Genomic DNA, 144,179 nt, shown 5'->3' with positions numbered 1-144,179 from the left:
TAGTTGTGGCTCGCGGGCTCTAGAGCACAGGCTCAGTAGTTGTGGTGCACGGGCTTAGTTGCTCTGTGGCATGTGGGATCTTTCTGGACCAGGGATCGAACCCGTGTCCCCTGCACTGGCAGGCAGATTCTTAACCACTGCGCTGCCAGGGAAGCCCCCTCACTCAACTATTTTTAAGTAAGTTCAAACTTTCTTCCAGGGAGTTTTCTCTGTCTTTGAGTCCTATAATTTATTCTTTTCCAGCCCTGCTATGAATGAACTTTTACCCAAATATAAATTTATAATTAGAAAAGACTGCATTTATATGAATTGTTCTTAAACTTTTCCGAAAAGGAGAACACTCAAAATACCCATGTAATCGGGAAGACACATTATTCCCAGAGGGAAAGGTTTCCATGGACACAGCAAAGCCATTGTCCAACCTTTGCTCAGAGGGATTCTCCTTCCACCCAAGGAGAAAAGAAGTGCCAAGTGTTTGAGGCCATTCTTCCTGAACATCTTTTCAGTAAATAAAGGGCTTCCAAATTTAGAATTTAGGTGCTGAGTTTAGCAAAGGAGGAACTCAGAGGCAGACTTGAGTTCTCCGTATCTTCCCTTACTTTTCCACTTTCTTCCTTCTTCACCCAGGACAGCAGTGGAGGAAGACTCTCTCCTGCAGGCTCTGAGGCTCTCAGTCCCCAGGTGGTAGCCCCAAGGCATTTCCTCTCTTCCCTCTTCCTTTCCAACTGTCCCTCTTTCTGCCGCTCACAAATCACTTTCCATTCCACCTCCATGTAGCCTCCATGAGGCCACCTGCCATTAGGTGAGCCTCCTTATCTTCCTATCCCACTGGTGTTCCTTTCTGGGGAGGTTTGCCCATGCATTCATCTAACAAACTTTCCTAAAGTGACTGCTGTGTGCTGAGCGATGTGATGGATGACCGAGCACGTGGGCAAGAGGCAGCCTATGCTCCAGGAGCTTGGACCTAGTAGGGGAGTCCAGTGCGTGCACAGGTGACACACGGTGTCCTGAGTGCTCTAATAGCTGCCTACATGCACATGGGACTATGGGGGCCAAAGGACAGGAGATGGGGGCTGGGGAAAAGAATGACAGTGGAAGATAGAAGGCCAGATAATACAGAACCACAATGAGATACCACTTCACACTCGGGATGGTCATAATAAAAAAGATGAACACTAGCAAATGTTGGTAAGGATGTGATGAAATCAGAAGCTTCATATGGCGGTGAGAATGTAAAATGGAGCGGACCCTTTGAAAAACAGCTTGGCAGTTCCTCAGAAAGTCAAACGTAGAGTTACCATATGACTCAGCAATTCCACTCCTTAGGTATGTACCTAAAAGAACTGCAAACACAAAAACTCATATGAGGGAACTCCCTGGTGGCGCAGTGGTTAAGAATCCGCCTGCCAATGCAGGGGAAACGGGTTCAATCCCTGGTCCAGGAAGATCCCACATGCTGCGAAACAACTAAGTCCGTGTGCCACAACTACTGAGCCTGTGTGCTGCAACTACTGAAGCCCACGCACCTAGAGCCCGTGCTCCGCAACAAGAGAAGCCACCGCAATGAGAAGCACACACACCACAATGAAGAGTAGCCCCCGGTCACCGCAACTAGAGAAAGCCCGCGCGCAGCAACAAAGAACCAACACAGCCAAAAGTAAAAAAAAAAAAACAAAAACCAGTTGCATCACACACACCCCTTGTGCCACCCCTTTATGGCCACAGTCATACCCCCCTCCTCCCATCTACCTGACCCCTGGCAACTGCTAATCTGTTTTACATCTCTATAATTTTGTCATTTCAAGAATGTTATATAAATGGAATCACACACTATGTAAACTTTTGAGATTTTTTTTCACTCAGCAGAATTCTCTGGAGATCCATCCAGGTTGTTGTGTGTATAAATAGTTCCTTCCTTTTTGTTGCTGAGTAGTATTCTATGGTACGGATTGTACCACAGTTTATTTAACCTTTCAGCTGTCTGGATGTTTGGGTTGTTTCCAGTTTTTGGCAACTACAAATAAAGGTATTATGAACATTCATGCACAGGTTTTGTGTAAACATAAGTTTTCATTTCTCTAAGCTAGATGTCCAGGAGTGCAATTGCTGAGTCATACAGTAAGTGCATATTTAATAATTTAAGAAACAGCCATACTCTCTTCTAGAGTGGCTGTACCATTTTACAAAGTCCAGCAAAGTCCAAAGATCCAATTTCTCTGTATCCTCGCCAGCATTTAGTGTTGTCACAATTTTTTATTTTAGCCATTCTGATTATGCATGTATTTTTTAAAAGTTAGACAAATATGCACCAAAACTTTTAACAATGGTTATTTCTGGTGTGTATGTGCAGGGCGGGGTGCTAATATTAAGGAGGACTTTTACTGTCTATGTTACATATTTTTGTAGTGTTCAAATTTTGCATAACGTAATATGTGTTTGGAATCTAAAACTCAATAGGGATTTTTTTTAAAGAGTTAACAGGTAGTAAGACAATGAAGACAAGTACTATAAACTCTTCTATAGAGGAGTTTGTCCATGCAAGGAAGGGGACAGGTGGGCAGTAGAGGGGAAAATAGTGTTGAGGGAACTTTCTCTTTAATATAGTTGATGAAAGAAACCAATGGAAAGGGGAGAGGCTGTGCCACCCTAGAGCCCGTGCTCCGCAACAAGAGAAGCCATCGCCATGAGAAGCCCGCGCACCGCCACGAAGAGTAGCCCCCGCTCACTGCAACTAGAAAAATCGCCAGCGCGGCAACGAAGACCCAACACAACCAAAAATAAATTTAAAAAAAAAAAAAAAAAGAAAGGGGAGAGGCTGATAATACAGGAGTGAAGGAATATCTCCTCCATTTATCCAAGACCCTCCCTCCTCTGACCTCTGTGTCCCCAAACACAGCTCTGCTCTGCCTGACTTTAAGGCCCCCCTTCTCTCAGGCAGCCCCTCCTCACGGTGTCACCTCTCCCCACGCCCCTCACCCCTCAGCCTAGAGTAAGCCGCGGCTCCCTGCTGTTGCTTGTGCCCAGGTGCCCCCTCCTCCCCTGCCCGCATCCCTGGGGAGGGTCTCTCCATCAAGCCCTAGTGGTGCTCAGGGGTCAGCTCCCTCTGCCAGGACCCTGGCTCACGCATCCGATGAGGCCAGCCGCCGGAGCATGCCAGAGGGACCCAGATCCGCTAAAGCGAGGGGACACCCAGTTCTCTGAGCCCGAGGAGGCAGGTGAGGGAGGTCCAATGGAGATGTCTGCAGGTGGGAGCCCGTGGAAGTCACACCCAATTCCCTCAGTTTTCTTGGTCAACTAGGAAGCAGTGACTGTGCAGGCACTAGAGCTAGAGACGGATCACTCCTTCTCACAACCATGCTTCCAGAAAAAATTAGTCTTGTCCTTTTCTGAAGGATAAAGCATTTTCTCTGCTCTTTATTTAGGCTGCTAAGCACAGCTGGGTTTTATTATCACAAAACTGATAAGGGGTTAAGGACCTCGACTCTGGAACCAGGCTGCCTAGTTTGAACCCTCATTATCACTCTTCTGTGACATTGGACAAGTAAATTAGTCTCCGTGCCTTAGCTTTCTCATCTGTAAAATGGGGATGCTAATAACAGGATTCGCCTCCTAGGTTTCAGGAGGATTAAAGGACTTAACACATGGAAAGCACTCAGCATAGTGCCTGGCCATATCATGTGCACTCAGTACACGTCATCTATTCTTACTGCCAGGAGAGGCAGGGAGGGTGAGTGACTGCAGAAATTATTAGAATAGCCCGGGCGAGGAAGGAAGCCCCGAGGTAGGTGAAAAATGCTGAGAAAAAGAAAGATCCTAGCTGAGGTGCCTCTCATTCGTTCGAAGACTGTCCTCGCGTGTTTACCATCTGCTGGGGATTGCTAGGAGCTAGCACCACAGCCGTGAACCACACCGTTTCCATCCACGCAGATGGGGTTATGAAAGTGCGACTGGGTCCAGTCTTCTGGCAGCCCAGGGAAGGGGCGGCTGGGTAGCTCCACAAGTGAGGACGGCATGCTGCTCCAGGCCAGGTGATTTGGGTCACGAGAGACCGGTACCTGCTGGAGTTCGCTCGGCCCAAAGAGGGTGGGCAGGCGGGAGGGGTCATGGGGACACAGCCGGCAACTGCAGGTTCTTAGATTCAAGAGCAGGAAACAGGGTGCAGCAGCAGGAGCCTTAGGGGACCGGATGGACCCCAAGGGAGGCCGCTCTGCTCTCCCAGGGCTTCTGGTTTCTTCAGCTCCGCCTCTCCTGGCTGGACCGCTCACCTCTCTCTTGACCAGTGTCTTCTGCTTAATCTTCTCTCTAACGGCCACTCTTACCTACAAAATGATTGCAGCTGATTCACAGCATAGCGGGTGACCTCGCGGTTAGATACCCAACCCGGTCCATCAGCAGTGGGCAGGCTGTCCTTTCATCTCAGCAATCTCATTATGCAGTTAGTATTCCTGTACAGTTAGTATTCCTGTACAAAGTAAGTTTGCATTTTCATTCTTATGTTGCAGTGTCAAAGTAAAAACAGAAATTTGAGGTGATTTTGTTGAGGTTCCTTGTGCTTCATCAGAATTTCCTCTGGACACAGAGGAACTGAATGAAAGATGAAAACAGTGGCCCACGCTTTTCCGTCCACTTTCTCCAACTGCCAAGTTCTCCCTCTTTCCAGAGCCTTTGTCCACCTCTGTTTCAAAATTATGTCATTCTTCTGAATTCTCTCCTGGTTACTCTCGTGTCTCTGCCCTGGATTTTTTTTTTTCTTTCCTTTTTTCTTCCCCACCCCTAACATTTTGGTGAAAAATTTCAACAAACAGAAAAGTTACACCTTGATTCAACAATTCATCTCTGCCATATTTGCTTTCTTCTCTCTCTGTCCTCTCCCTTTCTCCCTCTCCTTGTAGACAATAAAAACAATCTCCTACATAACTCCAATACCATTACTGCACCCAGTAAAATTAACAGCAATTCCATATCATGTAATATATTGTTCATATTTAGGTTGCCCCAATTGTCTGCCCTAGCTGTTTGACTCTATACTCCTAACTCTTCCCACCTCCAAACTACATTCTGTTGCTTAACGCAGCTGCCCTCTTCTTCATAGTGAAAATTATCTTGGTAGAAACCAAGGAAGGTTAAGTTAACCACAAGAAGGTGCCAGAGGATTCTGGGATAAGATGTCCTATCTGTATCTCCTAATGTTCTGCCTTGGGAAAGGAAAAGTCAGGCCATTTCTTTGGAGCTCTGTCCACATTCTGCATCCTTTGTCACACTCTGTAGAGTTTCTAGTTTGCAGGTTTGCATAATCAGTGGTTCACAGCTGGCTTGCCTCTGGCCAGAGGAAGTTCTGATGAAGCAAAATCTCAAGAAGGTATGACGCTTATGTGTGTTGTCTCAGGAATGGTGGTCAAGTCTAGGTCAAGAGAGGGAGGGTAATGTGGGTTATTCTAGGCTAGGATCAGACTGTGCCAGAGATGGCGGGAAACCGTGTTCCAAAACTCACAGGCCTCACATGGATATCACCAAACTTCTTGGGTGTTGGGTGGGCCTTGGCAGCCTGGAAACCAACTGCCGCATGACAGAGGCTGAGTTCTCACTGACTTGCCCAGCTTCTCCAGGAAGTTCCTCCCTGGAACCAATCATGAGTGAGTAAATGTGCCTCCTATAAGAAGGAGATATTGTTTTACAATTCTGGAGGCCAGAGTCTGAAATCAAGGTGTGGGCACAACTGGATCCTTCTGTGGGCTGTCAGGGGAGGATCTCTCCCAGGCCTTTCTCCCTTGCCTTGTAGATGGCCGTCTTCTCCCTTTGTCTCTTCACATCCTCTTCTCTGTATGTGTGTCTGTCTCCAAATTTCCCGCTTTGATAAGGACACCAATCCTATGAGATCAGGGACTCACCCTACTCCAGTATGACCTCATTTTAACTAATTACATCTGCAGCCACCCTATCTCCAAATAAAGTCACACTCCAGGGTACTGGGGGTAAGGACTTCATTCAGCATGTAGATTTTGGGCTGAACACAATTCAGCCCATAACAAAGTGATTTGACCCTGATCTCTGATGGGAGAAGCCTGAGGGCCATCCAGTTGTACATGAAGGGATGAAGCTTAGGAAACTATTTCATTTTAATCACACAACAACTCTAAAAGGAATGGAATTCAAGTATCATTTTACCGATGAGAAAGCTGAAATTTCTCAGCAAACTTACTTCAGACAGTGTGATGAATTGGGCCATTTCTATGGAGGGCTAATCTCAACAATTTCTCCAATTTTATTCTCAAAAACTAGTCTTTTTTTTAAGTTTAGACTCTGTGGGTACCTTCATGTTGACCCTATGTACCCACTAGAGCACTAAGCTGAACTAATAACTAAAAGTTTTGGGAATGCTAAGAGAGATCATAATAGAGTGATGGAATTATGGGTGGATTTTTCTTTTCTTGATCTATTCTTTCTTTTCCAAATGTTTTTCTAATGTAGGACTGCTTTGTAATTAATATTTTTCATTTAAAATTTTTTTAGAGACTTCCCTGGTGGTCCAGTGGTTAAGAATCCGCCTTCCAATGCAGGGGAGGTGGGTTCGATCGCTGGTCGGGGAGCTAGGGTCCCACAAGCTAGAGGTAGCCTGTGTTATTGCCAGTCTCTGGTAGGGAAAGAAGCGATTAGCATCATCTACTGCCCCTGTGAATGTTGTCTTCAGGTCTAATATTTAGGAATTTGTTCAGACTGACTCTTGGTAAGCATCAAATCTCAGGCATCAAAGAACTCTGGTCAATAAATTCCTAGAAAGCCTCCTAGGCAGGTGGCCATGAACACTTTTCTATTAGCAGAACCACCCTAAGGAGAAATCCAGAGGCAGATCAAGGAAGAAAAAGTGAAAGTCCCACTGTTCCCTCACGTAGCAAACAATATTGTCTAGTATGTGACATTTGTCCTCAGTGTCTTCTCCTTCCCCTTTCTGAATCTCCCTCTAAATTTCCAGCTAATCTCAGCACGAAGAGTAAGTCACCAGCCTTCCTCAGGCCTTCCTCGCCCACTCTCTGCAGGCAGTTCCCCGTCTGAGCCCTTTCTACATGGGCTCATGGGATCAGGGTTCTAAGCACACAGACACCCCTACCCTGCCCCCCTTTCTTTCCCCAGCAGTTTCTGTGACTCTGATTTAACCTATAAACTGAGGGGGAGGGGAAGGGATGTTTTTCTGTGGTCTTTAGTTCCAGTATGTAATAAATTATGCCCGTTTAAATTAATCCTTTAATAAATGAACAAATGACTGAATCAGTCTTCAGGACATTCAGCAAGCCCTTTTTATGAAAACTTAATTTGGAGTGTATGTAACAGTAGTGAGAGAGAGAGAGAGCGAGAGAGAGAAAGAGAGAAAGAGAGGGGTGGGGCGGGGGAGAGCAGAGAGCAACAACAGCAATGAGCATCTGGTGTGGTCTCCAGGCACCATCCTGGATGCGCTAACGCAGGGGCTAGGAGGAAGGCTCTTTTCCAGGACAAACTCGGTGAATGCGCTGGGAGAGGGGAAAAGTAGCAGAATGTCATTATCTGAATTCCACCAAAAAGCTTCTAAATTATGGGTAAGGCATTGTAATGCTTCCGTACCAGTGTTTATGTTAGTTAGGACTTGCCTTTGTATAGAATGATGACACCACCAACAGAGAAGTTTCTGGAACAGGACAAGTGCTCAAAAGATTCATTGTTTTTAGCCACAGGAGGGTATCGATTTTATTTGGTCCCCTGACAGCTTGCACCACCCTGGGACTAAGGCACCGTGGGTGGCCTTGAGTCACTGACAATACAGTGCCAGGAGGGCTTCCCTCCAAAAGCCCTGTCACCTGATTCACTTTTGGCTTACAGCCATCACTGCCAGTTTACATGTACATACATGTCCTGGATCTGCGGGAATATTCCAGTTTCAAATCCTGTGTCCTGTTGCCAGACCGTAAGTCAGTCCATGTATCCTGGGGTTTTTAGTTCTAAAAATTCTCATCATAATGTCATATGGTTCTAACTGTACTTATAAGAGTTTTTTATCAAAAATCTTTCCACTATAAAAATAATATAATCATATTATTAAAATTCTGCAAAACTAGGAAGAAAAACATAGCACCCATAATACCACCATCCTGCTGTATAGTTATATATACCAGTGTATAATTTCCCAGCATATTACCAAAATAAATACACAATTTTATATTCTGATTTCTCCAATCAACATTACATTTTTTTAAAAAACATTGCTAATAAACATTTTTAAAGCATGCATTTTAATGAAAGGGTAATATTTCATTCAGAAGATTGCTAAAATACATTAATCATATTTATATTTGTTTATAATTTTCACTAATGTTAATAAATCCACAATATATACCATTGTAATAGATTTTCTATATTTTTATTTTTTCTTTAGTTTAGTTTTTACAAGTTGAATTCCAGGCTCAGAGTATGAATATGCTAATGACTCTCAATACATATTGCAAATTGCTTCCCAAAAGAGTTGAGCTAACATACACAACCATCAGCAATGCATGAGGGTGTCTGTTCCACGTCATCACCACCAACAAACTGATGTGTTGAGGTGAAGTTTTGGAACGATTCTCATGACAGTTTCATTGAGTAACGGCCCCCTGTTTTAGAAGGGAAAGTACAGGTACAAAATGGATGATAAACAGATGATATACTGACGATGGTAAACTGACAAAGGTTATCTTTTAAGCCAGATGAGTAGGAAAAAATAAAAAGCACTTAAATGATGCTCTAAACCACAATTTCCAATGATGTGTCTGAGGACTGCTAGGAAATAAAACTATGGCAGGCAAATAAACGTCATGCAGCAATCCCAATTAGGAGAACTTTTTCAGAAGAAAAGTCTTTTGGTGGATTTGACTCTGAAGCCAAACTCCAGACAGCTCCAGGCACACTGCCTCATACGAAAGGTCTGATTTCTATGTAAATACCTTGGAAAGCATTGTTGCCACACACTGGTCTTTTCAACGCTACTTATGGATGTAATATATGGGAACGACTCTATTATTTTCTAATACAACAATAAATAGTGGCTAGATACAACTAAACAGCAATTCATTGACAAAGGAAGGGGAAAATAGTATTTACAGGGTACCTACAAAGAGCCAGGCCCTTCACATTGGTTTTGTCCATTTAATGGGCTTGGATCCAATGTGCTGGCCCTTCAGCCTCACTTGGCAGCTCTGAAAACCATATTCCAGGGGTGCAGAGTGAGCTGGGGCTTCTTGGCTGGGGCTCCCCAGGCTCAGGCACTGTACCTCTAAAATGATAGAAGGGTATTTACTAAGTACTAGGCTAATAGGCTGCCGATACATGGCCAATGGTTGATATTCACCCTCTTTACTGGATGACTCTTGCATTTAGATGCTAATCTCTCTGAAAATTACTGCAGCTTTTAATAGTAAGCATTATGGTTTACATTCTGGATTTTAGCAACTTATTGTGAGGTTCTTAGTATATCTGCATGACACCCTAGAAAAACTGACCAGTTCTTAGTAGGTAAAAATATTATGAAATGTGGCCATTTGAAAGATGTTCAAGGTGAATTTCCAATAACTGTGACTAATCTTAGTCAAATAAACGTTTGCAAATCATGTGGGCAGGAGAGCATGGGCTCCCAGATCTGCAACTTGCTAGTCCTGCCTTCCTTAGCCTGTTTCCTCATCTGTAAATGGGGCAGAATAGTATATACTTATTATTATTTGAGAAAACATATCTAATGTACTCAGCACAGTGCCTGACATACCATAAATGCTCAATAAATATTATCTATGTTTATTATTATTGTTTTACATGATGATGATGATGATGGAGCCCATCAGATGAAAGCACAGGATAAGCAGGGATGTTTAATCCCTTAGACTTTGATACAATCAAATCATTAAACTATTTTTGCTAAAAAGCTAAATTCCTCTTGATTAGGGAGGTGAAATTGACTATATCCTTAAGTATAAAAAATATGCATTCCTGGGAATTTCCTGGCAATCCAGTGGTTAGGACTCCACACTTTCACTGCCAAGGACTCGGGTTCAATCCCGGGTTGGGGAACTAAGATCCTGCGAGCCATGCAGCATGGCCAAAGATGATAATAATAATAATAAATATGCATTCCTGAGGTCTCCTCGTGTGTTTCTTTACCTTCAGTCTTTTTTTTTTTTTAAGTGTCTGGTACTTCTTAGATGCTCAATTATACTTGTTGAGTAGAGATAAATTTTTTTAATTGGTGTATAATTGACATATTATGTTGTATTACTTTTAGGTGTATAACATAATGATTCAATATTTATATCCTGTTAATCCTTGAACAACTCAGGGGTTAGGGGTAACACACCCCGGCATTCAAAGATCGGTGTAGAACTTTACAATCGGCCCTCCGTATCCACAATTGCACATTCACGGATTCAACCAACCATGGTTGTTTTAGTACTGTAGTATTTACTATTGAAAAAAATTCGCCTATATGTAAACCCGCGCAGTCCAACCCCGTGTAATTCAAGGGGAAGCTGCATATTGCAAATTGATCACCACAATAAGTCTACTTAATACCTGTCACCACACATAGTTACAAAACTTTGTTTCTCGTGATGAGAGCTTTCAAGATGTACTCTCTTAGCAACTTCAAATGTGCAGTACAGTACGTTTAACTACAGTCACCATGTTATACATTATGTCCCCATAACTTATTTATTTTATAACTGGAAGTCGTGACCCCCTTCACCCATTTCACCCACCCCACACACACACCATGCCTCCAACAACCCATGCCTCACCTCTGACAACCAGCAGTCTGTCCTCTGTACATAGGAGCTTGGTTTGGGGGTTTGGGGTTTGGAGGTTTTCTTTTTAGATTCCACATATGTGAGATCATACAGTATTTGTTTTCCTCTGATTTACCTCACTTAGCATAACACCCTCAAAGTCCATCCATATTGTTGCAAATTCTTTGCCTTCAGTCTTAACCCTCTCAAACTCACCACTCACCCTGCTGCCAACGTGATATGCATACAAGAAAACCTGATCATGTCTCTTCCCTAACCCTCCCCACAGCCCAAGTGTCTTAGGTTGACAGACAAGGCCATCTAGCACCAAGTCTCTGGTCATTTTCCAGCCTCCTCTCCTGAGACTTCCTGTCTTGATATATGTGTCCTGGTTTTATGAAAATGCTTGCCTCACTACCTTTACTCATGCTATTCCCTCTACTTGGAACACCCTTCCGTCTCTTCTTCACCTGCTCTATTCCTACTCATTCTTCAGGGCTAATTCCTATTTTTTGTAAAAAGTGCCAAAAGAAAAGTTTGCATATGAATATCATGTTTATGCATGTTGATGTATAGAAAGAAGTCAAAATATTTGAAAATACAAACTGTTAGAAGTAGTTATCTGTAATAATTTTCTTCCTTATAAGAAAATATTTTAAAATGTTGAAAATATTTTTTAAAAAGTTTAGGCGTCACCACTTCCCAAATGCTCCCTGACCCCGAGGTTTCCTTGGTGCTCCCACAGAACTCCTGAAATGCCTCGAATGGAGAACACGTCACACCATATTGAGATTATCCCTTTCTCAATAGGACAAGGGCTATCGTTTTGCCTTTGTAGCACGTGCCTAGCATAGTGCCAGGCACACAGTGGGCACTCAATAGATGCTTGTTGAACCGACCCGAATTGCCCTTGTTCACACCTAGTGAGCAGCTAGCAGGTCCTGTTCAGCTCTGTGGGCAGATCCTGGCCACACATTTGTCAGAAGCAAACCCCAGAGCAGAGCCATTTTTCTGTGTCTGCCATTCCCAGTCACTCTGTCAGGAGCCGTGGGTGCCTTTTCCCAGTTTTTGCACTTCCATTTTTTCTAACTATAGAAGTAATACAGTCTCACTATAAAAATAAAAATTTGGAAAGCATATACTGCAATAAAGTAAGAAAAAAAAAAGATCAATTCAGTCCAAATACCTACTATTTTTTAACCAGAATTATTTAAATCAATGTTTTTCAATTTTCTTTTCCCATTTCCTGGCACATATATTAACTTCTACATTTTCCCAGCACTGGTCTGATTAGGAAATGGAGGGAGTCTATGCCCACGTGTGAAAATTTGTAGGGGGCAATAGTGCATATAAAAGATTTTTAATAACCTTTGTATAGGGCTTCCCTGGTGGCGCAGTGGTTGAGAGTCCGCCTGCCAGTGCAGGGGACACGGGTTCGTGCCCCGGTCCGGGAAGGTCCCACATGCAGTGGAGCGGCTGGGCCCGTGAGCCACGGCCGCTGAGCCTGCGCGTCCGGAGCCTGTGCTCTGCAACGGGAGAGGCCACAACAGTGAGAGGTCCGCTTACCACACACACACACACACAAAAAGATTTTTAATAATCTTTGTATAAACCATGTTTAATGTGTCGGGGTTTCTTCATCTCCTAATAAGTTTAAGGCACCTAGGGAGAGAAACTTTGCCTCTGAAATGACAACGGATCTCTCATCAGTGAATCCTGGTAACTAGGTGTGAAGAAGTTACTTTTGGTGTTCAAGATAACCCAGAGGCAAGGAAAAGCTGATCACTCTTGGAGGAAACATAAACATATCATTCCAAGATAACTGAGTCATATATAGAGTCAGGGAGAGCCTCCTCCATAGAATTAGGGGAATAGCAGCAGGGTGTCCTTGTTGACCCCCAAGGGTCATCAGAGAGAATATCCAGGGAAGGACACTACTCACAGGCCAAAACATCACCTAGGCAGAGTCAGTCTCTCTCTGAGATGCTAACACTCCTATAGATCCAGCCTAGAAAGATCTTCCTCCCTCCTGATTCTGCAATTACTGTTCCACCTCAGAGACTGGGGGACATTGTGGGGCTTCTAATAATGTGGTTATTGCTTAATTAAGCTTCTTCCTAAACCTTATGTAGAAGTACTGGGCCCATACTATGTCCTGGGGGCACACTGACTAGCTACCTATCAGGGGACTGAAGCTAAACAAAGCATGCCAAATTCTCTAAAGCTAACCTGCACCTTCATGCTTCAAAAAAGGTTACAGGGCTTCCCTGGTGGCGCAGTGGTTGGGAGTCCGCCTGCCGATGCGGGGGACACGGGTTCGTGCCCCGGTCTGGGAGGATCCCATATGCCGCGGAGCGGCTGGGCCCGTGAGCCATGGCCGCTGGGCCTGCGCGTCCGGAGCCTGTGCTCCGCAACGGGAGAGGCCACAGCAGTGTGAGGCCCGCGTACAGCAAAAAAAAAAAAAAAAAAAGCTTACAGTTTGCCCACGTGTTTGGGAACTATTAACACGGCTACTTTAAATTGCAATGATACATAGTAGATCATACCTTTTGAAAGCAGTAAAGACAGGTTTGACACAACGATGGTCATTTGTGGAGCCCGTACTCTGGGTCAGGTGCTCTGTATTTATTCTTTCTGACCCTTAGTGACCTGGCAAGGTAGGATTATTATTACACTTTAAGGTAATTTTGCTCATTTTACAGACGAGGAAACTAAGACCCAGAAAGGTTAACGCTCTGTTGGTTAGTGGCAGAGCTCGGATTCAAACTCAGTCCTGTTTGACTCCGAAGTCTCCTCCCTTCCTACTTGGTCTCCTTTGATCCTGGCTGTGCCTTGCGTGTCAGTCATCATTGGGTAGGTTCTGCTGGGGGAAGGACTAAGTAGGAATTGAACTCAGATAGCACTGTCAAACCTTACAGCACTGGCAGGATGTGACAAGGACTCCAGACTGCTTCCTGGGGTAGTTTCTCGGCAGAATATTTAGGAGGGAGAACAGAGTAATAACCTCAGCTGTTACGGCACTTCGCCATGATGGTGGAGGGTTCTAAAGGCCCCAGAAGAGACCTGAGAGGGCCTGGAAACGCCTCAAGTGTGGAGATCTTACACGGAACACTTTGCTTTCTAGAAAGGGTAATATGGGTGTGGCAAGAGTGCCAGCAGACACCAGCCCTGGCGGCCCAGGAAAGGAAGCCAGATTCAGTTGCTAAAGAAGCTTAGAGAAGCTTGAGCAATGGGAGCTGGGGTCATGGAAAGTTGAGAGGAATATCCCCCTAGCATGGGTAAGGGCTGTTAGACTTAGGAAATAAAAATACAGGATGCCCAGTTAAATTTGAAGTTCAGAAAAACAACAAAATATTGTTGAGTAGAAATATGTCCCAGGCACCATTTTTTCTGGAAACCCTAGCCGAGCTGAGCTTGAGTAGAAAGAGTTCCCTCTATGAGGGGACAGTGTGCCCAGGATGGGTCTTGCTGTTGGTGGATGTCAGTGTTGGAAGTGGTGTTAGGGAAACTTACTGTCTCAACAGGGAGCCATATGAACCCCCTAAGCTCTCTCATTCCAGCCTAGGGTAGGACAAGGCATCTAAGAATACAGCAGAGGTGCATGGATTTTTAGACTGAGGTGACTTAGAAATTTTCCTTTCCAGGTAAAGACTTCATACTTAAGGTTTGATAACATGTGTTCCATAATTTTTAAAAATATTTCTTTATTTATTTGGCCGTGTCGGGTCTTAGTTGTGCCATGTGGGATCTTCGTTGCCACGTGTAGGATCTTTTTAGTCGTGGCACGCAGGATCTTTAGTTGCAGCGTGCACTTAGTTGCGGCATGTGGGATCTAGTTCCCTGACCAGGGATCGAAGCCGAACCCCCTGCATTGGGAGCGTGAAGTCTTAGCCACTGGATCACCAGGGAAGTCCCCATGTGTTCCATAATTTAAATTCTTAATATAATTGGGAAAAAATAGTCTATTAAAAAGAAAAAATCTTAATATACTAGGGATAAGTTAACTTGTCTGGTATTTGAGGTATTCTTATAAATGCTAGGAGTGAGAAAGGGGATTATAGAAGAAAGAATTTACTCTTTTTTTGATACTAGAAAAGGGGAACACCACTGCTTGAACCATTAAAAAATGGTACCAGGCAGTTCAGGGCTCCCTGGTAATTCAAGTCCTTGTTCTTCTGACAGGCAAGCTCTGCAGAGTAGAATATTCTGTCTGTCAAAGGAAGCAAAACTCCTCTTTTTCCCAGAGGAGAAGGTAGTATTTTTTTTTTTTTTTTGGCTGTGTTGGGTCTTTGTTGCTGCACATGGGCTTTCTCTAGTTGCAGTGAGCAGGGGCTACTCTTCATTGTGATGCACAGGCTTCTCACTGCGGTGGCTTCTCTTGTTGCGGAGCATGGGCTCTAGGTGCGCGGGCTTCAGGAGTTGTGGCTCACAGGCTTAGTTGCTCCCCAGCATGTGGGATCTTCCCGGACCAGGGATCAAACCTGTGTCCCCTGTATTGGCAGGCGGATTTTTAACCACTGCGTCACCGGGGAAGTCCCAAAGGCAGTATACTTCTTGAACCTTACTTTTCTTTGAACTTGGACAATTAATCCAGTTCTTGGAAAAGGGGGGATTTTTAAAAAAGAGAGAATCCTCTTTTCTTTTAAAGGCTTTTTTTATTAAATAGAATTTTCTCACCTGTTTATTAATACTTAGCAAGTGTCAAGATCATTATATTAGAATGTTGGAGTTTGAAGGAAGGGGTTGGGGAGTGTCTCAAAGGCTGTCTAATGTCCAAAAAGCTTCACCAGGTGCCATTTATATGTATGAATTCAAAATGGTTCAAAGGCCTGGCTCTGGGCCTTGTGGTCTTAGAAACCACTTAACCTCTTGGCCGTCCTTCTTCAGGGCAGACCTACACCAACTCACTACACCAAGACTGATGTAGAACTGGGACACCCATTTATTCATTTACAAAGAAATGTGACAATCTCCAGGATACTGGGGAGGGCACCTCCAATCTACATAAGGAGCCCAACTGCAATCCCAAGGCTGCTTGGTGAGGAGAAAATAATCATAAGAATAGATGCCATTAGTCATTTAATGAGTGCTCAAAATTTATAAAACATTAATAGTGACAGTTAGCCCTGGTCAAAAGCACAATTCATCCTCACAACTTTACCATGAGAAAAATATTTACCTTCCTTATTCTGATGAGAATACTGAGAAAGTTATCATAGCTCATTAACTCTAAGAGGTACATTTTTTCAGATGTGAATATCCTGCAAACAAAATATATTTAAAAATTGGTTATAAAACTCTATAAACTATGGTCACTTTTTGTTTATTTATCTATCAAATAGTTATTAGGTGTCCAGCATGGACTGGGTACTATGCAAGTTGACAGGGACGGAAAAGTGTATAAAATATCAAGGTCCTTGCTCTCATCAAGTTTACAGTCTAGTTGGGGAGACCACTAATCAGCAAATGAACCAAAACATCAGGTTGTGAGAACTGCTGATGGAAATAAGCATGGAAATGTGACCGAGTATAACATGAGGGGTGGGGGGCAAGGAAGACAGGGACTCAAGGAAGACAGGGTGGCTCTCTGAGGGGTGACATTGGAACTGAGACCTCAGAGCCATCCAGGGGTCTTCACTCTGGGCTATGTAGGTACCAGGAGATAGGTCCTCTCGGCCCTATGGCCCAGGGCTCCTGGCTGTGAGCAGCCCCTTCCGAGGCTCCTTGGAGGGCAGCCTGAGAGGCATGGGTCTGACCTGTGCCCCATGGTTGGCACAGAGCTGAGCAGATAAGCGGTGCCCACGACCCACTGTTCCATGTGATAGGCTGAGCACAGCCCAGGACGGGCTCTAGCCCCTCATCCTTGCTTTAGTTCTGCAGCAGGGAACACTGCCCATAATGGACAAGGAGACAGAGGAAGACCATGCCAGATGCCCAAGGAGCGTTGGTGTAGCCCAAAATGCAGCCAGTCGGGGCTGGGGACAAGGAGGCTGAACAGGGCTGCTGGTACAGATTTGAACTTCTGTCCTCCTACCAGGTACATCTCACTATTTTAGACTCTTTTTGGTGGTGACCAAGGCACCTACAGGGTGACTGCTTATCAACATGTGCATTTTACAAATTTGAGCTGTATCATAATTTTAAAATACTTGACCTTTAAAAAGTTTAATTAGATTCAAAATCCATTCACAAGAAATTCCAAGTTTACATTTGTCAATGAAAGAAAGGCAAGAGTTTTAAATAGATAACTTCAACAGTTACACTGTTTTGAATGACTGAAAACAATTATTTTGAAGTTTTTCAGTAAGACCATCAAGAATTTGAAGAGCTCTTCATCCTAAAATCTTGATCAGGAATGGCATGTGGCCATTTCAAGTAGAAAACCTGATATAAAAAATTATGCTCATGGATGTAAGCTCAACATTTCCCATTAAAAACTTTGAAAACATTTTATTTGGGAGTTTTACACAAGTTTGATATTTATTACCTTCTTTAAAATGTAATTATTTTCTTTCATAGTGCTTATGGAATATAAAAATGCATAATGAAAGTTTTGATCCAGTTCTATTTGAATCGCTCCACATCCCCTTCGCTTTTCCTCAGTGTACCGTACAAAGAGGATCTTTCTCTAAGAGACATGGAAAAGTGGAAAAGTTGCCTTAGAAGGTGAGGGAGCCAGCCTTGTGAAAAGCTTGGGGAGAGCATTCAAGCTGCGAAACACAGTGAAATGACCCTCAGGAGGGAAGAGCTTGAAAGGTAAGGTAGCAGGGCTGGAGCAGAATACCACTAGAGAGGGCAGAAGTGACCCTAGGCCCTGCATTTAACCAAAAGCAGTGGGAGGCCTCTGAATGCATTTACACAAGGGTGCAACTTCATCTGATTTACATTCTATAAATCTAATCTCTGCATGCAGTGTAGAGAATGGAATACAGAGGTGCAAGAGTGGAAAGAGAAAGGTCATATAGGAAGTAACTGGGGGCCAGGTGAGAGGTGAGGAGAGGAGGAAAGGAGTAGGCCATTCTGAGAAGCTTTTCAGAGGTAGGACCAATAGGACTATGGGAGTGAAAGAAAGGGAGGTTTAAGTAGGATGCCTACACTTTTTGGTTTGAGCAGTTAAGTAACTCATAATGCCATTTCCTGGGCAACACTGAAAGAGGGATAGTTATGGGAAGAGGACTGGGATCCAAAGTCTCAGGACATAGTTTTCAACAAAGGGCAAATAGAGTCATACATGATAAGAGATTTAATGGGCATATGAATCATTCATCAATGATTACAATACATATTGAAATATCTACAGGTAAAATGATGTAAAGCCTGCAATTTGCTTCAAAATCCTTTGAGTGGCGGGAGGTAGGAAGAATGAGTACTGGTGTAGATGAAACACAAGATTGGTCATGAGTAGATCATTTCTGAAGCTAGCTGATGGGCACCTAGAGGGTCATCATACTGCTCTCCTTTTGTGTATATCTGACAATTCCATGGGACTGGATGAGATCACCTAATATTCAACAAATGGGGACAGCCCCACACTGGGGGTGGAGTGGCGTAGAGGTGGCAGTGTTTGTGCAGTGGAAAGAAAGAGATAAGACCACTGCTGTCCTAGAGTTGACATCCTCTGGGGAAGAGACAGATAACAAGCAAGTAAACAAATATGACAGATTTAAATCAATGTGATAAAGAGGAAGTGTGATAAAGTGTGCGTGGGTACAGCAACTGAGTGGCCAGAAGCAACAGCTCCTTGAGGCAGTCATCTTTGCATTGGACTGACTCACGAGCTAAACAGATATCAGTAGTGGTGTTTTTAAAGTCCTTTCCATTCTACTTTTAAAACTTTTACTCATAGACAAATCTGAATTAGTGATCATAAGCTTTCTACTCTAGGGAAATGTTTTACCTTAAAAGCTTTTGCTCCCCTCCTCTCCACTGTTTTTTTTTTTTTTTTCCCTCTTTTTTATTTATTTATTTATTTATTTATTTATGGCTGTGTTGGGTCTTCGTTTCTGTGCGAGGGCCTTCTCCAGTTGTGGCAAGCGGGGGCCACCCTTCATCGCGGTGCGCGGGCCTCTCACTGTCGCGGCCTCTCTTGTTGCGGAGCACAGGCTCCAGACGCGCAGGCTCAGTAATTGTGGCGCACGGGCCCAGTTGCTCCGCGGCACGTGGGACCCTCCCAGACCAGGGCCTGAACCCGTGTCCCCCGCATTGGCAGTCAGATTCTCAACCACTGCGCCACCAGGGAAGCCCTTTCCTCTTTTTTAAAAAAATTCATTTGGCTGCACTGGGTCTTAGTTGCAGCTTGCGGGATCTAGTTCCCTGACCAGGGATCGAACCCCGGGCCCCCTGCATTGGGAGCATGGAGCCTTAACGACTGGACCACCAGGGAAGTCCCTCCATTGTTTTTTTTTTTTTTTTTTTTTTTTAATTTTTTTATTATTTTTTATTTTTTTGCGGTACGTGGGCCTCTCACTGTTGTGGTCTCTCCTGTTGCAGAGCACAGGCTCCGGATGCACAGGCCCAGCGGCCATGGCTCACGGATCTAGCCGCTCCGCGGCATGTGGGATCTTCCTGGACCGGGGCACGAACCCGTGTCCCCTGCATCGGCAGGCGGACTCTCAACCACTGCGCCACCAGGGAAGCCCTCTCCATTGTTTTTTAAACTCCAAATTTTGAAGCCATTATTAGCCCAAGAGTTCTAGAAGTAGAGCCAATTCAGGACTGACCCTGGTACCCCCTTTAGAATCCCTTTTTGCCCTGACAGCTTTTCTTCCCCCATCATCTGACTCTAAAGTCCTCTTCCCCCCTCAGCTACAGTTTTTGCCACTCTTAGGACTCCAAAGGACCTCTTTCCTTCCCTCTTCCAAGTGCTGCTTCCCTGTGCAAAGCAATGCTTCCAGAGATCATAAGCCCCATGAGGCCTTGTGTTGTTCACTGCTGTCTTCCAGCCCCCAGAACTGTGCCAAGCACAGTTAGCACCCAATAAATATTCACTCAGTGAGAAAACTTCCAGAAGCCACTAGGTAGGTAACCAGGCACCTACCTAGGTGCTAAACGTACTTGATCCTACAACTAGAAAAAACTTGTGGCCTATCTTCACACAGATAAATATCGCTCCTATTTTACAGATGGACAGCTGAGTAGGTTCAGATAATCCATGATCAGAACTATTTCACCTAAAATAGTCTTTCCTGTCCTTAGAAATATTTTGAAGACAAAAAATAGAAGCTATGGAAAAATCTAGCATATAAAGAGAACGTTACCAGTGTCATTTAACATTTCTTGAAGATATGATGAATTTAACTGATGTATAACAGCCTTCCTGGAAAACTCCCAGAAAAGAAACCAACAAATATTTTGGTTTCATCAAAACAAAACAAAAACAAGCAAAGAAACCTCTTCTTGGCCCGAATTATAGGAAGTCTTCGCTGGCAGCTCAGCCTAAGCTTTTTTGCATACGTGCTTTTAGGATAGGCTTGCAGATTGCGTGTATTCTGCAGATCAACCACAGACACTTAACATTCATTAAATAATAATGAAACAGGAGGTCTGGATTTTTTTTGGTTTCTCCTGGGTCTGTTCATCACTCAAGTGTCCTTGGACAAATCTACTCCCTCTCTCAATATCTGATTTCCATATATCCGTTTCAGGATAATCTCTCGTATCTGATTTCCATATAGCCGTTTCAGGATAATGTTTATGACTAAGATGCTTTATGAGATCTTCAGACTACCAATAGTAGTTATGCCCTCCATCTGTGAAATTTATCTCCTTCACTATCCTATGGGATGTCTTCATGACACTTCTATTGAAAACCTTCACACAGAGTTGCGAGTGCTGTCAAAACCATCTAGGGACGGTACAGATATTCTAAGGCCAATGAGCTGACAACGTGGATGACTTGAACCTGAAGTCTGTTTCCTATGCTACTGAGAATTGTTAACTGGATAAATGTGATAACCCCCAAACCACGTTTTCCTTATTTCTGCCGTTTTCTGCCGCATCTAAACTATGCAAAAGCTGCTGACAACACTTGACTATCCAGTATTTGGCAATTCTACCGAATACTGAAAAGGTTAAAAGGCCGAACTTGCTAGTAGGACAAGCTGCCAGGACCGGTAGTCAGGCTCTGGTGCAGTTAGCTGTGTATTCCACACATTGTTTTAGAGGCTTACAAAATACAGCCATCTTGCATCAGGCATCCCGGCCCAGGAAGAAGGCGAGCCCCGGCCGCTCGGCCCTGGAGATGCCACCTGCGCGGGGCCGGGCGTCCTAGGTGGCAGAGCCCTTGCGGACTGCCTACAGCCCGCACCGCGGGGCCCGCCATGGCCCGGGCCGGTGTGTTGAGTGACTAAAGTTGTCTACGGGCGGGCCACCTGGCCCGGAGAGAGAGCGTGAAGGCTGCAGTCCGGCAGCCCTGCCAGCGGCTAGAGCAGCCCCATCCGAAAGTGGACGCGGGACGCTAGGCTGTTATTTGCAAGCTTCCTGTTGGGTAGTGTTTTCAACTGGGGTGCACCGACCCGGCCGGCGGTGCCCTCCTCCCCGCCCCCACGCCGCCCGGGGCGCCTCGGGGACGCGCGCCTGGGCCCGCGCCGGAGCGGGGCGCCCCCTCCCTCGCTCTCCCCGCCGCGGCCCGAGACGCCCGCAGGCCGGGTGTTCACCGACCGCGCCTCCTCCCGCTCGCCCCTCCCCCCCTCACTTCCCCCTCGGCGCCCCAAACCCGGGCTTCCCGAGTTCCAAGACGTGTGCGCACGGAGGAGGGTGGGAGTGCGGGGCCGGAGAGCCGGCGTTAAAACAGGGGCGGGCTGACGGCCGTCTCGGCCGGAGCCGGCGGCCCTTCGGCGTGTCTTTTGTGTTTGTACACACACGGCGCGAGGTGGCCGGGAGGAGGGAGCAAGCGGCGCGCGGGGGAGGGGCGAGCGCGCGCCAGCGAACGGGCGCGCGGGGGGAGGGGCGGAGGCGGGACGCGAGCGAGGGGGCGGGGGCGGGGCCGAGCCTTCCCTCCATTGTGTGTGATTGGTTGGCGCGCGGCGCGGGGGCGGGGCGGCGTGTGTTGGGGGATAGCCTCGGTGTCAGCCATCTTTCAATTGTGTTCGCTGCCGCCGCCGCGCCGCTGTCGCTCTCCGACGCCAGCGCCGCCTCTAGCTCGCTGAGCTCCAGCCGAAGGAGAAGGGGGGTAAGTTTCCCCGTCTGCCCGCTTCCCCGGAACCGAGCCCCGCTTGCCGTCAACCCCGGGCCGGGCCCCGGCGGTGCGGTGAGGGGACCCACGGTCCCTCCGGCTTGGCCCACAAACTTTTTGGCCCAGAAATGGAGGTGAGGAGCGAGTTTCCCGCACCCCTCAGGCGGCGGCGGCTCCGGCGGCTCCCCAGTCTCTCGCCGCCTCAGCCCAACAGCAGCAACCGCCGCGTCGCCGAGCCTGCTCTCCCTCCCCGCGCCCCTGGCTCCTCTTTCTTCGGTGAAATCCCGCCCGCCGCCCCTTCCCGGGACCCCAGACCTTCACCACGACCCGCGCGGGCCTCTTAACTACCGCCCCCGGACCCCGGACCCCAGTTTTCGAGCGGGAAAAGGGTGGAAATCGCCTCTGCTTCCCACCCTGGGGTAACTCGCTTTTTGCTGCCTCCCCACAGTTGTTGCTAAGCTTCACCATCTTGTCTCTCTTCTCTGGTCACCGACCATATTTTTTCCCCCGTTTCTCTCTTCCCCATTTCAAAAAAGGAGGAAAAAATTTTAAAGAGAAACATTTTTTTCTCCTTTTTTAGAGAAGCGGAAACTTGATGCATTTGAAATGCACAAAAAAACTTTTGCATTTTGGAGGGCGGCACGTGGCAGGGGATCGGGCTATTTTCGAGCAATTTGGTGTTTTGTCTCTTTGGTAGGGAATCGGATACGTTTTGCGATTGTTTCCATTTTGTTCTGGTCTGGGAGCCGAGTTTGTGCCTGCGCGAGACGCTGGGAGCGAGGCGGGCAGGCTGGGGGACCCTGTGCCGAGGGGCCGGAGGAGGCGAAACCAAAAGTTTATGTGGTGCTTGGGGTGGACTGGTCGGCCGGTCCCGTGCGTTAATTAAAGCCTGGGTGCGGGGCACTTTTTTTTTAATTTCACTGCGAAGCTTCTGAGGACTGGACGCCAGGACGGTGCTTTGTAGAATGCTCGCTGGTGGTAGCTGTTGTTCCTCTCTTGTTTTTTGAGACGCCTTTTTGTCAACAGAACTGTAGAGATGCAAAAGCAAGAATGTTTTCAGATATTTACAGCAGTCTATCGACTGCCAGACGTAAAGGGGGGGGCGGCGGGGGGGTGACCAAAACCTTTTTTGCTGTAATTTGACTCGACCTTTCTGTGGTTTGAGGCTTCGTTCTTTTGACTTGTTAGTGGATCGAATATTTGCAGACATTTCTAATTTCTACTTTAATTAAAGAAACTGAAGCGAAGGCTGTCAGGGGTCTTTTTGTTTTGCCGTTTATCGCTCAGATTTGGCTTTTTTGAGAGATGATTGGTGTTAATGCTAACAATTTTCTAGTACTACAGTTTGTTTCAGGAAGTCATATTTGGGTGGTAGACGTAATCTGCACACTTTCAAATTATGTAACATTACAGACATTTTTTTATACTGATCATAATTTCCAGATTTGGGGGGGGCGGTGGTAGTGGCAGGAAAACTTGTATGTTTGGTTGTTGCGTATGGTGATTTTTGTGTTTTGATGCTGGTAGGTAAGTAAGGAGGTCTTTATACCATGGCTCGTACAAAGCAGACTGCCCGCAAATCGACCGGTGGTAAAGCACCGAGGAAACAACTGGCTACAAAAGCCGCTCGCAAGAGTGCGCCCTCTACTGGAGGGGTGAAGAAACCTCATCGTTACAGGTATTAAAACAAGAGGAGGGAAAAAAATGGGACAAAGCCTATCTCCCGAAGCAGTATCTATATAATTTAATAAAAAGATGTCTAATCATACTTTTTGCTTTAGAGAAACTGATTTTTCCTTTTGAATATTTACTAATACTTTAATATATATATATATATATTAAATTTAGTGTTAGGTTTTATTGGGAACATGTTTAATTTTGAAGCCATGATCTTGCCCATAGCCCAAAGGAGAGGTTGTATCACTAATAACGTTAATGGGATAGGGTAACATTTTATTTAGCTGTTAGGTGTAATGTATATTTTTTAAATAGTATAGTGTTGTTTTTAAATACATTTTGGAGGATACTCTTTCTCTTGGTAAAGTAATTTGATCAAGATTGGGGGTCATTTTGTTTTAGCTAAGACCTTCATTTACTTGAATTCGTTTATTTCCTTCTGTTAGCACAGTTTTGAACTACCTACCCTGAGCAGTGTTGTTAAGGGCATCTGCCATTAGAGGGCAGAAGTTGTCTGTATTTAGGTGCGCTCTGCAAATGATTTTACAGTTAGCCTAAAATAAAAGTGGAAGAAATAAGTCAGAATTGAGGTAAATTTCTTGCCTAAAATTCGTTTTAAAAAGAAAGAAAGAAAGAAAGAAAACTTCCATATGGAAGATACACCATAAAAGAGTATTCACATTTGATCATTCATGAGGGATGTGCAGTATTCAAAGGTATTCTGGGAAATCAAACTTAAATGCCATAAATGTATTTTTTAAAGGAAACTTATTGAGTTGTGCTGGTAGGTCTTTTAGAAGAATTGGGGGTGCCAGTGGGAAGAAGGAGAGTGCTGCCAAATTGAGAAGAGTGAACAATTTTGACAAACTCTTTATTTGTGGCCTAGTACTTTCCCAAGTTGTAATTATAACAAGTTAGTGATATATGTTAAAGAGGAAGAAAATAAAGGGGACTTTGATTAAACCCCCCTGCCAGGAATCTACTTTAATATCATGCTTTTTGCTTTAAAGGTATTGTTGTGTTACTCTTAACAGACTTGAATATTCAGGTCATAAATTAATAAGTGAAATTTGATACAGAAGCTGAAGAATAGTTGGGTGATTTATTTTTTGAAAAGTGACTGTGTCTTTTTAAAGCTGATGACCACTCTTTTATGTTTTTTATGTATTTGGTAACCATGTCTTTATTGTGTTTTGTTTTAAAGGCCTGGTACCGTGGCGCTCCGTGAAATTAGACGTTACCAGAAGTCCACTGAACTTCTGATTCGCAAACTTCCCTTCCAGCGTCTGGTGCGGGAAATTGCTCAGGACTTCAAAACAGATCTGCGCTTCCAGAGTGCAGCTATTGGTGCTTTGCAGGTAAAGTGGCAGGTGGGAAAGGCTCTAAGAGTTGGCGGTTCCTGCTTTGTACCAAGAACAATTCTAAATCTTTGCATATGCTTGTTAAATTTAATCATCACAAGCGGATGAGGTAGGTCTTATCTATTTCACTGTTAAGATGTCAGAAAGGTTAAGTTGCTCGAGGTCATACAAGCAGGCATAGGATTTTAAAATTTTAGACGTTGCAGTGTTTAAAGGGAAAAAGAACCTTCTGGTTTGGCTTACAGTCGCTGCAGGACATCAAGAAGTCATGGGGCTAAAGGTCTGTATTGGTAATTAGTTTCAAACAGTGACTGATATAAAAGGAATATTAGAATAAATGGCTTCCTGGGCCTGAAGAGGCAGTTGCAAGTGGAGAGAACCTAATATCTGGGATGGGAACAGGCAGCATAAAAGAATTGTACATTGAGGTAAAGAAGCATGAGTGGTAGTTAGGATTAGGTTGGCCATAAGGAGGAAAAGACACTAGGCTTGTAAAGAGAAACTGGAAGACCTGTAGTTTGCTAAAGGGGGTTATGTATGGATTTCCACTTAAATGGGAAACATAGTGAATTTAATCTTAGCTCCAGTGTGTCAGAACTTTGAGAAGTACTGTTTTAGCTGTGGTTATATATTTGAAATACTGGTGGTTTGTGCCAAGATTAAAACTTGAAATGCCCACAAGTAAGATATTTGATTAGGTATGTAGGTATAATTAACATCGATCACTTAAGTAACCTATAATGTTAACGAGTTTGGCGTTCGTTAGATCATTGTAACTCAAAGTATGGTAAGACTGCCACCTCCTTCAGAGCGTGGGGTTAGAGGCGATTAAAATTGCAGATTGCTGGGCACCTCCACAGACCTGAATCGGAATCTCTTTTGGGGGAGGGTCCAGAATCTACATACACTCCATTGGAGGATTTTTCAAGGCTGCTGTTGCCAAGCTTTTCCTTTATGTGTAAGGAAGATTTGATAGGTGGATTCTACCCTGAAGTGTAATTGGTTGAGCTGTTTCTATGGTTAGTCTGAACTTCATTTGATTGGTGAATTCCAGGAGTTGGCATCCATTAAATTCTCAATGAATTGAAATAACTGAAATTTCAAACTACTAAAATCTTCCAGTGCTGTTATTTAAAACCTTTATTTTCTGTTTTGATCATTGACTATCTTTAGATTCCATTTGGTTTATTACTATAATTGCTAATCACATTTTCCCCACTAATATTAAATATAGAAATATTGATATTCTCAAGCATTGATCTAAATCTGCCAATTTTGTTTTGTAGTTAGAGTTAGCAGGGCTATGCTTGAAGAACACACTATACTTGAAAGTCCAACATTGTTGAGCTTAAGTGTCAATGATAGAGCTTTGTAAATTGATTACTAAATAGTCTGAGTAAAAGACTATTGTCTTTTTAAAATTCGTGTGTAAACTTCCACATTGCTGTTATTAAGGTGTGTGTTTTATATTTGTCAGTAAGTGTGGTTGTATTGGTTTTGAGCAAAATGTTCAATTCTGCTGCCTGTAGTACTCTTGCATTAGGTAACTTTATTGGAAGAGTAATCTTTGTTAGAAGTTTATTTTGTTTTGCTTTTTTTAATACATAAGTTCTCTTAAAGATACAGAGATGGAGAATTTGCTAATGGAAATAGGGCAATAGAAGAGAGCAGTTGAAATAGAATTCCAAAAATCACTATTTTTGCCTTTAGAATTACAGTTTACAACTTTTCTAATACAACTAAATGAGGAGGGGAGGAAGTCCAGTGAGGATGGGAGAGAATTTAGTCTAGGTTTGCCATAGATAATCAAGAATTAGCTAACTTGAAATTTAGCCTTTGCCCCTAATATCTGAGAGTTTGAACTAAGGTATCGTGTTAAAAATGGACATTGGTGGTTTGAAGTGGTGGAAGAGTCAGATATTGAATATACTCAAAATGTTGTACATTAACATTTCCTTCCAGTTATAAGATATTTTTTATTTTGCTGTTATCTCAAAATTACGTTCATTGGGCTATAAATTAATGTGTCAGTCTTTAATTCCCATCATGGCCTTAATGTTTAGGAGACTTTGGGACACTGGCAATAGAGTTAGAAATATATGAGTCATGGTTATATTCCCTGAGTATTGACTGCTCTCCCAGAGCTGACCAGACACACCCCTATAAAACCTATAGCCAGGTTGTAAGATGGCAGTGAGAGGCCCAGCTGCCACATGCCACATTTGAGTAGCACTAGGGGAGCCAGTAGATCATTATTCCACTCTTAAATGGTCTCAGAATTGCAGGACCTGTTGGCTTGTCTATATAGCAGCTCATAGTGCTGTGTTTTGCAGAAGCCTTCTAGATTTGCATAATCCTGAGATACGCTGGGTGAAACAAAAGAGAAACTAGTTTCTTTCTTGAGGAACTTCAGTCCTAGTATCTGATGTGTGTTGTGAACCTGTAAGAGTAGGTAGGCTACAGTATGCTGTGTTTCCTAAATTTTTTACCCATTTCTAGAGTATCCCAAGAATTAATCCCTGAACATTAAGGACTTCTGCTTTTAATATATTTTTTGGAATAGGTAAGATACACGGAACTAATTGCATAGAAAAGATGCAAATTTCGGGAATTCCCTTGTGGTCCAGCGGTTAGGACTCCGCGCTTTCACAGCTGAGGAGCCGCATTCAATCCCTGGTCAGGGAACTGTCCCGCAAGCCACATATCCCGGCCAAGAAAAAAAAAAGGAAAACATGCAAATTTCAGTTAGGGTTAGAGATCTCTGTTAAGTAATTTAAGGGCATTAAAAGATGACTAGTGTACAAGGCCAATGTGATTGCCAAGGAATTAGAGGAGTTCAAAGTTACCTGCACCTGGGAACCAGAGGCAGGAGGAGTGTTTGCTTTCTCCTTCATGGAATAATCTTAGGTAGTCCATAAAGAGTAGGTAAATAAGACTTAGCTCTTGATAACAAATGATGCGGAAAGACATGTAGGGACAGTAAACTTTGGGTGAAACAGATTTTTATAGAAGAGAGAGATGAGGCTAAAAAGAATGAAGATACAAATGTAGGAAATAATTTTTTTCATAAGATGGAATAACAACGTAAACCATTTTGATGAATTATTGCTGTGTTAGTGCTTTTAAAAGCAGAACCTCAAGTTTTATTGGCAAAGTCAAAATGTTTGTAAAAAGCAAAACTGGTTCTTCCCATCTCTGTATCTTGTGTGTTATGTAGTATTGTGGGGCTTGAATTGCTCAAGTATTCTGTGTATTTCTCTTTTAGTTTTATTACCTAGAGTTTCCAAAATGGAAATAATTTTTTAAATTAGGACAAAAATAGCAATTACAAAAATCTGTTTTTTTCCCCTAAATATATCTTGAACAGAGAAATAACTTGCTAATAGAGAAGCCAAATAACGTCTTTCATTTAGTGTGTTCCTAATCCACTAAAACAGTTGGGCTGATGACTGGTAAAACAGTAGGTTCATTTCAAAATGAGTAAGCAGATGTTTTAACCTAGACTAAAGGATTCTTCAGCTTTTCAGACAGCTGTAAGATGTACTATCAATTTAAGAGTTAATTATAAGTAGAAGCTCCCCTTTTTTCCTCTTTACATGCCAAGTGTTGGTGAATGATTCATGTAGCTACCAGTTTTTGAGTGAAAGTAGGGATAAGAAGATGCCTTCAGAAAAGTCTTAAGAGTATAATGAGAAAAACTAGAGGGATCAATGTTAATGCTGGGAGGTAGCAAAAATGCCATTACAGATAGGGGTGCATAGAGGAAGGTACAGTTAGTGGGGGGCATAGGGGCATATCTCAGCAAAATAGGTCAATGTATGTAAGTAAGACACAAATCTGGTGTGTTCTGGGACCCAATAGCAATCTAATGGTAAAACTGAGGTGTTAAAGGAAAGGTAGATGAGGACCATATGATGGAAACCAGTGGTCAAACAGATATAATGAAGTGTGAGTAAGATTCAGAAAAAGGAGGACACAACAGGGTAGGAGAGTATATTACTTTGGATTAGATACATGATTCCATTTATCTTTCTGAGGATGAGAATGAATGTTAGAATTTAAGTTGGATTTTTTGCTTTACTCAAGACACATTTCAGTTTACTAAAAATCACATATAACATTTAAAAAATTAAACTTTTTTAGTAGTGAAATTATTTGACTTGTATTATTTGATAAAGACTTGAGTTTTCACTTTCATAAGCTGCCTTTCAGCCTTGTTGCACAGATTTTAAAATGTAAGCATTTGGTAAAATAGTCAACATCTTCTGAAATAGGTTTTTAAAGGGCTCAAAAACCTCATCTTTTTAACTGATACAGATGTAACTTAACTATTGATAATATTAATATTTTTTTCTTTATTCCTGTTGTAGGAGGCAAGTGAGGCCTATCTGGTTGGCCTTTTTGAAGACACCAACCTGTGTGCTATCCATGCCAAACGTGTAACGATTATGCCAAAAGACATCCAGCTAGCACGCCGCATACGTGGAGAACGTGCTTAAGAATCCACTATGATGGGAAACATTTCATTCTTTAAAAAAAAAAAAAAAAATTCTCTTCCTGTTATTGGTAGTTCTGAACGTTAGATTTTTTTTTTTTTTTTTTTTTTTTTTCCCGTGGGGTCAAAAGGTACCTAAGTATATGATTGCAGGTGGAAAAATGGGGGACAGAAATCAGGTATTGGCAGTTTTCCCATTTTCATTTGTGTGTGAATTTTTAATATAAATGCGGGGACATAAAGCATTAATGCAAGTCAAAATGTTTCAGTGAACAAGTTTCAGCAGTTCAACTTTATAACAATTATAAATAAACCTGTTAAATTTTTCTGGACAATGCCAGCATTTGGATTTTTTTAAAACAAGTAAATTTCTTATTGACTGCAACTAAATGGTGTTTGTAGCATTTTTATCATACAGTAGATTCCATCCATTCACTATACTTTTCTAACTGAGTTGTCCTATATGCAAGTACATGTTTTTAATGTTGTCTGTCTTCTGTGCTGTTCCTGTAAGTTTGCTATTAAAATACATTAAACTATACCTGCTTTTGGTCTTTACTATAAACCTTATCTGTACAATTAACTTACTTGAAATTTACATATTCAGAATAATTTTAGTATCAAGTGTTTTGTCACTTTTTATCTGAAACTGTTGAGAGAGGAGGAAAGTATAAGCTTCGTATGGGAAGGAAACTGGAGCTACTGGCTTTCCTCCAAATTTTTAAAAATTTGAAGATGGTGGGCTTCCCTGGTGGCGCAGTGGTTGAGAGTCCGCCTGGCGATGCAGGGGACGCGGGTTCGTGCCTTGGTCCGGGAAGATCCCACATGCCGTGGAGCGGCTGGGCCCGTGAGCCATGGCCGCTGAGCCTGCGCGTCCGGACAGGCTCCGCAACGGGAGAGGCCACAACAGTGAGAGGCCCACGTGCCGCAAAAAAAAAAAAAAAAAAAAAAAATTTGAAGACGGTATATCTATTTTCCAAAACCAGAGTTTGACTATGGATATGTGTACTTTTAACCAGCAATTCCCAAACCTAGCTGGCCAGCAGAATCACACGAAAATAGTTAAATCTGTATAAGTAGTGGAAGTACATTTATAAACATAATCTCTGTTATTAAACTTTGAATATTTAACGGTAATTTAACTGCAATTGTAACAGTCTTCAGCTCAAAAATTAGTGCATCAGAGAGCTGGCTATTTTAAGATATTGTATATTAATCCTGAAGTTATTAATCAAGCACCTATAGTTCATTCTTAGCACTGTTTTATTTAGCATTGGGGTGATGAATGTGAAATGAGGATGGTGAACCTTTTAAGACTTAACATTTCTTATTAGAGAAATGCAACTCAGAACTACAGTGAGGTGTCTCACCCCAGTCAGAATGGCCATCATTAAAAAATTGTCTACAAACAAATGCTGGAGAGGGTGTGGAGAGAAGGGAACCCTCTAGCACTGTTGGTGGGAATGTAAATTGATACAGCCACTATGGAGAACACTGTGGAGCTGCCTTAAAAAACTAAAAGAATTACCATACAACCCAGCAATCCCACTACTGGACACATACCCTGAGAAAACTAATTCAAAAAGAGTCATGTACCACAATGTTCATTGCAGCACTGTTTACAATAGCCACATCATGGAAGCAACCTAAATGCCCATGGACAGATGAATGGATAAAGAAGATGTACATATGCACAACAGAACATTAGCCACAAAAAGGAACGAAATTGGGTCATTTGTAGAGACATGGATGGACCTAGAGACTGTCATACAGAGTAAGTCAGAAAGAGGAAAACCATATATTAACGCATATACGTGGAATCTAGAAAAATGGTACAGATGAACAGGTTTGCAAGGTAGAAATAGAGACACATGTAGAGAACAAACGTATGGACACCAAGGGGGGAAAGCGGGGGGAGGGGTGGTGGTGTGATGAATGGGAGATTGGGATTGACATATATACACTAATAGGTATAAAATGGATAACTAACAAGAACCTGCTGTGTAAAAAATAAAATTCAAAACAAGGGGGCTTCCCTTGTGGCGCAGTGGCTAAGAAGCCGCCTGATTGGAACATGGGTTCGAGCCCTGGTTGGGGAAGATCCCATATGCCGCGGAGCAACAAAGCCGGTGCGCCACTACTAAGCCTGTGCTCTAGAGTCTGTGTGCTACAACTACTGAAGCCTGTGTGCCTAGAGCCCATGCTCCACAAAAGGAGCCGCTGCAATGAGAAGCCCACGCACCGCAATAAAGAGTAGTCCCTGCTTGCTGCAAATAGAGAAAAGCCCATGCGTAGCAACGAAGACCCAACGCAGCCAAAAATTTATTAATTAAAAAAAAAATTCAAAACGAACAGAAAGACACATGCTCCCCCAGTGTTCCTTGCAGCACCGTTTACAACAGCCAGGACATGAAAACAACCTAAATGTCCACCAACAGAGGAATGGATAAAGCAGATATGGCACATATATTCAATGGCATATTACTCAGCCATAAAAAGGAACGAAATTGGGTCATTTGTAGAGATGTGGATGGACCTAGAGACTGTCATACAGAGTGAAGTAAGTCAGAAAGAGAAAAACAAATACCGTATATTAACACATATATGTGGAACCTGAAAAAATTGGTATAGACGATCTTATTTACAAAGCAGAAATAGAGACACAGATGTAGAGAACAAATGTATGGATACCAGGGGGAATGGGGGTGGGATGAATTGGGAGATTGGGATTGACATATATACACTATTGATACTCTGTATAAAATAGATAATGAGAACATACAGTATAGCACAGGAAACTGTGACATGAGTTGTAGCATATGAGTGAAGCTGCTCTGGAAGTGAACTGAGATGAACTAATCAATGGGCTAAGAACAGATTCATGTCAATAAGATATAACATTGGGCTTATAAACATAAACATTGGTGTTAAGCTCCTTTTTAGCAGTAACTTTATTTTTAGATTTTAGGTCATAAAATCAATGTGAGAAATATGAGATTTTTTGAGAGCCTGTTTCTAATTTGTTGACATGGTATCCTAGTTTTAGTGTGATCGTTTGTATAGGCTTCTACAGGCAGGCACTAGTATTACTTGGAGTATTGGCAGGAGCATATGTTCACTGCAGTATAAGCTACTAAGAGCCAATTGAAGTATGTTTGATACAGAATAGATGAACTTGGCACTCAAAGCAGGTACACGGATGTCTGGTCAATGTACTGAGCTTGTCTCAGTATACCATGGGCTGTTAATACTTGACATGTATTCTCTTATTCCTATAAGGTAGGTAACTCTTTCCTACTTAACTAAAGAGGCAATGAAATTTGGGAGGATTATTCTTATTTGACTAGGGTCTAAACAATATTCATAATTTTGAGGTCAGGGTTATTCTTTGACTTAGATATGAGTGTGATCTGCCACTCCCATTGATGCTTATTAACCTGGGCTGAAAATCCTCTTACCTGCTATACTTTGGAGTTGGCTACATGAGAATTTACCTAGGAAAAATCTATAGTGAATTAGAGTTGGGCCCAAAGTGATATGTGGGGACCATAGCTAAACTCACCACTCGTTATCATTCAGTTTTTAGCATCTGTAACAAGGTGGTAACCAGCTTTTGAATATGAAGTATCTTATGAAAATAGCTGATTAATATGTAAAAGTTTCCAGAAAATATTCCTAAAATCTAAGACACATTTACAGATGAAAAACCCTATGAAATCATGTGGTAAGATAAAAACTTTAGATAAGGTTTTAGGGAAATCAGGGAATGCTGGAAGAACTTCTAGGAAGGAATTTGGAAATGTCATTCTCTTAGGCAAATGAGGGGAGGAAATCTTCTCTTGGTTAAATACTGTCAGGTGGGTTAGTGCTTGAACAATGTCCAAGCTCTTGCCCTTCTCATCTTGACAGCCTAGAATCTGAGAGGAAATCAACTTTGCATATTTGAATATATCGAGGATCTGCTGGATGCTGAGTATGTAAAGGTGTAAAGCTGCTCCAATCTAAATTCTCAACAACTCTGTAAGGTGGGTACTATTATATACCCTATTTTACAGGTGAAACTTGCCCAAGATCACACAATAAATAGAGGGGATGGAATTTGTTTCCCGGTAGACTAAATCCAAGGCCTTCCTCTCTAATTCCCATGCTCTACGTGTGAGACATACAAATAAGAGCAGTTAATTTGTCGGGGACACTAGAAGAAGTTAAGGCAAGTCTTGACAGCAGAAACAAATGGGGGCCGGAGGAGACAAAATTGGGAATGAGAGGGACAGATTATAGAAATTACAAGAAAACTCTTCATTTGAAAACATGCTGCTCACCACCTGCTCAGTCTTGAGCTACCCCCTTAATTCCTCCCTCTTCCTCACCTCCATTAAATCCTGTTGACTTTCTCCAAAAGTGCATCCAAAACTTTCCACTTCCTCCTTCTACCATCCTAGTCCGAGCTGCTATCAGCAGCTAAGTTATGGACTATTGCCATAACTTAAATCAGTCTGCATTCATCCACTCATTCCCTCCGGCCTCTTCACATAGCCCCCAGAGAATGTTTCTAAAACATAAATCATTTCAGATCATTCCCGCACTTAAAGATATCTAGTGACTTCCCATTGCTCACAGAGTAACGTCTAAACTGGCTCATGAGGCAGGCCTGCAGGATCTGGCCCTGTCAATCTTCTCTTTCCACCACTTGCTTATTAAGCTGTAGCCAAACCCTCTGCCCACATATCCTTTGTCACATCCCTTGGCTTTATTTCCTTATTTATCAAAATCTGAAATTACATTGCATTTTTCCTGACTCTACCCCTACTAGAATGTGCTACAAAACAGGGGTTCATTGTCTTCTCCATTGTAGCCCCAGTGCTGGTACATAGTAAACCTAAATAAAAATCAGTTGCATTCATGCTAGAATGAACGTTCTTGCTGTCCTTCAGATTTTAACATTAAGCTTGTATAACCTTAAAATATAGTAACTGATTTATTGTTTTGAAGATTAAGTGAAAACGTGAAAACGTGAGGCTTGGCACATAATATTCAATAAATGCTGGGCTAGAATTTTAAATTCCGGTAAAGCAAGTCAGCATACATATTGTTTCTTGCAAAGTTGTAGAGAAAAATGCCTCCAACTTCCTATCTTTCTAAGTAGTACGCATTTTCTATTAAAACCCTGCTGAATAGTTATCATTCTTATGCCATTAAGCATAGGTGTCTAAGTGAAATAGGATTTAGGTAACACCCTTATCACGACAAAGTCAGTTGAATCGGTAAGTACATAACTAGTGGTGAAACCATAGGTAAGAGGCATTCTCTTAAAGTCATTATGAGTACTTTTTTCACCACTATCGCTAAACATTCTTTGGAAAGTTCTAGTCAATGAGAAAATGTATTTTTTTAAAGGAAATAATTATTTGCAGTATAGCTTCATAGCTGAGTTCCGGCTCTGGGAGTTTCCTGGCTGTCCAGTGGTTAGGACTCCGGGCTTTCACTGCCGTGGCCTTGGTTTGATCCCTGGTCGGTGAAATAAGACCCCGCAAGACCAGCAGTGCGGGGGGAGTCCAGGTCCACCTGATGCCTTGTTCATTCAGTATTTATGGAGCACCTTCCATGTGCCAGGCACTGTTGAAGGAATACTGAAGTGACCAAAACGAAGTTAAAATTCTCTGTCCTCATGGAGCTACATTCTAGTGAGGGAAATAGACAAGGATAATCCTTAAAGATAAAGAAGGAAAATACAGTTGTTCCCCCGAATCCCCTGGGATTGGATCCAGGACCCACCGCAGATACCAAAATCTCGGATGCTCAAGAGCCATAGTTGGCCCCTCCACGGCCATGGTTCCATATCCAGGGAATCAACCACCACTGATCGTGTGGTACTGTAGGATGTATTTAGTGAAAAAAATCTGCGTATCCTTGGACCCACAGAGTTCAAACTCGTGCCCTTGAACAACGGAGGCTTGAACTGTGCAGGTCCACTTATAGGTGGATTTTTTTTTCAATAAATATGCAGTGAGCCCTCGATTACCCCGGGTTCCGCATCTTCAAATACAGAGCGCCCACTATGGGACTTGAGCATCAGCAGATTTTGGTGTGTGAGACGGGTCCCGGAACCAATCCCCCACAGACACGGAGGGACGACTGCACATCGTTTATTAGATAACAGTAGGTGCCAAAGAGAAAAAGTAACATGGGTGAAAAGTGTTGTGATACAAGGGAGGTGGGTGTTGGGAGTTAGGCCAGGAAGGCATCACTGAGGTGTCTTTGGAGTAAAGCCCTAAAGAAAATGAGAGAGCAAGCCACACAGATGTGAGAGAAGAATATTCCAGGCCCTACTGGGGGTCCTGCTGGGGGCAAGCCTGGTGTGTTCAGGAACCACAGGGAGACAGGAATGGGTGCAGTGGAAGAAGTGAGCAGAGTAGGAGAGAAATCAGAGATGCAATGGGGACCAGATCCTGCAGGACTTAGAGGTCCTAGTAAGGACGCTGAGTGAGAGGAGATGCCTCGGGAAAGTTTTAAGCAGAAGAATAATATGGTGTGACTTAAGTTTTAAACTTAAGTTTTAAAATGAGTAGAATAAAGGTAGAGCAAGAAGGAAAACCCCTTAGGAAGCTACTGGCAGTAACCTAAATGTGACATGTTATTGTGGCTTGGACTTGAGTGTTGGCAGTGGAGGTGGTGAGAAGTGGCATGCTGGCTATTTTTGAAAGGTAGGATTGCTGGGACTTGCTAATGGGTGTGGGCATGAGAAAGAGAGGAGTTAATGGTGCCAAGGTTTTTGGCCTGAGCAACTGCAAGAATGAAGTTGCTACTGCTTGAGACAAGGGAACCTGACGGGGCAGGTTGGAGGGGAATATAAGGACCTTAGTTATGGACATGTTAAGATTGAGACGCTTATTAGACTTTAGTGGAGATTTCAAGTAGATTGTTGGATACGAGCCTGGGGTTTAAGAGAGAGGTTTGGGCTGGAGACAGAAATTCAGAAGTCATCAGTAAATGTATGGTCTAAAAGCCAAGAAGCTGGATGAGATCACCAAGGGAGTGGGTGTAGATAGAAATTAGAGAAGAGGTCCAAGCACTCAGGGACTCAGCATTCAGAGTTTAGGGAGCGAGGGAGCACTCCGAAGGAGACTGAGACGAGTGGGCTGACAGGAAGAAAGCCAGGCGTCTGTGATGTCTGTAAGCCCGAAGCAGCAAGTACTCCAAGGAAGACGAGTGGTCTCTGTGACAAATACTGCTGCTGTGTCAGGAAGAGGGAGGTCTGAGAGTTGACCATTGGATTTGGCAACGTGGAGGTAATTGGTGATCTTGATAAGAACCATGTTGGTGAAATCGAGGGAACAAAACCTGATTAGAGTGGATTCAAGAGCGACTGGGGCTTTAAGCAAAATGATCACACTTCACATTGTCAATAATGAGACGAACTGACATTATAAATCCCTGATGTAAAACCCTAAGGACACAACGTTACCCAAACGTTTACCCCAAATGTTTAATCTGTATATAATCATGAGGAAACAACCAGCTAAATCCAAAGCGTGAGACATACTACAAAACAACTGGCCTAGACTCTTAAAAAATGTCCATTTCACAAACCAAAACAAGGCCGGGAACTGTTTCAGATTAAAGGTGACTTAAGAGACATGACAATTAATTGCATGTTAATCAATCCTTCATTGGATCCTGGATTAAAAAAAAAGTTAAAAAGAAACTTTGGGGACAGTTGGGCAAATTTCAGTATGGAATATATGTTAAATAATATATCAATTTCAAATTTCTTTGGTGTATGATAATGGTGTTAAGGTTATAGAGGAGAATGTACTTGTTCTTCACTCATGCTGAAGGAGTGAAGAGTCGTAATAGCTGCAGCTTAATCCAAAATATATAGAGGGGAAGGTGGGGGAGGGATAGACTGGGAGTTTGGGGTTAGTAGATGCAAACTATTACATATAGAATGGATGGACAATGATGTCCTACTGTATAGCACAGGGAACTATATTTGATGTCGTGGGATAAACCATAATGGAAAAGAATATTTTAAAAGTATATATATGGGGCTTCCCTGGTGGTGCAGTGGTTGAGAGTCCGCCTGCCGATGCAGGGGACATGGGTTCGTGCCCTGGTCTGGGAAGATCCCACATGCCGCGGAGCGGCTAGGCCCGTGAGCCATGGCCGCTGAGTCTGCGCGTCCGGAGCCTGTGCTCCGCAACGGGAGTGGCCACAACAGTGAGAGGCCCGCGTACCGCAAAAAAAAAAAAAAAAAGTATATATATGTATAACTGAGTCTGCTGTACAGCAGAAATTAACACAACATTGTAAATCAACTATACTTCAATTAAAAAAAGAAAACATATATAGAGAAAAAGATAAAACAAATATGGTAAAATAACAATTGGTAAATTTACATTGTGCCATTCTTTCAACTTTTCTTATAGGCTTAAAATTTTCAAAACAATCAGTTGGAAATGTTTTTAAAAAGAATTAGAAGAAATGAATTGGTAACTCCAGGAGTTTTGCTTAAAATAAAGAGAAATGGAAAGTAAATGAAGAGGAAAGTGGAGCTCAGTGTTTTTGTTTTTGTTCCCTGTAAGATGGGAGAGATAGAATATTTGTTTGCTGTTGTGTGTTTTGTATGTTTGTGCTATTGAGGTTGTGAGGATTATATGAATTAAAACACGTCAGCTGCTTGGAACGTTCCTGGCACATAGTAAATGCTCAATAAATATTCACTGATATGTTTATTATAAAATTGTTATTATTAACAAATAATATTTATCTTGGAAACCCAAGAGTCTCAATTACAAAATTATTGGTTTTAATGAGATCTCAATAAGATGGTAGGTAATAAAATATACAAAAGTAAATAGTGGTGATCATTTTGTAATGTATAAAACATTGAGTCACTATGTTGTACACCTGAAACTAATGTAATGTGGTAAGTCAATTATACTGCAGTTTTTAAAAAGTCAATATAATTTCTATACATTAATAATTAGTTAAAATTTATAATGAGGGCTTCCCTGGTGGCGCAGTGGTTGAGAGTCCACCTGCCGATGCAGGGGACACAGGTTCGTGCCCCGGTCCAGGAAGATCCCACATGCCGCGGGAGCGGCTAGGCCCGTGAGCCATGGCCACTGAGCCTGTGTGTCCAGAGCCTGTGCTCCACAACGGGAAAGGCCACAAGAGTGAGAGGCCCGCGTACCGCAAAAAAAAAAAAAAAAAAAAGAAATACTGGTGTAGCCAGGACTTCCCTGGTGGTGCAGTGGATAATACTCTGTTCTCCCAATGCAGGGGGCCCAGGTTCGATCCCTGGTCAGGGAACTAGATCCCACATGCATGTCGCAACTAAAAAAATTCACATGCCACAACTAAGGAGCCTGTCTGCTGCAACTAAGACCTGGTGCAACCACATAAATAAACAAATATTTTTTAAAAAGAAAGAAATAAATACTATATAGCCACTGAAAAGAATGAGGCAGAGAGACTATACATGCTGATGTGGAAAGGTTTCCAAGCTGTATTGTTAAATAAAAAAGAAAGCTGTGCAGCAAGCGTAGCATTTTACTTTCCATTATGAGTCTACTAAAAAAAACAGCAACAAAACCGCAAATCACTTGTAAATCGTGTGTGTATGTACACATCATATATACACAGAGACTACATGCATATGCATAGGAAAGGTCTGGAAAGATATGCACCAAACCGCTAACAGTGGTGGCCTAAGGGGAGCAGAGTTTGTGGAATCTTAGATATTCTGGAAGAGGAGCCACTCACTCACTAGCATGGCTTCAGAGCTCCTTACCCAACTTTTTATAGCAACAGGAGGGATTTATTGAGGACTTGCTATGTGCCAAGCCAAGCACTGTACTAAACACTCTGCTTTATCTCAGTTCTCACAAGGACCTCAGGAAGGAGACTGTTACTACCTCCATTTCAGAGATGGGAGAAGTGAGGCTGAGTATCCCCAGCTTCCCATCCCTGCCCAGCCCTAGTGTCTTGGACACATCCCTGTGTTTGTGGTTCCCCTTTGTGAGAATCCTTCTGTTTGGACCGCTCCAGGTTGTATCCTTTTGTAGTCGCCTGTGTCTGGTTTGCGGGCAGTTTCAGGAGTTAAGTAGAGCAGTAGCTTGGCCAATGCCACAACCGTGGGCGGGGCACTTAACCTCCATGAGCCTCAGTTTACCAGTCCAAAAAACAGGGACCACTGGTGGGACATGAGGTGATTTCATGTGGCTTATGAGTGATTTTTTTTTTTTTTTTTGGCCGCGCCGCAGGGCATGTGGGATCTTATTTCCCAGACCAGGGATCGAACTTCCACCCCGTGCAGTTCTTAGTGCAGTCTTAACCACTGGACCGCTGGGGAACTCCCATGAGTGAACATTTAAAAAAAATATATAGAGACAGATAGATAGATAGATAGTTTATGAACTAGTAAAATAAACATTGTACATCAAACCTGGGATTTCAGATAGCACCTCTTTACATTTTGAGTGGATTAAAAATTATAATAAGTAAATAATAGTACAGGTGGTGCTGGCCAACATGACGAAAGGGGTAGGAGAGGAGGGGAATTTATGAGAAAAAGCATGAAAAAATGCTTAGCACAGAGCCAGAACGCACACACAGTGAGTGATCAATGCACAGATTTAATTGGTTATCATCATCACATTTGGACTTGAAATAAGCAGTTCTGATTCCAAGTGTAGGGGAGCGAGACGGAGTGGGGACAGAGAGAGGTGGCCAGGACTTCTGTCACCAGCCTCGGGCACCCTCAAGACGTCCCAGGCCCGGGCTTAGCCCCAGTGGGCCCCGACAGCGTGTTGGGGAACTCGGTGGCCTCACGGCCAGCTGAGCCGAGGCGACCGCGCTGGCTCCAGACTGGTCAGCAGAGGGCCGCGCATAGGGTCCTTCCTGCACTTCCTGCGCGATTCGCGGCTCCGCGCCCGAAGCGGCGGCTGCCAAGGACGGATTCCGGAGGAGCGCTGCCCAGTCTCGGGAAATCGGGTGTGGGAAAAGCTGCCGCTGCCAGCCCGCCCTCGGGAGCAGCCAGCGGGTGACGGGGCACGGACGGGGCCTCGAGAACCGAGCGCTCAGACTCCTCCCTGCCTCTCGCCGCCCACACCCCGTCTACCTCAGGTTGGGAGGCCAGTCCTCCACGCCTTTCGCCTCTCGAGCCCACTCCTTTCGCTCCTTGCCCCTGTTGTTGCTCTACTGAGGGCTTTTCCTTTTCCGCACTTTTCTGAAATCGCCTCCTGACCTGGAATCTCTCCCTGCGATCTCTCCCTCCCCACCCACTGTCCAGCGCCTGAGGGACCTTCCTACGACGCCAAGCTGATCTTTCCAGCCCTTTCCAACCTAACGCCAGGCCGGCGGGCAGCACCACCGCCTTCGTCCGCTGTCACTGGAGGCCGCCCCGCCCAGACCACGCCCCTAGGAATCCCGACACGCACCTCCGAGACCACGCCCCTCCGGGCCTGCTACTCTTCTGGAGCTCGGGAAGGTGAGCTAGCGCTCGGAGTCCCGGCTTTGCAGCGCACTCCCCGCCCGCACCCCCAGGAGGGAAGATCCTGGACGCCCCCCGTCGTCCCTGCGAGGGCCACACGCGCCCACAATGAGGCCTGCTTCCCAGACCTCAGCCTCCCCGGGGGTCAGGGCCCGGGCTCGCTGTCCCCGCAGCTTCTCCCGGCCCTCAGGTTTGGGGCCCCTTCCCTCGACGAGGGGCCGGCGGCCCGCACGGCTCCGAGCTCAGGGCCTCCCCGCCCACGGCCCGCCCCCGTGGCCATCTGGAGGCCCGCGAGCTGCAGCTGCGGCCCCGAAGACGCCGCACGTCCCGCCGAGGGGTTACACTTGGCGTTTTGGAAAAACAAAGCTGGTTAGTGCTCAGCTGCCTCAGATGAAAACTGTGGATGAAAATGTAACATTTATGAACGGAGAAGCCATGAGCATGTAAACTGCGTTTATTCTTGCCGCGGCTCCCGGGGAGCAGGAGTTGCTGGTCCCGCCGCGCCCGCGGTCGTCTCCGGCAGCCGCCTCCTTCTGCCCCTCGAAGGTGGGCTTCAGCCTTTAACCCACCTGGACGTGGCTGAAACTGATCAGGAAGCAGGGCTGTCGGAGAAAACGCCAGGACGCCGCAGGCTTCCGAGGCGCAGTCACTGCGCCCCAGCCTCCCCTGTGGCGGAGGAGACCGCTTCCCTGGCTCGCCCGGACCGGCCCGATTCCCAGTGCTCCGGATTAAGGTTTTTTTTACCCGGAGCTTCGGTCTTTGATTCAGCCGCCCCGCTGGGAGCTAGGAGAAAGGATGACCAGTCGGTTCCCAGTCCGGAGAAAGCGAGTCCTTAGGGGACACTCAGGAGAGGGGAGCCAGTGCTGAGGGAAGCGGCGGGGGGCGGTCGTCCAGGTTAGCGTTCCTCGTGCCCTCGAGGATGAGCAAGATTTATACAGGTCAGGAGAGGCGACCGGTTAGGCTTTAGGATGGGATTTTACTTAGGAATCAGTCATGTGGGATTGTCGCAAAGTGATCAGTTATGAGGTCGGGGCAAGGCCTGAGGAGCTGCCCCTGGGGGAGAGGGAATCCTAAGTCCTGGAGGAGTCATCTTGGGGACACCAAATGTAGAAGGGTCCTGAGATGGGGGCTGTCTCCCAAGGGTGCCTTAACGGCCCAGCTCAGCTTCTCCCACTTGCTGGGGAGGAGGCCTGGGGCGACCTGGGGAGGGGACCCCAGCACGAATACCACCTTCAACAGAGCTTTGCCTCTGTACCACCCCAGCCCCTGCCCAGAGGTTTTAACAGGACCATTTCCTCCCTCCTCACAGAATCAAGCACTTGGCAATGAGTCTGAGAGAAAGAGCAGGTCAGAACTGTCCTCAGGGGCTTCCCTGGTGGCGCAGTGGTTGAGAATCTGCCTGCCAATGCAGGAGACATGGGTTCGAGCCCTGGTCTGGGAAGATCTCACGTGCCGCGGAGCAACTAGGCCTGTGAGCCACAACTACTGAGCCTGCGTGTCTGGAGCCCGTGCTCCGCAACGAGAGGCCGCGACAGTGAGAGGCCCGCGCACCGCGATGAGGAGTGGCCCCCGCTCGCCGCAACTAGAGAAAACCCTCTCACAGAAACGAAGACCCAACACAGCCAAAAATAAATACATAAAAATAAAATAAAATAAAACAGTCCTCAGCACAGCAGGGGAATAATTTTCTAAGGAAAGGGCACACCCAGAGAGAGGATGCCACCTCCGCTCCTGGGGATTTCAGGTAGGTGCCACCTGGGATCTCCCCAGAGCCTCCCTCCCTTCCATCTGCTGGTTGAGTGGTGGGGACACTGTGGAAGTCTCCCAGTAGCCTGCTCTTGGGAAATAAAGAACGATGAATTAACCCAAGAGTTCTAGGACCCTGGAACTTAATGTTGAAAATGGTTGACAAACAATTTAAAGGGAGATATTTGGCTTCATATTCAGGATGAAGAGATGTTCTTGAATATCTTCTTCACCATGACCAAGCACCATGCTAAGCTTTCATTCTCATGTCGTCAGAGCAACCCTGAGGAATAAATATTGTTTTCCCTATTTTAGAGATATGGAAACTGAAGCTCAGAGTTATGAAATGACGGGCACCAATCACACAGCTATTGAGGGGCAGAATCAGAATTATAAGGCAGGGGGATTCCCTGGTGGCACAGTGGTTGAGAGTCCGCCTGCCGATGCAGGGGACATGGGTTCGTGCCCCGGTCCGGGAAGATCCCACATGCCGCGGAGCGGCTGGGCCCGTGAGCCATGTCCGCTGAACCTGCACGTCCGGAGCCTGTGCTCCGCAGCGGGAGAGGCCACAACACTGAGAGGCCCGCGTACCGCAAAAAAAAAAAAAAAAAAAAAGCAAGAGCAGCCACTCTTGCCCTGATTCCCAGGCCCGGCTATCGTGGCTGTGGGACAAACAGCGCCTCGTGATGGTCTCTGACTCAAAGCATCCACTGTAGCCTGTGAGACAGAACCCCATCCCTTCAGAGTGGTGACTCCCAACAGGCACCATAACTAGGTCATCAGTCGGTCATCCCACCTTTCTATTAGGTCAGCTGCTTCTGAGTGATAGGGTATGTGATTAAACTGGTTAATTCCACGGGCATCAGCCCTTTGCTGCTCTTCTTCTGACGTGAGGTGACTTCTTTGATCCAAAGCAGTGTTGTGTGAAGCAGCAGGGCCGTGAGCGAGGCACTCCGCAGCTCCATGCACGGGGTTGCCTGCAGAAACACTGTGAGCAGGAAAGGCACGTCCATATCCACAATGTGTGTATAGTCCATTGGGCACAAATCTCTGCCTCTTCCATCATGGAAAGGGTCCAATGTAATCAACCTGCCACGAGGTGGCTGGCTGGGCCCCCCAGTATGGCTCAGTGTTGGTATCTGCTTCTGGCTGATGAGATGGTAGTCAGTCAAGTCAGCATTGGTGAGGGGAAGCCCGTGCATAGACTTGGACTCAAACCCTGCCGCCATGGCCACTTGGTGCCATGGGCCCATTGAGCAAGCACTGGGGTAGCTGTGCAAAGAGGCTGACTGACATCCTTAGAACGTGCTTTGTTCACCTGATTGGCAAGAGCCTGCTTTGCAGTGAATACCCTTTAGTGAGCAGTTACATGGGGCACAAATATCCTGGCATTCCATGCCCGTTTGGAGAGACACATCCACATACTTCTTCCCCAGACCTCCTTGTCACCAACCTTCCAATCATATTCCTTCCACATCCCTGCCAATGAATCCATATAGACCCATACTTCCGGCCGTCTCTCAGCCCAGACAAAGTGGGCAAAGTGCCTCTTGAAGTCCTGCCCACTAGGAGGATTTTCTTTCATTGTCCTTCAGAGCCACCCTGGCGTGGAACTGTAGGGTTACGGCTGTCCACTTGTATCCATATTCCCTTTTTTTAAAAATAGATTTTTATTGGAATATAATTGCTTCACAATACCGTGTAAGTTTCTGTTGCACAACAAAGTGAATCAGCCGTATGCATACACATGTCCCCATATCCCCTCCCTCTTCCACCTCCCTCCCACCCTCCCTATCCCACCCCTCTAGGTTATCACAAACACCGAGCTGATCTCCCTGTGCTATGCTTCTGCTTCCCACCAGACAACTATTTTACATTCCGTAGTGTATATATGTCGATGTTATTCTCACTTCGCCCCAGCTTCGCCCTCCCACCCTGTGTCATCAAGTCCGTTCTCTACATCTACCTCTTTATTCCTGCCCTGCAACTAGGTTCATCAGTACCATTATTTTTTTTTTTTTTTAGATTCCATATATATGCATTAGCATACTGTATTTGTTTTTCTCTTTCTGACTTACTTCAGTCTGTATGACAGACTCTAGGTCCATCCACCTCACTACAAATAACTCAGTTTCGTTTCTTTTTATGGCTGAGTGATATTCCATTGTATATATGTGCCACATCTCACATTCACTTTTTTGCATGTGGATGTCCTGTTGTTTCAGCACCATTTGTTGAAAAGCATAATTTTATTTTTTGAATTTACATACAGTAAAAATTGACCTTTTTCACAGGGTGTGTGTGTACACTTCTGAGTTTTAACTTATATATAGATTCATGTAACCATCACCACAATCAAGGTACAGAACAGCTCCATCACTCTGCAAGATTCCCTCATGCTCGCCCTTTGTAGTTGAACTGTCTACCCAACCACTTGCCCCTGACAGTGACTGATCTGTTCTCCATCCCTATAGATTTGCCTTTTCCACAATGCCATATAAATTGACTTGAACAATATGTAAACTTCCAACGCTAGCTTCTTTCACTCAGCACAATGACTTTGAGATTCATCCATGTCATTTCCTGTATCATAGTTTGTTCCTTTTGCTGAGCGGTGTTTCATGGTGTGGATGAACCATTTGTTTATGTATTTGCTCACTGAAGAACATTTGTTTCTAGATTGATGACTTATTAAAGTTACTATAAACATTTGTATAGACGTTTTGGGGTGAATATAAGTTTTCATTTCTCTAAAGTAAATACCTAGGAGTGGGTCGCTTTATTTTTCAGGTCAGTTTATTAACTCTTTTTTCTTTTTCGTTGGCTGTGTGATGTGACTTGCGGGATCTTTGTTCCCTGACCAGGGATGGAACCTGTGCCCTCAGCAGTGAAAGCATGGAGTCTTAACCACTGGACCACCAGGGAAGTCCCGGCCCTCAGTTTAAATTGGACTCGCTGTTACTGAAGATGGAAATCATCCTAGTAAGTACACGTCCCAGGATCACAGGGTCATGTGCAGTGCCCAGGCACCACATGGTCTCCAATCTTTGGTCATAGGTCCCTGGTGGTATCAGCAGTGACTCCCATGACCCCAGCTCACAAGGTCCCTATGGGTCTGAAGGTGCTGTTGCTTCCATGCCTCTTATGAAGTTGGGGTTCTTGGGTGAGGCTGGGCCTCCCACATCTAGGATCTGCCTTCCCTGGTGTTACAAGCAGCCAGCTCTCTGAAACACTACCCCCTTCACTGCAGCTGACAGCAAGTAGGCTCCACGGAACCTGTGGCAATTTCCAAACATGGTCCACACATTCTTTGACACTCTTCCCATCAAAGAGTAGGATCTAATTCCCCTCTACTTGAACCTGGGCCATCCTTGGCAACTCGCTTCTAGTGAATAGAATGTGGCAGAATTGATGCCGCGTGGCTTCTGGGGCTAGATTAGAAGAGGCAATATGCTTCCTTGTGGCTCTCTCCCAGGATGCTTGCTCTTGGAACCCAAGCCCCATGCTGTGAGAAATCCCAACAGCCACATGGAAAGGCCACGTGCAGGTGTTTCGCCTACAGGTCCAAGTGAGGTCCCAGCCAACAGCCAGCATCAACCAGACATGTGACTGAGGCCTCAGTGATTCCAGGCCCCAGCCTTTGAGTCCAGGTCCAAGCTGATGACGAGCAGAACAGAGACAAGCGGTCCCCACCAAACACTGCCCGAGTAGCAGATTTGTGAGCAAAATAAATGGTGTCATTGTGTAATGCTAAGTTTTGGGGTATTATATTATGCAGCAACAGATAACTGGAACAGCAGATAACTTCTTTCCCCAGACTCTCTTCTCTGGGTCTTACTGCTTGTCACCTCTCCCCACCCCCTGGAGCACCCAGCATAATCTCTTCAACCTCACCAGCTTTGGGAAAACTAAAGCCAGAAAGGAGAATGCGGTCACTTGCTAGTTATGCCTCAGAATATCTTCTCCCCTTCCTCTAGAGTAATCGAGTTAGGTTAGCACACGTTGCTCCAGCTAGAGATGCCATTTCTGAGCATTCCTTGCAGCTGGATGTATCCACTTGATTTAATTCCAGACAATGGAATGTGAGTGGGTGATGTGTGCTACTGCTAAGCCTTGGGCATGTGCTTTTCTAAACCCCTTTCAATGGGTTGGATCATAGATGGGATGATGTCCCAGCTGCAACCATGCAGATGAGGATAACAGCCTAGGAGATGGAGGAACAACAGCTTAGAGGAAGCCTGGGGCCCTGAATAATCCTGTGGAGCAGCGCAGTTTATCCTTCTTGAGCCTCAGCTGGCCTCCTCTACGTTGGCACATGAAAGAGAAGTAAACTTATATCCTGTTTGAATGACTATACTTTGGGGTCTCTTTGTTATAGCAGCTTAGTCTCTACCCAAATACTACTAGAAGTGTCTGAAGCCCTGTGACCTAACCTTCCCTGAGACAAAGGCACAGAAGGGCTTGGCTACTTTCCTAAAATGGGAATTAAAACCCAGGGAGGAAAATCGCAACCAATGCTGAGGAAATTATCCTGCTCTAAGGTCTCTTCTGATGAGTGCCCTATAACTGGTCCCAGCAAGGGAGCTATGGGAACCTAGAAGAAGGAGAAATTGCCTTCAGATGGAACTATTAGGGAAGACTCCTGCAGAGACAGTGGCATTAAATTGAAGGTAGAATTTGGGTAGATGGAAATGGGGTATGGGAAGTTCAGATAAAGGGAAAGTGAGCCAAAAGTTGGAGACAGGAAGATGACAGATCTTTCTGGGAGAGATGCAGAAGAGCTAGTACGCAGTTTAAAAGTAGAGCTAAATATAAGCCGGTACTTTGGGGCTTAAATTCAACATGGCAAATTCACAGGTTTAGTATCCTAAGAGATGCTTTCCTGTTTCTATTAGAGAACTGTCTGCAAACAAATCTTTACTTGATGAGAAGTTTAAACATAATTACGTCTAGTATATTACATGCATATTTCATTGCCTTCTTAAATCCTTCAGACAACACAGTTGTTGGAAGTATAATTAAACTCTTTAGAACATTACCTCACAAGAGAATGAATGAATCATCAACTTCAGATGTTCTTTCTAAATACCTCTTAGTCTGTAACGTCTGCAGTGATACTGAGTGATGCTGTGTGAAACTGGCCTAAGGGAGTGAGGGTGGTGGTACCCAGCTCGCTTACTCCTACTCCCCTTCTTCTGGTAACAGACTTTCTGGCCAGAAGAAAGGCATGTCAGCCAGGCCTGGGCCATTGTAGTACACCATTCCCCAGGCCTCAGTGATTAGACCAGTGATGGATATGTGACTAAGTAGGGCCAATCAGAGTTCTTCCTTAGGATTAATGCACAGAGGTAGGTAGAGAGGGATTGGGAGTTATTTTACTTTCAGGACTATTAAGCTGGGGTTTCCCCCATGGAGGAGGAGAACCCATAGGCAAAGATGAGCAGAGATGAAATATGGACAGAGATCTAACAGTGCTGAGTCCTACTTTCAGTGTCTCTGCAGCTCTTCCTTCAGTCCAATGACTTGTTCCTAGGATCCTTCCTAATTATTGAGGGTAAGTTCCCCTTTGAGCTGGATTTCTGTCACTTGCACCCAAGAGTCCTGACACAAGGGTGAACTATATATAAGGGAGGCTACTAGGATCAGCCACTTAATACCATAGCTCATCAAATTTAAGATGCCTTTGATTGTAAAATATATTTTACATACCACTGAGAAAAGGGGAAATGCTGCTGAATGAGCTATGATGAGCCATTCATTAGATGCATCCTGGTTTCAGAAATATGAAAATATGAAAAAGTACTTTCTAGAAGTGATGAAATATGGTACTTGTGTGCCCTTGGATGAGTTACTTAATATCTATTATCCTCAGTATCCTCATCTATAAGGCGAGGATGATAATACCCACCTCACAGGATTGGGAGGATTAGTAATAACAGATTTAAAGTATCAGAACACAAACTTAACATAAAGAACACAAATGTTCTTAGCAGCGTTATTCATAATAGCCCAAAACTGAAAACAACCTCAGTGCCCATCAACCAGTGAATGCATAGGCAAACTGTGGTATATCCAAATGATGGAATACTATTCAGCACTAAAAAGGAATGAAGTGCTGATACATGCTATACCATGGATGAGCTTTGAAAACATTCTGCAAAGTGAAAGAAGCCAGACACGAGAGACTGCATATTGTATGATTCCATTTATAAGAAATGTCCAGAAAAGACAAATAATATATGATATCACTTATATGTGGAATCTAAAAAAGAATACAAACAAATTTATTATACAAAACAGAAACAGACTCACAGACATAGAAAACAAACTTCTGGTCACCAGACGGGAAAGGGAGGAAGACAGGGATAAATTAGGAGTATGGGATTAACAGGTATACACTACTATATGTAAAATAGATAAGCAACAGGATTTACTGTATAGCACAGAGAACTATATTCAATATCTTGTAATATCTATAATGGAAAAGAATCTGAAAATGTGTATCTATACATAAAACTGAATCACTTTGCTGTACACCTGAAACTAACACAATATTGTAAATCATCTATGCTTCAATTTTGAAAAAATGTCCAGAAAAGACAAATCTATATAGAGACAGAAAATAGTGGTTGCCCAGGGCAGAGAGAAAACAGGAATTAACAGTGAATGGGTGTGAGGGATCTTATTGGGGTGATGGAAGTGTTCTACAACTGATTTATGCTGATGGTTGCACATCTTGATAAATTTACTAAAAAATTCATTGAATTGGACACTCAAAATGTGTGAATTATACGATATGTAAAATAGGACTCAACAAAGTTATTTTAAAAAGATGAAATGTCTAGAATAGTTTCTCAACATGGTGGTTGCTTAAGAAATGGTGACTCTCTTTACAACACAGGGAATATAGCCAATATTTTACTATAACTATAAATGGAACATAATGTTTACAAACTGTGAATCACTATGTTGTACACCTGAAACTTATATAATATTGTACGTCAACTATACCTCAGTTGAAAAAAAAAAAAAAAAAAGAAACAGTGACTCTTCTCAGCTCTGCTTCGGGCTCAGGTACCTAAATTCATAAAGCTACCCCTTCTTGGGGAACCAGAAGGGTCAGTGCTCTCTTTTTTTATGGTACCTAGGAAGCACTGCTTCTAGAAACTACTCTGGTCAGTTAAGCTGTGCAGGGTCCAGCAGGATGCAGCAGGAGAGGGTCCTTGTCTATAGAGAGCAGACTGACAGGACTTCAGGAGACTGGTCAAACCCGCCCACCCCTCCACCCACCGCTACCATTACACACACAAACTAAGAGGTTAGTGACCAACAGTCTCCTAGACTGGTCCTGGAGGCAGTAAACGATCTCAGAAACATAAAGTGAGGCTGCTTTCACTTCCTGGAAAGCTGGTTTCATCCCCAGGAGTCTCCTCTATGCAGCCCTACACTTGTCCTCTTCCCTCCTCATCCTCTGGAGGTCACCAACCTCGAGACCCGACCATCAGCGTAGTGACACTCGGCGTATCGAGATGCCCAGACACTGGCAAAAACGTTCGACCCGGAAAGAAGCTTCTAAGAAGGCCTCCAGCATGGGGCTTGGACTCAGCTCCCACAGGTGGCCACACGGGGCCTTGGCTCCCTTTCCCGGCCGCTGCCAGGCCCTCTGGAAAGAAATGTGGGCTTCGGGTCAGAGAGCCCAGTGTTCCAACCCCAGCTCGGCATGTGCGGGCCGTGTGACTTCAGGAACCACAGTGTCTCTGCTGTAGAAACGGAGCTTCCCTCGCCCCTACCTCTCCAGGGACTGTTGCGGATGAATGGAACGTCGCGGGTGGCAGCACCTGGATGGCAGGGCTCCGGCAGGGCTCCGGCAGGGCTCCGGCAGGGCTCCGGCAGGCCCAGCCCCTGCCCTCCCATCCAGCTGCTGCCACCCCCGACGTTCCATTCATGCGATTGGACCTGGCTGTTTTGCCTTCACCTGGGCTCCATTTTAATCCCAGAAATGATGTCAGCAAGTCATCAGGCCTGAATGGGGGCCTGCCCCCTTGATTTATGGCGACACTTTTACTTTCTTTGAGATGCTGGTAGACACAATTGGGCCTGGCAGCAAAAACAGTGGCCGTTGAGTGGTTTGGGGCTGTGACCATTTAGCCAGACACAGCCTGCACCTTCAGGGCCTTGCATCACCAATGTGTGGGGTGCAGGGCCTCAGAGGGCAGCCTGGCCCTGGGGTCACAGCCTCCTCTACTCCCACAACCCCCCAGGGTACAGGGAGGGCAGGAGGGCATTTCACCCCTGCCAGGCAGTGCCCTGGGGCACAAGCCAAGCTCCAGAGCCCTGCGGGCCAGAGAAGGCAGCACAAACACCCGGCCTGGATTTGAATATGCGCTTCAGCACTTGCTGGTCAGTGACCTGGGCAGGTCTCTTAACTTCTCTGAGCCTCAGTTACTTTGTCTGTAAAATGGGCACCATTGCACCTGTCTCCCAGGGTTGTTGGAGGATGAGTGTGTGCAGAGGCCTGGGCACAGCGCCTGGCGCACCTGCAGTACCTATTACAGTCCAGGCAGAGGAGATGGGGCTGGTGGGAGAACAGCAAGGAGGAGAGAAAGAAAAGCAAGAGAGGGGCTTCCCTGCTTCCCTGGTGGTCCAGCGGATAAGTCTCTGTGCTCCCAATGCAGGGGGCCTGGGTTCGATCCCTGGTCAGGGAACTAGATCCCACATGCTGCAACTAAAAAGTTCACATGCTACAACTAAAGATCCCATATGCAGCAACGAAGATCCCACGTGCCACAACTAAGACCCAGGGCAGCCAAATAACGAAGTAAATATTTTAAAAAAAGGGAGAGACAGAGAAAAAAAGAAAAGCAAGAGAGGGAAGTGCCAGGGGAAACAAGAACACCTTGGGTTTTGCAGGGCCTGCAGTTTAGGCTTTCCTGGCATTGCTCATTACCCACCCTGCGCTCTCCCCTTGCCAGCTGCACCCTCCCTGCCCCTGCCTGCTGAGGCCTCCTCACCCCTCAGCCTCAGCCTCAGTTTAAAAAACACCTCCTCCAAGAGACCTTCCCTCGAAATCCCCAATCCACAAGAAAAGAGATCCCTCCCACCTTGTTTTTCCCTTTCAGGTCGAATCTATAGGTGTATTTGTCTGATTATGCGTTTAACATCCATCCGCCCCCAAGACGGTCAGTTCCAAGAGGGCAAGGCCACGTTTATTTTGCTCACTTCTGAACCAGCACCCAGCACCATGCCTGGCACAGAGTTTGTGGAGGGAACCATTCCCTGTCTGCAACTCAGACAGGTGACAGAGACTGTGGACGGGGGCCTCCAGGCCATAACGACAGGGCCCTGCTTCCAGCAGAGAGAGGAGTGCAGGTCAGCATGAATCAAAGGCAGAGACTGCAGACGGTGGTGGCGTGGCAAGAGCCGGAGCAGGTCGGGGCCACGGAGGGGTGGGCGCGGGGCATTCTAGGCATTCTCTCAAGGAGTTTGGAGGAGACAGTCTAGGGAGTGGCTGGATAAGCAAAAGGAAGGGGCCGGGTTGTAAATGACCTTGACATCTCCACTAGGGTACTTGGACCTTCCCTTGGTTTTGAAGTGGGGAAGTAATATGGTCAAGTTTGCCTTGCTCAGAGCTCCCAGCCTAGGGCTGCAGGAGGAGGCTGTTCCCTTGAGAGTGGAGTCTGGTCTCCAGCCTCACTCCTTCCTGGGACAGGGTCCTTGCTGGGCTGAGCAGCTGGTGAATCGGACACTCCCCCTTCTTTTGCCGCCTTTGGCTGACCCTCTACAGGCGGGATCCCCGCATCCTCTCCAGGTGCCTCCTGCCCACCACAGCGCTGGTGTCTGTGCCCAGGCAATGCAGGCTCAGCCCAGCAGTGGCCCCGCAGCGGTAGTGAGCCCTGTGCTTGGAGACATCCCCGCCAAATCCTCCCCAGGGCACTAACTCCTGATGTCTCCCTTGCTCTATCCATGCCAAGCCCACCTCTGTGCTGCTGAGAGGGAAGGTCCCCTCAGAGCTGGGATATTAGTCAGGTTAGGCTCGGTTCTACTGCAGTAAATCAGCCCCCAAACTCCAATGACTTCACAGTAAAAGTTTCTTGCTCAGTCACGTTATATGCCCAGTGCAGGGGGAGAGGGCGATGGCAGGGCTCCGCTCCACTTAGCGTCTCAGGGATCCAGGCTGCTAGAAGAACCACCATCTGGACAATCACCAGTCACAGCGGCATGGGAAGAGAGGGCATAGAGAATTCTGACCCAGAACTGACACAGATCACTGCCAGTGACGGCCCATCGGCCAGCAGCCAGGACTTTGGCAAGGTGGAAAGCCCACAGGCGCTCAGTGGCCAGTGTCTTTTCAGCCTGGTGAGTGCCAGGGTCAAGAGCAGGTTGGCTCCTGCCTAGACACCGAAAGATGGATGACAAAGGATGCAGGGGGAGGTGTGGGCTCCCTCCCAGTTGCCTCCACCCTCTGCCTGCACCCTGCTTCCTAGAGCACAGCTCTGGTAGCATCAGATCCACTGCTCCCCCCTCCTGCAGAATGTGATCTCTACCCAGTCTGGCCTCAGCCCAGCTTTTTGCCTCATTTCCCTCCACTCCCCCACCCTCACCATGAGTCCCTCTCAAGCCACACGACACTCCCTGCTGCTCTGTAGACATCTGCTTTATTTCCTTTACTCCTCCTGTAATGTTCTTTCTGCCTCATCTCTGCTCATTGGAATCCTACCCATTCTTCCAGGCCTAGTTCAGGTATCACCTCATCCATAAAAGCTTCCAGACTCTTCCACACCATAGCATCTACCCTTTCTGTCCCACCTCCCTCTCCAGCTCCCTCTCCCTTCTCCCTTTACAGGCAAACTCTGCTAAGAGTTGTCCATCCCTCTCCTCCCCTCCTCTCTTGGAGCCGCTCCAATCAGGCTTTGGACCCACTGCTTCTCCAAAACTGCCCTTGCCAGCACCACCAGTGAGTGATCTCCTGGTTTGGACCCAGTGTCCACGCTCTCTCCTCATTACTTGACCCTGCAGCAACGTTCTGCCAGATGCTCACTCCCTCCTCCTGGTGTCACCCTCTTCTAGGGTCTTCTGGGACACCTCACCTGCCTGGTTTTCCTCCTGTCTCTTTGCTCCTTCCCAGGCTTTCTGCCGGTTCCTCCGCATCTTGCTGGCTTTTACATCATGGAGTGCCCCTGGGCTCAGTTAATCCATGGACCCCTTCTCTTCTCTAACCACATTCCCTCCCTAGATTGAAACTATCCAATAGAAGTTTAATATCAATCACATGTGTAATTAAAAATTTTCTAGAAGCCATTTTTTAAAAAGTAAAAAAGAAACAGGTAAAACTGATTTTAATAACATCTTATTAACCCAATATATCCAAAATAGCATCATTTAAACATGTAATCAGTATAAAAATTATTAATGAGACGTTTAACTTTTTGTATTAAATCTTCAAAACAGTGTATATTTGACACAGCATATCTCAATGTGGACACCAAATTTTCACTGGAAGGTCTTTTTTTTTTTTTTTTTTTTTTTTGCGATACTCGGGCCTCTCACTGTTGTGGCCTCTCCCATTGCGGAGCACAGGCTCCGGACGCGCAGGCTCAGCGGCCATGGCTCACAGGTCCAGCCGCTCCGCGGCATGTGGGATCTTCCCGGACCAGGGCACGAACCCGTGTCCCCTGCATCAGCAGGCGGACTCTCAACCAGTGCGCCACCAGGGAAGCCCCACTGGAAGTTCTTGATCTGAATTTAGATTTTATAAACTCTACAGCTGAAAAAGTAGATCTGTATACCCAAGTTGTTCCAAACTTATTAAAAATTTTCCAATAATTCAATCAAATATCAGTTTTTAAAATTTAACTAAAATTTAAAATTTAGCTCTTCAGCTGCACAATTTCCACTAGTTTCAAGTGCTCAGTAGCCACAAACGGCCAGCAGCTACTGCATCAGACAGCACAGAGCTAGATCATCTCAGAAAATTATGGCTCTGAATACCAGCAGATCTTGCTGATGACTTCTCATTTTTATCTCCAGCCTGTACATTTCCTCTGGCACTGCAGACCTGTCTAACCAGTGTCTACTCAACCCTGCACCTGGATGTCTAATGGGCACCTCCAACCTAACCTGTTCAAAACTGTGCTCCAGAGAGGTCTACTCCCATCCACCAAACTAGCAAGGCCAGTTTTCTCCATCTTGGTTAATGACCACTCTTTCTTCCTGTTGCTCAGGCCAAAGCCTTGGTACTCTCCTTGTCCTTTTTCTCTTTCCTACCTCATATCTGGTCAGTCTCCCCATCGAAGTATTTCCAGAATCCCACAACTTCTGGTCATTTCAGCTGCCACCAGCCTTGGACATGCCCCCTTATGGCTCCTAGATTACTGAAGGGCCTCCTGGCTCTGGTCCTGCCCCTGCAGTCTGTTCCCATTCAGAACGCTGCTTTTAAAAGAAGTCAGACACATCCTTCTTCTGCTCAGAACCCTGCAGGGCTCCCACCTCACCCAGGGGAGAAGCGCAAGTCCTTACAATGGCCCCATAAGGCCCTCCCACATCGGATCATCCACCCTGGCCCCTTCATCCCCAGCTTCTCCTAGGTGCCTCCCCCTACTCTGCTCCAGCCTCCTGGCTGTTCCTGGAACACTGTAGGCCACCAGATATCTGCGTGGCTGGCTCACTCAGTCCTTTACTCAAAAATCGCTGTTCTCCTCCATGTACATTTCATACCCGCTTTCCCTGCCTTTTTGCCTTTAGCCCTAATTACTAACACATTCTATATTTCACTTATGCCGTTCTGTCTCTTCTATTATAATATAAACTCCAGGAGGGCAGGGACTTTCGTATGTGTTTGTTTTGCTGCCCTAACCCCGGCGCCTAGGATAATACCTGGAACCTATCAGGAGCTCAAGAAATATTTTAGATGAATGACTTCCGGTCAGGGAGAAAAGCTGGAGCAAATCCAAAGGCAGTTGCTACCTTGAGAAGCCTGAAGCTGGAACTGGGGAGCAGCGGGGGGTGGGAAAGACCACTCCCCCTGTTGAGGTGGGTCGGGGGTGGGCACTGAAACTTTGCTATCTGCAAGATGGGAGCCGGCGCCGGAAGCTCAGAGTCTTGGGAAAGCGGCGGGTCTGTGATCTCCTCCGGAGAGGCTGGCAGAAAGGCAGAGGCTGGTTGGCTTCCTCCGTCACCACTCCCCCCCGACCCAGGGAAGCCCGGGAGATCCGAATGTCGAAGAACTCTGAGAAAGCAAAACGTGTCATTAAACTCAAGCTGGGGATTTGTGTAGAGGATCCTAAATGACAGCTGACCCCACGGAGGAGCGCGGAGGGCTGGCCGGGCTTTGTCCCGGGAGGAGGAGCTGCGGGCTCGGGAAGCGCGCGCGTCACGTGGCCGCCAGTGCGCCGCTCCGCGAAAAGGGGCTGACCGCCGGGCCGTGGGCGGTGAGGCCCGGGAGGTCAGCCGAGGACGCAGAGCGGCGTGCGAACCTTCTCAGTCCTCGGTCCCGCCGGGACAGTGCAGGCCCGAGCCACCCCTCGGAGCCGGAGGCGAGGTCTCCGGAGCCCGGGGCAGCTCGGCGCGGGCGCGTGCCCGGGCTCGCCGCCGCCGCCAGTACGTCCGCGCTGCCGGCGCGCGCCCGGGCCGTGCTCACAAAGGAGATCCTTTCCCGGGCGCCCCGCCGCCCGCGCGCCAGCCGCGGCCCCGGCACCAAGGGGAGGGGTCGCCCGCGAGCCGCTCCAGGCTTCCAGGCTCCCAGGCTCCCCGGCCGCGTGCCCCGAGCTGCCCTTCATTTATTTATTTTGGTGGAGGAAGGCGGGGTCCTCTATATTGGGGCAGCAAATCTTTCCAGGCAGTTTGTACCTATTAATATTTCAGTTCCTGGCAGCTGCTTTAAGTGCTTGGGGGTGGGGGTGGGGTGGGGGAAGGGCCAAGTTCAAAGCCGCGAGAGAGGGAGCTGCTGAGCGCTGCCGACTGTTCTCGGCAGGCCTGCGGCGGTGGGGCCGAGGGGCAGTCCCCGCGCCTCCGAGACACGTCCCTCTCCGCCGGAGGCAGGAGCTGCCCGGACCCCCGTGGGGCGCGGGCACGACAGTGGCGGGTGACCTCGGGAGCGTCGCGTTTGGGGGCAGTGGGGGGAGAGGCGGGCCCCGAGTCTGCGACCTGAGCCGGGACGCCAGCTCCGGGTTCCCAGAGCGGGGGCGGTGGAGGGAGCGGGGAGGGCCGCTCAACCAGCAGATGTCGGCGCGGAGCGGACGCGGGCGGGGAGGAAGGAAAGGCGGCGCTGGGAGCACCCCGGCTTGGAGGGCGCGTCCCCGCAAGCGAGGGGCCGCCCGCCCGGTCCCTGCGGCTCGGCCGCCGCCTGCATTCGCGGGGAACCGGCGACGGTGAGGCCCAGAGCCCTGAAGAGGTCGGGACGCCCTTTCTGACCTTGGTCCAGCCACAGAGTGCGAGGGCGCTGCTGCAGAAACTTGATCTTTAAAAGCTCGATACCCCTCGCAACCCCCCTGCAAGTTCATCGTTATCCCCAGTCTACAGAAAACGGAGCTCAGAGAAGTTCAATAACCTCCTCGCGATCGCAGTGCTGCTGCCCTACAGCGAGGTCCCCGATTTTTGACATACTTGCAAGAAGTGGTCCCTTGGAAGCAAATGCAACGCTGTTCTTCCTATAGTACCGCCCACAGGATCGTCCCCTAAGGGGAACCACGGGAACGAGTAGAACTCTAGACCCACAGCACCTGGACTTGCCAGCTTTTCAGAATCCCTTTCACCACAGAAGTGCCTGCTCAGGCTTCCTAGCCAATCACACGTCCGGAACACCAGTCGTTTCGCCAAAGAAAACTTATTTTTAACATCCCTCAGGTGCATATGTAGATGAAGAGATATGAAGCGGTTGGCATAGCCACCTCTGAAGTGTGGCTCCTGAAAAGGTTACTTCAAATGCTAACATCCCCACTGTAAAAACTGAAGTCCTCACACACAGCAACACGGCACTGCCTTGTCCCTAGTATTGCAAAGTCAGTCGTAGACACTATGGCAGCGTTCCTTCTCAGTATTTTCAGCCCCGCTCTGCTGAGGCACTCTGCCCAGCCCGGCATGGAGGTCATTCATTCCAGGGCCAAGACTTGGAAACCCTTGGGCAAGGGGAAGTTTGTCTCAGGCACCTTCTCACTCTAGTCTCCAGGATCCCCTCCCCCTTCCACCCTCTCACCCCCTCCCCAGCTACATGTGTTTCTCCCAGGTGGCCAGAGCCCCACCGGCCTTGGACCAGAGGGGAGGATGTGACAGGTTCAGGCATCTTAAGGTAGGACTTGCTGACTAGAAAGCCTTCCCTGACCACACCTCCCGGGACAAGTACTCATAGGAAACCCCCTGGTGGAGCGTGTGGAGAGCTGGCTGCCACATCTGTCTTGCTGGAATGCCAGCCTTGGTGATCCAATGGAGGAATTCCAGCCTCTGCTGGCTACAGTCAGCAGGGCGTGCTTTTTGGAGGCTTAAGTCCTCAAGCATGGCTGCCTCCTGTGAGCTTTCTCTCCCAGCCCTGGGCCATACCCAAAGCACCCTGCTTCTGTTTGCATTCCCACCGCTGAGGTTTTCGTGAGGGAGGGGGGCGCTGTCGGTGAAACAGATGCCCTCTCCCCCGCTTGGGTGGGCTAGCCCTGCCAGCTGCCTTCACTTTTGGCTGCAGAAAGCCTGCCAGGCTGCAGTGTGCAAGGGCCTGAAACAATGACTGGTAGCATCAGCTATTTTAATGCAGAGTTAGGCACACAATCCTTGCTAAAAATACATACAAAGGAAAGCCCCAAAGTAGCTAAGCCTATTTTAATACCTTTTATTTTTCTTGGACCTAGTTCTTTTGTCCTCCCTTGCAAACTTGGGAGCTGCGTTTCACACAGGGCCAACCCTGAGTGTCGTCAGGGCTCCCCCCACCCATGTCCTGTGGACGTACAGCCCAATCTTGATCATTGGCAGGAAGAGTCAGAGGGAATAGAGGGAAGAAAAGGAAGAAGACTCAACGGCCATTTCTTTGAGTGCAATTTATATTATTAAATAAAATGATGGCATGATTTCTGAGGCATGATAACCACAAAGGAGCTTAGGGGTGATGAGCCCTCTTCCCACTGCCCATCTCCCATCCAACTCCCACGCAGCCCCACAGTGGGGGGAATGGACGTTTGCAAAGCACCTGCCTGAGAAATGGCTACCGGGTGCTGCTCTCCTCTGATGGGAGGAAACAAATTCGAGTGCCTTTGGGCTCCCGTGGGCATCACTGCTTACCTTTTCAGAAGGGAAACAAGGATGGCAGACACCTTTGTGGGTGTCTACTGTTAAATTACTTAAACGAGGAGGCCATTAGACTGACTGTGGCTCTAATGCTTTGGGGGCTACCTAGGCAGACCAAAATCTAAGCCTGTAAATGCTTCAAGGTTATGAAATCAGAACTATAAAGACAACTCATCACAAACAGCCAACTAGGCTGTAAGCTACAGCCAACCAAATGATTTCCTTTTTTCACTTCCACAAATAAGTCTGTCTTTCTGTCTTTCCCCAGCTCCTGGAGGAGTGCTCCTAACCACTTCCAGTTTAACCCTGCCCCGTTCAAATGGGTTTTTGCTCAAACAAACTTACAATTTTCAATATGTCTCAATTGATTTTTTAACACTGCCTGGATTGGAATCAATGACCCCTCTTTTCTCTGGGAACTGATCCTCATCCCTGTGGGCTCAAGGAGGTAGTTCCTACCTGCTATGATGTTACAAATTTTCTCTACCCGCCCCCCCCAACCCCTGCACCTCTCTCACAGGTGATAGGATTGGGGTGGACACCTGGCCCGATCAGGCTCTTCCCTGGAAATTGGAACAGAGAGAAAGGGAGGGAAGGAGAGAGACGAAGCCCAACATCTGGGCCCCCTCAGTGAATTTCTAGGGACTCCTTTTATTCAGATGACAGGGCACACTTTTCTGTTTCTTTGCATATCCTGTATTTTTTTTTTTTTAATTGACAAGTGGCTATTGGAGGTCATATGTTGTAGTGGCTCTGGACTTGGACCCCACCCCACCCCTGCTGCCTGCCCTTGTTACTGCTGGGTGTGTTTGTTTATGGGCTTGCTCAGGCCAATTCTGTGGAGTCTGTCTCCCCGAAGTGTGCAGCTACTGCTCCGTCTACTCCGTTTTTCCTTCTTGTTTTGATGTTTTGTTTTTTTTAATTAAAAAAACTTTTTTAACATCTCTATTGGAGTATAATTGCTTTACAATGGTGTGTTGGTTCCTGCTTTATAACAAAGTGAATCAGCTATACATATACATATATCCCCATATCTCCTCCCTCTTGCGTCTCCCTCCCACCCTCCCTATCCCACCCCTCCAGGTGGTCACAAAGCACCGAGCTGATCTCCCTGTGCTATGCGGCTGCTTCCCACTAGCTATCTATTTTACACTTGGTAGTGTATATATGTCCATGCCACTCTCTCACTTCGTCCCAGCTTACCCTTCCCCCTCCGCATGTCCTCAAGTCCATTCTCTACATCTGCGTCCTTATTCCTGTCCTGCCCCTAGATTGTTTTGATGTTTAATCTGGCCTGTCTAGAGGCTGTCCCTGTGAGCCAGTGATTGGTCAGAGGTTATGCCCACACTTTTTGACCAGTAAGGCTTCTACCCTTCGCTGATGGATCTGTGTGTAGGTCAGGGGAATGCATTCAAAGTTCAGGCAGTTGTGCAAGTTTGGCCCCACCCTTACTTTCTGCCAGGCCCTTTTGTGTCTCTTCCACATGCGTGCAAGGCGTGCATTCAGCCAAGGGTTTGTGGAGAGCCAGGGCTGTCTTGGGTCTCTCTGGAGTGGTGCAGCCTTGGGCCTGCAGGCAGCCTCCAGACCACGAAGGATGTGAGGAAGACTACACGCTGGTGAAAAGAGCCCTCCTTGTTCTCTCCTCCAGGGGCTGGAGTGCACTAGTCACCAGTGTTAGGTCCCTTATTGCCACGACCAAGAAGGATGCCTGTGTTCGGACCACAGGCACAGCCCAGAGGCCTGAGCTCCACTGCTGAGGCACTGCGGGGACAGCTGGGGTCTGCCTGCCCTCACAGAACAGTGAAGACTTCTGCTCCAAGCCAGTTCTGCACGGCCTTCTCTCTTCTCCTCTCCTTCACCGGTAAGCGGGTCAGGCCTGGGGAAAAGAGACCACAAGATACGATTCTCAGGTACCAGAAACTCAGGGCTCAGGTGGGGAAGGGAGCCGGCTAAGTGACTAGCTCTAGGACAGTCCCCTGGGTGTCCTAACCGAGGGGGGCAGGAGGTTGATTGGGAGCACAGGGGGAGCGGGCTGGGAGTGTGGGTGGGGGACACTGGGCCCCGAAGGCTGAGGGGGCGCCTGGCTTCCACTGCTTCTGTCTCCCCCTCTCGCTCCCCCTGCTCTCTGTATGCCCCCCGCATTCCATCCACCACCACTGAACCCTGCCTGGATCATCACACTTTGGTCCTTTCATTGGTGGATTTTCTAAGATTTGTATTGTTAAAAGATAAACTGAGACACATTAAACATTTTAAGTTATTTGAGCAAAAATCAATTCAAATTGGGCAGCATCCAGTCTAGCAGAGGAGCTGTACAAAAGGGAAGACTTTTATAGAAGGGAGCAGGAACAGTTAAACGAGGCCAAAAAGCAGGTTGGCTATGGCAAGGTCACTTCTAGGGAATGGCAGGGCTCTGCCAGGCAGATGACCTCACTAGTGCCGACTGGGTGTTTCCTGATGGACTGGTCTAAGATTCCATCTCTGGGAGAACTGAAACTGTAATGAAGTCTCGGATTGGTGACATCGGGCCCAGCATAAGTAACTCCATGTGGGGCTGTTGCCTTACTTTTTTTCACAATATGTTACTCTGTTGTGATTTATTTATTTTTTGTTTTTGTTATGCCTTACTTTTTTTTTTTTTTTTTTTTTTGGCTGCATCGGGTCTTAGTTGTGGCACGCGGGATCTTCATTGAGGCATGCGGGATCTTTCGTTGAGGCGCGCGGGCTCTTTGTCATGGTGCGCGGGCCCTCTACTTGTGGCATGCGGGTTTTCTCTTCTCTAGTTGTGGCGCACAGGCTCCAGGGTGCGTGGGCTCTGTAGTTGTGGCTCGCAGGTTCCAGAGCGCATGGGCCCTGTACTTTGTGGCACATGGGCTCTAGTTGAGGTGCGCACCAGCTCAGTAGTTGTGGCACGTGGGCTTAGTTGCCCCACAGGCTTAGTTGCCCCGCGGCATGTGGAATCTTAGTTACCTGACCAGGGATCAAACCTGCGTCCCCTGCATTGGAAGGCGGATTCTTTACACTGGACCACCAGGGAAGTCCCTATGCCTCACTTTTTATAAGTATTTGACTTATTTACTTGTCAGGTAGATGATACATTCACATAGTTCAAAATTCAAAAGGCACAAAAAAGGTATTCAGGGACAAACTCCCCCTATTCCCAGGCCCCAGCAACCCTGCTCCTGTCTGTAAAGGCAGACTCAGCTCTGTGTTCCAGCTGAAAGGTTTCAGCTCCGAGCTACATGACAAACATTTCCCTGCCAGTGGGACTATGGGTCCACCTGTCAGGAGCACCTCCAGTCCCAGCCCTGGAGGCAGTACTCTCTTGACTGTAGCAGGACTTGATGCCTTGTCTATCAAGAAACCAGTGCATGTTTGTGGAAGGGATGGGCAGACAGGGGTTCAACATTATTTAATATTCAGCTACCACATATTTTAGGGGCCTGCTGCATAGTGTTAACATGTCTTATTTCTAATCCTTTCAAAACTCTGTGAGGTACATCTATGATCTGTATTTTACAGATAAGGGAACTGAGGCTCAGAACACTCAAGCACACTCAGCTTATAAGTGGCTTTATTGGTTTTATACTGCTGGATAATAAATTACCCTAAAGCTCAGTGGCTTTGAAACAATGCACATTTATTATTACTCACATTTTATGTGGCTCAGAAATTCAGGAGTAGCTTCATTCTGGCTCAGGATCTCTTATGAAATTAGAGTCAAGATGTCAGCCAGGGCTGCAGTCATCTGAAGGCTCGAGTGGGGCTGGCGAGTTTGCTTCCAAGGCTGCTGACTCACGTGGCTGGCAAGTTAGTGCTGCTGCTGTTGGGAGGCCTCAGCTACCCACACACGGGCCTCTCCGAAGATGCTTCAGTGGCCTCACAACATGCTGGCTGGCCTCCCCTAGAGCCAGTGATCTGGGCGGGGGGCGGGGTGTCACGGGGAAGCTGCAATGCCCTTTATGACCTTGTCTCAGAAGTCACATGTCACCTCCACCACATCCAATTCATTATAAGCAAGTTATTAGGTCAAGTCCAGCTCACACTCAAGGGGAGGGGATTTTGCTCCATCTTTGGAAGGGAGATATGCCAAAGCACTTGTGAACACATTTTAAAACCATCACAGGGCTCATCCAGAATTGTAACTGTAGTCCCCAAAGCCCATTTTTTTCACTGGAGGTCCGTGAAGCTAAGCTCTCAGAATGGGAAGCTCTCAGAATGTAAAGTCTTTGCCCTCAGGATGCCCCCATCTGGATGTGTCATAAGGACAACACCCCACAAGGCAACATGAGCGCTAGCTTCTTGGGTGTGGATAGCAGTTACAGCCAAGGCCAGTGGAGGGCAGGGCCAGAGTGGGTCTGAGGGCCTGGGAGAGGCTGGGAGGAACCAGCAACAGGAGGCTGGGCCTTGACAAGTTGGCTTGGAGGGAGCACAGGGGAGAATGAACCGGGAGGGACCGAGGCGGAATAGAGGCCTGGGGGCTAGTGGAGAGGGCCACTGAGACGGGGGAGAGCCCTGAGCAGGTGCGAGGGAGTGGAAAGCTGTGACACTGGTCACTGCCGACCCAGGGCTGGGGATGTCCCTCTTGTTGGAACAGCATGACCTGCAGCTGCCTGGATCCCACCATCAAGCTCCTCCTGACTTTCTCAAGGCACTAGTGTGCTGCTTGAGGCCTGTCTTGGGCCCAGACAGGATGGTGTCCCCCTTTCCCATTTCCTCTGGGTCCCATGGCTCTGGCTGCCCCAGTGAGGAGAGGTGCTGGTAGCCTTACACACATCTCATCTCCCTGGAAGCACAGATGCCCTCCCTTTCTTGGGCCTGGCAGGGCATCGACTCATCCTTCTGGTGTGTCCCAAAGCCCTCTCCCCTTCCGCTCCAGCTGGTCAGGGACCCCAAGTATTGGGAAATCTCTCCACACTGGGTCCACCTGACCCCGTCCACCATGTAGCTCCTGAGGACAGAACCCTGTCCCTGGAGGGGAGGGCTCCTCTCTTGCCCTTTGGGTGGGGGGCAAATGCCAGCTGTATTCCAGATGACTTTTAGTGTTTGCAGAACTAGGTCAGAAGTGGGGGGAGGAGAGAATTCTCCCTCATCAGATGGGCATTTCAGCAGGGGAATGTCGCTTCTTGGAGGAGTAGCACCAACTGTCTGCTAGAAGGTTCATTAAAGAAGCCCCTGACAATACCAGAGAGGAGGTGAAGAATAATGATGATGAATGTGGGTGAGCTGAACCGTGTGTCTTCTCGATGGTGCCAGCCCCACGCAAGTCTCCTCGCCTCTGGCGGCCTCTGTCTAGGCTCATCAAGGTGATTAGAATTGCTGTGGGGGACAGCAGGCCTGTGGCGTCTGTCTCCCCTCTGACCTTGGGCTGCTGCCCACTGCATGGAGGAAGGGAGAAGAGGAGAGGGAGGAAAGGGAGCGGCAGGGCAGGGGAGACATCGGCTTTTCCTTAAAGGCCGGAGCCCTGGCTGCCGGCTGGGCTACTCTGGTGGGGAGGAAGCTGGGAGGAGGATGGGTAGCCCTTCCCGCTGTGATAGGGAATTTTCCTGGGTTGGGGGGGTGTATTTCTAAGGAAGGAGATGAAGGGTCCAGATGAATTCTCCTGGCTGATGACTGATTACAGGGAGGTGTGAGGAGCGGACCCTCATGGGATGGGGTAAGGCCCTGAAAGGAGGACACACAGCCACCAGAGGCAGAGCTGGGATGTGGGGGGGGCCTCCTGACTTGGGGGGAGCTGGAGGACCCCTTTCTTTTGTCGTGGGGTACCTGCCCCTGTCCTGGTCAGGAGTCCTCGGTGGTCCTTGGCATTCAGTCAATCAATTACCAATCACGCGGGCAGCACACGCTTGCATGTCTCCAGACAATAGGGAAGAGACTGATGAGGAGGCCTGGTGGGCTGGAGGAGCCCTGGCGGGGGAGGGAAGATGGAGGGAGACCAAGGGCCTTCAGGGAGGAGGGTCTGAGCTAATCTGCACCCCCAGAGCCTCAGGCTGTCTTTCTCCTGTGGCCAGAGAAAGTTCTACAGGGACCTCTCACAGCTTTATGGCCAAGACTCATAGTGGAGGTATCCGACCAAGGTGCCCTTGGTCTCACTCTTCAGATGAAGAAACGGAGTCTCAGAGAGGTTGAGTGACTTGCCCCAGGTCACACAGCTGATAAGTGGTGAAGTCAGAGTTCTTCGCCTCACTATCAGGAAGTAAGAAGCACTCTCCATTAATCCTATAAAAATATGTTTTAGGGGGACTTCCCTAGTGGTTCAGTGGTAAAAAATCTGCTTTCCAACGTGGGGTATGCGGGTTCGATCCCTGGTCGGGGAGCTAAGATCGCACATGCTGCGGGGCAACTAAGCCCACGCACTACAACTACTGAGCTCACGTGCCTCAACTAGAGAGCCTGCGTGACGCAAGCTACAGATCCCACGCGCCCTGGAGCCCAGGTGCCACAACTAGAGAAAAGTACACCCACAAACCACAGCTAGAGAGAAGCCTGAGCGCCTCAACAAAGGGACCGCGTGCCGTAACAAAAAAGCCCCGCACGCCTCAGCAAAGATCCCGTGTGCTGCAGCTAAGACACGACGAAGCCAAAAAAATAAGGAAAATAAATAAATAATACATATTTTAAGAAATATGTTTGGACTTCCCTGGTGGCACCGTGGTTAAGAATCTGCCTGCCAATTAAGGGGACACGGGTTCGAGCCCTGGTCCAGGAAGATCCCACATGCCACGGAGCAACTAAGCCCGTGAGCCACAACTACTGAGCTTGCGCTCTAGAGCCCACGAGCCACAACTGCTGAGCTCACGTGCCACAACTACTGAACCCTGCACGCCTAGAGCCCATGATCCACAAAAAGAGAAGCCACTGCAATAAGTCCGCGCACTGCAACGAAGAGTAGCCCCCGCTCGCCGCAACTAGAGAAAGCTCACACACAGCAACAAAGTCCCAACACAGCCAAAAATAAATAAATAAATTTATTAAAAAAAAAAAAGAGATACGTTTTAGGTCTCCACCCCCACCTCTACTGGAGAGCCTAATTCAAAATAGGTGTCAACAATAAAGAAGTAAAAAAAAAATAACTTTTTAAAAAAAGGTGTCAGGAACTGTGTGTAGAACAAATAAGTGAAGAATAAATAGAAAACAATGACTGAAATCTGCTTCCTGAGGTGCCTTCTGCACATGCTGCCCAGGGGATGGAGCCCATCGCTGCTGAATAGGCTCCAAGCCCACCCCAGTTGCGGAGGAGGGGAGGGGGCCGCCATGGTGAAGGCAGTCGGGTGGTTCCTCCCTGAAGCCCCAGGTCGTGTGCCCCTCCCCACAGGCTTCCCAGACTTGGCCCTTGCCCTCTGGCCAGGGAGGCCCAGCGCTGCTGGGGTGGTGGGTGGTTTCCCTAAATGGGAAACCCTGACATTCATTGGCTCTGACTCTCATCAGCCAAGGGAGGTGAGCGCCTGTGTGTTCGCCTGGCTCTTTGGACTTGACGAAAAATTCACAAAGGTCAGAGGATTTAAAAGCAGCGAGTGAGCAGTGCTATCTGCTATGGTCGGTCTCTGCCCAGCACCAAATGGCCCAGGGAAGAAGAAGGCTTGTGTCACCTCCTTGCCCAACGCTGGGTGGCTGGGTCTTTCCTTGCAGCAGGGTGGCCTGGGGCTGGTGGACCAAGAGATGGTCCACACTTCACATGAAGTCCTGGATGCCATCTCCTCCATCCACCAGCATCCAGAGAGATGCCCCACTGAGTTCAGGAATTCTGTGAGTGGGAGTAGGGAATGGGTGGGTGTCCCCAAGCCAAAGTCTCCAAGAGGAGCACCCAGGCAGGGTGGGAGGCCCTGGTCAGCATACATGGGTTGGCTGGCCAGTGAAGCTGGCTCTAGGTCTCTTCCCGCAGAGGCACATGGAGCAGCCAGATAATCTGTCCTGGGGGTGAGGGAGGAGGAGGTGGGGTCAGGAGGGGAAACTGAGGCAGGAAGGGGCCCAGCTTTAGTATCCCCAGGCCAGGTGAGGCAGAAGCCCGTCTACAGAGCTAGTGGGAAAGAACTAACCCTAAGCAGCAGGTCAGGGCACCTATCAGTTGAGCCCTGAGTCAGCTCCCCCATCACATGCCCGCCCTTGGCCCTGTATCTGTTATTACCAGGGAAGTATTTATTTTACAAAAGGATTGATTTTCAAGTCCCCTGGGCTGTTATAGATATTCTATTTACAAGGGACACTTTCCTACAACTTATTCATTGAGAGAAATCCCACTGCAAGTGATTTTGTAAGGGGAGGAATCCCTTTGTTAAGCTGATGCCAGATTTCCCTGTACGGAGTGTGCTCAAAGGAAGGGCTGCTCGGGACGGCCCAGGCTGGTGGTGGGTAGCGACAGCATCACAGCGCCGGGGGGTAGGTGCACCTGGGAATGAGAGGATCTGGCTCCCACTCTCACCCACTTTCGATTTTAAATACAATAACGAGGCAGTTTGTACCACTTCGTCGGTGCCGCTCTGGGAAAGCCCACCAGCCGGGCCCCTCCCGGGTGGCCTCAGGGTGCCTCGCAACCGCGCCCCGCACGCAGAGGGGCAGTGCTCATTCCCCGTCCACAGGCGGAAAACCGAGTCCCCAGGAGGGCCAACACCTGCCCCGAGGTCACACGGCGACCGAGCTTGGTTCTCTGGTGGCCTCAGGAGGTTCGGGCCGGGACAGGGTCTGCGCGATTATCCCCCAAGGCACACACACCCCCTCCAGGCCCTTCCCCGCCAGACCAGGCCGGTCGCCCCCCGCCAGCACGTCCCCGCTGCCCTGCGCAGGAGCGGGGTGGCCCGCCCGCCACGGACCTCGGAGTCCCCCGGCCCGAGCCTGGGTCGCGCGCTCTGCCGGGTCTCGGCGGCCGGGACGCGGGAGGACCAGGGGACGGCGCCACGCGCCCTCTGGTGGCCGCCGCGGGCGGAAGCGGGAGCGCTGGTCCCCTGCGCCGCCGCCTCCGGGCGGGGGCGACAGAGGCCGAGGACCCCCCGCGTGAAGCGGCGTCCGGGCCTCGCGCTCGCTTCCCCTTTTCCACAAAAAGGAAGCACGTTTGGGGTAAAACCGAACTTCTGTAAAATCAATGAAATCGACAGGGACACCCGGTCTATAAAACGAGAGAGAGGCGCCCAGGCGCTCGGGACCCGTGGGCAGAAGCCAGGGGAAGCCGCGCCGAGCGGAAATGGTAGCTATTGTCGCGGCGGCGCGCGGTTCCGCTTGGGCCACCCGCTGAGGGGCGCGGCCGCGGGGCCCCTGGGCAGGGTGGGGGGCGAGAAGGACACTCCCCCACCCCACCCCCATTCCGGTCCGGGCCCAGCCGGCTAGGCTGGCCCGCCGCGTCAGCCGCCCTTTGTCCGCCGCCGAGCCCCGCCCCTCCGCCCCTGCGACTCCGCCCGCCCGGTGCCCGCCGCCTCCCCCGCCTCGGCCCTCGCGGGTGAGAAAAGCAGGGGAGTGTGATCGCCCGTCTCGGCCGCCGAGAAAACCTCCCCTAGGAGGGGAGGTGACTGGTTGCTCGTCACACGGCACGGCCAGGACCCGAACCCAGGTCTGCGGGGCCAGCGTGAGCCTCCCGCAGACGTGGGAGCCGCACCCCTCCCGCCCCCGCTCCCTGTCCCTGGGGGGTCCAGGCCCGGAGGCGGGGAAGGGCCGTCCCAGTCGCTGTGCGGGAGGCAGTTTGCTGGCTAAATCCCCAGCACCCTCTGGTTTTTAAAAATCGCCTTTATTTGCAGAGCCCAGTCAGAGGCGCCGCTTCCTGGACTGTGAAATCAGAGCTGGGAGAATGTGATTTGCTGCTGCTGCTGCTTCTGGGGATTTGGTCCCAGCTCCTAGGTGCTGCCTTGAGAAGACAAGCACTTACTTGAGGGGCGGCTGCAGCCCAGGCAGGGGAGGGGAGGATTCAGCGAGTGCAGCGGTCGGGCCTTGCCTTCCAGTCCGGGGACCGACGCTGAATAGACAGGGCTCTCCCGGGGAGCTGCGGAAGTTGGTGCAGAAGCCGGGCGCTGCTGGAAGATTCAGAGCGGGGCGAGATGGGGGACGAGTTAGGCACGCTCCAGAACCTGGCACATGGTAGGGGCTCAATAAATAAATGTCTAAGTGTCTGCTGCAGGGTGGAGGTGGGACTTGAGCTGCGTGAACTCCGGCTGAGCAGAGAGGACTGGAAAGATCTGAGGGGACTGTTGAGCCTGGCAGCCCAGGGGCTTTGCGGAGCAGTCAGGAGCCGCCTGGAGGAGAGGGGCTCCAGGTTGTGTTTGGGTTGGAGAAGGTTGGCCGGGCGGGGGATGAGTTTGAGGAGGGTCTGAGGGCTGGCAGAGGGTCTCTGAGGGTGATGAGAGCACCCGGGAAGTGGCCCCTCTGAGTGCTGGAGCTTACTGCTTGTAAAAGTGACAGTTGACTTGGCAATACCCACAGAGGACACGTCACCAGCAAATGTTTGCCCAATCCGGCTGCTCATCTCTCCAGCTCCTCCCTGAGGGGTGCTCAGTGGTGGTGGCCATGGTCGGCCTTTCCAGGTGAGGCCCTGCCAAGCCAGGAAAGGCCCAAGTGGGAGCTCACCAAGCCCTTCATGTCCCCATATATACCTTGAAAACCCAGCAAAGTCATCTCCTGTGGTTGTAGAAACTGCCTTTAGAATGGCACATTTGCTGACTCTAAACATCTGGGTCCTGACGCAACTTCTTGCTGCACCAGCTGCATGGACCACAGGTTATCACACTTATGTACCTGTGACACTTGAAAGGGACTCCCAAAAGGAGCTACTGGGCGGGAACTAGGAGCTCGAGGAGCTGCCTGGGAGTCAGGGGACCGGGGCTCAGAAAACAAAGAGGGGCCAAGGGAGCCTAGTTAGCCGACGCCACCACTGGGCTGCAGCGCTGCTGGGACTCAGCCCCTGCTGCCGTTACTCAGCTGTAGGCTCTGCTCCTGGGGGAGCTCCCACTGCCCAGGAGAGGGGGAGGTGAGAGCTGGAGCCCTTCAGCCTCTGAAGTGGGAGGGAAGGCCCTGCACAATGCAGATTGCCCCCAGTGGGAAGGCGGTGTGGACGCTGACAGCCCACCAAGTGCTCACAGCTGCTGAGAGCTGTGCAGGGTCTTCAACAGGAGCAGCCGGACCACATAAGCTTCTGAAGTTACCCCCTGGCTGGGGATGATGTCGTGGGGAGGGGCTGGCAGCCACAGCCAGAGCGCGGTTCCAATTGCCAGGTGTGAGGCTGAGAAGGACATGCTGATGGGAGGGGGGCGGAGCCACTGGGGAGCCGGCTGTTCCTTTTGCAAAAGCAGCAGGGACTCAGATACTGGCAACAGAAGGTTTTTGTTTGTTTTTTTATTTACCTCTTAAAAACGGAAAAAGATGTACAGTAAAGGTTTGTAAAACGAAAGGCCTCCTTCACACTCCCCCATCCCCCCCTCACCAGGCCGTGTGTCCTGACCCGTCCTCCTATACATTTTCAAACTGATGTGTAAACCGTAGGTCAGGTTTGGGTTGGTCTCTTTTAGTAACTGGAATTGTGCTGTGTATGTTGATCTGTGATATGCTTGTTGAAGATGTTTCCAGTCCTGCATACTCCTTTTAGCCACTACATAACATTCCATAGAATCAGTGTTTACCATCTTTTTTTTCCTATTATAACCAGATGATTTTATTGAAAGTTACGGAAAACATAGCCAGTGAATTGAAAGTGCCTTGCTTAAGACGCCACTGAAAAAAAAAAAAAAAAAAGACGCCACTGAGAGTCACCAGAAGATCCAGACCCATGCCCCAGTCCTCACACTACCTTGATGCTTTCTCTAATTCTACCCCCTTGACAGCCATCCTAGGATGGCACGCTCTGGGAGGAGTGACTTTCCTCCTTCCCTGTTTGGGTCATTTATTTCTTGCAGTTCTGTCCCACCTTTGAAAATGTTTTTTTGTTTTGCTTTTGGCTGCACCATGCAGCTTATGGGATTTTAGTTCCCCAGCCAGGGATCGAACCCGGGCCCTCAGAAGTGAGAGTGAAGAGTCCTAACCACTGGACTGCCAGGGAATTCCCCCACCTTTGAAAATGCTTCGATCCCTCTCAGGTTGAATCCCCATAAAATCCCCGTGAGTTGGGAGGATGAAATATCGGTGTTTTTGTTTTAAAATTAAAACAAAGTCTTGATTGGGAGTTCCCTGGTGGTCTAGTGGTTAGGATTCAGCGCTTTCACTGCCATGGTCTGGGTTCCATCCCTGGTCAGGGAACTGAGGTCCCAGAAGCCACGAGGTGGGGTTAAAACCCAAACCAAAAACCAAAGCAAAAACAAACAAGGTCTTGATCAAAAGGGTTCATTGGCTTTTCCAAAAGCATTTGGGAACGTCCTCCAGCACCTGCTGGACCACCCGCCAGCTGGCAGCACACTTCTCCAATCCTGAGTGTACCTGCATGGATGTCTTCGAAAGGTGGTTACGTTTTCTTCTAAACATTAAACACAATTGGATGGGAAGCTAGAAAGGGAGAAGGAGATGAAAGTGGGAAGTTATGATTGAGAAAGTTATGAGCATTCTCATTCGGTTTTTCTATCACTCCCTAAGAAGGAAATTAAAAATCTGTGAACTGGGGGCTTCCCTGGTGCCGCAGTGGTTAAGAATCTGCCTGCCAGTGCAGGGGACACGGGTTCGAGCCCCGCTCTGGGAAGATCCCACATGCCGCGGAGCAACTAAGCCCGTCCGCCACAACTACTGAGCCTGCGCTGTAGAGCCCACGAGCTACAACTACTGAGCCCACGTGCCACAATGACTGAAGCCCACGCGCCTAGAGCCCGTGCTCCACAACAAGAGAAGCCACCGCAATGAGAAGCCCACATACCACAATGAAGAGTAGCCCCCACTCGCCGCAACTAGAGAAAGCCAGCACACAGCAACAAAAAACCCAACTCAGCCAAAAATAGATAAATAAATTAAATTTTTAAAAAAATCTGTGAACTTCCCATTACTGCAGCTGCAACAGTAAATTCCTGATGGCTGTTGGATGAAAGGAGCACCTGATTGGTTTCTCATTTCAGCATTTCCCATTGCAGGCATCTTACTTGTGCTAATCTCATTCAAAATATTTTCCCTTCCTATTTTACTTGTTTTGTTTTTGGTTTTTTTTTTTTTTTTTTTTTTTTTTTGGCTGCACCACGTGGCTTACGGGATCTTAGTTCCCCGACCAGGGATTGAACCCTGGCCCATGGCAGTGAAAGTGCCGAGTCCTAACCACTGGACCGCTGGTGAATTCCCTCCCCTTTCTATTTTGAAAAGAAAGTTATTTTTCTTCCTATTTTACTTTTCTCTCCATGAGGCAATTTCTGGAGCAGGAGAAGGTGAGCCTTGATTGACAGGATTCTTGCCAGCTGCTAACCTTTCCCTCTGCCCCTCATATTTCTTTTTCCTACAGTGTTCACTGCCTCGATGGACATTGGGGTTGTTTCATTCTGCTCTAGTTATGAGCACTTTTTTTTTTTTTTTGATACGCGGGCCTCTCACCGTTGTGGCTTCTCCCCTTAAGGAGCACAGGCTCCGAACGCGCAGGCTCCGGACGCGCAGGCTCAGCGGCCATGGCTCACGGGCGCGCAGGCTCACGGGCGCGCAGGCTCAGCGGCCATGGCTCACGGGCCCAGCCGCCCCGCGGCATGTGGGATCCTCCCGGACCGGGGCACGAACCCGTGTCCCCTGCATCGGCAGGTGGACTCCCAACCACTGCGCCACCAGGGAAGCCCCTAGTTATGAGCACTTTTGTGCACACGTTTGAGTGCAGGGCTGGGATTTGAAGGGGAGAGTCTCCGTGTGAATCCCTGCCTATCTCAGGGGAAGAAGTGTTGACTTGGCATCCAGCAGGCACCCCACTGCACGCTAAGCCACGTGGGAGAGCGGCTGGCCTGTGGATTTGGGACTCAAAAAGTCCAGAGGCACCCGTGTGGCCAGGTAGGTCGCTGGTTTTGCTTCTGGGCTACAGAAAGGTCTGTGGGCCAGGGGGACCCAGACATGTCCACTAGATGGCGCCAAAGCCAGTAAGACGAGGCCTGGGCTTCGGAAGCCCCAGTCGCTGCAGGGGAAGTGGTTCCAGCGTCTGACCCCTTCGCCCCTAGAACACAGGTGAAGATTTTCCTAAGGCACCAGCTGCCTCACTTAAACACCTTGGAGGTCGCGCGGTGGGGGGCGGGGCAGCCGTGAATGGTTCCACAGCTTAAGCCCTGCCCGGGGGCTCTGGCCAACACAGGGGCTGAAATTCAGGCTGTGGGACTGGCCGTGACAGCCCAGGGGAGGGGCTGCTTTCTTCTCATTCATACAAGTTTAGACAGCGCTTGCAGTGGCCGGGGGCGGGGCAGGGTGGGGCGGGAGTTCCAGTAATACAGCCCCGTGTTCCATATTGCTAGTACCTGCAGAGGAACCCAGCTCCTGGAGAAAATATGGGATCGGATGGCACAAGGATTCTCTCTGTTGGCCACTGAAGGTTCGAGATGGCTGTAGACGGTCCTGCCCCACGAAGGAGCTCACCATCAGGTAGGAAATAGACACTGGACAAATTGCAATTTGTTATGGCACTGCTCTAATGGTCCATTTGGAATCAAATAGGATGATGTGAGGGAAGGTGCTTTGAAACACCTAAAGCCCTCATCCGCGTGGGATAATTCGCCATTTGTCTAGAAAAGCTTCAAAGCAGCAGCAGCAGCAGCAATAGCAGAATCTCTCTCCCTCCTTCCTTCCCTCCCTCTTCTCTCTCCCACCCCCTCACTGTCCCTAAGTTCAGAGCCCACCCTGCTGCTCAGCCCCCCTAGCAGTGTCCAGGCTCTCCACTCCCAGCATCTGAAGCTGCCCCAGGCTCCCAGGACTGGAGCTCAGGCCTGACTCTTTAAATAGTAAATGAATTTGCAGAGAAACATTAGCCTCCAGCCCCAGTTCCTAGCATACTGTAGGTGCGCGATGGACTTTGTAGAGTCGGAAGAAGGAAGCAGGGAGGAAGAATGGACTCTGGCTGATCAGAGTTCCCTTCCCTTAACTTTCTGTGCTGGGGCAGGAGACAAGGTGTGGCTAAGTGGGTTTCCTGACTGTGGACGAGCATCTCCCGCCACACAGGGGTGACGTCACACCCTCCGTGGAGCATGGGGTCTGTTTCCTCCTCTGGAATCTGGGGAGCCTGTGACTGCTTTGAAAGTGATGTTTGATGACAGACTTCCCATTTGGTTTTTTGGGGTAGTTTTAATTTTTAATTATTTATTTATTGGTTGAGTTGGGTCTCTGTTGCTGTGCGTGGGCTTTCTCTAGTTGCGGCGAGCGGGGGCTACTCTTCGTTGCGGTGTGCGGGCTTCTCATTGCGGTGGCTTCTCTTGCCGTGGACCACGGGCTGTAGGTGCGTGGGCTTCAGTAGTTGTGGCACGTGGGCTTCAGTAGTTGTGGCTCGCGGGCTCTAGAGCGCAGGCTCAGTAGTTGTGGCGCACGGGCTTAGTTGCTCTGTGGCATGTGGGATCTTCCCAGAGCAGGGCTTGAACCCGTGTCCTCTGCATTGGCAGGCGGATTCTTAACCACTGTGCCACCAGGGAAGCCCAACAGGCTTCCCATTTGTATTCTCTCTTTTGGGACATGCCCTCTGGGATCCCTGATCGGCAGGTAAAAGGCCATCTACCCTGAAGCCACCAGGCTGGAGGGACCATGTGTAGCCAGAGATGCCAGGGGCCTCACTATTCCAGTCTCAGCACAGGAGCCAGACCTTTTTACTTTTTTGTTTTTTCTTTTCCTTCTATGGCTGCACCGTGCAGCATGTGGGATCTTAGTTCCCTGACCAGGGATCGAACCTATGCCCCCTTGCAGTGGAAGCACAGAGTCTTAACCACTGGACTGCCAGGGAAGTCCCAGGAGCCAGACCTTCTGATGACGCAGCAAACCCCAGACGTTGAGCGGCCCAGCTAACACAGAGTGGAGCAGAGATGGGCTGGCCCTGCCCAAGTTGCAGATTCATTAACAAAATAATATTGTTTTGGGTCACTCTATTCTGGGGGTGGTATTGTTTCACAGCAACAGAAAATGAAACACAAGACCTAAAGCTGGGGTGACCAACCATCCCGGTTTGCCGGGAACTGAAAGGTTTCTGGGACTCAAGACATTCAGTGCTGACATTGGCAGAGTCCAAGGCACACGGATAAAGCAGTGGTTCTCAAACTTTCATGTGCATCAGAAACACCTAGGGATTTATTAAAACACAGATGGCTGGGCCCTACCCCTAGAATTTAGTGGGTCTAGAGTTGGGTCCAATAATTTGCATTTCTAACAAGTTCCCTGTTCCCTGTTGCTGGTTGGAGCCCATACTTCCAGAAGGACTGGCCTGAATGAAAGGCTGAGTTCGGGACCTGCAAATCCCAGTTTACTGCATGTCCCACTACTTCATCCTCTGTGCGATCCAGCAGTGTGGCAGGAAATGGAGGAGACCAGGGTCCTCTGGGTGTCAACCAGGAGAAACCCACATCTTCCTGGCAGGGTGGCTGGGTGCTATGGAAACAAGGCTAGGCCCAGAAGTGCCCAGGCTCCTTGGCACCTGCTTCCCAGAGGGAGCCTCAGCCCCTGGGGAGGAGCGAAGTGAACAAACAAACAGCAGAGATCAGCCCTCGGCCAGGGAGGGAGCCTGCAGGTCCCCACCCCTCAGGAAGCAACCCTGAGGACAAGCCTCTGCAAGGGAAACCACCCATCTCCCAGGGCCTTGAGTTTTGTAGCTAGAGGGGACCTTTGCCATCATTGGGCCAACCTCCTCTTTTAACTGGGCGGGGTGGGGGGAGCAGGGAAGCAGGTTGTGTGTTGACATGACTTGTCAAGACCACCCGTCGAGAACGAGAAGCTTCTCCCCTCCCAGCCACCTTCCTGGGTAGTGCTCCCTCCTACCTCAGGCTCTGGCCCCAGCTCAGCCTGGATGCCTACATCTCCTCACCCGACTTGGTCCTACGCTGTGAACCCACATCCCCCTCATGGGCCCTCCACATTTTGAGCGTCTCAGTCCACATCAGCACCAGCCACCAGGAGCTGCAGGCCCGGGCAGAGGAAAGCTAGAAAGCGGCTGCTGCCTTACTGCAGGGCCCCAAGCTTCAGTGTGAAGACTGCAGATTCCTGGACCCACCCCCGAGAGTCTGTGATGGGGCCCAGGCGCCGACATTTTCGACAAGAGCCCTACGTGATTTGGATGCAGGTAGCGTTGGCCAGACTCTGAGAAGCAACCCCCTAGCATCATCTTCCACGGAAGGCCACTGACAAAGAGGTGATGAAGTGACAGAAACCTGACTCAAATACACTTGGGAGGAAGCCGGAATTTATTATTGGTTCTAAAACCCAGACAATGGACAAAGCAGAGCAAGGATGTCATTTGGCCTCATGGACAGTGGGAGCTGAGGCCTGGGATTCTCTCGATTCTCATGGCTCATTTTTCCATCCAGCTGGACATAATTACCCACAGGTCATATCTTCCACCAGGGGATCAACTCACTCTCCCAAATTAAGAAACTCTGGGGGAGGGCTGATTGGGTCAGGTGCTTCTCCCTGGACCAGCGAGAAGGATCCTACGCAGGCCCCAGTAGCCCAGCCTGGTCAGTACTGCACAGGGCCTGAGAGAGGGAAATGTGGTAAAGAAGGGAGGACGTGGCTCCAGTCTGTGGAGGCCTCTCCCAGCCACTGAGACCCTGGGGAGGAGACCTGGTACGGCAGCCAGCCTCCAGGACGGTGCCATGATTCTTATCTCCTGGTATTCACGTACCTATGTACTCCCTCCTATATTGAACAGGGCTGACCTGTGTGATGAATAGGATATTGCAGAAGTGATGAAGTGTCTTCCAAGGTTGTGCTTTAAGAAGTATTGCAGGGCTTCCCTGGTGGCGCAGTGGTTGAGAGTCCGCCTGCCAATGCAGGGGACGCGTGTTCGTGCCCCGGTCCGGGAAGATCCCACACGCCACGGAGCGGCTGGGCCCGTGAGCCATGGCCGCTGAGCCTGCGCGGCCGGAGCCTGTGCTCCGCAACAGGAGAGGCCACAGAGGTGAGAGGCGCGTGTACCGCAAAAAAAAAAAAAAAAAAAAAAAAAAAAAAGAAGAAGTATTGCAGCTTCTTCCTTGCTCACTCTTGGGTCACTGGCTCCGGGGGAGCCAGCTGCCATACTGTGAGGCACTCAATCAGCCCCTTGGGCCAGGGCTGGGATGAGGGTGAGTGAGGCACTTGCCTCAGGCTCAGAATTTAAGGGGTTGCCAATAAAGCCAGTTATCAAGATAGACATTTTAAAGAAATATTTTAAAAATGAAAATTCATGCAAAAAAATCCATCATGAACAAAATATTAAATAAAGACAGGCTCAGTATGGTTTGAAGTGTACTGGAGCCTGAAGCAAAAGGGAAAATCAGTAACACTGGTCCTGATAGCAATACGAGAGCCCACCAGGAGTGTGGGAGGTCTCGGTCCCGGGGCTGAGGATCTAGTGATGTCCACTCAGTCTCCCAACAAGTAACTGGATAAGAAGAACACTCATGTGTCACCTTCTGGCTCCAGGAAGAAGGCAAATCTAGCAGGGCGTTCCCCTCTGTGTCTGGACTAGGGTGACTAAGCTAAGGTCCACTTAGCCAAGCAGAACAGTAGCTGGCCACTTCCAGGGCTGCAGCCTGATAATGGCGATGAGTCATAATAACCATATTTGTGGATTATTTATCACGTGCCAGGCCCTTTGCCAAGCACTTTTCAGGTATTAACTTCACTCCTCAGTGGGGACCTGAGGTAGGTTCTAATCACCATTTTACAAATGAGGGAACAGAAGTACAGAGACTTAAGTAACTTGCCCAAGTTTCCACAGAGCGAGGGGTCGGAGTTGGGGTTTGACCTCAGGCAGTGTCTGACTCTGGAAACCACAGTCTTAATGACATTCAGCTGAATTTGAATCTCAGCTCTGCCAAGTATTTGCTGTCTATACTGGGAAAATTACTTCACCTCTTTAGTCTCAGTGTTCACCCCTGTAAAATGGGGATAGTAGATGAGCGCATGCTTAAAGCACTTAGCACCATAGTTGCTACGAAGCAAATGAACACTCAGCATTAGCCATTATTCTTCTTCTGTCAGGTGCACTTGAACTTCAGATGGTAGCTTCCACTCAGGGACGGTCTCCCCCTAACCTTTCCCTCCACTTCCTTTTTTACTGGCTTCTATAACCATCCTCCCTCACAGAGGCAAGGGACCCCTTGCCTCTCATGGGATTGTACCTATTCCCCACCCAACCCTCATGCAGTGAAGCTCAGAAAATCCAGGAAGAGCTATGGGATGCTGGGGAGAGACTGGGGCGGGTGTGGGGAGATGAAAAGGAGGTGAGCCAGGCGGGGAGAGCGTAGCCCTGGGGCAGGAAGCACCCGGCTAGGGGAGGCCTCAGGGCCCCAAGCGAGCAAGCTTGCCGAGCTTGATCCTGTTTGCTTCCCTGGCTGCAGCACCGACTCACAAGGAGACCTACCAGAGTGGACACACCGACTAACCCGCGGGTCTTCTCCCCTGCCCACCGCCAGGCGCCACCAGGGCGATCCCAGGGGCCTTGTAGGTGGGAGTGGGGATCCAGGAGCACAGGGCAGGCTGGGCCACCAACCTGGCTTGAGGGGATGGAGGGACCACCTCTGCCCTTCGTCCGCCAACACCGTCCCCCGCCCCAATTCATGCCCATAAAGAAGCCTGTGGGCACAGGCTGGGGACCAGTGACTGCATGTGCACTGGAGTGCTGGTGGCAGTGAGCTCTGCCAGGTGGCTCCTGCTGGGCGCTACTCCCCTTCAGCCATGCCACCCAGTGTCACCCAACAAGCCCATCATGACGTCCCAAGTCTGTCAAGTCTTCTGAAAAGACTTGCTCTCTTCTCTTATTGCCATCCTGCCTCCTGCCCTCCTGGGAAGGGATGACCTTCATCCCGTGATGGATGCCTGATGCTGTGCTGGAACCGTGAGACACACAGATAAAAGGCGCTCTAGGATTCTCGGTTCCGGTCTGCAGAGGAGGCGGGGTAAGAGCCGATTTGGTCTCAGTGCCTGGGCTATGGTAGGAGGCTATGCAAGGACAGGGGCAGCAGAGGGGGCTCCAGAGTCCTGAAGGTCACCAGGAGTTGGCCAGGGGAAGTAGAAGTGTCCCCAGAGGAAAGGCCCTTCAGGGTAACTGGGATGAATTCTGGGGGTGTGTCCTGGAGGCAAGTGGGGAGAAGTGGGGAGGTGGAGCCGATGCTGCTGAGCTTTGTAATTAGCCGGCTTTCATAGTTTGGCTTTTATCTAGAATCCTCTGGGGATCCGAAGGGTTGTAAGCTGAGGGACATGATTAGATCTGCCTTTTGGAAAGCTCTCTGGCTGTGCTGCAGAGAATGGATGGGTGGATGGGGAGGCCGGGAGAAGGGTGGAGGGAGAACAGGTGCCGGCCCTGGGAGGAGAGCGTTGGCGTGGGAACCAACAGGACTTGGGGGCTGATGAGGGGAGACTCTAAAGAGGACACAGTTTGCTGACGTGGGGGATTGAGGAGGAGGGCAGATTAGGGGAAGGTTTCCGACACATCCACAGGAGAATCCAGAAGGTACGTGGATAGCATCGTGTAACTGCGGCGTCTCCCTTTACCACCTTGAGTAGGAGTAGCAGGCCCATTGTTTCTAAGTGTCACTCAACCCTCCTCCCCCTTCCTTCTCCCATGTGACTAAGACCCCAGACCTACTCAGTTTAAAGGGTGGGGCTTCCCTGGTGGCGCAGGGGTTAAGAATCCGCCTGCCAATGCAGGGGACACAGGTTTGAGCCCTGGTCCGGGAAGATCCCACATGCCGCGGAGCAACTAGGCCCGTGCGCCACAACTACTGAGCCTGCGCTCTAGAGCCCGCGAGCCACAACTACTAGGCCTGCACTCTACAGCCTGCGAGCCACAACTACTGAGCCTGTGCTTGTGCCTGTGATGGAAGGGAGACTGGGCAAAAGCTCATAGTGCTCAGGGGACATCAGCCTTTTTCCTTTTGAGATGGAATGTGAGCATGCCTACATGGGAAGAGAAAGGCGGCCAGGCCAGAAGAGAACCTAAATGATGCAGGGAGGCCCTGGGGGACAGGGGATGGAACGGGATCGGTGGGAAGCAAGGCAGCAACGTGAGGTGATGCAGAGCGGAGATGAAGGGGCTTCTCACTTGTTGGCAGGAAGCGAGCTCACTTGCTGGAGTTGGGGGTCGAGGGGCAACGGCAGGCCCGTCATTGTTGCTGTAGGGGAGCGAGGGCCGGTCGTGCAAAGAAGTGGAGGGGCCCTGAGGCCACGTGACCTGGACCAACACCCTCGAGAGGGAGGAGACTTTCTCTCCAGAAGCACTTGTCAGCCCAAGTCTAGGAACAGATTCGAGGGTTTTGCTTTCCTCCTCCTCCAAACCCTCATTTTATGGAGGCAGGTCTTGTCATTAACTTTGGTTAGCAGCATGGCTCCACGAGAGCTGGCTTTAACAGTAACACCCACTGGACAGAAGAAACTTCTTCCATAAAAGCCACGCAAAAAACTATCCAAAAGAAAGCGGGGAGAGTGTCATGGGTCTACATTTACAGGTGAAATAAAATCGTACAGTCCCTCTGAAGCATACGTACCAAGGCCTCTCGCAAAATGACTGGAGAAACCAAGAGTATTAAAAATCAGTTTCCAAGTAAGATGACTGGGTAGCTCCAAATCTAGTTTTGGTTCTGCTGCAAATGATTATATGCTTTTATGAAGGTGCGCCGTTTCTTTTTTTTTTTTTAACTTATTGTTAAAGGGGAGTGGTGAAATAAAAGTGCAGACGCCCTGGGCTCTGAGGCTTTGAGCCTGAGAAATTTCCGTGAGTCAGCAACCCTCGGGACAGCCGCAGGGACGCAGTCTGGCGGCTCCGACCCCAATCATGCTGCCCTGACCTGGCAGCAGGACTCCACCAGCAGTACCCACTCCCTCTCTGGGGACTGTTGTTAAGTCTGGAGCTTGGCTTTAGCCACTCATGCTTCCTTTAAATTTGTCTCCAGAATTTGGGGCTCTTTCTGGCCAGGATGGAGACCTTCGTAGTAGGGATACCAGGAGGAAATATGTCTGTTCCCAGCATGAAAGAATTGCCCAGGAGGGAAGTTCTGTCACAAAACATCTCAGAGATCAGTTCATCTGGTCCAAACCTCCCATTTCAGAGATAAGAAATACAAGTCAGTCCAGAAAAGCTGTGTCTCTGTTAACCTCACAGTTGGTGGCAGCACGTGTGTGCCCTACACACTGGGGGCAGGGTAGGCGGGTAGGGCTGTCTTGGAAAGACAGGGAAACTGAGCAAAGAGGGAGGCAGCCTGTTCAGATACTGGCAGTTAGTACGTGAAGCCAGAAAGCATTACAGAGATTCTGTGGTACACCCGTTTTTGGGCCAGAAGAAACAAAAATCTTCACTTTAATTTTCTGTGATCCCCATGGATTGCCTGTGTACTCAGTGCTTTGTTGTGTAATATAAAGACTTCCCCAAGATGCTACACAGGTATACAATCCCTTAGGCAGAAATAGTATTCACAGGATATTAATAAATGGAACATAAAGACAGTGTTGGCCACAGAAGTTTTAATTCTTTAAGGGATTTAATTATATTAAAGAGCTAAATGAATCTGTTCCAGGAAAGATTCTGTTCCCCTTTCACAGCCAGTTCATGGCAAAAGGTTTCTGGGGACAGGCAGCTGTCCCCAGAGACAATTAATTGAGGCTCCAGGCTGTTGCTGGTTGCCTTATTTGGAAACGGCTTAAGTCGGAGGAGTTCCTGACAATCACTGTGGGGGGACGATACAGGCAGAAACCTCTCAGTCTCCTCACAGATCGCTGAGAAAAGGGCCTTTAAAACAAACCAAAAAAAGGCAGACAAAAGACTCCAGAAGAGTAGTCAAATAAAGGTCTTTGAGACCACAGAGGAGAGGCTTACTGCATGCACAGCTCAAAGTATAATCACCAGTTGGCTGTGACAGAGCTGTCCTCATCAGACCTTGGACTCTGAAGCTAGTTCTCAATATAATCCTGAAGCCCAGTGGATGGATGTGGAGAGTGTTATCTGTTTTCTATCCCCTCTGCACTTACTGTTTAAAAGATTCGGGCTTCCCTGGTGGTGCAGTGGTTGAGAGTCCGCCTGCCGATGCAGGGGACACGGGTTTGTGCCCCTGTCCGGGAAGATCCCACATGCCGCGGAGCGGCTGGGCCTGTGAGCCATGGCCGCTGAGCCTGCGCATCCGGGGCCTGTGCTCCGCAACGGGAGAGGCCACAGCAGTGAGAGGCCCGCGTACAGCAAAAAAAAAAAAAAAAAAAAAAAAAAAGTTTCAGCAATCTTGCTTATGCCACAGGTAAGAAAGCAAAAGCCTTCAAAAAATCAGTATGTCCAACCCAAAGAACTGGACAAAGTATTTGCAAACCATTTATCTGTTAAAGGATTGATACCCAGAATATATAAAGAACGTCTACAACTCAACAACAAAAAACCAAACCACCCAGTTAAAAAATGGGCAAAGGACTTGAATAGACATTTCTCCAAAGAAGACATAAAAGTAGCTAACAGGCATGTGAAAAGATGCTCAACATCACTAATCATTAGGGAAATACAAATGAAAACCACAGTGAGATACCACTTCACACCAATTGGGATGGCTGTTTCATAAATATATAAAACAGGCACTGGAGAGAAACTGGAACTCTTGTACACTGCATTCTGGTGGAAAAGTAAAATGGTGACACTGCAGAAAACAGTACAGATGTTCCTCAAAAAGTGAAAAATAGATCCAGCTATTCCACTTCTGGGTATATACCCCAAAGAGTTGCAAAGTAGGGTCCTCAAGAGATATTTGCACACCCATGTTCATAGCATTGTTCACAACAGCCAAGATGTGGAAACAACCCAAATGTCCATCATTGGATGAATGGATAAACAAAATGTGGTATACACAGATATACAATGGAATAAGATTCAGCTTTAAAAAGGAATGAAATTCTGACATATGCCAAACATGGGTAAACCTTGAAGACATTATGCTCACTGAAATAAACCAGAAACAAAGAGAACAAATATTGCATGATTTCAATTATATGAAGTATACAGAGGAGTCAAAGTCATAGAGATAGAAAGGTAGACTAGTGATTACCAGGGGCTGGGGCAGAGGGTAAGGGAGAGTTACTGTTTAATGGGGACAGAGTTTCAATTTGGGATAATGAAAAATTTCTAGAGCTATTGGTGATGTTTGCACAACACATGAATATACTTAATGCCACTGAAATGTACACTTAAAAATGGTTAATATGGTAAATATTTTGTTATATATATTTTACTAAAATAAAAATAAACTAAATAAAAAATCAATCTGTCACCAGATTGGTACAACTGTCATCTCTCAATACCAGTATCAAATAATCTTGTTCTAAGGCTGGAGAGAAAAAATGTGAAATCTTTTCAAGATAGAATAGCTTATTCTAAAAGACTCCTGGGGACTTCCCTGGTGGCACAGTGGTTAAGACTCTGTGCTCCCAATGCACAGGACCCAGGTTTGATCCCTGGTCAGGGAACTAGATCCCACATGTGTGCCGCAACTAAGAGTTCGCATGCCGCAACAAAGACCCAGTGCAACCAAATAAATAAATAAATAAATATTTTAAAAAAAGACTCCTGGGTACAAGATCAATATGCAAAACAATTAGCAACAAATCACGAAAAAAGGTATTTTAAAAATATATTTTCTAGGTTCACCATTCTTAAGATGTAGAAATACATTAACAATGGAAGAAAAACCGAATAATATTCAAAAATCATAACTTTCCTTGGGCCCATCTCAGAGCTATTACAAAGGAACCAAATAAACTGAATTCCAAAGGGTAATAAATACATCCAAGCAGAGAAAGGGATTGCACTGAGCATGTCATATTATGCTGATCATGGAAGAAAAAGGTGGGTGCCATTGGAGATAAAGAAGAAGAAATGAACTAAAATTTTAACAAGTTTTTAAAGGCCAAGTGTGGGCTAGTGTGTCAATTTTGACAGCAGAGAGGACCAGAAAAGGAGAACTCACACTCACTTGCAAGCTCTTTTCTGGGTTGGGCCTCCAATGGTACAGACCAGGAGGATGGAGAGAGCCACCCTTGGCGGAACATGCATGCAGGAGTGATAGGCTGCTCTGGGGGAACAGATGTGAAAACCCACCTCCTTCCCAGGAATCCTTCTCTCCTCCATAGCCCAGGCAAAAATCTATTCTAAAGCCACTAGGGAGGACATGAAGTATGCTGCTGTAATGTTTTTATACTGTACATGAAGTGGTATAATATATTTGAAGGTAGACTGTGACACATTAAAGACATGTATTATGAACTCTAGCACAAACACTAAGTAAACCAAAAAAAGTAAAAACAAAAGAATAAGTCAGTAGGAGAATTCCAAAAGAAGGCAGTAAAAGAGGGGAAAAACCATCCAAAGAACAGATGCAACAAAGAGAAAACAGCAAGAGTATAATAGATTTAAATGCATATCTACCAACAATTACATTAAATGTAAATTGTCTAAACACTCCCATTAAGAGCAAATGATTTTTTTAAAAAAATCCGACTATATGCTATCAACAAGAAACCCACTTTAGATATAAAGACATGGACAGGTTAAAAGTAAAAACATGGAATAAGATATACCCTGTAAATTTTAATCAAAAGAAAGCTTAAGTGGCAATATTAATACAAGATGAAACAGACTTTAGGACAAGGAATAAAACTTAGGAGTGAAGAGATACATTACATAATAAAAAAGAGGTCAATCCATCAAGACATAACAATCATAAATGCAGACACCCAATAATAGAGCTTCAAAATACATAATTCAAAAATCGACCAAAAAAAAGGATTCAAAATAGACAAACTCAGAATTTAGTTGAAGACTTTAACACTCCTTTGTTGGTAATTGATAGGGCATACATAAAATCAGTGAGGATATAGAATACTTTAATACTACCATCAACCAACTTAACCTGCTTGACATTTACAAAACTTTCTAACCACCAAGAGCAGATAACACATTCTATTTAAGTGAACGTGGAACATCTACTAAGATAGACTATTCTGGATCTAAAACAAGTCTCAATAAATTAAAAAGGATTGAAATCATATAAAATATGTTCTTTGGCCACATGGAATTAAATTAGAAATCAACAACAGAAAACATTTGGGAAATTTCCAAATATTTGGAAATGAAACAATGCACTTCTAAATAGCTTATATATCAAAGAAGAAATCACAAAGAAAATAAGAAAATATTTTAAATAAGTGCAAAAATACCAAATTTACCAGTATACCAAATTTATGGGATGTAAATAAAGCAGCATTTAGAGGGAAACTCATAGCTTCAAATGATTAGACAAAGAAAGATCTCCAATTAATAACCTAATAAGCTACCTTAAGAAACTGGGGGTGGAGAGGTGGGAGCAAATTAAACCCAAAACAAGCAAAAGGAAATAAGTAATAGTAAGAGGTAAAATCGATTATGTTAAAAAAAAAAAATCAATGAAACCAACAGCTGATTCTCTAAAAATATAAATAAATCACTAGCCAATCAGATCAAGAGAGAGAAGATACCAACTGGAATGAAAGAGGAGACAACTCTAAACAGATCCTCAGACATTAAGTGAACAATAGGAAATATTATGAATAAATTTATACCAGTAAATGATAGTTTGGTAAAACGGACACACTCCTTGAAAGTGACAAACTACCAAAGCTCACTCAAGAAGAAATAGATAACCTGAATAGCTCTACGTATGTATCAAAAAAGTAAATTCACAGTTAAAAAGAAAGAAAATTTCAGACTGAGATAGCTTCTCTGGAGAATTCCACCACCGTTTAAGGAAGAAATAATAACAAGCCTACACATGCTCTTCCAGAAAACAGATGAGAGTATACTTCCCAACTCATTTTATGAGGCCTCCATTACTCTGAAACCAAACCAAGACAACAATATTATCAGAAAACAAAACTACTTATCAACATCCCTCATGAACACAGACATAATATTAAAAATTGAATCCAGTGATATATAAAAAGGATCATTACCAAGTAGGGTTTATCCCAGAAATGCAAAGTTGGCTCAACATTCGAAAAGCAATCAATATAATTCAATATATCAATAGGCCAATAAAGGAAAGTCATGTATATCTCATCTCCATAGACAAAGAAAAAGCATTTGGCAATATTCAACATATAATAAAAGCTCTCGGACTTCCCTGGTGGTGCAGTGGTTACGAATCCGCCTGCCAATGCAGGGGACACGGGTTCGAGCCCTGGCCCTGGAAGATCCCACATGCCGTGGAGCAACTAAGCCCATGTGTCACAACTACTGAGCCTGCGCTCTAGAGCCCGCGAGCCACAACTACTGAGCCCATGTGCCACAACTACAGAAGCCTGGGCGCCTAGAGCCCGTGCTCCACAACAAGAGAAGCCACCGCAATGAGAAGCCCGTTGCACCGCAATGAAGAGTAGCCCCTGCTCACAGCAACTAGAGAAAGCCCAGCGCAGCAACGAAGACCCAATGCAGCCAAAAATAAATTAAAACAAACAAACAAACAAAAAACTCTCAGCAAACCAACAGAAGGGGACTTTCTCAACTTGATAAAGAAAAACCGATAGCTATCATCATCCTTAATGGTTAAGACTAAATGTCTTCTCTTTAAGATGGACTAAAGCAAGGATGTCTACTCTTATTACTCCTTTTTTTTTTTTTTTTTTTTTTTTGCGGTACGCGGGCCTCTCACTCTTGTGGCCTCTCCCATTGCAGAGCACAGGCTCCGGACGCGCAGGCTCAGCGGCCATGGCTCACGGGCCTAGCCGCTCTGCGGCATGCAGGATCTTCCCAGACCGGGGCGCGAACCCGTGTCCCCTGCATTGGCAGGCAGACTCTCAACCACTGCGCCACCAGGGAAGCCCATTACTCCTTTTAAAAGGAGTGTTTTGCAGGGAGCTGAGCTGTTATAGAGGCAGTGTGCACCCCGAGCAGTGAGAGTGGCACTGCCAAGCTCCTTCCTTGGGGACTACACTCAGCATCAAGCCACCAGAGCTGTGAACTGTGTCTGTGAACATCTGCACTTTACCTCGATTTGTTTTGTACATGTGAGCAAGGTATGTCCTAACATAACTGCTTTTTCACTTTATACCACTTTGGCTTATGAAAGGTTTCACAGGAATGCTCTACTTTCAGTGGGGGAAACCTGTGTATGGTCAACTAATTTTTGACAAAGGTGCCAAGGCAGTTCAAAAGAGGAAAGAGTCTTTTTAATAAATGGTGGTAGAATAAGTGGACATTTATGTACAAAGACAAAAAAACTGTTACCTCACGTTATAGACAAAAATCAACTTGAAATGGACCATAAAACTAAAATGTAAAACTAAGCTATAAAACTTCTGGAAGAAAATATAGCAGAAAACCTTGAGTTAGGCCAAGATTTCTTAGGACACAGAAACCACAAATCATACAAGAAAAAAGCTGATAACTAAACTTCATTACATTAGAATGTCTGCTCATCTAAAGGTACTGTTAAGAAAATGAAAAGACAAGCCAAAATATGAGAGAAAATATTTGCAAAACACATTCCTGTAAAGGGTTTGTATCCTGAAATATAGGGAACTCTTACAAGTAAATAGTAAGAAAATAGCCCAGTCAAAAAAGAGCAAAAGATCTGAACTGATAATTCATCAAATGATAGATATGGATGGCAAATAAGCACATGAACAGATGCTCAACGTCTAGTCCTTAGTGAACTACAAATGAAAATCACAATGAGATACTACCTATTAAATGGCTAAAATTTTTTAAATGACATACAAAGTGCTGGTGAGGATATGAAGCAACTAGACAGAACTGTGTTGGTGGGAATGCAAAATGGCAGAGCTACTTTGAAAAGCAGTTTGGCAGTTTGTTTAAAAAAAAAAATTAAACATATACTTACTAAACAACTTAGCAAACCCACACCTAGATATTAACCCATGAATAATGAGAACATATATCCACAGATACCTCTACATGAATGTTTACAGCAGCTTTATTCCTAATTACCAAAAATTAGAAAAACCCAAATATCACTAACAGATGAATGGATAAACAATAGAATACTTCTATGGTATACAAGAGAATACTTCTCAGCAATGAAATAGACTACTTGTATATCTACAAGGATGAGTCTCAAATGCATTATGTTTAATAAAAACATCCAGACACAAAAAGCTCCACTTGTTTACACTTATATGACATTCTGGCAAAGGCAAATCTACAGGGTCAGAAATCAGACCAGTGGTTGCCAGGAGGCAGCGAAAGGGGACTGACTCCAATGGGACAAGGTAAAAAAATTTGGCATCATAACACCTAACAGTGCAACTCAAAAGGGTGCATTTTAGTGCCTTTAATTTATACCTCAATAAACCTCAATATAAACTTGATATTTAAAAAATGACAAAGATAAAAAAAGATAATCTACAATAGCACCAAAAAAGTATCCGAGATTTAAAGATTTACTAAAGAAACAAATGAAATTACCCTGAGATACATATGCAAAATGATATAGGTACATGATCATTTACTGCAAAATTCTAATGGCAAAGATTGGAAACCTAAATATCCTTTATTACTGAAGTTGTACAATCCGCTTATTGAGAGGCCAAAAATAAACTGAAACATCTATGGTTTCAACAAGGATTTTCAACAAGGATTCCAACTGAGTTTCAAGAAGGATTCCAAGACTATTCAATGAAGAACAGTCTCTTCAACAAACGGTGCTGGGACAACTGGATAACCACGTGCCAAAGAATGAAGCTGGAACCCCACCTCACTTCGTATACAAAAATTAACTCAAAATGGATCAATAACCCAAATGTAAGAACTAAAACTATGAAACTATTAGAAGCAAACATAGAGGTAAATCTTCATGACCTCAGATTTGGTAGTAGATTCTTAGATTTGACACCAAAAGCACAAGCAACAAAAGAAAAAATAAGATAAACTGGACTTCATAAAAATGAAAGACTTTTGTGTATCCAAGGGACATTATCAACAATGTGAAAAGACAATTTAGAGAGTGGGAAAAAATATTTACAAATCTAATAAGGGTTTAATATTCATAATAATAACAAACTCTTACAACTCAACAACAAAAAGACAAATGACCCAATTTAAAAATGGGCGACGGACTTGAATAGACATCTCTCCAAAGAAGATACAGAAATGGCCAACAAGCACGTGAAGAGATAACCAACATCATGGGTTGTTAAGGGAATGCAAATCTAAACCACAGTGAGATACCACTTCACATCCACTATGAGGCCATAAAAAAAATCCCCAAACAGAAAACAAGTGTTGGAGAGGGTGTGGAGAAATAGGAACACTCATTTGTGGTCAATGGGAATGTAAAATGGTGCAGCCGCTGCAGAGAACAATTTGGCAGTTCCTCGGGAAGTTAAACATAGAATTATCATATGACACAGCCATTCTACTCCTAGATATACACCCAAAAGAACCAAAAACAAGCAAACAAATACTTGTTCACAAATGTTCATAACAACACTATTCACAAACAGCCAAAATGTAGAAACAACCCAAATGTCCATCAGCAACAAATGAACAGATAAACTGTGGTCTAGCCAAAGAATGGATTAGCATTCAGCCATAAAAAGCAGTGAAGTACTGATACATGCAACAACTTGGATGAACCTTGGAAACACTATGCTAAGCGAAAGAAGAAAAACCCAAACCGTCACGTATTATATGATTCCTTATATATGAAATATCCAGAATAGGCAAATCCATAGAGACAGAAGACAGATTAGCGGTTACCAAGGGATGGGAGGAGCAGGAAATGGTGTGATTTTAACAGGTATGGGTGTTCTGCTGGGCAGATGAAAAAATTTTAAAGGCAGTGGTTGCATACTGTGAATGCACTAAATGTTACTGAATTGTACACTTTATAATGATTAGTTGTATGTTATGTGATTTTCATCTAATAAAAAGAGAAAAAGATGCACTGGTCTCTCTAACGACATATATATTTATAAAAAAGAATGGGGGCTTCCCTGGTGGCATAGTGGTTAAGAATCCACCTGCCAATGCAGGGGACAAGGGTTCGATTCCTGGTCCGGGAAGATCCCACATACTGCGGAGCCACTAAGCCCATGCACAACTGCTGCGCCTGCGCTGTAGAGCCCGTGAGCCACAACTGCTGAGCGCGCATGCCACAACTACTGAAGCCCACGCACCTAGAGCCTGTGCTCTGCAACAAGAGAAGCCACTGCAATGAGAAGCCCGTGCACCGCAACAAAGAGTAGCCCCTGCCTGCCGCAACTAGAGAAAGTCCGTGCACAGCAACGAAGACCCAATGCAGCCAAAAATAAACAAATAAAAAATAATAATAATAGGCAAGATAAGTATTCTGAGTCTTAAAAAAAAAGAATGAAGCTAGTATGTATTGATATAAGATTACAAAAGTGAGTTTTTAAGTTGGAAAAAGTTGTAGAGTATATACAGTAGGGGAGAATTTATAAATATGTACTTATTTACTTGGACATGCATAATACACATGAAACTGGTAATACTGGTTGCCTTCAGGGAGCAAAGTGTGAATCCTTGGGTGGCTGGGGACAGGGTGAGAAGCTAATTTTTATATAAGCTGTTGTACATATATAGTATGAATATATATATATTTTCTGTATATATCAGACTCATATAAATAATAAATATAAAAATACACACAGGTAACTAGTTTATGAATGATAGTGGAATAATTTTAGTTATCCCTATAGAAAAATAAATTAATAACTCCTGGGGCTTCCCTGGTGGCGCAGTGGTTGAGAGTCCGCCTGCCAATGCAGGGGACACGGGTTCGTGCCCCGGTCCGGGAAGATCCCACATGCTGCGGAGCAGCTAGGCCCGTGAGCCATGGCCGCTGGGCCTGCGCGTCCGGAGCCTGTGCTCCGCAACGGGAAAGGCCCCAGCAGTGAGAGGCCTGCATACCTCAAAAAACAAAAACAAAAACAAAAAAAACTCCTACTTCACATCAAAAATAAATTTAACGTGTACTTGAGACCTAAATGCAAAACACATTTTAAAGTACATTTTAAAGTACAGAGGAGAATCTTTATATCCTCAGGGCTGAGGAAAACTTCTTAAAGTAGATATGGAAAACACAAACCATGAAAGTTTAATAAATTTAAAGTAAAGACTTCTAAATAGTAAAAGACATTATAAATAAAGTAAAAAGACAACCTGAAGTGTGACACGTTATTTGTGATGCACGTGACCAAAAATAAATTGTAGGATCCAGAATATTTAAAGTACTCTCACAAATCAAGAAAAAACACAAGAGAATGGATAAAGGATATAAATATGCACTTCACAAAAGGCCAGTAACATGAAGAAATGCTTATCCTCACTGGTTATTAAGGACGTGCAATTAAACCACACATGAGATTTTGTTTTATATCCATCCAAATGGTAAATACAAAATCTGACAACTGTCAGTAAAGATGTGGAACACAGGCACCCCTGTATATTGCTTTTGGGAGTTTAAATTGGCACAATCATTTGAAGAGTAATTCTGCATTATCCAGAATAGTTGAAGATCCATGTAGCTTATGACTTAATTCTATTTCTTAATATATACACTAGAGAAACTCTTGCACATGAGCATAAGTAGACATCTACAAGAATATTTATAATAGTGGAAACCTGAAAAAACCCTAAACATCCAACAGCAGGAGAATGACTACATGGCGTTATATAGTATCCACATGATGGATTACTCTAAGCGTAGAGCTATATGAAGGTAATCACTAAAAACAATGCAGATCAGAAAAAACATCAAATGATATCATTTTATATAAAATTCAAAAAGGATTCTGTAAAACCGTACTATTCTGGCAATCAAACTTTTCTGGCAACACACATTATTATAAAAGGCATACAGGGGATTTCCCTCGTGGCACAGTGGCCTGCCAATGCAGGGGACACAGGTTCAAGCCCTGGTCTGGGAAGATCTCACATGCCGCGGAGCAACTAAGCCCGTGAGCCACAACTACTGAGCCTGTGCTCTAGAGCCCGCAAGCCACAACTACTGAAGCCCGCATGCCTAGAGACCATGCTCCACAACAAGAGAAGCCACCACAATGAGAAGCCTATGCGCCACAATGAAGAGCAGCCCCTGCTCGCCGCAACTAGAGAAAGCCCGCGCGCAGCAACGAAGGCCCAATGCAGCCAAAAATAAATAAATAAATTTATTTATTTAAAAAAAAGGCATATGGAATGATAAACATAAAAATCAGAATAATGATTATCTTTGGGAGGAAGAAAGAGGATTGGTAATCAGGGAAAGGTACACAAGGCTCAAACTTTTTCATTAATGTTTTAGTTAATTAGACAAGATCTGAAGCAAATAAGGCAAAATGGCAAATATGACCAAAGGGGGTGCTGGGTACATGAGTAGTCATGTTATGCTCTATACTTTAATGTACACTAGAATTATATCGTAATTGAAAATTAGAAAAAAAGATCAGAAGGAAAATTCCCAAATGATAACTATTATCTCCTAGTGGTAGGTTTATAATTTTATTCTCTTCACCTATGTATACTGTCTAAATCTTCTATAGTAAATGGGTATGGCTTTTATAATGGAAAAAAAATCAATGAAAGTTATATATTTTAAAACTCACTTGGGGACTTCCCTGGTGGCGCACTGGTTAAGAATCCACCTGCCAACGCAGGGGACACGGGTTTGATCCCTGCTCCAGGAAGATCCCACATGCCGCAGAGCAACTAAGCCCGTGCGCCACATCTACTGAGCCCGCACAACACAACTACTGAAGCCCTTGTGCCTAGAGCCCGTGCTCCGCAACGAGAGAAGCCACTGCAGTGAGAAGCCCGCGCACCGCAATGAAGAGTAGCCCCTGCTCGCCGCAACTAGAGAAAGCCCTCACGCAGCAACAAAGACCCAATGTAGCCAAAATAAAATAATTTAAAAACATAAAATAAAATACTGTTAAAAAAAAAACTCACTTGATAAACCCAAGTCTGCTCACTGTCCACTAGAATCCATTTCCTTTTCATAATAAACACACTCACCCCTCTCCAAGTTCCAAGTTTTGGCTGTGCACAAGACCGCCCAGCTAGAGACGGCCGTGTAACTTAAGTACTTGCTAATGGAAAATGAAAAGAAATAGGGGTTTTCTCTTTAAAACTAGTCATGAACCCCTCCCCCCACCCTAGCTGAATCGGGAATGTAATCCCAGCAAGCCTGAGTCTAACCATGCACACAGAAACAGTATTCCCCAGGATGGTGGAGCAGTAACCTTTTAGGAATTTGGGGCTCTCAATCACTTCATCAAATACTGCAGCCCACCTGCCCTGCAACACTTGCCTCCTTTGGCCTGTATGAGACCAGCAACTATCTTATCTGAACTACTTTATTTTTGAGTGTTGTCCCAGATTAGCCAGTATTCTAATTAATTATGGCAGGAAAGACCACTTAAGGGTTGTATTTTCCATTTCTTCTACTGAAATTACCATTTAAGAACAAAGAACTGGGGCTTCCCCAGTGGCGCAGTGGTTGAGAGTCTGCCTGCCGATGCAGGGGACATGGGTTCGTGCCCCGGTCTGGGAAGATCCCACATGCCGCGGAGCGGCTGGGCCCGTGAGCCATGGCCCCTGGGCCTGTGTGTCCGGAGCCTGTGCTCCGCAATGGGAGAGGCCACAACAGTGAGAGGCCCGCATACCGCAAAAAATAAATAAAAAAATAAGTAAAAAAAGAACAAAGAACTATCCACCTTTCTTTAGAAAGGCAATCTAAACTACACTAAAAATCAGTGGCTGAATCTCTGCCAATTAATCTAGAAATTCAACACAGTATTGTAATGTAAATCCCAACAAGATTTTTCATGAAATATCGATATGACACCCTAATGATTAAATTCATATGGAAGAAAGGTACAAAAATAGCCAAGAAAAAGTATCAAAAGAACAGAGGAGATTCACCTTGTATCAAAATATATTTTAAACCTACAGGTATTCACAGTGTAGTATTAGCACATACGTGGTCAAATCAGGGAAACACACAAAATGAAATTCCATTTTTCACCCATCAGATTAACCAAAACTTAAGTCTGATAATATCAAGTGTTAGAAAAAACAGTATTCTCAGATGCTACCCACCATAGTGTATTAGAGGGAAAATTAGTTCAGCCACTTTGGAGGACAATTAAAATAAAAAATGCACAGAACTGGACTTCCCTGGCAGTCCAGTGGTTAAGACTCTGTGCTTCCAATACAGGGGGCGCAGGTTCAATCGAGGAACTGAGATCCCATATGCCACGCGATGCGGCCAAAAAAAAAAAAGCACAGAACTTATCCAGCAATTCCACTATTCCACTACTTGGTATGACTCTTGAAAAAGTCATGCACATATGCAGAGACATATAAAAGAGTGTTCACTGTAACACCATTTATAAGAAAAAAATCAGAAGTAACCAAAAATGTTCACTAACAAAAAACAGTCAAAGAGCCACTCCACAGAAGAACATAGAGCAGACTGAAAGAACACAGTAGACCCACACCTACTAACAGGAAATGTTCTCCAAAACGCAACCTGAAATTTTAAGTTCCAAAATGTAGACCTTTTGAAAAACATGTTTATATTTCTGCATTTTGCCATGCCCCCCCCAAAGTTATGTTATCTTCATACTGGATATATTTAAATTAATGATCTTAGAAAAGGGTAAAAATTGTTATAATTGTACAGATATGCCATAAAGAAAGGTTAAAAAAATTGGCATTTGTAATCAAATTTGTACTTGCTCTTTTCAGAAACAGACTTGCAAATCACCAGTTCACCGTAGGGTTGAACTAAGCAACCACACACAAGCCTTCAACACAGATGAGTTAACTGCTCAGTTTACAGGTTTACCCCATGTTTGGACTGCCTGAGTCCAAATGCCAATGTCAGTTCTGAAAAAGTCAGCCACTTAGTTTTCTGTACTAAATTAAGTACCCTAATCAATTTGCAACTTACAAGTGACATGTCAACTAATAAAAACAGAGCTAGTGCTTACATCTCTAATTACAAAACAAATCAAGCAATATAATAAGCAACTGAAAAAATGTAATAAACTCAAAATAAGGGTGTTGAAAGGACAATAATCAACTTGGTCTTAAAAAACTTTCAATAAGAAAGTTGAGGAACCCTAGGCAAATGTATGGAGATTAAAGTCCAATATTTATTCATACACATTTTGAAAAGTTAGTGAATGGAAATGAACTTAGGATTTGTGCTACCCCAGGAATACATGCATACATTTTTAGGTTGCTGACAGAAGTGCTGAACTGAGAAGGAGCTGGGGACACAAACAAAGATGGCTTTGGCTATAGACTACTGCACTCTAAGTCCCAAGGAATTATTAACAATCATTTGCTATTTTGAACTAATTGTTTCTTCTCTTCCATAAAGCAGATGGTCAAGACTCGGTAGCATGGTTTCTAAGATGTGCTCACACATCAACAACTCTCCTTAACTGTTCCATGATCTGCCTTCATCGTAGCAACAAACTACAGAGAGAGGAAAAAAAAAAAAAAAAGATGGTAACCTCATCTAGCCTCTCCAAATTTCCAAAGGGGAAAAAAAAATTAATGTCCAAGTGACCGTGCATTTCAGTGGGGTCATTTTTAGAATACTTTGTGGCACTCCACATCACACTGACTGGGGCATGCCTCTCATTGCTGCTTCCCAGGTGCCACACCTCAGGAGATATATATATATATATTTTTGCAGTACGCGGGCCTCTCACTGTTGTGGCCTCTCCCGTTGCGGAGCACAGGCTCCGGCCACGCAGGCTCAGCGGCCATGGCTCACGGGCCCAGCCGCTCCGCGGCATGTGGGATCTTCCCGGACCGGGGCACGAACCTGTGTCCCCTGCATCGGCAGGCGGACTCTCAACCACTGCGCCACCAGGGAAGCCCCTTAGGAGATATTTTAAAGGAGCATATTCCATCTTCAAGGAACATGGTACACAAATAGTTTGGAAGGGGAAATACTTTTATAACGTTACTGTCAATAAGAAAAGTCTGCGTTTTCCCTTCAATCAAGAAGTCTGAAAAACTGTTAACCTATTTTAACAAACTAGGGTAATTCACAGCAGAAACGAAATAATTAGCCAGATATAGTTTTTTGCTGTTTAACTTTCTAAAACAGAAAAGATCATTTAAAACATTTCTTGTCCTACCCAAATGATGAAATACAGAACTAATGCTTCAAAGAGTAACTATATTAATGAAACATCAACAAGATACAGATAAACATTTTAATTGATTAAATATATTATTTTCAAGATCTTTTTGAAATCGCACTTGTAATATACTAATCAACAGCCAAAGGCAATAAAAAAGTTTAAAACCAAAAATATTCTGACATGAACATGTGACAGGAATTGCCGCTATGTCAAGTAACATACACTGCGCTCCCAAGAACAATATTTTTGGAGGATAATTCATCTTAACATGTGCAAGGAAAAATCTGTAATCAAAGGCTGGAAGAAATATATATTAGTGCCTGCTTTTTAAAAGTTTATTTTACATTTTAAATACAGTGTTTTCTCATTAAAAAAAAAAAGCCAGGAAGTGCCTAACCCCAAGGTTTCTAAACCATGTACACATGAGAGCTGAGGGACAGCTTGACAAACCTTCTGGTGTAACAGTACGGACATCCATAAGCTAGGACTACTGAAATCAAAATTAAAAAACACACATTAAACATCGCTTAGGAGAAAATAATCCAGTTTCTGAACAACCAAAAGAGTAGAGTTAGATATGTACAAAACCAGGTATTGATAAACAGAAAGAAATGCAGCACACAAAAAACAAACAGCCCCATATGTAGTGAATTGTATACACTGCAGCTAATCAATGGAAACCCTCCTACAAGAAGTGATTTGAAATTTTAAAAATCTAAGTATTTCAGTAACAACATATAATAACAGCATTATGTGTATATTGCCATCTTTGTGATTTTTCTATCTATACCACCCTCCCTTCTGAAAACAAGAATCTCCAGACGATGAGTCAATCACTTATACAAATTTGAGGCAATTAATCCATATTTGTTTTCAGTAAGGAAAACAAAGATGTACTTCTTCCCATCAATGAAAACATAATACAGATTAAAGCTATAAAAAAATTTAAGTACAGGCATACGCATTTCCAACTCTTTCTCGTAATTCCCAACTGGAATCATGTAGGGTGTATGCCTAAGTAGTATCAAATGAAAAGAAAATGGACTGTCTCTGGCAGTGATTTCCATATTAGTGCAATGTTATTCCCCATACACTGAGTTATATTTAAATGACTTTATATATTTTATTTCAGTAGGTGTCATTTTAAGTTTACAAAATCCCTAACTATATGCTTGTGTAGAAAACAGTTTCAATTTGAGATGCTCTATAAAGCCAAATCAAGGCAAAAATGAATTAATTTTGCATTGCTACTGGTAGTTATGAATACCAGATGAAGAGAAAATGGCCAAGAGTTTGTGGAGACTTGCTAAGATGGATGTTTGAAGGGTTCTATGTATCTTGATACTTCAATTATCAATCAGGTTTGAACATTCTATATTAAGATTATTCAGAAAATAATTATCTGTAACATAACTCCGAACTGAACAGCTGCACCCAAAGCAAAAACAATCTGGGTCATTCAGAACAAGGTCAAGTTGAGGCAATTTCTTTTTCTATTATAATCCGTGAGGTCTTAAGTTTTTAAGTTTTAAAAGTGGTGACCTTCGAGCAAAGTCAGATGTACCTCATGTAGACTACTAACAAAGGATTTCAACTCAGAGGGCACTGTAAAGGAACTAAGTGCTCTCATAAAATACAGAGCAGGCAGGTGGGGTCAATGTTGAGCTGTTTTATTTCGGAGACTTTAAAAATTTAACATGTAGCTCATGTAACGTCAGCATCCACTTGTGACTCTGCTGGTCAGCACCAAAGGGCTGGATGAGTCTGAGGAGTCCCTTTAACCCCAAAGTACTAATGCTCAAGAGTTTCAAGGAAATCCTGATTCCCAAGAAGAGTCACAAACCATCAGACCGAAATCAATAGGGTAAACACAGACTGCAATGCTCCACAGAAGTCAAAAGATATTTCCAAATTAAATGCCATCTTCTGCCCAACCCTAGACTCCAGACTCTGTAACATCTTTATCTAGTATAATAGACTCTGTAGTAGACCGATTTTGACCTCCACAAAGAGTAGGAGTTGTCAAACTTTAGGAGGTAGACTCCTCTCCCTGGATATTGGTGGCTGCCAGCATACACCTCTTCATGACAGTCCCGTCGGTACACAGGCACAATCTCGTCCAGTAGAGGCTTGTTGGCATTCTTTTTGGCTTTCTCTTCAGAACTGATGTTTTCTATGAGAAAGAATGGAGACATGTCAGTGTGAACAGATCCAGGAAAACCACATTTGCCTCAGGCATCTTAAACTCCATCCTTTCTTTGAGAACTTGCTCATTAGGAATTCTCTCAATCCATTCTACAACTTTCTGCAGGCAGACATGCTGATTTCTTCTATACCTGAGCAGCGGCTATGTACCAAGCATTGTCTGGGCCCTGGAAGCCCAGTGGCAAACATCTGCTGGTGGCAACAGTCAGCATCCTCTCTCCCTCTCTGTACTCTGACCACTGCTCCCATTTCTGAGCCCCACTTTTTCCCTTCCACATCCACTCAATTCCTAATTCCTCCCAACAGGTGGAATCTCACTGATCTGAGTGAGACCAGGGAAAATGTTACTCGGATCCTCCTCTTCTCAACAATATGAAAGTCCTCTCTTGTTTTAGGAAGGTGGGAAGGGAGCTTATGAGGACTATTATTTTCTGTTTATCTGAAATATAAAGAGTAAAATGAAAAAGCCACACTAGAGAGGTAGACATTCACAGACACTCTGAAAATTCAATTATTTTCACTAGGCCTGTGAAACCCAGGGATGATCTCAGTGGCAAAAAACAAGCTCTGATTCTAGGTTTGCCCCAATTAATAGTTTTCTGAACTGTAATGATATGAGGTTAGGAAAAAAAACAAAAAACCTGTAGAAACCTATAGGAATGAGAACTATGAACCAGTTTAAAAGTCTCAGTTACACATATTAAATATAAACAGCCTCAAGGAAAATAGATCAAGGGAATACTCAGCATAGATTTTAAAAGACTTTCAGGTTTATAACATGGCAGAATGAATTACAGAGACATGAGTCAATTATGTGACGACTGTCAATGGGCCACTATTAGGAATTTAAACCAGGAAGGTCTAAGAAACTCTCACAGTCTAGAGGAGCTTAAGGAGACGTGGTGACTGTAATGTGGCATCCTGGATGGGATCCTGGAACATTAGGAAAAATTAAGGAAATCTGAATAAATATGGACTTTAGTTAATCATGTATCAATATTGGTCCATGAGCTACGATGAACATACCACAGTACAATGCAAGATGTTAATAATAGGGGAAACTGGGTTGTCAGGTATATAGGAACTCTTTGTATTATCTTTACAATATTTCTGTAAATCTGAACCTATTCTAAAATGAAAAGTTGATTTAAAAAAAGTAGATGAGGGCTTCCCTGGTGGCGCAGTGGTTGAGAGTCCGCTTGCTGATGCAGGGGACACGGGTTCGTGCCCCGGTCCGGGAAGATCCCACATGCCGCGGAGAGGCTGGGCCCGTGAGCCATGGGCGCTGAGCCTGCGCATCCGGAGCCTGTGCTCCGCAACGGGAGAGGCCACAACAGTGAGAGGCCCGTGTACCGCAAAAAAAAAAAGAAAAAGTAGATGACACTTATAAACGGGCCCAAATTAGATTTGCTTTATCACAGCAATACTACTTGAAAATTAAATGTCCTCCATTTGCAAATGAGAAATACAAGCCATTCAAATTATACACTACTGCCCATAAGAATATCCATGAAACAGATTATCAGGCCCCACTAATTCAAGATCCAAATTTTGTTCAAAATCTATAAAACTAAAGGTTACTGGGATAGACGAACAATGCATCTTTCATCAATCTAAGCAAAGACTTGAGACCTGGAAACAATCAAGTGAAGAATTACAGCAGGAGGATGGATTACCATTATGTTTTCTTCAGAGAAAACAAACTCCTCCATCTTTCAATCAAGACCTAACGGAGAAAAACTAAAGCAACAAACATAAAAACTGGACTCCTCTTCCATCTTAAACCAAGCTAAAAGGACCCCCCATAAAATAAAATACACAATGTGGATAAGACATGGTGGCACAGTAGCCTCCATAAGGAGGCATATGGCTAAAAGCCATTTGTGAGATAAATCTTCCAAAAGGAGACAGGCTCACTCTTAGGAAACAATTCTGGGGAGCAATAAATCCTCAGTGTTGTGCTTTTTTTTCTGTTTTTTTTTTTTGGCCACACCACACAGCTTGCAGGATCTCAGTTCTCTGACCAGGGACTGAACCCGGGCCATGGTAGTAAGAGCCCGGAATCCTAACCACTAGGCCACCAGGGAACTCCCCTCACTGTCGTTACTGTTAATGTAGAGGTTTTAATGGGTTAGTTTTAGTTGCAAGTCATTTTATGATTAGGAACAGCACAAGGATAGGTAATGCCATTTTCCATTTGAGGGCTATCATACATTAGAGCAAAGGTCAAGGATGTGTTACCTCTAGTCAGGCACTGGACTCCAGCCATTTTTGCCAGTGCTCTTCCCAACAGCAATAACCCCAAAATGATAATCAGCTGAGGGCTCAGACTAGGAAGTAATCTCCTTTAAAAGCTACCTATAGCTTACAAGCCAGGAGAAATATACTACCTCAACCCATTTCTTAACAGAGAATTCTTCTTACTATTCACAAAGTACAGTAATTTGCACATGCAACAAAAACTTCCCTTCCCTTGACAGGTATACACTAATATGTATAAAATAGATAATAAGAGCCTGCTGTATAAAAAATAAATTTAAAAAGAAAAAGAAAAAAAAAACTTCCCTTCCCAAACATTTGCAAACCATCTGATTTTAGTGAGTCCCCATGTGCATCAGAAAGGCTAGTAAATGGCTTAGTTACTGGTCCCGATGTTGCTGAGGGGCACTTAAGACAATGGTAGTGGCACCTGCCCTGCAATCTCAGGTCTCTCTCTCACCTCTGCTTTTTTTTTCCCCCATTCTTACAATTTTTTTCTTTCTGGTTCCGTTAGTAGTATTTATGGGCAATGCTTTACCTTGCTGGTGGTACTTAGAAATAAAGATTTGCTGAAAACAAAATGCCATGTAAGACAAAGTAGCTCCTAAATGACACTGGCCCATGTGTGTGTGTTGCCATACACGACCCTAAAGGGCCTAGACTGTCTTGGTGATGTAACTGAACTTGTATATCAAAAGCTGATTGAGGGCTTCCCTGGTGGCGCAGTGGTTGAGAGTCCGCCTGCCGATGCAGGGGACACGGGTTCGTGCCCCGATCCCGGAAGATCCCACATGCCACGGAGCGGCTGGGCCCGCGAGCCATGGCCGCGGAGCCTGTGCGTCCGGAGCCTGTGCTCCGCAACGGGAGAGGCCACAGCAGTGAGAGGCCCGCGTACAGCAAAAAAAAAAAAAAAAAAAAAAAGCTGATTGAACTTTTAGCCCCCCTCCATGCACCTTCCAACAACTACCTCTTTAAACGTATCCCAATGGAGTCTCTGTGATTACCAACACTCTTCAAGAATAAGCAGTTTGTTTACAAGTCACCTGAAAGGTTAGTTAGGGCCAAGAATTGAAGGTGCTTTTCCATTCTCCCAGTCAGGGCACTCTTTCCATATTACTCTCAGTCAAGTCAACAAATACTTAAGTGCTTACTAGGTGTGTACAAAAGCCCTGCATTCTAACTTTTCTGGATAGTAACAAAACTGAAGAGACTATCTTCTCAATTAGTAAGCAGTACATTTCACAACCTACTTCCTAGACCAAGATAGTTTAGATGGTCACTGGAAACACTCTATTTTGTCTAGTTAGAGAAAATAAATCTTAGAATAACAACCTAAAAAGCTGATATCAGAAATATAAATTTAAATAAATTTCAGAGTTGGCAGAATTTGTTGCTTGCTCTTTTAAAATTTTTCAAAATGGCCTTGCACATTTGGCTTTTCAACACACAAGGCTGGAAGTAAAACAGCATTCAGAAAGCGGTAAAATAAACTGTCAAACAGACCTTCCTGGTGTTAAAAAAAATTCACGTTCAGGCCCCAGTCCCTTAAGAGGCTAGCTTCTCTCACAATCTTTTCAGCCCAAGGTCCCAATAACAAAGCTACTGATTCCCGTCCAGGAAGTGTTAATTAGGAAGCATACGGCTGGCTGACATCTGAACTGCTAGCATTTTTGCCAACACACAACCCAGCTACTGAATATGGACCAATGGCTCTACCTTCTTCCTCCTCGTCGTCATCGCTGGACTCACTGACATGCACGCTGACAGCAGTGTTTGGAGAGTCTGTCCATTCAAAATACACCCCAAACCCAATGTCATAATTGTCTGTAGCAAATTCCCAAAAGAGATATGATCCTTCTTCATGGGTGGGTACTCGAACAGTGACCACTTCTCCTCGGCCCACTGTAATCACAGAATCCGCATCCTGCCGAATCTTCTCTTTAAAGTCTTTGATCTGGGGTCGTGTCCACATGGATGGAGCTGCTATTACTGGAAGAGATTCTAAAGGCAACAGGAATTACAAAGGCTAAAGAGGATGAGCCTTCACTAGTAGGCAGCAACATTTGCATAGGACGACCTGCTCAGCCACATGAAGGCACCAACTGCAATCTGGTCTACCTTAGACTGAGGACTTTAAAAGCCTCCCCATGGAAGTCTCCCCCCAAATTACTACATTTAACAACGCCACAGGTATTCAGAGGTCATCATACCACTTTAAGTAACGAATGCAATCCATAGTCTTAAGAAGGATATTTTCCAACACTCTAATTGCTTATGGGCATTGAAGAATGACCTTGGAAACTTCCTAGCTGGAGACAGGGAAACATTCTAACAAAGAAGAGAGATCTGGACTTGAAATAAATACATTTTTGGTTGTGAACAAAGAAAGCTGGGCTTTGACTTCAGTCTCTCTGTCAGAAAAAAGTCTTGACCTCAGAGTAAACCAAAGTTCTAGGGGAGGGGCTATTCTAAAAGAACTCAAAGAAAGAGAAAAACGTGGATAGGAATGGAACCGCTAGCGACTGAGTAAAAATGGGTAAAGTCTTGTAACTGAGCAGTATCTATGCGTACTCAACAGGTTTTCCAGTTATTCACAGAGCCTTTGACAAAAGATTCATTTGAAAATACTGGTAAACTCTTAATAGGAAAAAAAGGGGGGGTGCTGTGTGAACCAAGGTATTTCACGGCCTTTTCTGAAACTATTTTCTGTTACTTGTTCTAAAAAGAACACGGAAGAACTCTGAAATCAACTTTCTTATGAACCACACCACCGTCTCCGATCACCGTCACTGAAATGTTCTCTTCTTCCTTTTTACTTAGTGAACTCTTACTCTTGCTTCAGACCTCTCAGCTCAAGTGTCTCTTCCCCCAGGAAAACCTCTGGTGACCTCTCTAACTAGGTCACATCCCCCATATTATGTGCTCTCACATCATAAGAGACCTTTCTCTCCAGCACAGTACCTACCATAGCCACAATTTTCATTCTATGTGTGTAATTTTGCTTCACCACTGTAGCCCAACACTCAGAAAATCTTCAACCAATTGCTGAATGAATGAATGAGCTGCCCATGAAAAGGTGAGCAGACCTTTGAAAACCTAAATTCTTATTGGTAACATGGTACTTTTGTCTCAAAAATATATTGTAAATATATGGCAGCCAGTGTACAAGATGGACCCCAGTGATCCTCTCCTGTGGGTATTCATGTACTTGTAAGGTTACCACCCAAAATGCATCAGGACCAACAGAATATGGCAGAAGTGTGGATGTATTACTTCCAAAGCTAGGGCATAAAAGACACTGACGCTTCTGCCTTGTTTTCCTTTGCATCATGTGCTCTGGGGGAAGCCAGCCACTGTGTTGAGGTCACTCAAGCAGCCATTTGGAGAGGCTTCATGGGGCAAGGAATTGAGGCCCTCCTGCCAACGGCCAGCACGAACTTGCCAGTCAGGGGAGGGAACCACTTTGGAAGCAGAGCCTCTAGTCCCAGTCAAGCCTTCACAGGACTGCAGTCCCAGCCGACATCTTGACTACAACCTCGTCAGAGACCAGAGCCACCGCCACTCAGTTTTAAGCAGCTCTCAAATTTCTGACCCACAGAAACTGTGAGAGATAATAAATGTTTATTATTTTAAGCTGCTAAATTCAGGTACAGCGTGTCACACAGCAACAGATAACCAATATATACAACAAGACAAACCAAAGTGTCCAAAGGACATCTGATTTGCTCTTCTAAACTATTCAAAGAGTCACCAGAAGCACCAGATTCAGACTAAAGAGTGAAAAAGCATTCAACTCTCACAAATATGTAATTGCTCTCAAAAGCTAATTAACCTGACTTCCTGACTTTTGCTTTTCATGAAGTCTGAATTACAGCATGTGGATGGAAGAGCACATATGCCAAACCATACCTTTTGGTCCATTCTCCAGGGCTTCTTCTGCAGCTTCTGATTCAAGCTCTTTTTCAGAGTTGTCAGTATGGGTTTTGGCCTGTCCATTCACTGACATCATATCACTTGGCGTAGTTGTATTCACCTTTGATGATGTAGGCAAAGAAGCCCCAGCTACTGCTACTTCCTGTTGTTTCTGTAATGCTGCCTATAAGTCAAGAAAAAGTGAAGATACACTGACCAGGAAGGTTAATAAACCGGACATTTACCCTGAAATGCATTCTGACCCTATGTTTTTGCCCCATCAAGAAGCTCCAAGAAATTACTAATAAACTTTATCAGTTTTTATCCTATCTATAATGAATATTAGTATCACAATATCAAACTGATAGCTAAAAATGTCAAAATATTAACATGGACAAAAAAACTGTAACTGAGGATCACATTTTTGTGACCTGAGGATCACTAGAAAAACTAACCAGGAAAAATTAAAGTAGGTAGAAATAATCAACCCAAAATAAAATTATTATAGGTAAAAACTGAACACAGTAATATCTGTTCTTAAATTTGATAAAAGAAAATCTTGATAAAATTCAGATACATAAAATTTGAATCAGAAAAATTAAACTTGGTAGAAATAAATGGTCACAGAAGAAAATTCATACAGGCAGAAGCTATAACTGGTGAAACCTGATAAGGGCCCCCAAAGCAACAAATATGGACAAAAATAATCAATAACTTAAATCTTCACTCTAAACTATATACAGAAAAATTCTTATCACGATTAAACTAAAAACTGTTAATCATGTAAAAAGTATTGACCTAAAAATTAAATAGGCTTATAAAATGGAGTTTGAGGTCAAAAGACTTTCTTAATGAAAATTCATCACTGTTTACATAATTATGATTAAAACATGTATACTCATAAACATGAAATCAAAATGTCCTCTGAGTCAAAATGGAGAATAAAAACATCTTAAATCTAAAGGACAACTACTTTAGGACATCCCTCTCCTATCAAGATGAATAAATATTAATACTACTAGAAATGCCTAAGTATTACTTGAGTAACTTTTGGGGGAACTGTGAATTATAATGTACATACAGAAAAGTATACAAATCATAAATGTACAGCTTAATCAATTTTCATTAGCCAAACATACACATGTAACCAACGCCCAGATCAAGACATTACCTGTGGGTCTTCCCTGGTGGCGCAGTGGTTAAGAATCCGCCTGCCAATGCAAGGGACATGGGTTCGATCCCTGGTCCAGGAAGACCCCACATGCCGCGGAGCAACTAAGCCCGCAAACCACAACTACTGAGCCTGCCTGCTGCAACTACTGAAGCCTGCGCACCTACAGCCCATGCTCCGCAACAAGAGAAGCCACTGCAATGAGAAGCCCGCACACCACAAAGAAGAACAGCCCCCTCTCGCTGCAACTAGAGAAAGCCCGCGCGCAGCAACAAAGACCAAACTCAGCCAAAAAATAAATAAAATAAAATAAGATATTATCTGCATGTCAGAACCCTTCCTGGTACCCCTTTCCAGAAAGTCCCCCAAGGGTAACAACTATTCTAACTTGTAATATTACAGATTTGGCTTTGCCTGTTTTTGAACTTTACATACAGGAAATTGTATAATATATGCTCTTTTTTGTGTCTGGCTTCTTTTACTCAACATTTGTTTGTGAGGTTCATCTATTAAGTCACAAGTAATTATAACTGTATTTTGTTTGTTTGCATTGTGACAGGATATGCCACTGTGAAAATACAAAATTTATTTATCCAATCTACTGTTGAGTGTTGGGGCATTTCAGTAACTTTTTAAACTAAAACACTAAGTTATAATAAGTAAGCATACATTTACAACAGTTAAAAAAGAAAAGAAAGAAAACATAGGAAAAAAAGCCTTTATGATATAGTTTCATGGTTTAGGGATAATGATATATTTTGGCATATCATTTACAAACCAGTTACTTAAACAGCAACGCCTCTCTCCGCTGCTAGTGCAGGTTGGCAAAACACTTAAGAGTTTAAAATACCTTCTTCCAAGGCCTAGATTCTCAGTAATTTCCACATCAGTTTTCTAAAAGAGTACCAGCTTCAAGAAAAAGGGCATACAACCAAAACAAGTCAGCACACTCAGAACATTCACTGCATGACAGGAAAGCAAAAAAAGCATTTCTGTGGATGATTAATTGGTCAGCTCAAATGGTCCCTCTCCATTTCAAGCCTTTCTGGAAACTCTCTAGCAGAATGAACAACTCCCTACCCCGGGATCCCACTGCCTATGAATATACATCTATTACATATAATAGATTGTAATTATGTATTTACATAATCTCTCTTCTATACTCCAGGAAGTTTTTATTTTTTTATTTTTTTAATTTATTTATTATTAAAAAAAAATTTTTTTTATTAGTTTCTGCTTTATAACAAAGTGAATCAGTCATACATATACATCCGTTCCCACATCCCTTCCCTCATGCGTCTCCCTCCCTCCCACCCTCCCCATCCCACCCCTCCAGGCGGTCACAAAGCACCGAGCTGATCTCCCCGTGCTCTGAGGCTGCTTCCCACTATCTATCTACCTCACGTTTGGTAGTGTATACATGTCCATGCCTCTCTTTCGCTTTGTCACAGCTTACACTTCCCCCTCCCCATATCCTCAAGTCCATTCTCAAGTAGGTCTGTGTCTTTATTCCCGTTTTACCCCTAGGTTCTTCATGACATTTTTTTTTTAATTCCATATATATGTGTTAGCATATGGTATTTGTCTTTCTCTTTCTGACTTACTTCACTCTGTATGACAGACTCTAGGTCCATCCACCTCATTACAAATAGCTCAGTTTCGTTTCTTTTTATGGCTGAGTAATATTCCATTGTATATATGTGCCACATCTTCTTTATCCATTCATCCGATGATGGACATTTAGGTTGTTTCCAGCTCCGGGCTATTGTGAATAGAGCTGCAATGAACATTTTGGCACATGTCTCTTTTTGAATTATGGTTTTCTCAGGGTATATGCCCAGTAGTGGGATTGCTGGGTCATATGGTAGTTCTATTTTTAGTTTTTTAAGGAACCTCCATACTGTTCTCCATAGTGGCTGTACCAATTCACATTCCCACCAGCAGTGCAAGAGTGTTCCCTTTTCTCCACACCCTCTCCAGCATTTATTGTTTCTGGATTTCTTGATGATGGCCATTCTGACTGGTGTGAGATGATATCTCATTGTAGTTTTGATTTGCATTTGTCTAATGATTAATGATGTTGAGCATTCTTTCATGTGTTTGTTGGCAGTCTGTATATCTTCTTTAGAGAAATGCCTATTTAAGTCTTCTGCCCATTTTTGGATTGGGTTGTTTGTTTTTTTGCTATTGAGCTGCATGAGCTGTTTATAAATTTTGGAGATTAATCCTTTGTCAGTTGCTTCATTTGCAAATATTTTCTCCCATTCTGAGGGTTCTCTTTTGGTCTTGTTTATGGTTTCCTTTGCTGTGCAAAAGCTTTGAAGTTTCATTAGGTCCCATTTGTTTATCTTTGTTTTTATTTCCATTTCTCTAGGAGGTGGGTTCAAAAGGATCTTGCTGTGATTTATGTCATAGAGTGTTCTGCCTATGTTTTCCTCTAAGAGTTTGATAGTTTCTGGCCTTACATTTAGGTCTTTAATCCATTTTGAGCTTATTTTTGTGTATGGTGTTAGGGAATGATCTAATCTCATACTTTTACATGTCCCTGTCCAGTTTTCCCAGCACCACTTATTGAAGAGGCTGTCCTTTCTCCACTGTACATTCCTGCCTCCTTTATCAAAGATAAGTTGACCATATGTGCGTGGGTTTATCTCTGGGCTTTCTATCCTGTTCCATTGATCTATCTTTCTGTTTTTATGCCAGTACCACACTGTCTTGATTACTGTAGCTTTGTAGTATAGTCTGAAGTCAGGGAGCCTGATTCCTCCAGCTCCGTTTTTCGTTCTCAAGATTGCTTTGGCTATTCGGGGTCTTTTGTTTTTCCAAACAAATTTTGAAATTTTTTGTTCTAGTTCTGTGAAAAATGCCAGTGGTAGTTTGATAGGGATTGCATTGAATCTGTAGATTGCTTTGGGTAGTAGAGTCATTTTCACAATATTGATTCTTCCAATCCAGGAGCATGGTGTATCTCTCCATCTATTTGTATCATCTTTAATTTCTTTCATCAGTGTCTTATAATTTTCTGCATACAGGTCTTTTGTCTCCTTAGGTAGGTTTATTCCTAGATTCCAGGAAGTTTTTAAAAGAACAGAAAGGCACAGGAACAATGTAACGAACACCCATGTAACCACACCCCCAAATTAACAAGTGTTCCCATTTTGTTATTTTGCTCAGTATTTATATAAAAATTAATACTTTATGGGACTGAAGTTCCCTTTGCTCCTTCCCCAGTCCCTCTCCTTCTCTCTTTCCAGAGACAACCAATCAATTTGATAAACTTGAGTTTGTTCACTGCAATCTAAAATATGGCTTTCCAATTCTGTTTCAAAGGTTTTTGGTTTTCCCCTATATGCCTGACTTTGTTATGACTAAGTGATAGCAACCTATAAGCAGGACAGTGTGTAATGAGCTAGCCTATTAAAAAATTATCTCAATGCCCATCAAAGAAGCAGGAAACAGGGAGTGATATGCTAAAGTAGAAACAGGCTTTAGAGGACAGAAAAGAAATCCCTCCAAAATACCACTTATTATCTTGTAACTCTAGTTTGACATCCTTTTCCTCTTCTCATGGATTATACAAAACCTGCAGTGCCTTTTAGCTGCTCACTAAGTGCTAAAGACTCAGGGGAAAACGTATTTTAGGTGAGGATATTAATTTTCAAGGAATTTAAAGAGCTTGGCAAAACAACAAAGATTACTTCACCTAACAAGAAATATGGAGCAACTATAATGTAACACTTCTCTTCCTTTTTTTAAAAACAAATATTTTATTAAATTTACAGAGAAACATAGTTTGTGTTTTTTTTTTTGTTTATTTTGGCCATGCCCTGTGGCTTGCGGGATCTCTGTTCCCCGACCAGAGATTGAACCTGGGCCCCTGGCAGTGAAAGTGCCGAGTCCTAACCACTGGACCGCCAGGCAATTCCCTGCAACACTTTACTTCACTCAGGTATTTGGACAGGTAGTAACTACTTTATAAGTGAAAATTAATTAAATACGTAAACTTAGCTAGGTTAACTTTTAAGGAGGCATTTTATGCCTCTGCAAGATGTAAAAAAATGAATGTAAAATCAGTTATCTTCCCTATGTACCAAATACTTTCACAGAGTAACTATTTTCTCATTTTATTCCTCTGATAGTCCTATGAGGTTAACAAGTACCAGGATTTTATAGCCCATTCTTACTGACTGGGAGAAAAGGCGGAAAAATCAGAGCAATAGGCAACTTGCCTGAGATCAAACAAGATAATGGCGAAGCCAGGACAGAATCCAAGTAGTGTGTGACCTCCAGTCGCATGTCCTTCCCCTAAACCACATATTCCTATGTGGAACCACAGCCTGTGGGGGCACTAATCACCCAAGTCCTCATGGTTCCAGGATCACTATTAGAATCTACGTCAAACTCACTGGAATAACACTAGGTCCATACAAATCCCAAATAGAGTTATGACAATATAATAGTGGCCACATCATTTGTTGCTTCGATATCATATGCTTCCTTTCATAATTGCCAGTGCAATGTTAAAATCTCCCTTAATAAAGGTCATCTAAAAGTTACGTTATACCTGAGAGGCTAACTAATGCAAAATTCATCAGCAACTGTTAAAAAAGAACTTGCGTTCCAATGAAACTAAAAACCCTCTCTATGGCTGAATTCGGGGGTTATCTATCGTACCTGTTGCTGTGCAAGCTGGACTTGATACAACTGCTGCATATATTGCTGATAGTGTTGCTCCTGCAACTGGCGGATGAGAATTTGCTGCTGTTCGTAGTTCCCTGGATACTGTTGGGCTGCATACTGCTGGAACTGCACGGCAGTCTGCGAGTTTAAAGCTGCCATTATCTGCTGCCTAAAAACATTAAAAAATATACACTAGTCTGACTACAGGAGATTGATTGTTCATGACAAAATAAAATGTCCTTGTTATTGATTTTTATAATGCATGACTCTTAAAAATGACTAAGGTACTAATGTATACCAATCAACATGTGTCCTAGGTCCAGAAAAAAAATAAGAAAATAAACTTGGCCCCTAATTTTTCACATAGGTTTTTCAAGGAAAATTTGGGATGAAGAGGGAGAGTAATAAGCATATCATCATCAGCATCATTATCATCACCATCATAACTGCTAACATTTATTGTGCCCTTACTATGTGCCATGCAGTGTTCAGAGCACTTCCATGTACTAACCCACTTAGTTCTCACAACCACCCTCTGAGGTAGGGTTTCACAAAGCAGGAAATGGAGGAGTTCAGTAACTTGCCCGAGATTACACTGCTAGTAGATGCCAGAGCCAGGATTCAAGTCTAGGCAGTCTGGCTCCAGCCTATACTCTTTAAACATGGTGTTGTAAGAGGATGGGTTGTCATCTATGGCAGAGATGAGATATTTAACTGTTGGCCATGGTTTCTCTACCTAAATACATGAAAAGGCAGAAGAGCTAAAAGATGTTACAGATGGCTCTGGTAAGTATAAAGAAAGCCAGTGAAAATCTGAGTGCCCTTGGCATTTAATGTAAAGCCTGCCTTAAAGAGGGATACTGAAGATAATATCTGGGCACACTTGGTTTAGAGATACTGATTTCTGTAAACTATTACTCTTCTTTTTTTTTTTTCCAGAGGAACCACATGCTTAACTCAGTCATGTGACCAAACATAAACACCTCAAAGCCATCTGTTAACAGATAATAACAAAGCAGAATCTCAAACTCCTGAATAGAACATGACACTGGGTCCATCTAGGGCACCCCTCTCCCCTCAAAAAGAGTAGCAGTCATAGTCTCTCTCCAAGGTAGACTGAGGCCCTGGGTCACTTTGAAGCTTTTCTGAGAAACTACTCAGAAATAATGGGGAGAAAACAATGGACCCGCGTGTCCTCTGGTTTAATCTACATGCCATGCCACCTCTAGAACCCTAGGCCTTCTTCCCACAGTGTTTTATGGGCGTTAATCCCTTCCTCCTTATTCCCACAGCTCCCTCTGGAAGAACCAGTCCCTTCTGAGACAGCTGCTCTCACAGCCCTTACTGAATAAGAAACGGCTTCAGCTCCCAAGTTCTGTACTAGGAGACTAGGAACAGACACCCGACACAGGCTGAACCAACTAGATCCTTTGGCCTGGGAATTTGTAACTGGGTCTCTCATAGGCCAGCCAGTCTCTGTCAGATGCATGAAAACAAAGACCACATAAATCTTGGCTAGGATAGCCTTGCATATGCCAAAGCAGAGTGACAATTTGCAGAGAACAGGAAGAATGAAACAGAGACATAGCTGAGAGAAGCAAAGACAAGAGATTGTGTGGACCCAAAGACAGAGAGCAAGCAAGCAACCTCAGTTCCTATTCTAGTGCCTGGGTTCTGGGAGCAAATCCCAAATCCTTCTAATACATTCTTCATTCGCAACCAAATGATGCTTAAGATGAGGCCTTCCTTGGTAACACATCATTGGTACAAATGGCAAGGAGCTAATGCTGGTCGCCTTCCCAGTCAAACAAATCAGAGAACTATTCCAAGGCACACAATGGTAAACGGTCAGGCACAACAGTGTGGCAATCCACTGCTCGTCGTGAAACACAAGCCACACAATACGCGTACTTCTGCTGCTCCAGCCGAAGCCTCTCTTCTTCTATCCGCCTCCTCTCTTCTTCCTCCCGTCTAAGCCTTTCTTCCTCTTCTTGCCTACGTTTCTCTTCCTCCTTTTGCAGACGTTCTCTTTCTTCCTCTTCACGCCGCCTTCGCTCTTCCTCCTCCTTCCTACAAGGTAAAGGACAGGGAGAATGAACCCTAAACAAAGAATCCCGTTTAAAAATAATTTAAGACTACTTCCCAGTGAAGACTGACACAAGCTTTTTAGAGAATCGTGATAATTTTATCACAATTTGAAATACATATACTTCATGAGGAGAAATTTATCATATGGAGTCAATCTCAAAATATACAGATCACAGCAAAAACAATGACTGCTGCACAGCAACAGGAAAAGGAGTCCATCAGTTAAGGTACCACTTAAAACATTACGACACCCTGAAACCTCCCTTCTAAGATATGCTCACAGCAACCACAAGCTTTTCCTTCATACTACCTGCTGTGGTTGAAATTAAATTTGTGTGATAAAGTTAGCAATACATCTGCCTTACTCATTAAAGTACATGCTCCATAAGGGCAGAGACTGCCCACCTCACACTGCTATATCCTCAGGGCTTACCACAGTGTGGGAAAGAATAAGCACGCGATACATGTGTAGAAAAATGAATAATCCACCCTGAAATGCCATGTAGCCATAAAAAAAGAATAGGACTACATGGCACAATATGTAAAGACATTTAATATGTATGTTTAATGGAAAAAGCAGGTAAATAAATAGAAGAAGGCCTGGAAAGATATACCTGAAATCTGTCCGCTATTATCTACGGAGAGAAGAGTGAGACTAAAAGTAAGGTGGGAAGGAAGGTTTTCAGTTTGTGCTTCATATACTGCCATAAATGGAAAATCATTTATATTGCTTATATTCGTGTATAATTTCTGAAATTAAAAAAAAATTAAAGCTTTTAATTAAAAAAAAGAAAAGAACAGTTGGGGATCTAGGTGCAGCCCTTACCCAGCTCTTGCTCACCACCACAGCCCCTCTCCCGAGGGAGAGAAGACTCTGTTGCACTAGGAATGGATGCCATATGGGCTGAGAGTTGTGAGGAGTGCAGGGAGGTTGAAGATGGGATGAAAGAGAAGACTTCTGAGGGGTCTCAGAGAAGACCCCATTTCATGGCCCTCCATGAGAAGTGTCTGGGTTACCCCACTTTTCTCCCCAAACTTCTATAAGTGATTAACACACCAGAGCCACAATCAAGTCTCAAACTACAGCAATAACATGACCTACTTTTTATATGTCACAGATAGTACACAGGGCAAGATGTTCCATAAACCAGAGCTTAAGCTTCAGGATAGAGGAAGTCTAGTCTTAAACGCTTTAAAAGAATTCTACATGGACCTCATCTCATGACAAAGGTATATTTTTAAAAGGAAAAATATAGTTTTACATGTTGAGCAGTAACTTAAATATTCAATTTATCATTAAAAAAGAACTTAAGGGACTTCACTGGCAGTGCAGTGGTTAAGACTCTGTGCTGCCAATGCAGGGGGCCCGGGTTCAATCCCTGCAGGGAACTAGACCTTGCATGCCGCAACTAAAAGAGCCCGCATGCTGCAACTAAGACCCGGAGCAGCCAAATAAATAAATAAATAATTTTTTTTAAAAAAGACCTTAAAAAGCAATATATACTACTTCCAAAGACACAGCTACACCTCAATGATCCAATATCACTACACAATGGACTGCAGCACATACATCAATTCCAGTAAAGGAACCTCATTCCATTCTCATAAGAATCAAAACTTTTTCTCTGGCTAAAAACTATCTTCCTTTGGATAAGTATCTTCTGGAAATGTATTAAGATATTTTCTATTCTCTTAAAGAGAAATAAATTATACCCAATACTCTGTCTCTTAGTAACTCAGGAGTTATAACTGCAAGCATAAAAATTGTACATGTCGTAATACAGTGATGGAGAGTTTACTTTCACATTAGCCCTGACTGCCACACTTTTATTATTCTTGCATCTATTTTTCATGGTTTCTGTCTCCTCCCTCACTGTTAGGCTATTTTCTCTTCTAATGTTATTTCCATTCCAGGTTAAGGTGGGAAACCAGAGAACCAACTGTTTCTAAAGTAAGTATAATATAATCTGAGGGAAAATTGGTGTTACAGAATTATTTTCATTACCTAGAAATTTTGGACTGTCGAAGTTCTTGAAAATATAACCTCTAGATAAATAAAGTGCTGGGGGACTTCCCTGGTGACACAGTGGCTGAGACTCCATGCTCCCAACGCAGGGGGCCCGGGTTTGATCCCTGGTCAAGGAACTAGATCCCACATGCATGCTGCAACCAAGAGTTTGCATGCCACACCTAAGGAGCCCACCTGCTGCAACTAAGACCTGGTGCAACCAAATAAACAAATATTAAAATAAATAAATAAATAAAGGGCTCACTGTAATTCTGTTGAGTTCACAACCATGACAGAGAATCCCATAAACATAGAAACAGCACATTCAACAGCTCCCCATGCAACCTCAGGAAATAATCAACCACCTGGAAGCCACAGCCCATGTGAAACGCCTATATAAGGTCTACCGTGTAGCACAGCTGAGAACCATGCTATGGAGTATGAATATTCTAGAAACCCAAGGGGGGCAGCGGCAAAGGGGATATCAGGCCAGAGGGTGAGGAGGAGGGGGGTGGCTGAGCTTACTGTGCTTGCGCAGAAACCTAGTGCAGTAACACAAAAGGGATGCTGCCATGATGGATGGGTGGTTACTTGTAAAGGTATAGCCCGACGGAAGGAGTAAACCCTCTCCCCTCAAAACTCATAAGAAAAACACCTGCTCCCATCGGAAAGTTGGAGCAATTGCCATAAGAAGTGGGGATCCAATGGAAGTAAGACACCTGATTTAAAACAGACATTCCATAAAGCAAAAGCATCAGTATACTATGCAGTAGGCTGCTCAAGGGTAAAGTATTCTGTGCCCTCAAACTTCACCTTTTTTTTTCTTGCTCTTCCTTCTCTATCTTGTGGGATGCAACATACGTTGAAAAGAGATGGCAACACCTATTCAGGAGCTTGACAAACTCTACCATGGCATCCTCTTTGGACATGTTTCCCAGGGCTGCCCATTCTCTCCTGTAAAGAATAACAAGAAAAGTTACTTCCTCTTCTTAATAGAATGAGAATTTGATTTAATTTAAACCTAAATATGAACAAGTCTCAATTATAAATAAAATGAAGAATGATTCTACTATAAACAAAAGGTTCAAAACTTCAACAAGCATGTACTGATTTACTAAATTAGATATGCCACATACAAACCAAACTTACTGTCGTAAACCACAGTTTAACTGCACTGCTGATAGTTTCCATACCAGTAAAAGGTATCAAAGGTTTATTTTTCTTATATCATAGGTTAGCCTTAACTGAATAAAATAATTAATATATTCTTTCTTGTCACAACTCTGTATGTCCCAATAAGGGAATCAATTACTATACTGTAAATGGCTTTTTAAATATTATTTAGGAAGAATCAAATGAAGCTGTACTTGTCGTATGTTCATAAACAGATGAGTAAACTTCTTCCACAATATTTAGCCATAAACATCTCCGAGCCAAAAACAGATAAACATCTGAAGACTCCAAAAGCTGCAAGCAAAAATGTTTGTTTAGTTCTTATTCTAAAGCTAATGAGCCAGCTATTCACATCTTAATCAATTTACTTTGTACCCTTTTCAACATTACTCTCATTAAATTCATTATACAATAAAATACCGTTACCTCCTGTCATTGCCCAACACATCAAAGAATCCAACCTCAGGACAAGTGTCTGGATTATATGGACCCATAAGAACCTGCTTAGGCAGTGCCACAAGCTTCAGTTTTTCTTCATAAGTTGGATGAAATGCTTTGCCATCTTTTTCTTTAAGAAAAATAAATACAAAGAAAACAATTAGCACTGGCAAAATACATAATTTTCAGCATCATATGTTGAAATTTTGCTGTAAGGTATATCACAAATTGCCTGTGATATATATAAACACCACTATAGGGAGACTTTAATTTCAAGTACTAAATTTTAATAGTCAAAGCCAAGATAGAAACACTTTATGCTGAATTAACTTTTTAAAAATAAAGCTTAAGTACTGATATTTATGTTAAAACTACTACAAAGAGTAAATCAACTACAGTTAAATTTTTTAAAAAAAGCCGCTACTAAAGAAAAAGCAATCTGTCAAGCTACAGTAAGGACACACATATTAGTGTACCACTTGACATATTTTACAAATGTTAAAAATGTGGGCTTCCCTGGTGGCGCAGTGGTTGAAAGTCCGCCTGCCGATGCAGGGGACCCGGGTTCGTGCCCCGGTCCGGGAAGATCCCACATGCCGCGGAGCGGCTGGGCCCGTGAGCCATGGCCGCTGAGCCTGCGCATCCGGAGCCTGTGCCCCGCAACGGGAGAGGCCACAGCAGTGAGAGGCCCGCATACCACAAAAAAAAAAAGGAAAAAAAATGTTAAGCAATCATTTCTTAAAGTAGTTAAAAAAATAATTTTATATCAAGCACTTTTAACATGAGAATTACATATACTTTGAAAGGGTATATTCAAAAAGTATCCATTCGGGGCTTCCCTGGTGGCGCAGTGGTTGAGAGTCCGCCTGCCGATGTAGGGGACACGGGTTCGTGCCCCGGTCCGGGAAGATCCCACATGCCGTGGAGTGGCTAGGCCCGTGAGCCATGGCCGCTGAGCCTGCGTGTCCGGAGCCTGTGCTCCGCAACGGGAGAGGCCACACAGTGAGAGGCCCACGTACCACAAAAAAAAAAAAAGAAAAAAAAAGTATCCATCCCACTGAGGCACTATGATGTGGTAGAAAGGGATTTGGAATCAGACAGCCTAGGTTTAGATCTCATCTCAGACAATTCCTAGCTGTAGGACCATTTAACCTCTTAGTCTGTTTACTAATAAAGTGAAAAGTCCTGATACTTCAGAGGTAACAGGATAGTATTAATGGTAATAACTGTTAGATCCTTTTACTTCCTTCGTATTATGGCTGGCTCTGGCAGATTTCCAATGTGCAACTACGAGAGAAGCCAATTTGACCTGTAGAGACTTAACTACCACCAACAACATTCCAAAGTAGTATGAAACTGGGTAAATGGGAAGTCCTTATAGAATAGTTCTACTTCTTTGATAAATGGTAGGATTAATTACTGGTTGATTCTAATGATAATAAGAGATTACCAAATTTCAAAACAAACAAAAAAGGAGGTAGAAAGTAGTATATATTGCCTACAGATTTTATCCATGTACACAGAGGTCACCAAAAGAAAATCACTGATGATGAGAGAAGAATATGGTTTAGAGGATATAAACAGGAAACTCAGAGGAGAAGAAAACACCAGAAGTTGCCAATAAGCATGCCAAGATACTCAATTTCACTAGTCAAGGAAATGGAAAGTGAAACCATTAGATACTAAGACGCTCTCTGCCATCAGATAGGTTAAAAAAAGTTAAGTAACATCAAGAGATGGTAAGAACAGGACAAACAGGTACCCATTCTCATACACTAATGTTGAAAGTATAAACTGTTACAGTTATCTTGGAAGGAAATTTGGCAATATATTCCAAATTTATAAATGTAGATGCCCTATGGTCCAATAATTCCAATTCTCATCATCTACCCTTGATAAGCACTCCCAAATACACAGAAGGAGGTAGATATAGGGATATTCTTGCAGCACTCTTTTCTTGTTACTGTAACCAAATTAAAAGTTCATCAGTAAGGGAACAGCTAAATAATGTGTCATATTCAGCCTGTGGTATAAATGAAGCACATAAAGGGAACACTGTTAAATGAAAAAAACAAGCTGCAGAAAACTACGTACAATCATAGCACAAAATATATATCCTCAATTCTAAGTACTTCTGCACCCGCACTTTAACATCTCTAAAATCAGATTCGCTTTTATAATCTATTGTATTTTACAGTTATAATTGGCAGTTTTTCTTTCTTAAATTACATAATAGTAAGTCTTAGAACTGATGAAATACATCATGTCAACATATAATCTATAGGTACATTTATATGAATGTAAATGCAAAGAAAAATATCTAGAAGGAGTCACACTAAAAAGATAAGAATGAGAAAGTGGGAGGGGGCTAAGATCAGGAGTGGCGATCAGAAAATTGAAAACTGGAAACATTTTATAGTTCTTTTTTTTTTTCTTTAGGCCACACTGTGCGGCATATGAGATCTCAGCTCCCGGACCAGGGATCGAACCTGTGTCCTCTGCACTGGGAGTGTGGAGTGTTAACCCCTGGACCGCCAGGTAAGTCCCAAAACTAGAAACATTTTAATCTTTCAAAGGAAAATATGTGGAAGAACAAACTAAACTGTTAAGAGGTACTGCCTCTGGGGAAGTGATTGCCAAAACTGTGGGTGAGAACTGAAGAGAATTATACATACGCACTTCTATCTGCATTTTTTTCAACAAGAACAAACTCGTGTAATATTTGGAAAAAAGACAAAACTGTGACTCTGACCTTAACTTATGTAATAAAAATCAAAACAACTCAGAAACCTGTGGACCTTCCATCTGTCTTTGCTACTGAGCAAACACTATCACTAAACAATTAGCACGAAGAGTAGGAACTTCCTCTAAAGCTTTTAGAACAGGATTATCCATAGGTCTATATTTACCAACTAAAAGGCAATCCTCATTTTAAAATCTAACTCTTAGAAGTCTATTTCAATCAATGATGGAAATTATAAGCCCTTTTTTACATTCATTCATTCAACTTAATAAATATTTATTGAGCCCTTGTACGCAAATCATTGTGCTAGACATGAGGATTCATTGCCCTCCTGGAGTTTACAAACTACTGAGCTCAGTTAAAAATGTATAGCTTGGCAATACAGTATATAATTGTGTTTAGGTGCATATTTCAGATGTATATATATACTGCAAACAAATTATTAAAAATTATATTGAGATAAAGGAATGATTATTTTAGAGTTAAGGAAAAAATAAATTATGTCAGAGAGGTAATATGACTTGTTACAACTCTTCAGGGTTGGGCCAGTAGTTACGTTTAATTCCAACATATTATTTAATCAAAATAAAGCAAAACAGATGAGAGCTTACAAAACCAAAATACATCTTTACATTATTTTTCATGTAAAAACCAACAAGCCTAGGGACTTCCCTGGTGGCGCAGTGGATAAGAAGCCGCCTGCCAATGAAGGGGAGACAGATTCGAGCCCTGGTCCAGGAAGATCCCACATGCTGCAGAGCAACTAAGCCCGTGTGCCACAACTACTGAGCCTGTGCTCTAGAGCTCGTGAGCCACAACTACTAAGCCCGTGTGCCACAACTACTGAAGCTCACGTGCCTAGAGCCCGTGCTCCACAACAAGAGAAGCCACAGCAATGAGAAGCCCTTGCACTGCAACAAAGAGTAGCCCCTGCTAGACACAACTAGAGAAAGCCTGTGTGCGGCAATGAAGACCCATTGCAGCCATAAATGAATGAATGAATGAATGAATGAATAAATAAATAAAGAATGAATGAATAAATAAATAAGTTAATTTAAAAAAATAAATAAAAAATAAAACCCAACAAGCCTAAAAGAGGTGCTCCTTATTTCATTCACTTCCCAATGAATCTTTTCTAAATACAGCCTTGAACAATTATCTTAGCAAGAAACACGGTGTTATACCTGTTCACTGCTGCATTATTTAAAATTTAAAATCTATTTATTCAACAATAACGCAATGCTTATAGTAATCCACTGAATAGATTATACAGCTATTAAAATAACAATATAAGGGCTATACAGCATTTCAGAGAATATATTTATGATGTATTAATTTAAATAATTAGAATAAAAAATTAAATACTAGGTTTATAACTATGTAAAAATAGGTGATTACACATACAGATTTTTCTTTTTAAAAATTACAGTTAAGATTTTTCTTACAAAATTAGCTTACCAGAACTCTTTATTCTAAGATGTTAGGGTGCTAAAAAATGTGAAACAATAGTGGCAACTTTTTACCAAAAAGCCTTTCTCCAATTTTAAAGATGCCCATAAGCTTCCTTTACCATCTACCTTAATTTTGTACATATTAATCACCAAAAGTTTTCTTATGCTAATTTCTTATGCTAAGTTTCTCAGAGAAACTTAGCACAGACAACTTTCTTCTTACTTCCCCCAAAAGTGATGATCTGAAAAACAGCTCCAATCTTGATCTTAGCCTATTAACTGAAAGATTATTATGTAGAAAGGTTTTGTTTTTTAAAACCAAAAAGGCACCAACCTAACTATTCATTTTATCTTGAGCCTTATAAAAGAAAAATGTGCTGCTGGTCATTCAAGAAAAAAAAAGGTGTAGTGAGCCTGGGAAACAGTGGAGGTAGAGTGCATAGCAGAATATAACTTCCTTGTTTTGTTCAATCAGGATCCCTGAGATTTTGTTTTGTTTTTTCCTTAAAAAAAAAAAAAAAAAAGTCTAGGGCTTCCCTGGTGGCGCAGTGGTAGAGAGTCTGCCTGCTGATGCAGGGGACACGCGTTTATGCCCCGGTCCGTAAGGATCCCACGTGCCGCGGAGCGGCTGGGCCCGTGAGCCATGGACGCTGAGCCTGCACGTCCAGAGCCTGTGCTCCACAACGGGAGAGGCCACAACAGTGAGATGCCCATGTACCGCAAAAAAAAAAAAAGAAAAAAAAAAAAGTCTAAATTCTATGAAAGTGGTTACTTTGACCCAAATAAAGATAAAATCAGATGGAAACTTTATTCACTAGAAGACCAAACACTTTTCTGAGTAGTCATGTAATACAGCAGTTTTCAAACATACACACACAAGAATTCTTATTTGCTTTAGGAAGATGTTCTGAAGCTAACGGGTATGAAAAAAATATTTTAAAAATATGACTACTATAAAGTTATTCTAATGGAGGGAGGGTCCATTTCTTATGAGGTGATAAATTTGCTCCTTTATTTCAAACTAGAATCGGGGACCATGGGAGAGGGTGAGTCAACAAGGAAACTACCCGTTATTCAGCAAGGTGTTAGTCTAACCTTGACCCTAAAAGGTGACTCATCAACAGAGGGAGGGGGGTTTTAGGATTTTTGGATGTCATTTTAACATCTGCCCTTTTATGCCTGACGGAATTAATTTTTCAAAAGGGGAGTATGTTTTTAAGTATAAGTTTCTGTCAAGCACTCACATAAATTTGTTCACCACCATGAACGCCAGCACTAAGCACACGCTTTGTTAACAGGCACTCACCACACCAAAACCACACCCAACAAATCTCTCTAAAGAAGAAACTGACTGTACAAGTCAAGTTCTGTGAAAATGAGCACAACAGTACATCCAATCTTGTGAATTTTACTGGCCTTTCCATAGAATCTTTTATGTATTTGCTAGTTTTAAGACTTGCTCTATAATCCTTCCTTTAATACGTATTACTGAATCTTCAAATTATTCATCATTATTCTAGCTGGGAACTAAATCTGTCTTAAACACACACACACACACACACACACACACAAACCAAAGAAAAGGAAACACACCAAAATGTTAATACTAATAATTATTTCTGAAAGATTGGATTACAGATTTTTTCTTTATTCATTTTTTATTTCCTCAGATTTCCAATGTGCATATGTACTTTTATATCAAATACACATATGCTTTTTTCTTTTTTAACAAACGTTTTTAAAAAGTCAAGGCAACTTATCTTTAAGCCTTTGGGATGAGATTAACAGATCAATTATTCTCTCCTGAGGAATATACAAAACCCAGAAGGATATACTAAGAATCCCAACCACCTTTAGTACAGGACAGCCCACATCATGTTGACACTCTAAACTTCAACGAAAGCAGAAAATGAAAACCCTTCACGATCAGTATCATTAGGCAGACTATTATAGTATCACCAAAAAAGTTACTTCTCTCCTACTCTTCAGATGGCTCTAGTTCACACACCATGAAGGTGTGTTTTGTTTAGTTTTTCTGCGTTAGAAGATTATAATTTTCTCCTAAATTATTTCTTTTTTAAAAAATATATTTTATTTATTATTATTATTGTTTTTAAACTTGGCCTTGTTCCACGACTTGTGGGATCTTAGTTCCTTGACCGGGGATCGAACCCAGGCCCTGGCAGTGAAAGCACCAAGTCCCAACCACTGAACAGCCAGGGAATTCCCTCTCCTAAAATTATTTCTGGTTCCAAGGGCATTAAACATAGTTAGCAGGAAAGAAGTTATAACTACCATAACTGCAATAGACAGAAAAGCCTTGCTGAAACTCAAAGATCTTTAGCCAAGACCATATACCCAAAGGAAAGCTCTTTCAGTCCTGCCGGTAAGGAAGAGAGGCATCAACCTCGGTCCCTGCACTTACAGAGTTAATCAGTACAAAGTCATTAAATTCAATCAATTTGGAAAAGCGCTTTCCATGGCAACCTCAAAGACAAACGTAAATTATGCTGGAAAGAAGGGGCAGAGCTATTCAAGTGTGTGAAAACACAGCAGTGAAAAGCAGGAAATGACCACCTCTACTACCTGGAGAAGCGTGAGGACAAAGCTAGTCGTTTTCAATCAAATGGACTAAAAGGGATCACTTGTTGGCATCTGTCCAGTAACAATTATATTAAAAAGTTTATTTTCTATAAAATTGAAGACCAAAAGTCAGGTTAAAAATCTATTTTACCTAAAGGAGACAGACTAAAGCAGGGATTGGCAAACTAGACCAACTCTGCCCACAGTTGTTTTTTAAGGCCTGTGAGCTAAGAATGGTTTTTATCTTTTTTAAGAATTGTCAAACAACAACAAGCAGAAATAGATGAACAAAAAACAAAGAATATGAACACAGACCATATACGGTCTTTAATGCCTAAAATATTTACTATCTGCCCCTTTACTGAAAATGTTTACAGACCCTGGACTAAAGGAAGAAATAAATGCAAAAGCCAAATGATTTATAAATATTTTAAAAATTCGAATATAATTAAAAGGATTGAAAACATAAAATTCAACTTCCCGTTAAACATGGTGAATTGAACACACACAATTACACCTGATCCTCAGTGAAACCCCACTAAAAGGAAAAAGGAAGCCAATTCAGAGAACCCTGGAAAGGCTCAGGAATTGAAGGTACCAGGTTCTTTAAAAGCTGAAGTCTAGATAAAAATAGGGGTTTTGGTTTAAAAACTATCTAGGGACCTCCCTGGCAGTCCAGTGGCTAAGACTCCATGCTTCTAATGCAGGGGGCTCGGATTCGTTCCTGGTTGGGGAACTAAGATCCCACATGCCTTGGGGCGTGGCCAAGAAGTAAAACAAACAAACAAATAAATAAACACACACATATATATATGTATATAAATAAAAACTATCTAAAAAGCAGGTACCCCTACCTCCCATTTTGTTTGGCAACCCCAAGCAGGCAGATGGCTACCTTGCCCCTACTTAGCAGAGAGGTCTGGATGTGTATCCTAGAGAACATGAATCACAGATACTCCAGGTAGGAGAACACCAGCCTGAGAGTGAACTGCAGGACTAAAGAGAAACGAAATGAAAGTTACGCTAGTAAATGGTAAACAACTTCCACCCACCCTCCCTTCTCCTGCCTAGTGCCTAAATGCTGGCCAACTAGGTTCATACACTCCAGGCAGGAGACAGGAATATTTTCATGAAAAACTGGCCCAAAATAAAAGACCTACACATACTAGTGTGAAAGATACTGATGTCGAGGGTTCCCCAATGAAACTTCTGCCTCATTACCTACAATAAAAGCTTGTACTCGAGGTTACAATTGGCTCTCCAGTGCCTCACCCTTTAACAAGAATGAATACCCAAGGATCACCGGACATTTGAGAAAGCTCCCAACATGGGGAAAAAAAAAAGGCTGAAAGAAATTTCCAACAGGAAAAAACAAAGTCTAAAAGAAAATACGGAATTCCAGGAGAAGGAATTCCAACACCACAGAGAGGTGAAGGTAATTTTCAGGATGACAGTGGGCAGAGACTCAGAAGGTAGAAAGCTGAGACTGAATCAAAAATTTAAGGATATCTAGGAGAGATGTCTCTTAAAAAAAAGAGTTTACCTGAGGACAGAGAAAAAAATGATAATTACCTCTAACTACACAAAAGACAAAGAGCTTGCATAGCAACCAAAATATAATCAAAGTGCATGATCTGTCTCAGGTATGAATAAAACAAACAGAAACAACTGACACTGATTTAATCACAAATGTGATATTATAAAATTAAGAGTTTGAGAAGGAGGAAGAGAGAGGCATACATGTATAAGTTACTTTTTTCTTTTTCTTTTCTTTTTTTTTTTAAATTAAAGAAGCAGGGACATCCCTAGTGGTCCAGACTCCACATTCCCAATGCAGGGAGCCTGGGTTTGATCCCTGGTCAGGGAACTAGATCCCTCGTGCCACAACTAAGACCTGGTGCTGCCAAATAAATAAATATTTAAATAATAATAATAATAATAAATCAATTAATTAAAAGAAGCAGGAAAATGGAGACAAATACCAGAAGAAATAGTTAAAATAATGGAAAGTGGTTGCCTTGGGGGAGAAGGTCTTGGAGATGGGAAAAAAGAGAGATGGGGTTAGCTATTTTTCCTTATAAATTTTATAGTACAACTTGACCTTTTAAATTGCCTTGGTTTTCACTTTGATAAAAAGGTAAAAGGAGTAAACTCATATGCTCAATTTCAGTAACCAGCTCTTAAGACATTATAACATGTGGTAGGTATAGTAATACCACCCCCCCCCCCAAAGATATCCACATCTAATCCTCAGAATCTACATCCCAGTCAATATGTCAGGTTACATGAAAAAGGGGAATTAAGATTGCAGCTGACCTTATCCTGGACTACCCACGTGGGCCCAAAGTAATCACAAGAGTCCTTATAAATGGAGGGAGAGCAAGAAGAGTCAGACGGAGATTTGAAGACGTTATGCTGCTAGATTTGAAGATGGAGGAAGGGGCCACAAGCCAAAGCATGCAGCTGGCCTCCCGAAGCTGGAAAAGGCAACAGATTCTCCCCTAGAGCCTCCAGAAGGAACAGAGCTCTGCTGACACCTGGATTCTAACCCCGTGAGACCCATTTTGAGCTTCTAACCTCCAGAACTATAAAACAGTATGTGTTGCTTTAAGTCACTAAATTTGTGGTAACACATTTTCTCAATAAAGAGAGAAATGGCTTCTAGATTACATTTCTATTAAATTCATAAGTATCTAACTTTACAGTTCTAGTAAGACAGCATAAATAATTTGATAATAGCATTATAATCACAGTTACCAAGCCCAAAGCTCTGAAAGATTACCCTTCCATCTGAAATTAATTAAACAAAAGGTTATTAGTCTCACATGTCAACTGTCAGAGTAAGTTTACTGAGAAATATTTTTCTCTTCTCTCTGGAGGTTAAGATAGAGGAAGGTAGCAAATTATTTCAATGTTCCTTCTAGCCTTTATTTGATTAAATGAAAGCCAATAAAATCTATGGGTTGGAAAGGATATTAAAGATAGACGACTGAAATGCACAACCAAAGTTCAAATCCTCTCTACATAACCACTTGCTCTACAATAATTTGTTACTGGACACACTATATAAAAAGATGTATATTGTAACATCAATAATCTAAAATGTGAGGGAGGGAGAAGTGAAAGAATAGAGTTACTGTATGCTATGGAAGTTATCAGCTTAACCTATATTTTTATACTACAGTATAGTATTTTATAGTTTAACTATATTATATAAGCCTCACAGTAACAACGAAGAAAAAACCTGAAGTAGATACATAAAAGATTAAGATAAAGAAATCAAAGCATACCCACCTAGTTACTGCTAACGTATGCTTGAACTCTTCCTGGTGATGGGAATTCATTGTCTCAAACAGCCTATTCCATGTTTGGATAGCTGTGACTTTTATTTTAGCTCTTTATTCTGAGTAGATCTGTCTCAATTTTATCCACAGGGTCTATTTCTAGTCCTCGGCATTAAATAAAACACATCTAACAGATCAGACCTCAAAAAAAGCCACAAAATACTGTACATCATATTTGCCCTGAGTTCTCTATTCTTTAGGCTAAATATTCCCAGCTTATTCACTCATACATACCTCCTAAAGACCCAGCTCTGCTATTTACTAAGTATATAACACAGACACAGATAACCTTTCTTAGCCTCAGTTTTGCCATCAATAAAATGGAGATAATAACTTCTCACATTTCTTGTGAGGGTTAGAAATAATGTGTTCCAAAGTCTTGATACAGTGCCTGAGTAGAGCAGACACTCACTAAACAGCAGCTATTATGATAATGATGGCAGGGATTCGAATTCCCACACTATACAAGTTGCTCTCTTCTGAATGAGCTCCATTTTGTCTTCAACCCTAAAGAATGATGCCTCAAACTGAAAGCAGTATCCAGGGATTGTCTGAACTGTGTGGAAGATAGCAGGACCACCTCCCCCTTCTCTCATGCCAGATACAGAATTTCCCCCAAAGCAGCCTAAGCTCAAATCTGTTTTCTTTCATGGCCCTATCACTGTTGCCTGGCAGAGAATACACTTTGAATAAAATCCATCTTTTAGAAATATTAATATTAAAACCACATCTTGTCCATGTTCAATTGAGAAAAAAAACTGACTGATACATTCTTATACTACTTATAAGAAAGTATAATAAATGCAGTATTTCTGAGTTAATGAGTATGAAACTCTGGAAACTGTCCAGCATGTACAAAGTGCTTAATGAAAGTTGATCTTCCCCCCCATTAATTCAACACACTCTCTAATAAATTCTTGGTAATCTCTCCTCTTCAACAACATAAGCAGTCACAGAATACCAATTGCTAGGTACTGTGCTAAGAGTTTATATACATATATATATATATATATATACACACACAATTCTTATAATTCTTACAACAATTTGAGTAAAGGAAGGCAGATTTTAAACAACTGAGTGGCAAAACTAGGAAAAAGTACCCCAGGTAGTGTTCACTCCAGAACTCAACTTCCTTAAATACTGAGCCAGAGTAGCTCTCGTTTTAGCTAACTGATAAAAGTAAACATTACCTCCTTCTGGTTGTTGGTTACCAAAGTGTACTCACTTTGTAAAAATTCATCAAGCGTCATTTATGATTTGTGTACTTTTCTGCATGTGCAGTAAATAAGAGAGGCCTCAGGCAAATGTTAAAATCAGTTACACTAAAATATACGCATATACAAAATATATACAAAAAATACACATATACAAACACATATATAAACATATCCTTGAATCCAGTATCAAAGGAAAATTTCAGTTCAGCTCAAATCTAATATGAAATAGCAAATAAAAAAAGCAGATGTTTAAAAGGCATTACTATTCTTGGCGGCTATCATTTTCTTTCTTATAAGTGTCTCTTAGGTCTATTACATCCTCCTACGCTATACATGTATACCTAAAGATAAAGAAAATAAAGAAAGAAGGGAAAAATAAGCTCAACATTTAATAGATATTCAATAGTAACAATTAAACTTGAAATTATCTGAAGCTAGTCCACTTAAGTCCAGGAGGCACACACTAATTATTATGTTACCAAAGAATAAATTACAGTTGTACGGTATTTTAAAACATTAATGGAGCCATTTATAAAAGTTCTTGGAGATGCATATGTTTCAAGAGGACAGAAGGAAATGGAACTATTCAGTGTGTCCATATGATTGCTTCTCTGCTATCAGCAATGCAACACAGTGTCATCGACAGCAACGCTAGTGGAAATGCATTAACAATTCCACAGAGACACCGAGTCCTAGACTTAAGTTCCTCCAAATTCAACTACAGCTTCCTTTCACATATCGCAGCCTCAAAAACTTATCACTCCCCTCACACACACACACCCTAGATCTGTCTACTGAAATAACGACCAATCCAGTAGCAATGAGCGTCCACTGCTAACACCCAGATTACGGCTCTTCAAATGCCACTTCCCACTACAGGAACCATGTCTCTTTGGAGAAATGGCTGATTCCTATGGAGGCAGGAAATGTATAAGATGAATCTGGAACATCTCATCATACCAGATACCAAGGAAGCTATAAAAGACTACTTAGTCATGTCAAAGGAACTTAGGAGCCAATCTTAAGAGGCCACCACTTGCTAAAGATTGTACAATTTGAGCATCAATAATAAGAGCCTAAGTAAAAAAAAAAAAAAAAAAAAAAGGTTTACATGCATGAGTATATAACATTTTGAAAACTGTCACCTTTTGAGGCTGCTAAGGGAAACAACTCATTATTTTGAAACCTAATAATGGGAAAGAAGCATTTATCTTTTCTTTCTTATTTAAGCTGTACCCCAAACCAAATAGCATGTGAGGAAAAGTATTACAGTGAAGGAAAGACAATTAGAATATTACCATTTTTCAACTGCTAATGAATCACACATCCATTTTCAATTTACCAAGAGTAAAACACAATCATTATGTTGGCTAAATGCAGGCCTCTCAAAAGGTCTAATAATGTATTAGTAGCAACGAGACTTAGCATTTATCAATATTTTTGATGGGCACATTTACTTCAGTCCTTTGGAGGGGATTTTTTCATAACCACCAAAATTGGAAACCGGGTAACAATGTTATGTGGGAACTTAGAGCAGATGATTCTCCCACACTTTACCTTTCCAGACTTCTGAAGAGATTCTCGATCAAGTGACCATGAGCAGAAAAACAATCTCTTCCCATTAGCTCTTAATATTTTCAAGCAAATATATTAAAGAAGTTCTAAAATGTGATAAGGCAACAAGGTAGGTAGTTTTGAATATCTTCCTAGGAACACCATCAAAAAGCAAGGCTCCTATTTGCTTTTCATCTCCTAGAGCGGGAAGAACTGCCTTTGGAATCAGACAGACCCAGGACCCGCTCTGCCTCTTACTACTGATAACTCACCGGCCTATAGGGCAAGTTTCTCAACTAAGAAACCAGGATAACACCCCCACTGAAGGGCTTGTAGAGGATTAGACAAAACAGTATATATACAGCTCTCAAAATAGTACCTGATATTTAGTGACCATCTGCTCAATAACTGGTGGCAATTATCACTCTGGAATTTTAAATTAATGCAACCATCTACCAGCTTAATGGAGTGAGGCAACAAAGTATTAGAGAAGGAAAAACTCACCCCCCAAGAACTCTAAAAACCAAAACACAACTCCCCAGGTTAACTCTATCCAAGAAGTATAAAGGCTACAATAAAGCCAGCTGATTCATTCCTTAACTCAAAGAGATAAGAAAACCAGCTTAATCTTCCTAAAGTAGAACTGGGCAACTTTGCTCCTCCTTTTAAAAACCTTCAATGGTTCCTCACTGTCTGCTGTCAAAAAGGCTATTTACAATAGCATTCCAGTCCTTCCACGGATCTGACACCAACTTACCTTCCCAGCTCTCTCCATCAAACTACAGTACCTACTTCCTATTTGCCATTTCCCCGACACACATGCCTTGCCCTTTCATGGCTCCTGGCCTTCCCCCTTCTCTGGAATGGCATTTGCTCTCTGGATCCTCCACATTGTATTGCAGTTGCCACCGGGTCTTTAACTCCTCTTTTGGATTCTAAGTTCCATAATAGCAAAAGGGAATATACTATTCATTTACAGTGGTAACCTTATATAAAACTTGACCCATAATAAGGATTCAACAATGTCTGGAGCTTAGATGGTAGAATGCTAACTTACATTTTCCAGTATTTTCATCTATTTTTTTATTTTACTTTTACCTTCAAAAACTAAGAAGGTTAGGTAATTGACACAATGGGTTCAGTCACTGGCCTGTGATCACTGTGACAGGGACAGAATGAGAAACAGGGTTCCTAATTCCCAATCCAAGTTATTTTCAATGGAAAAAGATAGCCATGCTTTCAAGATTCGTATTTATTCCACAGCAAAAGATAAAGTGTAATGTTATTTCTAATTCATGTGAGATACAAAACCACAAAACAGTGATTTATTAAAGTCCTTGCAAGACTGATAAAAATGCCAAGTATTATGCTGGAAAAATTCACACATTAAAACAAAGGCAGCCAACACTTGACTCACCCTACCTTCCATAATTCTTCTGTCTTTAGATCCTTCCCCCCCACCCCAACTCAGGAACCTCATATACTAATAGCTTCTTCATTGCTAACATGTAATGATCCATGCAGAAAGGGAGCTTTTGATTGCTAGACTGTTATTTCTCCTTTTAAGTACTTGGATATTGCTTTGAGAGCTTAACTTAGGAACTGAGTAAATCATAAGTATCAATGTAGCTTTTTTCTTTAAGGTGACTGATAACTAGGTCCCAAATGACAGGTTCCCCTAGGAGTCCTGCCACTCAACAAACATGTTAAAATGTTAGGTTTAGAGCACTAAACCTTAAATCTGAGATGTCAAATTTCATTTAATCCAGCCATATTATATCTCTCTATATAAACAAACTGAGTCTGGAAAAGTTAATTGTCTAGGAGTACATGGTAAATAGAATCCAGAGGGATTCCCTGGAGGTCCAGTGGTTAGGACCTGGCGCTTTCACTGCCGTGGCCCGGGTTCAATCCCTGGTCGGGGAACTGGGATCACGCAGGCTGCGCGGCACAGCCCCCCAAAAAAGAATCCAGAGCTTCCTGACTCCCAAGCAATGCTAAATTTACTGCACATTAAGAGTGTTTTAATCTTTCAAAGAAGACATTACTACCATTTTCAAATAAGACAGGCTCAGAAGATAAAATTATCCATTTATTTTTTGTTAGTATATGGCGAAAGTTAGAAGTTCATTCTTTTCTATTCTTACACGTTATTCTGCTATAATATACTTTAATCTTATTGTACACCGGAAAAGTAAGTTCCAAGAATAAAAATTTTAAGTAAAATGTAGTTATATGAATTGTACAGAAACCACCAGATTTTTACATAAGTGGTAGTATATCATCACCTCAGGAAACTCTAAATTCAAGCCAGTGACCTAAGGGTCAAGTGATCCAAAACCCATTAGCCATTACCAATTCCCCAAGCTGGCACGGAGAGCTGAACTCACCGTGCAATGACGATGAATATTTCAAGGGTAAACTTTTCAATAAAAAATGCAATGAAGGGGAATGACCAAATATTCTGGAAAATTTATAAAAGACTTTCATTAGTTTGCACAGAGTCATTTTCAGAGAAAACAAATAACTTTCAAATGTATCACTACTTTCAACGACTCAACTTCAGCTAGTAAAATATGTACTCCAAAAGGTACTCCCTCTGGGAAAAGTGTCATAAATACGCTGTTCTGGAATGTATACGGAAACTAGCAACCACGTCTAAAGTTTCATTTGCCGATGTTTCTCCTTGCTCAACTACCCCACAAGATCTATTAGGCATCTCTTCTCATCAGTTTTTCCCACTGACAAGGTCATGTGACTGGTACCACCACCATCTGACTACGTGAATCAACCAATTTAAAAAACCCACACACCACAATCTAGCTCTAGGACAAGATGTATTACAATTAATTCTGTGAGAAGTACAGAGAGTACTTTTAGGCCTTAATCTGAGAATTCACTCTTGGACATTGCTTATAAGGTAAAATTTTAACCATCTAGAAGTTACTAGTTACACAGTGAGCATCCCTCCTCTTCAGAGTTTGACAAGCCAAGGGGGATTAATACTTTACTTCTTTCTCTCTGCCACCTCAATACTGCCAGATGATCAAGTCCTAGGCTCTCCAGAATGAATGGAAAATATATGTATGAAACCCATGGGAAGATTTCTTCCACTGTGGAAAAGGGCAAAAATCGGTGGTTCTGACGTGCCAAGCCATAAGAAACAGGAAAAGGAATGCGACAGTTAAAAAAAAAAAAAACCCAGAACGGGAACCTCTGGGAAAGAGAGAGAGGTCTCATTCTTCCACCCAGTCTCCTGGAAAACCGAGAAGCTAAATCAGGTAAGATGCCCCGGTAACCTCAGGGAGGCGGGACCCGGACTGCTAAACCAAGGTTCCAGGCCCCTACGGGTGGGACCTAGTGGCCAAGCGGGTAGTGACAAACTTCGGGTAACCCCAAGGACAGAGCCCAGCTCCGGTCACCGCGGTCCCGCACGGGTGGGTGAGGACGAGACGGGTCCAGTCTCCCCGGGGCCGGGCAGAGGCGGCGGGGGTGGGGCCTGCTCGGCTCACCTTTGAAGAAGCGCAGCGCCAGGCCATACAGCTCCTCCAGGCCGAAGCCCCAGCGCTGCTCCAGCCGCCGCGCCTCCTCCGCCGCGCCCCCAGCCGCCGCCTCCCCGGGCTCCGGCTGTTCCCCTGCGGCGCCCGGGCCCCGGCCGGACCCGGGAGGCGAGGGCGGCGGCAGCGGCGGCGGCAGCAGCGGGGCGCCCTCCGCGCCGGGCCGCTCCTCGGGGTCCGGGCTTAGCGTGAGCCCGTCGACGGACACCTCGAGTCGCTCTGCGTTCAGCACCGCCGCCATCTCCGCCTGCTGCGCCTCCTCGGCGGGGACAGGCGGCGGCCACGTATCGACTTCCTGCTGACCTCTGACCTCCGCCTACCGACACCGGAACTTCCGCCGCTGAGTAGAATCTAGCGCTCCCGGGCATGGTGCCCCGCCCCCCCATCCCCCATCGGTCGGTCGGTCCCCCTCTGCCACCACTCGCCCCGACCCCTAGCCCCGCGGGTCCCGAGCGCCCCGCGCCCACCTTCACCCGGTCCCCCTCCGGTCCTGTTTCCTCCCGGAGGGAGGGTACTACGGCCCAGCGGCCCCCGCCCCGCCGTTCTTTCCTGCGGCTCGCGGTGTCCGGCAGGGGAGGGTCGGGCGGGGTCAGAGGGACCCCAAGTAAGGTCTGTGACGGGAGGGTGACGGGGTCAGAGGGACCCCGAGTAAGGTCTGTGACGGGAGGGTGACTGCTGGTGAGCGCCCTACCCCTCCGGTCAGACCCTCCGCATTTGTAGAGAGTTGTATGGTTGGCAGAACTCTGGCAATTCTAAGGAAATGCCGAGCAAATGCCTTTTTTTTTTTTTTTTTTTTTTTTTAAAGAAGAAACTGAGGCTGCAGAGAAATTCCGTGGCTTCTGAGACTGTCGTGGAAGGGCACAGCCTGGTTTTTTCGGGAACTGAAGCTCCTACTATTTGTGGGGCCCTCATTAAGTAAAAAACACAAAAATTACGATCAGAGAGGTAGGAAAGTGAATATATATTTAGAATGAGAAAGAACTCACAAGTGACATTTTGAAAAGTTAACAAAACTCACAAACATCACACAGATAACCATAAAATTTTTATTAACTGCCTGACACACTTCTACAGGGCGTCCAGAAATCCAGAACATAATTATTTTATTTATTTTTTAAAGATTGAAAAAGCTCTTGACAACATTATGTATATTTATCTGTGTTCCTAGACTTTATGGGCAACATTTATGATAATTTTCCCCACACTTTTTGGCTGTATACTTTTGATCAGCTTTTCCTGTGATAATTACTTTGTAATGTTTTCTATAAGGAAAATAGAAAAATCAGTCTTTAGCATGGTGATCCTTTCTTTTTTTATTATTAATTGCTTATAAATTTTAGCTTCACAACTTATTACTGAATTACTGTGTATTTTTTTAGGGTTATTGTCAAATTTGGGAAGACGTGTCAATTTTCTCTCACTTATGAGCTATAATATTTCAGGACTGTCTGGCTGCTTCAATGGCAATTTTTTGCCTGGTTTTTACTGGATCTCCAGCGATTTTCAGGACAAGATTTATCTGCTATGTTAAGACAGAATCTCCTCCGTTAAGATGAACAAAACATGTGACTTTACATAAAGACTCACTACAGTACAACTGCAAGTTTGTGTCCCACAAATGCAAGAATTCTAATATATTCCATTCGATTCCATACAAACAAAAATAAGTATGGTGCACTTATAATTGTATATATGACATTACTTAGATTCCTGATGAGTGAAAACCTCCATTTTAGGTTAGGCATTGAGAGATTTGATCCCCTACTTAGAGTCGGAAGGATTTTTTACTTCTGATAGTCGGAAGGATTTTCTATGGGCTAGTTTCTCCTTTTCTTTCAAATCTTGTTTCTCCTCTGCTGCCCATGGCATCACATTCCTGTGCCAGGCATCACAGAGTTCTTTTGCCCTCTAGTCCTGCACCTCTGTGACATGGTGCTGGCTGAGCCGGCATAATGGGCAGTAGGTGTATTCCAGAAAGCCATTCCTACACCCACGGTGAGTAATCATTTAACAGTAGCCGGAAATGACTGCAAACCATAAATGCACGCCAGTAAACCCAAATGAAATGTATCCCTAATTCAATCATTGTTCCCTTAGCCAGGTCTCAAAAAAGCCAGTGGCCATTCCTGTACCACTTAATGCAGAAGAGAAGTGATGGAAGTCTGAATACAATGTGACAGTGGTCTTAAATATCTTACTTTAGAAACTTTTACAGAAACATTTGATCTGGTAAATATATTGCCAGGGCCTTGGAAGTGGCCTGTGCAAGTGAGGGGCCCTGAAGCTTAAGCTTCATTGATCTATGGTAAACCCACATCTCGAAACAAACTCTAGTACTCTAAGCCCAGTGATTTTTTTTCACTTAGCTTGGATCTTTAGATTTAACTTTAATTACTTTATTTTTCACCGCGGTGGCTTCTCTTGTTGTGAAGCACGGTCTCTAGAGCGCAGGCTCAGTAGTTGTGGTGCACAGGCTTAGCTGCCCCGCGGCATGTGGGATCTTCCCGGACCAGGGTTTGAACCCGTGTCCCCTGCATTGGCAGGCGGATTCTTAACCACTGCGCCACCAGAGAAGCGCTAATTACTTTAAAGATATGCATATCACAAGGCCTAACCTCCAAGAAGTCATAAATACCCTACATGTTTGTATTCTATCTTTAGTACTCAATAACTTTTGAGGGTGATAATGAGATGGGTAAATATAACTCTACTTCCTGGAATTATAGATTCTGTTTTCCAAGTTTTCTACAATAAGCATTTCTTTTGTAATCAGAAAAAAAAATTTTTTAGCTTAGTGTAAATATTAAAACCTACAGAACACACCTAGGAAGATGGACAGGTAAAATATGATACAGTGGTAATTATTGACATTTTATTGTTTTAGAGTTTAACATATTGAATATTCTTGAAAAATCTGCACGTCCTCTAGATCAAACACATAAACCTCTTCCTAACGTAACTATCAAAGAATGCCCTGTAGGTAGTTGCTCTTAGTGACCTAAAACAGATTAGGAAATATAATTTTTCTTTAACAACTCATGGTAGGAAATGAGTTCCAGACATTCACTATAAGAGGTCAAATTTAATGTGTATGAGAACCACACAAGGGTATCGTTAAACTGCAGATTCTGACTCAGGAGGGAGGCCTAAGAGTCTGCATTTCTAATAAGCTTTCTGGGCTGATACTGCTGTCCACAGACCACATTTTGAACAGCAAGAGTCTAGGAAACTTCTTCCACAGCTTTATGGAGGTATGACTGACGTCAAATAAACTGCAAGTACTCGAAGTTTACAATTTGATGAGTTTTAACATACACGTATACCTGTCAGACCTGTCAGACAATCAAGATGACATGTCCTTCACCCTTTCTGTAATGCCTCCCTCCCTCAAGCCATCTCAATAGGTATTAGTTAGAATGTGTTTGTCACAGTAGAATTTGATTTCTACAAACAGTTCAGAGAAGCTACCTCTATTTCCCCACTCCTGTCTTTTATGTGAGGAGACACAGAGTCAGCAAAAATGTATATTTTCTGAAACCTTTCAAATATCTTCCCCAAGTCTGTTCCTATAGAAAAGAGAGTGCTTTTCAATCTACCAACTTTGTTGTGTGAATTTCAGTTAAGCTCCATCCCTTTCAGTCATTTGCCAGATGAAGTATTACCATTGCTGAAATGCTTTTGAAGTTTCTTCCCTAAAATCAATCTTTCCCTTTGTTCCCTCCACATATTTTCATCTCTGAGATACGGTTAGATCACCAGACAGAGACTGGGTTGAATTATACGATCCCTGCTTTATCTTGTGAATTCATATTCGGTCCTTGGTAAAATTTTGCAGTGAGTCTAATTTAGTAATGATAATTACTGCCCTTTGGTAATGATAATTATTTTGTGCTCCTTGACTGGAAGCACCTGGAGACCAAAGGCTATGTCCCTGGACTCCCACAGTCCCTAACACAGGACAGGAAACATGGTAGGCACTCCAAATGTCTTACTGAGTGAATGAATGAAGGTATAATTACATCTATTACATGCAATATCAGTTCAGCTCAACGTACATTTAGGGAGTGCCCCCTATACTAGACATTGTAGGAAATACACAGATGAGAGGCTGTGGACCACAAAGGAATCATGGTCCAGTATGTGAGATCACAAGAGAAGCATTTATATTACAGGCGGGCTGCCAGTACTGGAATGCACTCACCAACTCAGTGACCTTGAGCAGGTTACTTAACTTCTGCTTCCTCCTTTGTAAAATGGGGATAATAATAGTAACCACCTCTCAGGCTGTTGGGAAGACTGGATGCATGAATACACGTAAAGCACTTAGAAAAGGACCTGCCAGGCACTTAGTGAGTGTTTAATACATTTTGGCCACTGTTATGTACAATGTTCCATTAAAATGTAGACGAGAGGGAATTCCCTGGCGGTCCCGTGGTTACAGCTCCATACTTTCACTACCAAGGGCTCAGGTTCAAACCCTGGTCGGGGAAGTAAGATCCTGCAAGCCACGCAGCCAAAACGTTGTAGAAGAAAGATTGCACACTGGAGGCCCACTGGATGAACTTGCCCACTAATGTCTTTTACTTGGCTTGCAAGAGTTGGCCCCTGTAGTGCTTTAAATCTGAATGGGTTGCTAGCATTTCAAAATATGGAATATTTTTTAACAGAATTATTACTTTATTTTATTTGTTTATTTTTTGACCTTGCTGCACGGCTTATGGGATCTTAGTTCTCTGACCAGGGATGGAACCCAGGCCCATGGCAGTGAAAGCGCCGAGTCCTAACCACTGGACCTCCAGGGAGTTCCCCCCAAATCTGGAATTTTAATGTAAAAGTCCAGATTTCTGAGTTACCTTTAAAAATTAAGAAATTTGGTGACACTGGGCCTGGCATTGATGCTAGACATCCATGAGCTGGAATTATGTAGAGGCTGCCTTCTTAAGAAGGGACACGTGCTCTCGAGTTTGCGAGAATCCCCCCAGCCCATTGTGATAGACACTGTCCTTGATGTTTATCATGGGCCTGTAGCTGGTGCTAGTGATCATTTTACACCAACTCTATTTATATTGTTACCTGCCTGGCCACTGTAGGCATTTGTGTTTGGAACTCCCTAATGCAGAAGAAAGAGAATAGCATATTGCCAGGAGGGTTTAGAGATGGCTTCAGAGAGGAGATAAGTATGATCATTGTGCATGTTTACATTTGAAGAAAGTAGAATTCTAGGCAGAGGGAATACCATTTGCTAACTTCCTGAGGGTTAAGAGAGACCAGCATGTTTGGTTAGCCTTGGAGAAGTGACAGGAGATGAGCCTGAAGAGGTAGGAGGGGTCAGATGTGCAGAGCCTAGAAGGGTAGGCCAGAGATAGTCCTGAAGGTGATGGGGAGCCATTGAAGAATTTTATGCAAGGGAGTTTCACAAATAACTTGGGTGGTGGTGGAAGGAGAATCTGGAGGGGAGGCTGGCAGTAGGGAGCTCAGAAAGAAGTTGTTGTTAGCCCAGGAGAAGACCATGTGATCCTGAAGAGGAGCTGCATAGGGAGATGACAAGGAAGAGATGGATTCCAAAGAGATGTGCAACAGAGCCAGCCAGAGTAGGTAAGGGCAAGAGACTGAACCTGTCACTTTTTAGGTGTTGTGACCTTAGGACCATTTTCTGGACCTCTATCTATTTATCTATAAAAGGTAGAAATTATTTCTGCCTTGGTTCCGTCACAAGATGTTGAAAGGCCTAAATTAACTTATATCTGTGAAAGTGCTTTAGAAACTGTAAAATCCCTGAACAGATAAGATATGATCAGTATAGCTGCTGTTATCATTCCTCTCAGGCCTTCACATCCAAAACACTCTTAAGGGCCACTTTCCATTATGAAATGATATATATTTCTTCAGGTTCAAAAGTAAAAGTGAGTCTAATAAAAGAAGTCAGACAGGGATGACTAGTGTACAGTGTAAATCTATCAACTGTGGTAGTGTGTATACATTTATGCACCAGACACCTAACATTCATGTAACAGCTGCAAAGATATTTAATGGACATCAGATTAATAAAAGAGCATTCTCCCTTTATTATAGTAAAAAAAAAAAAGTCAAAGACATAGACACACACACACACACACACACACAAAAACCCAACACACACACACACACACAAAGACATAGACATTTGTATCTAAAAAAACAATGCTTCTGTAATCCCATTACTGAGATCTAATCAACATTAGCAATGAAAGACAATTTTCATTTGTATTGCAAATAATAATATTCATATAATAATAACGATGATGATGATTATAAAGTAATATCCTCCACTTACAGTAAGAAGAAGTTAAATGTTTAGGAATGGAGGCCCCTGATTCCAAGGATCTATTCAAAAGATGCTCTGAGACTAAGGCTTCTGCTTCAGGGGCTTTTCAGCCCCACCTGCTGGCTGGAGGCGGTAGCGCTGCCCCAGCCGGGCTCACTCTCCACGCGGGGTGCTCCTGGGACTGCCAGGCTCACCGCTGCACCCACGGCCCTGTAGCCATCTCCTGGGTCGGGGGAGAGGGATGCGGGCAGTGAGACGAGAAGCTGCTGGGGCCCCGCCTGGGAGCTGGTGAGCCAGGATGAAGCCTGGGGGTTTGGGCAGGTTTGCCCAGATGAGGAAAGTTTTTGAAATGAATATAAAAACCAAATTTTGATCAGCCATGCTAGAGGAAAGAATGAATTATCTTTCCATTCTCTCAGTAGAAAACTAAGTTATGCAATTGGTATCATATGGCGAACAAAAAGTATGCAGCCAAGAAAAATGTAGGAAGAAAAATAAGCATAGAGATGTATCGGGGAATCAAATAACAGTAATAGCTGTTGTTACGACTGTGTCATTTCAATTTTGTCATACTAATCAGCTCTTTTAGCATTTGTGCTTCATTGTGGTTTCATTTCTCATTATGATTAAGCATTTGTTTTTGTACCTAATTTTTTTATCCTTTTTCTTTAAGAGCTCCCTTTCCCCCCATAACTGAACAAGCTTCAGGCCTGGATGTGCCCTTGCTTGGGTGTACTGGAGGACTGCTCTCCAAAGAGCATAGAACTAAAGCCGGGAGACCAGACTTCCGGGTTGGCTTGGTCACTTGTGGTCCTGTGTCTCGGATGCAGCCTGAGCCTCCTTCCAGCTCCAGCACACACTCGTGCAGCGCAACCTTCCTTTACCTGCACGTGCGCTTTAGCTCCCTGGTGGCCAAGCAAAAGACTGACTGAGGTTTCCTGAGGGACACTGGCTGTGGTTCGGGACTGCTGTCTTCCATTTCCTTGCACAGTGCCTGGAAACCTTGGGTTGTTCTCCAAAAAAGTGGGAACACACCAAAAGATTGTCAAGTGCAAACAAATAGGAAGAATGGAAACTGGGTCCCCAAGGGCTGACAAGATAACTGGGGCAGGGGGACACAGTTGCTTAGTGCGGTTTGGGAAGACTTCCTGGAGAAGGGATAATTTTGAGCCTTGATTAAAATCAACAAGCAACAAGAGCAAGAAGTACAGCTAAATGGATGTGGGAGAGGCAGGCTAAGCCTGGGAAAGAAGTATGTCAAGGAAGCAGTGATTGTTCTTACATATCCCAATGACTCTCAGGTGGAGGAGGGGTACTTCTCCCACATACAGGGATTGGTCTTTATTCTCAGTTGTGCTCACAGGCCTGGCCCAGCCCCTGGCACGAGGGAAACAACCAATTCATGTTTGTTGAATGAATGAAAGAGCATGCAAAAATAAAGAACATTATAAAGAAATTAAAAAAAAAAGAGCATGCAGATTTCATAGCAATGCAAGGAAGTTACAGGAACAAATTTTCGCTCAATAAGAGGAAAAACTTTCTAAAAATTAGAACTTATGATTGAAGGACACCAATAATAGCTATTGAACATGTTGTATGTGTCACGGACTAGGCTAAACTCTTTATATACATTTCTCATTTAAGCCTTACAGTAGCTGCTTGAAATAAGCATCATCGTCCACATTTTAAAAATGAGGATACTGAGTTACAGAGGTTAAGCTACGTGCACAGAGTCACAAACCCTCGTTCAGAGCCAGTGGAGGAGGCTTGACTTGCAGACAGGTCTGTCTGACCCCAAAGCCACAGCTGACCTGTACCCTGAAGGTTTGCCAGTGCTTCAAGCATCTTGCTGACCCGTGAGGCCCTTGCATTTCATATGCAGAATATGCACAGCCTTTCCCCTGAGGAGGCCCTGCCTGGTAAGATCTGCCAACAGGTACAGGAAAAGGTGCTCAACATCGCTAATTATCAGGGTTTTGCAAATCAAAACCACAAGGAGATACCGCCTCACACCTGTCAGAGTGGCTATTACCAAAAAGGCAAGAAATAACAAATGTTGGGGGTTCCCTGGCGGTCTAGTGGTTAGGATTTGATGCTTTCACTGCAATGACCCGGGTTCAATCCCTAGTGGGGAAACTGGGATCACACAGGCCGTGCGGCACAGCACCACCCCCACCCCCCCAAAAAAGAAGAAGAAATAACATGTTGGCGGGGATGTGGAGAAAAGAGAACACTTTTGCACTATTGATGGAAATGTAAATTGGTGCAGCCACTACAGAAAACAGTATGGAGGTTCCTCAAAAAACTAAAAATAGAACTATCATATGATCCAGCAATTCCACTCCTGGGTGTATATCCGAAGAAAGTGAAAACATTAATTCGGAAAAATACATGCACCCCAATGTTCATAACAGTATTATTTACAATAGCCAAGATATGGATGCAACCTAAATGTCCATCAACAGATGAATGGATAAAGAAGATGCACACACACACACACTCACACACTAGAATACTGCTCAGCCAAAAAAAAGAATGAAAATTTGCCATTTTGCAACAAAATGGATGGATCTAGAGGATATAATGCTTAGTGAAATAAGTCAGAGAAAAATGCTGTATGTTATCACTTATATATGGAATCTAAAAAAAACCAACCAAACAAAAAAAAAAACGTAGAGCACAAACTGGTGGTTACCAGTGGGGAGAGGAAAGGGGGAAGGGGCAAGATAAGTGTAGGGGATTATGGGATACAAACTACTATGTATAAAAGAAATAAGCTGCAAGGATATTTTGTACAGCACAGGGAATACAGCTGTATTTTATAATGACTTTCAATGGAGTATAATCTACAAACATTTTGAATCACTGTGTTGTACACTTGAAACTAAAATAATATTGTAAACCACCTACACCTCTACCAAAATAAATTTAAAAATTTGAAAAAGAAGCAGCAAAGATACTGCTACATCCCTCCAGGACGGGCCATAAAACTATTTAAGATACAGTCGAGGTTGCTTTTTTTTTTTTTTAACTTTAGAAGTACATGTTTGTTATAGAAAATTCTGTCAACATATAATAATATAAAGAAATAATCAGGCAAAATTCTGCCACCCAGAGAACCACTATTACACAAGTTCTATTAACCGTATTAGCATTATCTCCTAATGGCAGGCTCTCCTGACCCAGCCCAGCAGAGGCTGCTATTTGAGAGACAAAATCTCCTTTGCAGTCCCCTTGTTTTGCCTGGGGCAGGGCAGGTGAGACAAGATTTGAACGTGGCCTCCCATCCAGGTACTAATGAGGTCCGACCCTGCTTACTTACCTTCCAATATCAGAAGAGATGAGGTATGCCCAGGGTGGTATGGCTGTAGGCTGAGCCTGGCCTCTTGATAAGAGACACAGAGCCCCTCAAAAGGGTACTAAGACATAGGCACAGGAATGTTTATTACAACAGCATTTATAATAGAAGAAAAAATTAGTAGCAACCAAAGTGCCCAGCAGTAAGAGGCAAGCAACATACATAATGGTGCGTCCATTCGAGGGAGTTCTAGTAGCTATTTTTTTAAAATGCCCCAAAATGGAAAGATCTCAAAAATGTGTTACTATGGGGCTTCCCTGGTGGCGCAGTGGTTGAGAGTCCGCCTGCCGATGCAGGGGACACGGGTTCGTTCCCCGGTCCGGGAGGATCCCACGTGCCACGGAGCAGCTGGGCCCGTGAGCCTTGGCCACTGAGCCTGCACGTCCGGAGCCTGTGCTCCGCAATGGGAGAGGCCACAGCAGTGAGAGGCCCGTGTACCGCAAAAAAAAAAAAAAAAAAATGTTACTATGTTACAGAGCCACATTTATAGTATGGTTCTTTTAGGTTAAAATATTTATATAGCTAAAGAAATCAATATATATGGGATATATGAGAGAGGTTTTAACCTTTCATTTTCTACCTTTCTGTACTGTTTGAATGTTCTAATCTTATATGGGCATTATTTTAAAATATCACAGTGAATTCCCTGGCAGTCCAGTGGTTAGGACTCCACGCTTCCACTGCAGGGGACATGGGTTCTATTCCTGGTCCGGGTACTAAGATCCCACAAGCCCCACAGCCAAAAAAAAAAAAAAAATGTCACTGAGGATTATCTGGGAAGGAAGGGTTACAGCTAATTTTTAAAATCTTTTCATTGTGTATTCTTATATTAAAAAAACACATGAATCTTCTATTCCTGTATTACAAATACTCTTTTTTTTTGGCCACGCTTTCCAGCTTGTGGGATCTTAGTTCCCCAACCAGGGATCGAACCTGGGCCCCCAGCAGCGGAGCCCTAACCACTGGACCGCCAGGGAATTCCCTATTTTTGTATTTTTAAAATTAACCTTTTATATATATGTATCACTGAATCACTTTGCTGTACAGCAGAAGTTAACACAACATTGTTAAGTCAACTATGCTTCAATAAAATAAATTTTAAAAAATTAACCTTTTTTCAAAGCCTAATTTAGGAATTTTTGAGGTGGCACCCGTTATGGCCACCAGGACTGCCAACCATCCTCATGCCTGGCACATAATAGATACTGAATAAATTATTCAGTGGATGAATAAATTTGGTGAATCTGTTGGAGGCAATTCACTGTACTCACAGAGCTCAGCCCCTGAAGTCCTCCCACAATCTCTGAAGAGCAGGTTACCTTAAATGTAACCTTTGCAGCCTTCCTCTTCTACCCAAAAGCTCAAACATTTTCACACATTCAATCAGGAAATATTTATTGCTCACTTACTATATGCACAAGGCAGAGCAAGGGGCTGGTGTTAACTTCCCCAAATTATTTTCATAGCTAACTAGTTATTAAGTCAACAAATATTTATTGATCACCTATCATGTATTCCAGGTGGAGGGGCAAACAGATGTGATCCCTGCTCTAAGGGACCTAGAGGTCCAAGGGCCATGGATCTCAACCCTATCAGACCTCGAGCCTCTTCATAAAACAGATCACTTTTAGTATCCCTCTTCCTATCTAAAAGAAATCCACAGATAAAACATCTTATGTACACAGTCATTTTTTATGTCCTAAATATAATATAAAGGAGAAATGCAGGAAAAGCAATTAATAACAAAACTGTGGCTGTTTGAGCATGACTTCTAGGGCAATAATGAAGTGGTCAGATGCTTGCATGCATACATGGAACCACCTTGAAAACATCTGCTATAAATGCAGATGGATAATGCTGTTGCTGTTGGTAATGTGCTTTTTGAAATTGTGAACAACTCTTGAGAAAGAAAATTAGTTC

The 144,179-nt window shown here is 44.4% G+C and overlaps 2 protein-coding genes and 1 pseudogene across 2 annotated transcripts; 1 reads left to right on the top strand and 2 right to left on the bottom strand.

Annotated features, from left to right (window-relative positions):
- The first annotated feature begins 21,843 nt into the window (after positions 1–21,843).
- Positions 21,844–29,816, top strand: LOC132484609 (histone H3.3A). Its single transcript, XM_060091355.1, has 4 exons — positions 21,844–21,945; positions 23,476–23,626; positions 24,830–24,983; positions 29,357–29,816. The coding sequence occupies exons 2-4, from the start codon at positions 23,499–23,501 to the stop codon at positions 29,483–29,485; spliced, it is 411 nt and encodes a 136-aa protein (XP_059947338.1). The 5' UTR covers positions 21,844–21,945; positions 23,476–23,498; the 3' UTR covers positions 29,486–29,816.
- Positions 29,817–96,524: 66,708 nt separating this feature from the next.
- On the bottom strand, positions 96,525–98,057 carry LOC132476673 (uncharacterized; annotated as a pseudogene).
- On the bottom strand, positions 97,866–132,908 carry ACBD3 (acyl-CoA binding domain containing 3). The gene is made up of 8 exons (XM_060091354.1): positions 132,553–132,908; positions 116,134–116,275; positions 115,348–115,488; positions 112,350–112,508; positions 110,433–110,607; positions 104,585–104,771; positions 102,392–102,676; positions 97,866–98,384 (listed from the first exon to the last, which is right to left on the bottom strand). The coding sequence occupies exons 1-8, from the start codon at positions 132,836–132,838 to the stop codon at positions 98,173–98,175; spliced, it is 1,587 nt and encodes a 528-aa protein (XP_059947337.1). The 5' UTR covers positions 132,839–132,908; the 3' UTR covers positions 97,866–98,172.
- Positions 132,909–144,179: the final 11,271 nt, after the last annotated feature.

The sequence above is a fragment of the Mesoplodon densirostris genome, chromosome 2 (assembly GCF_025265405.1).
Source record: "Mesoplodon densirostris isolate mMesDen1 chromosome 2, mMesDen1 primary haplotype, whole genome shotgun sequence".
Taxonomy (NCBI): domain Eukaryota; kingdom Metazoa; phylum Chordata; class Mammalia; order Artiodactyla; family Ziphiidae; genus Mesoplodon; species Mesoplodon densirostris.
Note: the sequence above shows the minus strand (reverse complement) of the source record. Positions and strands in the feature narration are given on the sequence as shown.

Excerpts from the sequence above, each read along its gene's own strand:
- LOC132484609 (XM_060091355.1), top strand. The coding sequence starts at position 23,499 with ATGGCTCGTACAAAGCAGACTGCCCGCAAATCGACCGGTGGTAAAGCA. Across the intron at positions 23,627-24,829 it reads AAGAAACCTCATCGTTACAG|GCCTGGTACCGTGGCGCTCC; the intron begins GTATTAAAACAA and ends TTTGTTTTAAAG. Across the intron at positions 24,984-29,356 it reads CAGCTATTGGTGCTTTGCAG|GAGGCAAGTGAGGCCTATCT; the intron begins GTAAAGTGGCAG and ends TTCCTGTTGTAG.
- ACBD3 (XM_060091354.1), bottom strand. The coding sequence starts at position 132,838 with ATGGCGGCGGTGCTGAACGCAGAGCGACTCGAGGTGTCCGTCGACGGG. Across the intron at positions 110,608-112,349 it reads CTTCGGCTGGAGCAGCAGAA|GCAGCAGATAATGGCAGCTT; the intron begins GTACGCGTATTG and ends TAATGTTTTTAG. Across the intron at positions 104,772-110,432 it reads TCCAGCTTGCACAGCAACAG|GCAGCATTACAGAAACAACA; the intron begins GTACGATAGATA and ends CTTGACTTATAG.